The following is a 144,179-nucleotide window of genomic DNA, read 5'->3' as shown; positions in this document are numbered from 1 at the left end:
GTGCCCAGGGAACATTATCATTCAGTCCTTAATGCGCTGTGCCCAGGTGATAAACCCAATGTTGTCCCTTACATAGTAAGTTTCTTTCTGCATTCATATCTACGTAATCTAGGGTTTCCAGGATCACTAATTTCAAGTCATTAATGGAATGTTTTGCATTAATGGAATGATTGCTCATTTTCGTTGTGGATCTATTGCACCTTATGTTGTTTCTATGCTCACAAATGGGCATCTTCACTTTCCTACATGTCATGCCTATGTACTTCAATCCACAAGGGCATGTGATCATGTATATGACATGTGAGGTATTGCAATTTGTGTGTTTTCTCAAAGTCCGAACAAAATTGGATATTAGGTTTAATGTTTTTGTGATGTTTGTTAAGTGATAGACCAACAGGTGCCGCTTGGGAAATGTCCCAAAATCCTGGAGAGTGTTTCTTGATTTTTAGGTCTCGTCTGAGACAGCGCTTTAGCGCTGCTCTGGCGAGACTTATAGTAAGCGAGTTTTGGAAGTACAAACAGTGCTTTTCAGGCCTCCAAATACAGTGCATGTGCGCCGGGCGAGCGCACCATTTGGCAGCCTGAAAAGCACTGCCTGATCACTTGCTTTGATGTCCTCAGTGAGCCGCGCGGCCACTGAGGACATCAAAGTGCACACCATTTGCCACCCCCTTCTTGCTTGTTTACTTTGTCTCTGGTTCCCCTCAGGCATCCAGACTCTGCCTCTCTGCGGACTTCTCTGGGTGACCCCTGGTGACCCCTGCTTGTGGACACCGCCTCCTCTGGGCACGGACCGCTCTGCTAATGTCGTTTGTCTTGAGCAGAATCAGCTGCCTGTGACAGGCCCCGCCCCTTTCATGTAAACAAAAGCATGTGTGCCCTATTCCCGTTGATTCTTCTTTCTCCCGCCTTTCCCTCGCTGAATGGTGCCCCTTTGCTGTATTCCGTCATCACTGCTATCACGCTAGGCCTTCGTGCCCCTCTGCTGTATCTCGTTATTCCTGCTATTACGCTGCCCCACTGTGCCCCTTTGCTCCTTTTCGCTCACGCCTGTCTTCACTACACCACCAGCACCAGAACATTGTGCTTCTCCCACTATTACTGTTATGACAAACTGCGCCATGTCTCTTCGCCGCATCCTCGTTATGACTGTTACTATACTACTACACCGTGCTTCTCCTCTCTACTGTCGTCATTACTACTATTGCATTACACCACTCTGTCCCTCTGCTGTCTCCTACAACATTGGTCCCTCCGCTGTATCCTTGCCACAACTTCTACGCTGTGCCGCTCCTGTCTGCTGCCCTTGTTATTATTATTACACTGCGACACCGTGACCTTCCGTTGTATTACCGCTATCGCTGCTACACCCTCACCGTGCCCGTTTTTTTCAAACCCATTATTATTGCTATTACACCACAGCACCGTGTCACTGTGCTATATTCCCGCCATCGCTACTATTACATTACAGCACGGTGCTGCTTCGCTATGCCCCCGCCATCCCTGCTGATACACTACAACACTGTACCCCTCCACTGTACCTTCGCCATCACTACTATTCTATCAGTCCGCCTGGTCCCAGAAGGCTCTGCACACCCTGCAATGCTGACCTCATTATCGCCCCATCCCTTAACCCACCCTTGCATTCCCCATGCTTGCTTGTTCTCTTTGCAGGTACATGTAGACTGTAATTATTATAATTGATAGAAGCAGTTCAAGGAAGAGATAGAGAGGGAAGGGCACACCCCGCAGCCCCTCCTTTGTCTCTTCATAAAATGAGCAAAGCCAGGTCTCCCACTGCTCTGCTTTGGACCTGCAGATCCACTGTACACACATTGTGCTTGTACCCCAACATATCCCTCGACTCCCTACCCACACAGCTAACCCAGTCCACCTTGCTCTTGATATACACTTGAACACTATACAGACAGCGCTCTACCAATGCTCCTCAACATGATCTCTTTTCATGGGTACGCATAGTGCTATGTTGTCACTGAATGACATGCCTTTTATGTCCTAGCATCTTTAGAGTTAAAGTATGCAATGATGCAAAAAGCTCAAAGTTTATTGCAGAGGATCACATGTCATATGACGTCTCTGTCCGCGACGGCACAACTTTTGCTAATTAATACTCAGTAATTCTAGGATTGCTAAAATGTGACTGCCCAGTTAATGGCCATTATCTTAACATTACATGGGGTCTGTTTTTTTACGCTTCACTGAATCCAGTGTTAACTGTACAAAAACCAAAACTGTGTGTCAATACTTATGAATGTGATCATCAACAAAGCACACCGCATTGGATGTACATACACTGGAAGTAATGGGCTATTTCTCTTAAGGCTGCAACGCGTGCCACGTATTCTGTGTAATGCTCCTGCTTGCCCCTAGTGACACGCCAGGAAGTGTCTCAGCCGCGGAGCGCAATCAGCTGTCTACGGGGCAGCAGGGGCCCCTGTAGGAATCCGGGGCTGCCGCTCCCACCAGCATCAACTGGGCCTGGTAAGTCTACCTCCACCGCCCCTGGGTGTGTCTGACTGACAACAGACTTCCATGACTCAGTGCAGCAACAGGCCCAGCGAGGCACAACCTACCTCTGCCCTCCCCCCACGTATAATAGCACATTCTGTGTGGTGCTTGCTTCAATTACTACTTTGAAAGTGAAAGAAAGAGTTCTGAGCGCTTCTCACTGGGAAATAGAGAATACAATGAGCAGCCATTTATTCTTTCTCAGATACACATGTAGGTTAACAGTAGAGTGGCTGACTTTGAAGGTGGGGAACTGGGTTCGAGTCTGACGGGAGGCTCAAGCATCCTGTGATTCCGGGCAAATCACTTAATCTCCCCATCCCTAACAAGCATTTGCAATGCAATAGGTCTCGCAATTACGCAAGTTTGAGCTATTGGCACTGTAAATGACAATGCCTCTTATTTATGTTTTTGTTTGTAAAACATAAATAAAACGCATTGTCAATTACAATGCCAATAGCTCAAACTCCCGTAAATGCGAGACCTATTGCATTGCAAATGCTTGTTTGCCTTCCTTCTAGGTTGAGTGTGGATCAGATGGTCCCTTAATTTTTTTTCTCTTTTGTGGGAAAAGCGTGGTACGGCCCAATTTAGATTCCCTGAGTTGACAAGTGTCTAGTTTTTTCTTACTAGGTTCTTCAGGTGATTTGATGCAGCGTTACAGGTTGTTACATATGTAAGTAGTTCCTGTTCGTTTGATCTTAATTTTTTTTGCAGAAGTATATCTCTGTGCTGATACTTGGCTCTCTTGTAACATTTATCTAGACTCTGTGTAGGGTAATCTCTAGATCCTAGTTTGGTGGTGAGTGCCTTTGCCTAGTTTTGGAGGTCTTTCATTTTTGTGCGATTTCGCCTTAGGCAAAGATATTGACCATAAGGCAGATTTTCTTTTAAAGAACTAGGATGGAAACTGTTAAATAATATCAAAGTTTTTTTATCTGTTAGTTTTTGATAGGTCCTATCTGGTGATTATCAGCGAAGAGTGTGATGTCAAGGAAGGGAAGAGTAATGCTGTTTATTTGACTAGTAAATTTCAAATACTGATCACATGTATTTAGCCAGACTACAAATTCTTGTGTTGATTTCATAGCTCCTTCCCATACAATCAAGATGTCGTCAATATAACATTTCCATAATCTTATCTTCTGTTGATATGGATTGATGTTTGTCATGATATTTTTCTCCTTAAAATCATTTACCTATAATCCTGCCAGGCAAATAAACAAATAAGCTAATAAACAATGAACGTCCTCACAATGAAATGCCTACAGTGAACAAACAAGAACAGCTTTGAAAAGTATCAAAAAGGCTCCCCCAGAAGTGATTTATGACCAGCATGTAAACACAAGCTAACAATAAAAATGTGCTGCTTGTGAAGTCAATTACAAATATAGAAACACAAGGAATGTTATGAGAAACTATACTGATACAAGATGAAGTTGTCCCCTAGTTTGGCATAGTCCAGGAAATCTCAGTTTTATACATCTCAGTATTATAGTTTCAATTGCAGAATAAGTGGTGGCTAGTGATATTTTAAAATGGCACAGCAGAAAGAACCAAGGTGAAATGCTTTGAGAGAGTAAGCACAACATGGGACCCCAAATCTAAAAAGGAGGGGGAAAGGGATGGTTTCTTCCAGAGCAGTACTATCGTGAGACTATGTATCGGGCCAACAGTATAATATTATCCCAGGATAGGAAATGAGCAAAGACCACATCCAGTGCACAGGGTTTCTTAGCCCCGTGTTTGCCTAGCTAGGCCTTTAAATAAAACACGATAAGAAAACTTCACTTTAGCTCATGCCATAACAACAATTTCAAGTAGAGATGACAAACATACATTTATTTCCTTCATTACATTACTTTAGAACAATTGAATCTAATGAAAATTGTTAAGAGAAATATGGCCCTACAAAGTACTGTATTGTAAAAACTGAAAGACATGTTATCGCTTGCAAAGGCTCATTAAAACGAAGTAATTAAAAGCACTACTTGTATCACTTACTGAACAAGGCTCACAGATGAATTTCCCTTAAGAGCAAGAGGCGCCAGTTACAGATCTTTGTTAATCTGTAAATAAAGTAGATTAAATGGTAGCATTTGGCGTAGGCTTCGGATCGCACGAATGCCACAACATAGTCAAAGCAAGCAGAGCCATTTTAAAAGCCGGAAGAGGGACGTCTACAAAACAAATGTTTCTCACTGAATGAGTGACATAAATCTGACAGATTCACACAGGACTTCAGCATACTATGCCCTATGAGGCTGGATTTTATTGACACGATCACATCACTTCTGCAGCACTTCTCTCATGACAATCAAGAGCTGTAAGGGAAGCCCTAAGGGAGAGATTCTCACACATGCACAATTGTCATCCCCTTATGGCCAATGATGCTCTTAGGTAAGGTGAAGCAGACTGAAATTTTAAATACAAGACTGAAGTTCTACATGCCTGTATAACAGAGCGCCCAAAGGAAAAAACCACCACTGTGCAAACCAGTTCATGTTCATAAACAAAACAGAAAATAGCTATAGCAATAGTCATGGTGCCAGTGCAGGGCTGGGACGGTGTTGTCCTCAAGAATAGATGAAGGATTGTGTCCCTAAAGATAAGATTCAAAACAACATTTCAAATCACATTCAATAAATAAGGATTGATTCAAAAGGGGAGTTTTAGTAATTTGGAAAACCATGAAGGTTTATTAAAATATTAAAGTGCAATATAGAAGGCAAAAATATAGGTAGTCTCAATAATAAGTCATAAGGCTTATAAATCAATTCCCATAAAGGCTCTCAGCATTTAAAATAGATGCAGCATTGGCAAAGTCTGGGAAATGGGCTAAATCGAGATTGTGCTGCTAACCAATAGAGAAACGGGGAGCACCCCTAGTAGAGATCCAAAGAATACCCGTAAAACTGTCTCAACCCCAAAAATCAAGGCTTTTTATAATAAGTTTTACAATGGAAAGCAGTGGAAATCGCACAGTCATCATGGGGTCAGGAAATGCAGCAACAGATTGTCAGTTCTCAGTATGCAATTATTAAATCTCGTATATTGTCACCATTGCAGCACTATCCCTCTAAATGATTAACAATATGATCCCACTAACTGAATGTCATCTGAGGTTTTGAAATAAATCTGGTTACATAAACAATTAAAAGATTCATAAATGGATATCTCAAAGCGAATAAGCAGGAAGAGCCTTGTAAAGTAAGTAAAGGCTTGCTCCAGAGTTGTTCTAGAACAGCAATCACAAAGCATCAGTGCACATGTTGCTGCGCGCGTTGTCAGTGAAAAATATAAACAACAGATGAATATTGTGGCTGCTCCAAAAAACAAGATGAAATCCAGGCCTAGTTTGGCCTATGCCATGAAAACATAGTTTTGTAGATCATCATAGTTCTTTACATCATAGCATTATTGTTTCAATCATAAAACATTCATGTTAATAAGCAAATATAATTCTAATTAGAAAAAAAATATGACACACTCTTAAACATATAATACCCATGAATATGGATGATGACATGTAACCCCTATAGCATGTTGTTAGAATAGAAATGTTCATGTTTGAAACTACCCTATGTAAGTCAGCATTCGCAGCGCTATTTTCTTCAGGGGCGCCATTTTAAACTGTTCGAAACTGATCTTGTTCAAATTCCGAAAATGCTCCCCTTCGTTTCGTTTACTTCGTTTCTGTACTGTTCCAGCAATAAATACACTGTTCTTATTGGTGCATACCTTTCTCACTAGATAGAAGCCCTCTCCCACTTGTCTAGTGGCGGGCCCGAATGGAATGACCTTGGAGTTGAGATACTTTGTGCAAGATAGAAGCACTGAAACAGTTTTTTTTATGTATTTCACTGTTTAGCTGCACCTGCCTGGAAAATTCAACTGTGAGCGTGCTTTAGCCCAGTTACGAAATGTACATAATGTATCTTTATGCTTGTTGATTTTAGTCCTCTCATCAGCACTCCTAGTGACTGGGCAGACCAGTGTATATTAATAAACATATTTGGTAGTATTTTCTACTGTCTGACCGACTCTTCATTTGTTATGGAAGGCTGAGAGGTGGTCGTTAGTGACCTGGGTGGCCCTAAATGGGTTACTTTCTTCAGTTGGCACTCGTACAGGGACTAATTCGGGTGATTGATCCATCCCCTTACCACAGACGGGACGGACTGACAGCTCAGGGATTCCTGCACGAAGAGTTTTGATTTGCTTGCAGCTGCCCCTTCTGTCCTGTCCTTCTGACGGTGGCTCGCCCAGTGGTAATACAGAGCGGAGTCCTGAACGGCGAATCCCTCGGATCTGACCATTTTGGTCTGGACAGTCGGCAGTGGAGAATTGGTTTGTTTGTGTTGCTGATATCAGGTGAGTTTGCTTTGATTCTTTGTGGATATGGTACTATTGTGTTTTGAGTTTGGTAAGGACTGAGGACTGTTTTGATAAAAAGTACTTCCAACTACTTTTCCAGGTAAAATAACAAACTTGTTTTCCTTTTAAAAATGCCTGGTCTTAGCAAAGTTTGGAATTTGTGTTGTCGTTGTTGTTCTGCAGATGCTCGATTGGAAGAAGCTCAGCCGGCGCCTCCTGAAGGCAGCCCTAATTTTGATATGTATGTGAAACATGGCCTTGGCCCTATTATGTTTAGTACATTATGGCACAAATATACGAGGGACAATGCCGAGTTGCAGTGGCTCTTGATGGGCATCTTTGATGAACCAAAGATTGGGTTTTTACAGGAACAGTTGTTTAAGAGACGGAGTAGACAGTCGATGTTTGATTCTCTTCGAACTTGGCAGAAGGAGGCTAGACGGAGACGGCAAAAGATGGGAAGAGATGCACGGAAGGGGAAAATGCAAACATTGACGCAGAAAGCTGTAGCATATGATACAGAAAAACAGGAAGCAGGGGTTGAATGTGAAGATAGGAGATTTCGATTACACATTGATAAATCTTATTTGGCCAAATAGGAAAATTATACTTTTGTGGAGGAGCTGTTAGTCACTCGACCTCCGCCTCCTTACGCCCCGCAGAGGATATATCCCACTGTGCCCTTACAGTCACAGCAGCCTGTTTCATCTGCTTCTGCTGTTCCCGAATGTACGGCTGTTGTTTCTACAGCTTTGGCTACCGCACCTCCTGCTCCTTCTTTGTTCTCGCCATCTTTGACAACTGTGACCCCTAGTACATCTACTATTTCGACTCCTGTGGCAAGCATTAACAACAATTGTACCTGTTACTTCTGTTGCTTCTCCTTCTATTGTTTTTTATCCTCCGATACCTTTGAATGCTGAGACACCCGTACGTGGGTTTGAGGATAGAGATTGGATGAAATTTAGGCAACAGATAAGTCTGTTGGTGTGCTCTGACATGTGGGAGATGAGAAGGAGATGTTAGCCAGACAGGCTATGAAGTGGGCTAGTAATCCGGTTTATGGTGCTGAAGATATTTGGCAGGCTGAGTGTGAGTTTGAGCCTTTTCTACAGCAGCAGATTAGAGACCCCTGAGGCGGAAGCCGGGAGCCAACCTTAGCGTATTTGCACATTTTGCTCTCTTTGCACTTGTGATTTTAAAACTGTTTAATATTGATTTTAGCATTGTATTTTGGCTTTTAAACCTGCACTCACCGCAGCTTAGCTGGAGATGGGAAACACCCATTACAACGACTCTCTTTTCACGCGCTGCCATCGCAACACGGCTTTCACATCGCAGGAGGCTTGACATCGCATGCTTTTACAACGCATGCTAGTAATGCGCATAGACATTTACATCGCTAGCATTACATCGCAGATAAAGCAGGCACAAATATATGTAGTGCGCCCCCTCATTCATATGATTTGGATTCTTCATTGATGACATGGGGTAGATTTTATATGTAGTGTAGTGTGTGTGTGGATGGTTGGATGGATGGATAAAAGGGTGGGTGGATTCATGATGGATGGGTAAATGCATTGGTGGGTAAAAGTGTGGATGGATGCATGATGGATGGGTGGATGGATGGATGGATAGCTGGCTGGATGGATGCATGACAGACGGATGGATGGATGGATGGATGCATGACGGATGGATGGATGGCTGGATGCATGATGGATGGATGGGTGAATGGATGGATGGATGGATGGATAGATGGATGAATGGCTAAAACTGTGGATGGATGCAAGATGAATGGGTGTGTGGATGGATGACTGGCTAAAACTGTGGATGGATGCAAGATGGATGGGTGTGTGGATGGATGGATGGATGGATGGCTGGATGCATGACGGATGGATGGATGGGTGGATGGATGGATGGATGGATGGATGGATGGATGGGTGGATGGATGGATGAATGGTTAAAACTGTGGATGGATGCAAGATGGATGGGTGTGTGGATGGATGGATGGCTGGATGCATGACGGATGGATGGATGGATGTGGATGGATGGATGGATGGATGGATGGATGGATGGATGGCTGGATGCATGACGGATGAATGGATGGATGGGTGGATGGATGGATGGATGAATGGCTAAAACTGTGGATGGATGCATGATGGATGTGTGTGTGCCTGGGACAGCAGCCTGTTGTGTACTAATGAGCCACGTTTAATATCACAATGTTGCATGTAGTGTATACCTTTTATTTCAAATTCTGAATAATTTGGTCCAAAGATTTCTTTATCTGCTAGCCAAAATTAAGTCGTTTGGATATAGGAATGTTTCATAAAATGACATTTCTCTTCTAGTGCTGTGTTATAATTATATATATAATTATATATAAAGCACTTGGATGCCCTTAAGGGGCAGGCCACTCTCAAAACAATGACATATATACATATATGAAAAGTAACTTACCAATTCCTGGTTGGCGATTCTACGCTTCTTCAGTAGATTTGGCGTCCATTCAGTTTCTTAGATAGCGTCCCCACTGGGACAGATAGAATGTTTAGAGGATGAACCTCACAGGCCACTTGGACGATATATAAAACCTCCTAAACCCTCGATTGTGGACAGTAGCTGCTCGCAGAGTCTGTAGACCACAAACTATTTAGAAAGACTTGACTGCAGCTCATCTCGAGGCAGAGGACTCCAGACAGGCACTGCTTTGAGCCTCTGTGACACAGCGAGGTGGCCAAGATGTCTATCGGAGTTTTATCCAGAGGGCACTTCACGTCTGTCATAAACCTCAAGGCACAGTGGAAACATGATGCCACCAGAAGATTATGTTGTACAGAATGTCAATATACAGGAGTCGTTTTAGGAATGAGCCGGAACAAGTCTGAATTAAGCGGTGCGGCTGAGGCAAGCTCCAGGCAGCGCTGTTTCGGTTTGAGTTGGAATCGAGACGGGAAACACCCATTACAACGACTCTCTTTTCACGCGCTGCCCCAATATGTTTTTCCCAATAGTCAAGATAAGCATTTAAATAAAGCAGTGATTTATATTGCACTATGTACTGACACAAACGATACAAAAAAAAAAAATATCGGAAAAATAGAAAGGAAAGAAATAGCGTCGTCGGGGCGGCCGGAGGGGGGTGTGGGGGGGGGCGGTAGGGGTGGGGGCGGCAGTGGCGGCCAGGAGTTAGAGGCAGGATCATGCATTCGGCCAATAGAATGCAAAAACTGTGGTAGGCCACAAACAACGCGTTGTCCGGATGTGCGATTTCGTGGTCTGCAAACGGATGTACTGGCCAATAGCAATCAGCGCATTGGCGTTGCAACAATGGGCGATGTTAAAGTTGGCGGTGTTGTGGACTTTGCGACGTTATAAACGCGTGGTAAATGCACGTGATGCAATGGTGCGCGATGTATCGACATACATTCGCTGGAGATAGTCGCTGGGAGGGGAGATAACACCGTTGCCCTCGAGAATTGCCGGCAGAGCGAGACGCCATCTTGGGGGAAATTGCAGGGCAGCAGGCTAGTTCTATACCCTTGATGCCATAAATGCACGCGCTAACGCGACCGCGTATTAGAGACTCCTGAGGCGGAAGCCGGGAGCCAACCTTAGCGTATTCGCACATTTTACTCTCTTTGCACTCGTGATTTTAAAACTGTTTAATGTTGATTTTAGCATTGTATTTTGGCTTTTAAACCTGCATTCCCCACAGCTTAGCCGGAGGTAGTCGCTGGGAGGGGAGGTGACATCGTTGCCCACAGGAATTGCCGGCGGAGCGAGCCGCCATCTTGGCGGAAATTGCAGCGCAGCGGGCTAGTTCTTTACCTTTGACGCCATAAATAAATGCGCTAACGCAGCCGCGAAGCGGACGCACCGCTGGCGTGCCAAAGGCACGCCTAAGGCAAGCCCGTCTGCGCCCGTCCGCACCAGACTGCGCCCTGAGGCCAGGAATGCTGGCCAAAATGAGGTAAATAGCCCAAATTCTAGCCGTCTAGCATACTCTGCTAAATCCCTGTTCTCGAGTAGAACACATGAACACGCTAGGCGTTCAGTTCATATGAGCTGTCCCAGGAAGTTTCCAAATGTGTTGGAGAGTCTAGTAGCCTGTAGGCACTGCCGCTTTCAAAGAGATTTGACAATGGTTAGCTCATCGATTCCAATGAAGAGCATGGATCGAGATATATTTGGTTTAAACAGTATATTGTGTAATGTCAGCTCTTTAGCAAAGCACCCCATTGAAATATGGGATTTGATTACTTCACATTCCCCAGACATCTGTTTTCTCACAGAAACGTGGTTAAACCCTACAGATCATACTTTGATCAATTTAGCCATTTCAGACAGTTATAAATTTATACACCTGGACAGGGAAGGAAAAATGGGCGGTGGCATTGCCATTGCCTTTAAAAATCACATTAATGTGAATTGGATTTCCACCTTAAGTAAAAGTAACATGGAACTGGGGATCTTTAAGATCAATATATCACCAACAGACAGTTGGAATGGAGCATTGATCTATCGTCCCCCAGGATCTAGGGCCAATTTTATTGATTAATTGATAGAACAAATAGCCATGCACGTGCTTGCATCTAATAAATTCCTTTTATTGGGTGATTTTAATTTTCATGGGGAAGACTACACCAATTTTGAAGTTAATAAACTTCTTTTTGGCCTAGACTTAATTGGACTGACTCAAAGGGTCAAAGGCCCAACACATCTGGCAGGCCATTCGTTAGACTTAATCTTTTCCAACATAGATTACCTGACTTGTAACCCTCCGGACTCTCTTACATGGACAGACCATTCTATGATTATGTTTTCTATTCAATCGCCGTGCCTGACAGGCTTAGTAGTAAACATAGAAACGAAAAAAAAGGTGCGTAGACCATGGCGCGACCTTACTTTGGAAGCTTTCAGTGAGGCATTCCATCCTATATTACCAGATAGCAACTTGGAAGTATCCAAACAGTTGGAAGGCTTTAATTCAAACTTTGTGACAGCACTGGATACAGTAATTCCACCCAAAAATTATGGGTCTCTACAGCAGCGTCCATCAGCCCCTTGGTATACATCTGATTTAAAAGCTGAAAAATCCAAATGTAAAACTTTGGAGAGACTCTGGCGGCATAGTAAACACCCCCAAGATAGACAACTGTATAAACAGTCTCTGTCCAGCTATCATCAGATTATAAAAACAGCCAGAAAAACTTTTATCATGCACCAAATAGAACACGCCAGTAATTCCTCAAAAGTTCTTTTTAATATAGTAAGGGACTTTGTGTCCCCACAAGTTTGTAGACAATCACCAGTGGAATCTCAAGAGTTCTGTAATTGATTAGTGACCTATTTTCAAGAAAAGATCTCTAATATCTATGCTAATTCAGAATCTAATATTAGACTAGGGGAACTAGGAAAGGTGACACCCAGTACCTTGGACTGTTTTGCAACAGTTATGTCAGAGGAGGTTGTTAACTTTCTGTCCACAGCAAAATCCGGTTTGCCTCTAGATCTTTGTCCCCCGAAGACGATGGCTCTCCTAGCCACCAGCTGTGCCCCAGAAATTCGAAATATTTTTAATTGTTCGATACAAACGGGTATCATTCCCACGACATGGAAGGAAGCGTATGTGCGGCCAATACTGAAGAAGCCTACGGCTGACCCTCAAGTACTTAGCAATTACCGTCCTATTTCCTTGCTACCTCTACTGGGTAAGCAGTTGGAAAGTATAATAAATAGGCAGCTGAGTTTATATCTTGAATCCAACAAAATTCTGGACCCCTCACAATCAGGTTTTCGTCCGGGTTTCAGTACTGAGACTGCTATTCTGGCCATGACTGACTCCCTTAGGCAGGTAATGGACGCTGGAGGATCAGTACTTTTGGTCCTATTAGATCTCTCCGCGGCGTTTGATACCATCTTGCACTCAAAGCTTGTGGAGAGATTACACACCTGTGGTATCCAGGGCACAGCCTTAAAATGGCTGCAGAACTTCATGTCAGACAGACATTAAACTATTATGTTAGGGCTCTATTTTTCAGAAAAAATGCGCCTGGATAAGGGCGTACCTCAGTGTTCCTTTCTAAGCCCGACCTTATTCAATATATATGGCCCCTCTGGCAAAAATCGTAGAGCAGTTCGGCTTTGAGATAGTTTCATATGCTGATGATACTCAGCTCATGTTTACTGTCGGTCCCAATTTAGAAACAGAGAAAATACGTTTCACTGCCGGAATGCTTGCAATCTCCAGCTGGATGACGGAGAATTGCCTTCAATTAAACCCTAAAAAAATGGAGGTCATGTTAGTGGGGAAAGCCTCAACTATTTGGTCGGATGAATGGTGGCCCCAACAACTGGGTACAGCTCCCTTACCCAAACAATGTGTAAGAAATCTAGGGCTAAAACTTGATCGGACATTAACAATGAAAGATCATATTGCTGCCACAACCAACTCTTGCTACTACAGTCTGCGTCTTCTGCGCAAGAGCCTCCCCTATCTGCCCGTTAACTGTCATAGAACTTTGGTTCAGGCCATGGTGATTAGCAGGTTGGATTACGGGAACGCTCTGCTGGCCGAAGTAGGAGAGACCTTGCTTGCTAAACTACAGGTGATTCAGAACACTGCAGCAAGAATGATTCTGAATCGCCTGGCAGGCTCCCCCTCTGACCCTTTGTTGAGAGAGTTGCCCTGGCTACCAGTGAGGAAGCGATCATAATTTAAGATCTGCTGTCTTACTTACAATGCCTTGAAAGGCAAAGGACCCTGCTATTTGCAAAAGAAACTTATAAAACACGTACCATGTCGAAATCTTAGATCCAGCGCACTAGCTCTTCTACTGGTGCCCCGAATGCGTCTGAGTCGTACAGGGTGCAAAGCTTTTTCGTACCTTGCTCCAAGATACTGGAATAAATTACCTATTGCTCTGTGCGAAATTTCCATTTACAGGACATTTAGGAAACAACTAAAAGCTTACCTGTTTTAATTATGTATGGTTCTGACTTCCCAGTCTTAGGTTTGTCTCTAAGCAGCGCCGAGATGCCCCCGGGTGAGTCGCGTGCTATAAAAGTAGAATTACCATAACAAAACATAACATAACAGCATGTTCTCCAGCATATGTCTGCTACATTGATCAATCGCTGGCACACACATATAAAAATTGAGGCTCCACAAGTGTTATTTGATATTAAAGATCGTGTTTATATTGCTGATCTAGCCCCAAGACAGGTGCTGGCAAATATTAATACTATAGTTTCCCATAGAGTTTGGTTGTTTGAAAAGAGTTGCACTAAAATTACTCAGCTCCCTATGCATGAGGTTCATCCAATATATCATCCAGAAATACCTGAGTTAACGGATCAGCTTGGTAATGTCACTAGAGCAGCCGTAGCTGCTTGTTTCCAGGAGCAATGGGTCTATACTCCATGGAAAAGTAGCAAGGTTTTGGTCCTTAAGGCTACCCTACCCAACCCTAGGAAAAATCCTACAGCTAATTATAAGGAATTGACAGAGGCTGCTTCTTCTACTGTAATGACTCTTGCTGATATTAAAATGTTTTTTTGGTGTTCTCATTCCGGTTGATATTTGGCGGCAGGTGCATACTCAAGATCATATTGCAGAATTAGGTGGTACATGGGATGTGATTAAAGGATGGGATCGGGAAAGAAAGCCAGGAGATAAGCCTCGTGCAGGGATACTTGCTTTGCCTGGTCGTATTATTACTTACATCCATACTCTTATACCCCCTAAGAAGGTATGTTGGTATAGATTGACGGCTTGTCGACAGAAGAAGGATGAGAGTGTGTCCGACTTCTTTACTCGGTTCGAAGATACAGTTGTGGATTACAATGGGCAGTATATGTCCACTGAGAGGGAGTTTGTTTGTTTGCGGACAGGTTTGTTACTAATCTTCTTCCAGAGATAATGACTCGTTTGCAAGCGTCTGAAAGTACTTGGTCTACGTCTCCCCCTCTGGTATTTTGAATATGGCCCAATATTATGAACATCACGATCAGGAGGAGAAAGATAAGAATGATAAGAAACATAATGATCTGAAGACAAGGGTGTTGTTGCAGCATTTCGGGGCAATAATAGGGGACCAGGTGGCCTTTCCAGACAGCTTCCACGGACCAGCAGGCAGCCTTCAACGACACCATTAGGGCCGAATCAGTGTGCGTATTGTAAGGAGGAAGGTCATTGGTTAGCCAGTGTCCTGTGCTTTTACAGAAGGTTGCGTCTCCTAGAGGGTGAGGTTCCGGTGATAGAGGTTGTGGAACTGCTAGAATTCAGAATGTTGCGGTTTCACAGGGTCGCTCCGATAATAATTACTTTGAAGACCCTCATGATGGCCAGTATTATCATGATAATTATGATATGGATGAGGCGACAGGTATGTCTTATAGCTAGGACAGCCAGGGACAGGGTGAGGGACCAGTTCAGATGCCTGTTGATCAGCGTGATCCTTATGTCACAGTGGATTTGCAAGGCTAGACTAAGGAATTTTTGGTGGACACAGGTGCGACAAAGAGATCTGTTTCTCGACACATGGTCCCCAGGGCGGCTCTGTCTGGCCACAATAATGTTTCGCAAGGTTTTTCAGGTGTACAGGTTGTCAGCCCCATTTCACGCCACCTTGCATTGACTGTTGGTCCTTTCACTGTGGAATATACGTTTGTGGTGAACATTTGATGGGCTTGGATTTGTTGAAGAAGTTGCATGCTACTATCTATTGCTCTCCTGCAGGTGTCTATATTACTATTGGCTAAGATGTGAGTATTAAACAGTGTTTGTCACCCCTCCCAGCTGGATTCATTGACATACCGCCCACTTTATGGGCAAAGGTGACACAAATGTAGGGCTGTTGCATATACCACCAGTTTCTATACAGGTCAAAGATCATGCTGTTTTGCCTCGCATCCCTTAGTATAAGAAAGTGCAGACAGGAGAACGGGCTCTTCTTCAGATTATTCAGGATTTGATACAAAAGGGAGTAGTTGAAGAAACATCTGCCAACAATTGTAATTGTTCTATTCTTACGATTCTTAAAAGGACACTTTCAGGCTCCTCTGAAGTCAATGATAGTGTTTGCAGTTTTGTGATTGATTTGCACGAAGTTAATAAAATAGTAGTTCCACAGTTCCCCGTGGTTCCTGATATTACTACGCTTTTAACAATGATTCTTTCTACTGCTCAATTCTTTTCTGTTATTGACTTGAAAAATGCTTTCTTTAGTATTCCTATCCACCCAGACAGTAGATATTTGTTTGGGTTCACACTGACTGGTTTAGTTTTAGATTCTTTCGCGCTCCTCAGTGCTATACAGAGAGTCCTAGTATTTATAGTCAGGCATTAAAAAGTCAGTTGGATTCACTATCGCTTCCTCCAGGTAATGTATTAGTTCAGTATGTCGATGACTTACTCATTGCTTCTGATACCGAACAAGGTTGCAAAGACAGCACGGTGAAATTGTTACTGCATTTGGCCCACCATTGCCATAAGGTTTCACTTGCCAGTATTGTCGACAGGAGGCCACCTATTTAGGTCACCTACTGTCGATGGAAGGCAGGAGGTTGACCGCTGAGCGCATTAGTACCATTGTTAACATGCCCATTCCACAAACTCAAAAAGATGTGCGTGCAATTATAGGTATCACTTCCTACTGTCATCAGTGAATACCTAATTACTCGCTACTAATCAAACCTTTGCATGCATTAACAACAAAAGCAGTGCATAAGCCTTTGCCTTGGACACCTGAATGCCAGCAGTCTTTTGAGCAATTGAAAATGGCACTTTGTCGGCTCTAGTGCTTGACACACCTAACTATAGTAAACCGTTTGTGCTCTATGTCCACGAAGTGGATGGTTGCGTGCTTTCTGTCCCAACACAAACGTTTGGGGATAAGCAGAGACCTGTGCTTAATTTTCTGCTGTGCTTGATCCTGTCGCAAGGGTCCATCCGAGTTGTCTGAGGCCACTTCAATCAGACAATTGTCTGGACTCGTACTTGATAATGACCTCACAATTATGGGACCCCATGCTGTGGATACACTTTTGAACAATTCAAAGACACAGCACCTCACCAGTGCCCATCTTACTGGCTATGAATTGACATTGTTTGCTAAGCATATTTGAATTAAGAGATGTGCCACTCTGAACCCAGCCACATTACTGCCCCTCCCTTCTGGGAATGATGCAGTCGACAAACATGATTGTATCTCCTGGACGGAAGAAGAGACGAAGGGATGGGTAGACCTGACTGATGTTCTCTTATCTGACCCCCAAGGAGAACTATATGTCGATGGCTCTAAATTTAAATTACCAGATCGCACCACCGCTGCAGCTTATGCTATCACTATGTTGCACATGGTGGTAGAGACATCATGGGCCCCTTATCAGTCAGCCCAAGGTGCTGAGCTCACTGTCCTTATTCGAGCTTGCAAACTGAGTGAAGGGCTGGTTGTCAATATTTATACTGACAGCCAGTATGCATTTGGGTTGCCCATAATTTTGGCCGGCTTTGGGCAGAGGGAGGGTTCCTTACTTCTCATGACACCAAGATTCCACATGGGCACCTCATATTGAGGCTTTTGTCTGCTTTAACACTCCCCAAAAAATTGGCCATAATTAAGTGTAGTGCCCACAGGAAGGTTACTGATGATGTGGGTAGAAGAAATGCTTTTGCAGATCAGCCGGCTAAGGAAACGGCTCGAACAAAGATGAAACATATCTTTGTAGCAGGTCCAGCTAGCTGGGTTCCCGAAGTTGTCATGTTTGAGACTATCCTTGAGAGTGTAAAGGAGATAGAGAGTGAAGCCACGATAGTGGAATTGGCACAATGGCAGGAGAGTACAGCACAATTGAATGAGGAAGGATGATGGATCGATAAATCAGGGAAACAGAGGTGGATATTGCCAGATGCATATGTTCTTCCCATGGTTAATATGGCACATGGTCCAGCTCATATTAGTGCAAAAGGCATTTGTAAATTGTTAGCCCCTGTATAGCAGAATGACAATATTTCCTGGACAGCTGCGCATTTAGTAAAGTACTGCATGGTCTGCATGATGATTAATCTGCGGATGGTTACCCTGACACCACCTGGTAATTTTGCACCACCCACTTTTCCTTTTGAAGTCCTACAAAGTGATTATATAGAACTGGAGAGATGCAACAATCTTAAATAAGTTTTGGTGGTTGTATGTGCATTCAGTAAATGGGTTGAGGCTTACCCCACTAAAGATAACACAACCATTATGACTGTGAAGGTACTCCTTAAGGAGTTCTTTTCTCATTTCGGCTTGCCCTGAATTATTTGGAGTGACAACGGAAGTCATTTTAATGGGATAGTGATTCAATTGATTTGTGAAGGTCTACATGTAAAACAAAAATTGCATGCTGCCAAACATCCACAGTCAGCGGGTTTGGTTGAGAAGTACAATGGCACTGGCAAAAATTGTACTGGCAAAAATTCAAGAGACAACAGAGTTAAAGTGGCCGGATGCTTTACTATTAGCTCTTTCGTCAACACGAACAACAGCTCATTTTAGGACAGGATTGTTTCCTAATGAGGTTGTGTTCGGGCGCCCGGCAAATGTCTGAGGTGTCCCGCGTCCTTGTAAGTACTCCGATATTGAGTATCCTGTGTTGCTTGATTACCTTGGCCAGTTAACAGAAAGTTAACATTCGATTCACCAACAAGTGCGGAAGTCCCTACCTTCCATAACAGAGGGACACAGGCACAACATACAACCTGGTGATTATGTATTACTTCGTAACTTCCAGATGAAGAAAGGTTTGTAGCCACGGTAGAAAGGTCCTGAGCAGGTTTTGTTGGTGACAGGGACGGCTATAAAGGTTGTTGGTTGAAAGAACTGGGTGCCCGCTGCCAACTGTTGGAGGATTCCTTTGCCGTTACCATATTATCAGTGGGTCAAAGACAGTATAGATGACACAGAGTGCAAACAGGTGCCCAGGTTTGTTCCTGTCAGCGACTCCCAGTTAACATGGACGCAAACGGATAAGGAGAATGAGGATGTTTTTAATGAGGCTGTTCCCACAAAAATACAAGCTATCCAAGAGCCTTTGTTCACTGATCACACAGTGCCTGGGGCTACCAGGTACAATTTGCCCCCTTGGAAGAGGGATATTGAGTCTAAGGAGAAAAAAGATTAGGGACAGACTGCGTAAGGTAGCTAGTACTGAGTTACAGTACCAACGGAATTAACAGAAACTAGTGGAGAATTTTCTGTTTACTTTCCCCTAGTTGTTTGAACATTAGTGAGGGAAAACTTAAAGTATACCTTGAAGGTATACTATCTGGATCGACGTGGGATACATCAAAATAGCTTAGGACAGAGCAAGCTCCACCGCCGATGCTCAAGAACACCACCTTATTGATGGACAGTAGGAGCCTGTACCAGTGAGGCTCTGATGGACACTGGAAACTTGTATATCGTTTTGCATTTCGGCCCCTTTTTATTATACATTATGCATCACTTTGGTAGAAAAGTTGCTGAGGAAGAGCAGCCAATGGTTCTTGTTGCCCAGCATGATATGGTGTGGACACGAAAAAGGAAAATAGCATGTGTTGTTCTGTTGGTTTTGCTGATAATAATATTGTCTGTGTGTCATGGGTCTTGGAAAATTATCAAACTATGCCTCTGTGCAAGGGTAAGATTATCTCCCTGAAAAGAAATAAAAGAACAGCCCTGAGTAATGTATTTCTAGAAACACATAATAGATTCTTCGGAGAAGGGACAGCTTGTTACCCCACTGAATCTGTCAATAGCTTATGGACTGCATCTCCATTGTCACTTGTAAATTATGCATATTCTCCCCCACCGCAATTTACAGAAGTGAAGGGGGGTTTGGTTTCAGCTATCCAGGACCTTGTCTATGTTATAGAAAGCTACTGGGAATGGGTTATCCAAGTTGTGATAACAATACATATTGCGACAATTTTTATATGGAAGAACAGAATGTTACTTTGGTGGGTTGGCATTACAAGGAATTGATAGTTACCCTGGAGGCTGGTTAATATCCTGCTTGCTTCCCCATCGTAAATAGCACTGACACTTCTTTGTATATCATCTGTTCTGGAATAGTGATATATAAAAATACAATCCTCCTAGTGAAAGATAAGGATCCAAACACTTTTGGAATGAATTCAGTATATGCAGCAGTGGACTACGAGGGGCCGTTTTATGTACACCCAGGGTTTTACTTCTTGTCTAACAGTACTTATTTCAACGTCCATAATGGTACTGAAAACGTAGCTCTTGAGATGGTATTGCCCTTGGGTGTGCTCTGTAAATATGCTAAGCCTAATGTACTTTGGGTTAAAAGAATTCTCACAAAGGAATTCTGTGAGGGAGTGACCGATATTGAGGTCAATAATTAAAGTAACGGGATTACATTTGGTTACATCCTTTCTTCCATTTTCACATTGGGTGGCACTTCCATGGCCAGGAGTGAGAAAGCTAGAGAATATTTTGTATGTAAGCTGCAAATTCTGTCTAATGCCACAGTAGCAGCTTTGCGGAATATCGCCACTCAATTGGAGAGTATGAGTATATATTCAAAACAGACCAGATATTCAGTTGATTTTATTTTAGCTAAGAGTGGTGGTGTATGCGCGGAAGTGGGCAACCAGTGCATAGTCAGGATCAAGAATATGGAGAAGACTATTACAAAACACATCTTAGACATCCTCGAGAACGTCAAAGGAATGGAAAGTGGGAATTGGAGTTGCTCTCTTTTTAGAAAGCTGGGTCTGGGTTCTTGAAAAAGTCATTTATCTCATAGTGGTATTGGTTCTTTGCTGCATCCTCGTTCAGTGTCTTCCCTTCTGTTTTTCTTATTGTACTACACTTCTCACACCCAAAAAGAAGATATCAATTCACGATACAAATGCTGCAATCATGATACAGAAGGACACTGACGATCTCATGAATATAGACGAGGGCATTTTTGAGAATTCTTCCCTACTCACTGTTTCACTTCCTGAGGTTGATAACGAGGAATGCTCCTAATTGTTCATCGTTGTGTTGTTATTATTGTTTGAAGTTTGCTCCGCTTGTTGCTGTTAGAAAATGTTTTAGCTCATGCTAAAAGGAAGGTCTGTTAGAATAGAAATATTCATATTTACGCATTGCCCTAAGTACATAAGCATTCGCTGCTCTATTTTCTTCACAGGCGCCATTTTAAGCTGATCTTGTTCAAGTTCCAAGGAATGCTCCCCTTAGAGTTTTGTTTTCTTTGTTTCTGTTCTTTTCCAGCAATGAATACACTGTTATTAGCACATACCTTTCTCACTAGATAGAAGCCCTCTCCCACTTGTCTAATCGCAGGCCCTAATGGAACGACCTTGGAGTTGAGATACTTTGTGCAAGATAGAAGCGCTAAACCGTTTTTTAATATTTCACTGTTTACCTGCACCTGCTTGGAAAATTCCACTGTGGGCGTGCTTTAGCCCAAGTTACGAAATGTATATTATGTATCTTTATGTTTGTTGATTTCAGTCCTCTCTGCAGCACGCCTAGCGACTGGGCAGACCGCGCTTCGCTCTGAGTGTATATTAATAAACAGATATTGGTTCATATTCTCTACTGTCTGACCGACTCTTCATTTGGTATGGAAGGCTGAGAGGTGGTAATTAGTGACCCTGGTGGCCCTTAATGGGTTACTTCCTTCACTGTAGTACACATTGTTTTATGTAACATTTCCTATACACTGATTTACGCACTTGTACAATTAATTGTTTCTGTATATGTGTGTGTGTACGTGTGTGTATGTGTGTGTATGTGTGTGTGTGCTGTGATGCGAAGCACTCTGACGCACTACATTGGAATGAGTAGTGCTCTAAAAGAAATTTAATGTGATAGAGGGGTATGGAAAGATGAAGGGTTCCATCAGAAGTGTAGTAGTGAGGAAGTCCATTAAGAAGAAGGTTATTGGCGGATACACCGTTTGCCTCCAATGCTAACTCCAGGTCTAGCTCCATGCATGCTGAGCATTGTTCATAATTACTATTTGTTGGGACCTGGCGTGGTTGCGTGTTATGCTCGCGCATTCTTGTTTCTAGGTTCCCTGCATGGAACACGGAATGCGGGGGTTTCGTCAGTTGCTGCCGGGGAGCTGGCGAGACTGGACATGAATAAAGTGACTTGGCAAACCTACCTGCGTGTCGACTTCCTTTTAGTTGCGACGAGTTGTCCAGTCCCCAGGGGAAACAACCTTTACAACGCAGTAATTACATCTCACTACCTTTACAATGCAGTCATTACATCGCAACATCCTTTACATTTCATGTCATTACAATGCAGCCATTACATCGCATGTCACTACAACGCATGTCATTACAATGCATGTTACTACAATGCAGGCATGACATCGCAAGTCATTACAACGCATACCCTTACACTATCCAACACTTACCCTACTGTTGCACTCACTGGAGTTAGAATAGTAATTTTTACCTCTACACTATCCAACACTTACCTTACTGTTGCACTCACTGGAGTTAGAATAGTAATTTTTACCCCCACTCTATCCAACACTTACCCTAGTGTTGCACTCACTGGAGTTGGAATAGTAATTATTACCCCTACACTATCCAATACTTACCTTAAATGCAATGTAATGGTATGTGTTGTAATGGTATGCATTGTAATGGTATAATGCGATGTAATGGAATGCATTGTAAAGGTAGTTTCTAAAAAATGCGATGTAAAAGAGTGCATTGTAAAGGATGTTCTGATGTAAAAACTGCGTTGTAAAGGCATGCGTTGTAAATGTATGCGTTGTAACGTCATACATTCGTCCCCAGTCTTCCCCACCGTGTGTTGCTGAATCCTGTTGATTGCCCTGCCACTTCGAGGCGACGACTTGAAGATGAACCAACTGCCAGAATCTGTTGAGTGTCACCGGAACCTGTCCAGTAGAGACTCCGACGCGGATTGTCTGTCATCCTGAAAACTGCACTCTCTATGAAGATCGTGGTGAGACTTTATTCCTTTTTCTGTCCTTCACCCATTTTGAGCTGCGCCTTGTGCTTGGAACCTTAAACACTGCCTCTTGCGCTCCGTTCCTGAACGCGCTCTCACCACGCTCCATGGAATTTCCTGTATTGCTCCTCACGTGCGTGCACTGACTTCACAATACCAAGTAAGTCTTTGTTGTGCTTAACGCACATGCGCGCACAGAGTAAATAAACTAGAGCGCTGCCTGACCTGCAAATCCTTGTCAATCTAGGAAGAAACGATCAAATATTTCCTGTGCACTTTGCGGTCATTATTCTTTCGGTGATCCGCACACCTTATTGTAGAAATACATTGTTGCCATCTAAATATCACTGTTGCATTGTGGATATTTTAACATCGGTGATCCACACACCATTTTACAAACTTTTTCTTATTCATCATTCATTTACAATAAACAAGGAAGTATTTCTAACGTTGGGATATTGCTATTTCAACCATCCTTGGGAATTTTCGGCATCTCTGTGATTTGCACATTTTTCTGTGGAACAAGATTGTGTGAACACATTGCGTCAGTGATTCGCACACCTCTTGCGAACTTGCACATCGGTGATGTGCACACCTTGTACTCCTTTATCTGCATTTCTGTTGTGTTTCAAATAAAGCTCCTAGTGGATTTGTTTCGCACTCATTCTAGTAGGATAAACAATTTCTGATCATTGCTGTGTTGAGATTTCTGGGGCTGCAACTCACCCACACACGGCCACCCAATGGATCGTGTACTTGCACCACCTCCCTTTCTGCAATCCCCGGTACTCCTCCTATCAATTGGCAGGAGTGAAAGGAGACTTTCGATGCTTATCTTGAGGCCATGGGTGGTGACACTTTCACTTCAAAGAAGAAGAAAGCCTTACTAGTATACAACCTGGGTGCCGAGGGAAGAAGTATTTTAAAGACTTTACCTCTGAAGGTTGTGAGCACACATGTGAATGGTGGTGATAATGGTGATTCCTTGATTGTGGATGACTATGCTTCACTTATCAAAACTCCAGACAAGAGGTTCATTCCTAAGCGGAATATAGTACTAGAGCATCACAAATTTTTGCAACGTGCTCAGATGACTGGCAAGTCCATCGATGATTTCGTAGCCGCACTCAGAACTCTAGCCACCACATGCAACTGTAGGGAATTTAGGGATGAAATAATCCGTGATCAGCTAATTGAACGCACGTCCAACAAAAAGATTCAGGAAAAACTTTAGCGTCCTGATCCTGACTTAAAAACTGCTCTCACTCTAGCTAAAAGCATCTAACACTCCCAGTTTTGCATGAATGAGATGAGTGGAACTGCATTATCTAACGAAGTCAAGATGGTTAGTGCAAAACACAATTTTTTCTATGCTGTGACCCAAACTTGTTTTAAAATGCGGCAAAAAGGGACATTTGTCTTGTGTATGTAAGTCTACTGGAGTGCATAAGGGACCGTCACAAACTGTGAAAACCATTGAAGAAGACTATGCCGGTTCTGGGGAAGAAATTGAAGATAATATGTTATTAATGCTGTCCTCTTCCTCTTTACAGTCAGATGGTGTTGTAGAAATAGCCTCCATTGTTGATTCACATAAAAGGAAATCCCCTGAGTGTGTAATTAGTCTGAACTGCACGAACATAAAATGTGTTGCTGATTCAGGTTCTCCTTTTACACTTATCAATACCAAGGACTTTAAAAGATTGGGTGACATTCCAGTAGACCAGTCCAGCATATAGATCTTTGCCTATGGTGGGAAAAAAGTGGAGGTTCTTGGGAAGTTTGAGGGCCACTCCACGCATAGCCTAGTGGCAGTACAGACTGAATGAGTTTAACTATCGTCTGGAGTTTGTGGCTGGTGTTAAGAATCATGTGACTGATTGTCTGTCCAGGTTACCCCTCACTGAGGTTGCTGCTGACACTTTGGTTGGTGATCTGGAAATGGTGTGTGCTGTTGGTGCAGATGCTGACACTGTCGAGGGTGCCCTTTCTGAAATCGATTGGAAATTGGCAGTCTCCAAGGATGTTGAGATCACCAGGGTATTGGACTTTGTGGTTCACGGTTGGCCTAGCGATATGAATTTGGCTCCTGAGCTGATTCCTTTTAAGAGACTATGCAACGAATTGTCTCTTGTGGATGGAATTCTGCAGAGAGGTGGGTTGTTGGTTGTGCCTGAGAGCATGCGCAAGAAAGTTTTGGATCTGGCTCACAAAAGTCACCTGGGCATTCGCGCCATCAAGCGAAGGGTTAGGGAGGACGTCTGGTGGCCGGGTGTAGATAAGTCCATTGAGCATTGTGTTCGTGGAGCATGTGTTTTGAGTGACAAAACCCAAGTAACCTATCCTTCTCCCATCAATCCTATCGTTGTAAAGAACTCACCATGGAACAAGTTGGCTTTTGATGTGGCTGGTCCTTTTGGTGTGATGGGTAGTTCTCCGAAATATGCCTTGGTGTTGATTGAGTATATGTCTAAATGGCCTGCTGTGAGGTGTGTGGATGGGGTCAATTCTGCAACCATCATCATTTTTTTCATGGATGTCTTTCTTCGGGAGGGGTTTCCAGAAGTGCTAGTGACCGACAACGGGACTCAGTTGGTGTCTATTGAGATGCAGGAGTTTCTAAAGGAGCATGGCATCAAGCATATCCTCACCTCACTTTATCATCCCCGCTGCAATGGTCTAGTTGAGCGCTTCAACCGTGTTGTCAAGGATCAGCTACAGTTGGCTTTGATCAATGGATTGCACTGGAAGGGGGCCATCTCTGAGTTGTTGTGGGCAATAAGAACCACTCCTTATGTGAGAACTGGAATGTCTCCCTTCAACTTGCTAAGGGGTAGAGTAGCGGGTTCTAAGCTTAATAAAGACTGGATGTCAAGAAAAGAGGTTGATCAGCAGAAGTTGGGCAAAATAGCTGATGCCAGAGCTGCTGCACAATCTAAGTATGCGTCCGTTTGTGCCAGAGTATCTCCGGTATGTGTCGGTGACTAAGTGAGGGTGACGCAGCCTGTCCATGTTTGTAAGGGATCCTCTCGGTTTTCTGCTCCGGTCAAGGTGTGGGAGATGAGAGACCATGTGGTAGTTTTGGAGAATGGTAAGATCTGGAACAAATGTGCAGTTTTTGTGGTGCCAAAGCCGAAAACTGAGTATGTAAGAGGGAAATTTGGGGTCCAAACTCCTTGCACTGGTGCGCTTCCTGTGGGGGGAAGTTCGGAGGTTTTCCGACAGGGAGTTGTTCCGCGGGAAAGCTCTCCTTGAGCAAGGGCTGCTCCCACCAAAATTTCAGGACTATGTCAGATATTGAACCTTGCAGAACTCTTTTGTCAACCCTACTCATCTTTACGTTTCTTTTTTGCGTTTGCTTCTCCTGTTAGATATGTTTTATATTTTGTTGTTTGCCATGTGAAGGAAGGGGGTGTGTTGGAACCTGGCGTGGTTGCGTGTTCTGCCCGCGCATTCTTGTTTCTATGTTCCCTGCGTGGAACACGGAATGCGGGGGTATCAGCAGTTGCTGCCAGGGAGCTGGTGAGACTGGACAAGAATAAAGCGACTTGGCAAACCTACCTCCGTGTCAACTTCCTTTTACTATTGCAACAAAAAACACCATTGACCAAGCCTATACTTTTGACTTGTGTAATGAAAACTGTCGGCATCACCAAAACACACAAAATAAACACTGTTCCATCAGTAATGCAACCTTTCCTCCTACATAGAATGGGTACAAGATAATCAGAAACAGTACAAGCTTCCCAGCAGCAGTGCAAGAGTTCCAAACATATTAAGAGCAGGTATACCACGAGCATGCAGTGCAAGCTTACCATACGTATAGAAAACGTATAGTGCAAGCAGCAGCTCAACCTTGGCTCACACCTTTCAATTACAGCTGTGGAAGTTTGCTTCGCATTTCGGACAGAAGCAGCACATTGGATCTAGGGATGATATTAGTAATTGGGGAGCCACCGGATATGCAGTGGAATCCGAGGCAGGAATACATGTTGTGATCACCATATACCAAATGAAGAGTAGATGCCAGATCATAGCGCTGTGATGTGCAAGATGCAGCGCAAGGAAAGGGTTGGCATAGGATGAAACAAATATAAGGAAGTTGTGTAGTAAAAGAGATTGAGGGAGATGGAAAAGAGGTACCAGATACATATCAGTTGATGTAATGTGTGAATAGGATGGAGAGAGTAGGGGGACATCGAGAAAGGACCTGGAGAGTGGACAAGTCTAGGCTAAAGATTTGCCAGAATTAGTTGGATATCTACTGCATAACTATTCCAAGTTGCCTACCGGGTTGTCTGGTGGCCCTCGCCACTTTGTGTATGCACAGTGCCTCAGTGTACCTGGAAGTTTTGGGATTGAGATTCCATTTGAGTTTGTCATCATTCCATAAGCAGTCACGGCCTCTGTGGCCTTAAGGTGAATGGAGTGAAAATAAATTGGATCAAATGTACTTTAAAGCCAAATTATTGGAGCCAATGACTATTTAAACATATATGGGCATTTTTGAAATATTTGAAATGCAACTTTTTGATTTAAACTACATTAGATTAAAAACATTTGCTGCAAACTATTCATATAAGGCCCGACTTGCCAATGTTTGTTGTGACTTACTCTTGTAGTGCTCCCGCGTTACTCCTGGATTCTAGTAGTAAGTCAGCAGTAAGGCTGAAGAATTACTGGCCTAATCATGTAGTTCAGCAAAACAAAAACTTTAATCAAAATCTTCATTCAGAATCCTGTGACCTCACATAAAGTAGAGCCGGGCACATACATAAATGCATATCCACCGTGCACTCCATGTCAAGGTTTCTGTTTGCAAATTCTGTCTCGTTGGTAATTCTTCAACACCTTTCATGAGAGCCTCATTTACACAGTACTCATATACCCGACGACACCATATAATCATGGCTCCCGGTTTTAGTCCAGATTCGGACCATATATGGCTGCCATGATCAATGGTTGTGAGTACAGCATGCCTATCAGTATACCATTTCTACCTGCAGTGTCAATGTGTAGGTGTGTAGTACACCAGGGGAGCCCTTCTTTAAGTAAAATGGTAACACCACTCGCATAAGGAGTGAGACGGCCCCCACCAGCGGCTCGTAGGCGTGTCGTGTTAGAAGTGGAGAGGTGCATCTCTTGCAAAAAACATACGTCTACATTGTGACAAGCAAGGTAAGCATGCATAAATCAGGATTTACGTTGGTCATTAATGCCTCTTATATTTCATGTTAGGAATGTCACTTCAGTCATAAGGGAGCTCTTGGATGAATAAACAATCTCGTGCTATCGTGCTGCCGTACAGGGTAAGAAAACAAATTAGCTTTGCATGCAGTGGTGCTGTTGCTTAATGTAGTAGGTAACAGATTCATATCCATTTATTAGTCTTTATTATCGATGTATTACATCATAAAAGACGGTTACAATACATAAAAGAGTACATAAAGAGAAAAAGAAACACAAACAGAATACATAATAATATTTCAGTAACCTAATACCTCTTATTTCTGATAAACCAAACCCATGCCAAAAATTTAGCAACAGCAATAACAACATATTCACTAGGCTCAAATCGCAATATTTCAAGTGCTTCTGACCCTTGTCTTGTTCCCAGAGTACGACATAATGGTTTGAGCCATTTAGCTCGGGGTGCAGCATAGGCGGGACATACGAAAAAGATATGACCAACAGAATCTGTGCAGTCAATACACCTTTTACAGGAGTCACAGGAAACACCCTTCCATTTTTTGGTAAAAGAGTTGGTCGGAAGGGTGCCTACCCTAAATTGGTGGTAGAGTTTCCTGTCACAAGGTCTGGTGATGGTATCCCAGTAAGCTTCAAGGAGAGGGATTCTTTTTTGGACTAGGAACCTTCCTGTCAGAGACTCTGCAGAGGCTGAAATTAAATGTTTTTGCTGCACCATTAACCAATAAAGACCCTTAAAATCTTTCTTGGAGGGAAAAGGGTTATTGGCTGGGTCGGTCCATAGATTGCCCAACCCCATAGAATCCAGGAGTTGTTTGGTCTGTCTGAACCAGGGGATGTTACCAGCCCCCAGGATGGATCGCACATCAAGGAAGGCCTTGGCATAGAGGTCCAACTCAGGGACTGTCCATAATCGCCTCCAAAAAGCCAATGGCTTGAACCTAGCAATGTCATCAAACGAGTGACAGCCAAGGTCCAACAGGAGCGGTTTAACAGGGGTAGAGCAAGGAAGGCCCGTGAGCATTCTGAGAAATTTATATTGTGCCTTAACCAGAGGAGAAAGATCAGCGTAACCCCAAAGTTCAGCGCCATAAAGGATCGCCGAAATGATCCTAACATTAAAGATTTTGATGGGGGGGCCTATCGTTCTCGACTGGGATTGCTTGTGTTCTTTGACTAGGCAACCAGAGAGCTGAGCAAATTTTAGAGATAAAACATCAATTTGCGGCCTCCAATCCAACTTGTTTTCAAAAACTACCCCTAGATAGGTCATGACATTAGTTCGTTCAAGCTGGACTTTGTCCATGGAAACGCGACCCTTCACACCTCTCCCTTTGTTAAAAACCATATATTTGGTTTTGGACACATTGACAGACAAGTCAAAATCAGAGCAAAAATTCATGAAAACGTTCAGAGCCACCTGTAGTCCAGACAGGGTCTGGGAAAGGAGTAGGGTGTCATCGGCGAACATAAGGAGCGGAATTTTGGTGCCACCCAGCGTTGGGGCGTCCGTCGAAGTGTTGGAGTAATACTGGACAACTCTGTTAATAAACAGTAAAAACAGAGTGGGAGCAAGGACACACCCCTGCCTGACACCCCTATTGACCCTAAATCGATCTGTGACCTGGCCCTGTTTCCCCCAGCGAACTTGTGCAAAGTTATTATCATGGAGCCTAATGATGATATTCAAAAGATCGGCTGGGAACCCTAACTCAGCCAATACACTCCAAAGTTTCGTCCTATTGACTAGGTCAAATGCTGTGAGGCTGATGTGATTGGCGCTGGGCCCCTTGGTCCTCGCAGTCCCAGAGCAGATCAAGGCAGCAGCCTTCCCCCGTAGTTCAGCTTAGCATCCGTGGAGGTCTGTTAACTCCGAGGCACACAGCAAGAATGGGGGCTCGACCAGACTTTTATGCAGATAGAGCCAGCGAGTGGCTCCCGCGAAGCGGGGGCCGCGAGGCGTTGTTTGGTGCAGGGAGGCGGCTCCGGGAAGAGCAACCAGGTGAGGCTGATGTGATTGGCGCTGGGCCCCTTGGTCCTCGCAGTCCCAGAGCAGATCAAGGCAGCAGCCTTCCCCCGTAGTTCAGCTTAGCGTCCGTGGAGGTCTGTTAACTCCGAGGCACACCTATCAGTAATCAAACATGGTGATGTTAACTCCGTGAAGAACGGTTCCCGCTTACAATGTCCCCAAGAAACTGCCCATGCCCACCCCCTCCCACTCCAACCCCCCAATCAGGTTGAGACTCAGTTCCCTCCCCACCCAATAACCCCCAACTTGGTGCAAATTAGAAGTTCGTGGGACTCATCCCATTGGGACGCATGGGCTATGCTGAACTTTTCCCGACAGGGTGGCCGAGCGGAGTGGTGAATAAGAAGGCGTGGTTTAAAGAATTAGTGTGTTGTCACGGAAGGCATAGGGTAGAGATTGTTTGCTGGTGCGCTAAGGAAGCAGTGTTTTTTCAATGTGATTTCGAGCCACAGTGGGGGGCCCAGCCAGATACGCAGGGGCACTAATCGTTGTTGCTGGTGTAACTGCCAGCAGCAGACGCGGGGGCTGCGTGAATTCGCCTTTGGCAGCTGTTTAACATATGACATGGTCACTTTAGGGTCTGTGAAGTGGCACGATTTGTCATCAGTATCAATGCGCAATTTGGCTGGATACATGAGTGCATACTTGATATTCAGTGCTGAAGCAGTCTCTTGGCTGGTAGAAAGTCCCGTCTGGCTGCCTGAACCACCAGGGTAAAATCAGGATAGAAAGAGAGAGTGTTGCCCTGATGTCTGGCCATCCCCATCTCCCTGACCCTCTGCAAAATGGCATTGCTGTCTCTGTAATTTAAGAACAGGCTATTATTGGCTGCAGGGGACCCCAGGGCGGGCCGTGAGCCAAGAGACCAATGCGCCCTTTCAACAATGAAGACACTGTATAGGGGCATGCCAAACAGTTCCCGTAGCAGCGATTGTACATAGTCCTCCATTTTGGATATAGCTGTGGATTCAGGGGCACCAGTAATACGAAGGTTATTCCTGCGGGAATGGGTTTTAAGGTCTTTAATTTTGGCCCGATGAGCTCTGGAACTGTACCCATTTTGAGAAGGTATTGCAATTTTCAGCACTGGTATCATCTGCGTCTGACACTCAGGTTTCCAGTTGGGTGATCCTACATCATGGGAATCCATGCATTGCTTGACTTGGTTCAGGCGGGACGCTAAGTGGTCTATTTTGGAGTCTATAGTTTTATATAAGCTGGATTTAACCTCAAGGAGCAGGGAGCCTATATCCTCGTCCTGAACCCCTGCAACGTCAGTTCATGTGGCATGTTCCTCTACAACCAGGGGTGGGTCACTGAATTTATCGGTACGGCGGCCCTCAAAGGTTATCTTGGGTTGCTTGGCGTCTGGTTTCCCCATTGTAACTGCAGGGGACAGAGTCGGAGCTTTTTTGACTGCTGATGGAGTAGTGTTATGGATCCTAGGTGGCCTCTTTGGCTCCAATCGCACTCCCTCAACAGCCCGTCTCAGAGGCTCAGCCACAAGGGATACACCCGCCGGCAGCTGTGCCACGCACCCCTTCGGATCAAGCCCTAAGGTGCTAGCAATTCACAGGTGAGGGGTCCCAGGCCCCAGTCTCAGTGTATTGGGAGCCCAGGCACAGGCAAGCAAGGCGCCACAGTTCACAGCTCTGCTGGGGTGCAGCAGCTCACAATCCACAGTTAAAGCAGTATATGGCGCATCAGATGTCGTGGAACAATGCCAGCATGCAGTGTACCCCCCACCCTGATCAACAGGGTGCGCCCAGAAGGAGCTAGTGCCTACTGCTGCAGAAAAGCAGGCAGTGCATGATTCAATCTACGCCGGTGAGGGGGGGAAGGCTGCTTTTTGTGTTTCCCCTCGATTTTCCCCTGCTCTCCTGGACCCAGAGCGTCACAGGGTCCAGCAGGTCCAGTCAGACCCATCTACCCCGCACCCCCTGTCCAGCCCAGTCGCTGCAGCTGGCCCACAGGGCACAGCGCGCGTCCCTGAGGGATCGGTAGGGATGACCCAGAGTGTCCGCAGCAGCCTGCTTTAAGCATGGTGCCGGGGCCCGAGACCTCGCACCAGCTCTGGCAGAAGTGCTGGGCTCGTCCGGCAGTGGGTGTCTGGCCTCAGGAGAGAGCGGGTCCAGATCACTGCAGGGGTGACACTTACCCCTTTACTTGTGTTACCGACTCAGGGTCCAGTGATGTGAGCAGCGCTCAGCGAAGGCAGTGTTGCTGGGCCCTGGCCATCCAGATGCGAGGCACCCAGGCCGGCCTAGGCGGCAAGAGACATGCACCGGCAGGTGCCTACCGGGTTCCAAGGATAGTTCCCAGGCAGCAATGCAGACTCCGTGGGTAGGATCCTAGCCACCGGTGCCCAGAGAACACCGTCGCCAGCTGGCGGCGAGCCTCCAGGCACCCAATCGTCTCCTGTGCAGGCCGCACATCTATGGCCGCAGCGTCCTAGTCAGCACGTCGGACTTGGCAATGCACCAGTACAGGACCGTTTGGAGTAGGCTTAGATGGGCTCAGCGCCTTCCGGATATTGGTGGATTATTTGCTCGGCCGGCAGACCTCACTAAGACTGCAGCCATCTTGACGCCAGCTAGACCATGCTCCCCGAGGAACAGGACAAGGGTTAGAAGGATCAGGATAGCAATAGGATGTTGAATACGGGGATGTGGACTCAATGGAAAGAACCCGGAGTAAAAGAAGGATCAGAGGTAGAAGGAACAGAAGGCCCTGGACCATAATGACAAGCAGGGCTATGAGGACCTGTGTACACAGACCAGGACCAGTCGGATGAGGACAGCCAGGTTTAGCAGACCCAAGTAGACAGACCAATGATGGCCAGTACCAGGAAATAATGGGGGAGAAGGACTAGAGAGAGGATGGCCAAAACCACCAACATCAGTTCAAGGAGGAAAAGGGTCCAGAACCAAAAGGACCTGGTTTAGGAAGACCACAAACAGAACTGCGAGGGCTAGCAGGATGTGAGACCCTAGTTTAGAATGACATGGGGTTGTAAATTATAAGAAAGTCTAGGTTTAATGGGACCAGGATCAGAATGCCCAGGAGTGTCAGACTCAGGGGATTCTAAACCAGGGTGACAAGAACTACGTGAACCAGGGTGACCTACAACATAGGAACTAGGAGGAACAGCGCCAGAGGGATAAGGATGCCCAGACCCAATAGGACAATAACTATTAGGGCCATGATAAAGTGGCCCATGGTCAGATGGACAAGAACATTGTAAAATAGGCAAACTAGGAGACCTGGAGGACTAGTAAGAGTAGGATGGGGTAGAAGGACCTTGGACTAGGAGGGCTAGGGAAACCAAGGGCAGTGGAACTAGTACCAGAAGACCCCATGCATGAGGCCAGACAAAGGAGTACCAGAACTAAGACCAAGGCTACATGGACCAAGGTGACCAAGAGCAGAAGGATTAAGTAAAGACAAACAAGGGGACTAGATCAACCAGGGGAGCAGGATCAGGAGGACTGATGGACAAGATTTAGGTTAAAGAGGATGAAAAGGTTCAGGACCAGAACCTGTGAAACAGAAGACCCAGGATCCAAACGAATAGGGGCAGGAGTAAATTGGACTGATGACCACTCAAACCAGGACTAGACAGTACAGGGCTAGGAAGCTCTTAGACTAGCATGACCTGGAGGAAAACAACATCAGAACTAGGAAAGACTAGGGTGATCGGTGAAAGGACAAGTTATTGCAGAGCCATGCAGGTAGGGAGCAGGAGGACAATGGCCAGTAGGTTCAAGCGACCAGATTGAAGAGGACTATGAAGACCTGAAGGGCAATGGCCAGTATGTCCATGGTACAAGGATAAGCAGGACACGGATTAAGAATACTAAGGCGGCAGTACCAAGGATACCCGAAGACCAGAGCAAGATGACTAGGTAAACTAAAAGGCTCGTGACCAGGGGGCCTGGAATAAGGGCTAAGAGGGTCATGAAGACCAGGACCTAGGGACCAAGGGCTCGGTTTACCAAGTGGGACGGAGAAACTATTACAAGTAGGATCTCAGGTAAGAAGGCCAACCTCCAAGTCAAAGACGAAATTTGAATGGACAGTGGTGGGCAGGAGGACGAAGATCAAAATGACCAGGCGGAGGAGGACCCAAATAGAGCCTGGATCAAGAGGACCTGGATCAATGGCTGCAGTACCAGTAGGAGAAAATGGACAAAAACAGACCCAGAAGAACAAATACAACCCAAACCAGGAGAACAAAGACTAAGAGTGCCAGGACATGAGAAACAAGATGGATCAGGATCGGCGGTACCAGGGCTAGGAGGTTGATGGTGAGGCGAACCAGGGCAAAGTAACTAGGACAAAGAGGACAAATAACATGAATTTACCTCAGCACTCTTCAAGTTTATAAAACACTACTGTTGAATAGTGTAACCACTCTGTATAGATATCTATATGGCAATTCACCGGCAAGTAATCCAGCAAGTCAATTTTCTGCAAAAAGAGAATTTTTTTTAATATACTGATATTATTTCATTGCTAATTGCGGTGATCCCATATTTTGCAACACAATATAAATAATCAACAGTTACAATGGTTGTTTTTTGTTTGTTGATTTCCCGGAGGTCCTGTTCATATAGTCTTTACGTTGTCATTGATGGAAACAGCCGACACGTGTTTCGTTAGGTTAGTAACTTCTTCAAGGCTTCAAAGCCCAAAACGAGGGTCCAAATGGTAGATAACGCTCCCATGGACGCGGGGAGCACCCGTACCTTGTAAGTCAAATATTAAGGGACATGTAATGTGTGTCAACCGCCAAGGAATAGATCGATCATACAGAGAAGATTCATTTGCATAAGGTGTCTTCTTGTATTAGTCCTTCTAAAAAGACTTATTGGCAATATTCGCCTATTGAGGCGTGTGAATTCAACTTTCATGTGTTCTGATGCAAGACCGGAACAAACATCACCAGCTCCATTCCATGGAACAGGGCTGCACAAGTAGTGCAGTCCTGTTCCATGCACTAGTGGTGCAGCCCTGTTCCATGGAATGGAGCCGGTGTTGTTTGTTCCGGTATTGCATCCGAACAAATGAAAGTCGAATTCACACGCCTCAATCGGCGAATATTGTCGGTAAGATTTTTTAGAAGGACTAACACGAGAAGACACCTTTTGCAAGTGAATCGTCTCTGTATGATCGATCTATTCCTTGGCGGTTGACACACATTACATGTCCCTTAATATTTGACATACAAGGTACAGGTGCTCCCCGCGTCCATGGGAGCGTTATCTACCATTTGGACCCTCGTTTTTGGACTTTGAAGCCTTGAAGAAGTTACTAACGTAACAAAACACGTGTCGGCTGTTTCCATCAAAGACAACTTAAAGGCTATATAAACAGGACCTCCGGGAAATCAACAAACAAAAAACAACACTTGTAACTGTTGATCATTTATATTGTGTTGCAAAATAAGAGATCACCACAATTAGCAATGAAATAATATCAGTATATTAAAAAATATTCTTTTTTTGCTCAAATTGACTTGCTTGATTACTTGCCTGTGAATTGCTATATAGATATCTATACAGACTGGTTACACTATTCAACAGTAGTGTTTTATAAACTTGAAGAGTGCTGAGGTAAATTTGTGTTATTTGAACTAGCATAGAAGTCCTTTGGTACTCCTATGGGGTCACATCCGTGGTAGCGGGATGTTTCATATTACCTTGAGTGGCACCAACACGGATAGATGATTAAGAAATAATCTCAGAAAAATATTGTTTTACAACTGAGGTGCTACCCTGTATTCCACCGCTGCCTTTTTCTGTGCTTTACTAGGACCAAGAGAACCACAAAGGAACACAGCCAGATGGGCCAAGACTGTGGGAACCAGGAAGGGCAATGATGGCCAAACGGCAATGTTTATGATAACATGCACAATAGGACAAGAAAGACTAAGGTGATGTATTCTCTGTACCTCCTATTACTTTAACCCAAAATGTTAAAACTTTCCTTGTTTCCTTAGTAGTTCTGCGCATTAGTGTGCTTGGCCTCTATTTCCTATAGTCTTGATTAGTTGGGATTTATAAAACTTTGGCAATCCCTTTTCTTTTCACTGTGTCCTACATTGACCAAGTACTGTGAGGCTATGGCCGTAGCAGAGCGATTGCCTCTCTATGCTCAGTTCTGCTTTTCAGGTTCGTAGCTTATCGTGTCACTTTTTGTCACCCCTTTCTGGGTATACGCTCTTAAAATCACTTTTTGCTGCATTGTACATGATTATTATATGAATATGAATAATGCATCTTTCTGACTCAATGTATTAATGAATTGATGAATTGAAGATGCTTATATTCTGTCTTTGTAATTTGTTTCCTCCCTTGCAGAGTTTATTTGGGAAAAATTAATAAAAAGATTACACAAAAAAGGACAAGAAGGACCAGGACGACAATGACCAAGGAGACCAAGGCTGAGTTAGCAGGTGGTTCAGGTCCAGGAGAACTAGGTTCAGGAGAACCCTACCAATAAGGAACGGGACCAAGAGGATCAGGGACAATGGGCACAGAATCTCGAGAAGGACAAGGACTATGAAAAACAAGAATAGCATGGCCTTGACCAGGAGAGCCAGGTAGCTGGGACCAGGGACTCAGGCAGCCAGAGTCAGAAGGAAACATTTTTAGAGGACCATAAAACAAAGGACTAAGCTGACATGGAAGTTTAGGGCAAAGGGGATCAGGACTTTGAGTATCAGGACTAGGAGGGCCAGGGTGGGGAAGAAAAGGAGAATCAGATGGTCCAGGCAACAGAGCTAGGAACAGGATGGCCAGGAAAGTAAGCAACTGGATGGCCAGACCCAGACGGATGAGACAAAGGACTGTGAAGAGTTTGTGTAGCAGCATGAGGACAGCACAGGAAGATCAGGGACAAAAGGATCAGGGCCATAACCAGGAAGGCAAGATCCAGGCCGATTTGGCCATGGGCCAAAATTAGCAAGGAAGAAGAGGGCGCAGTACCAAGTATAACAGGAGTTCCAGAGTCAGGAGGACTAGAGCAAGGAGGATTAGAAGGATCAGCACCAATAGGACCAGGAACAACGTTAGTAGTGACAGGGGGGGGCATATCCATAGGATCAGGGCCCAGAACACCAAGTGATGCAGAAAGACCAGGACTTTGGGGTCGCAAGACCAGGGTGAGGAAGATCAGTAGGACCAGACAGTTGGAGCCAGGAAGACTAAGATGACTTGACCTGGATGTCCAGGAGGACCAGGATCCACATGATGAGATTCAGAGGACACAAACAAACAGAACCAGGACCAAGAGGTGCTCAGATCATGTTGTGCAGTGCCAGAAGGACCATGAGGATAAGACATAGAGCCGGGAGGACAAGGATAATCCAAAGCAGAAAGAGAACAGCTAAGAGGGCAAAGCTTAAGAGGACAAGGACACAAGAGGCCAGGTAGACTGAGGGGACCAGCAGGAACAGGAACTGGCGTACTGGGAATCATATGGACAGGGTGAGAAAGATCAGAAGGATCCAGTTAAATGGACGAGGATCAAGTGGATCAGGAGAAAAGGTGCTAGGAGAAGTGGACCTACAGGGACTAGGGTGGCCAGAAGGTGCAGATCCAAAAGGATTAGTCATACCCAAAGAAGGAGGAACCGAAACAAAAGGATCAAGCCTAGTGGGCACAAAACCAGGAGGAGAAAACGGACTGTGAGGACCAGGAATATAAAGACCATTGCTAGGCAAACCAGACTGAGAGTGGGGAAGATATTGAAGTAAGCACTAATTGTGTACTGCATTTACCATAATGCAAAGGAGCGAACTGTGCGGGGATATTAGGCAGTGTGCTCCCAATCCCCCTTCAGTTTACAAGGCTCCCTTAAGCCAGCAAGCTGATGAGATTTAGAGACACACCTGTGTGCCTGTGAGTGGTACTGAGACGTGTGAAGACTTTGGCAGCATTTCCAGCAACCCCAGATAAAAGTTTTTTGTTCTGTACTGATGAAGGATAAAATACAGAAACCCATGTCAAAAGATGTACAGCACTATCTGTACCAACTTTGATATAAAACTACAGTTAATATTGAAGTAAGCGCTAATTGTGTACTGCATTTATCATAATGCAAAGGGTTGAACTGTGCTGGGATGTGAGGAAGTGTGCTCCAAACACCGCTTCTGTTTAAAAGGCTCCCTTGAGCCAGCAAGCTGACAAACCTTGGAGATGCACCTGTGTGCTTTTGAGTGGTGCTAAGACCTCTGAAGACTTTGGCAGCATTTTCATCAACCCCAATAGAATCGTTTTTTATTCTCTACCGATAAAGGATGAAATCCAGAAACACATGTGTCTAGAGATGTACAGCACTATCTGCACCAACTTTGGTGAAACACTACAGTTAATATTGATGTAAGCACTAATTGTGTACTGCATTTACCTTCATGTAAAGGGGCGAACTGTGCTGAGATATGAGGCAGTGTGCTCCTAAACCCCTTCTGAGAGTGGGAGAGGCTAGGAGAACAGGGCCTGAAGAATAAAGAGGAGATGGCCAGGCAACAAGAGTCAACAAGAAAAGAGCTAAGAGAACTAAGACAATGAAGATCAGTGGAACTGCAACCTAGGGTAAAGGATGCTTAATTCTTAGAGGCCCAGAGCATCAGGACCTGGAATACCAGCACAAGGAGGACCAGGTCATGGAACACCCGGATGACAGGAGCCATGATGACCAAGCTGGGTGGCTAAGAAGAACTAAAGTGCAAGATGACAACAAGCAGGAGGACCATGGCCAAGAGTATCATGACATGTTGGTAGAGGTCCCGGCAAACTAGTCAGGTCAGGAGTAGGTGGAATAGGGCCATTAATTCCAGGGACAAGATGGGGGACTATTATGTGGACTAGAAGGATAAGAAAAAGCAGTTATAGGACTAGGAGGACCAGAGCGGTCAGAACCAAGGGGCCAAAACTTGCTTTTCCAAGTGGAGCAGGATAAATAGGAGCTGGGGTATTAGGACCACAATGGTGGGGATCAGGGGAACCAGGACAACCAGAGCACGAGAACCAATTGGACCAGACCAGGACCAAAAAGACCAGGCCCAGCCTAAGAGGACCTAATAAAGAGGACCAGGACCAAGGGAGACAATACCAGGTGGAACTCAAGGATCAGGGCAAGAAGAATCGGGATGACCCAAACCACGAAGTCTAGGAGTGCCAGCCCTTAGAGAAGCAGGGTAACAGCGCTAGGTGGATAAGGACCCAGCAGACTAGCAGGATCAGAATAAGAATCAGTAGTACCAGGAGGCCCATGTAGATCAGGAGGCCCAGGAAGGGCTGAAGCAAGGATGATCAAGGATCAGGGCCAGGAAGCCCAGGGCCAGGAATGACTACAACTAAGACCCCCAGATTCAGGACACCATGGTCAGAAGAAGTAGTTAGACCAGGGCCAGGATGAGGATCAGAAGAAGCAAAACAACCCAGAAAAGGAGGACTTAAAATAGGCCCAAATGGACTGAAAAAGTGAAGGAAGAATGCAAGAAGCAGGAGGACACTATGTGAGCCTCGGCCACATGTATTGGGATATCTCTTATGGAAATGGTTCTTATTCATGCTTCTTATACTGCCAACCCCTAGAAAATCCCCCTCTTCAGCACACGTATAGAACTGGTAAGTACTTGCTGAAATATCAGAGCATACAAAGTGATTAGAAAGTTAGGACTGCTACACTCTGACCACTCCGTGTATAAGACGTAGTCTGATGCTGGCACAGTAGTCTGAGGGTGGATCTGAGGTAAGGAAGGACTCAAACTTGGCTAAGGAGTTTAAAAGTGAATGGGTGCAAATGAGAATGGTCTGTGAAGGGTGGAAGAAAGGGTTTGACAAGCTCAGATTGCTGAAGTCAGGAACAAATGGCTAATGGCTAACAAAGGGGTCAAAGGGATATGGTAATCAGAAAAAGGAAGCTCAAGATCATAAGAAAGTGTCTGGCGGGCAGAAGAGGGGTTGGTGGAGGCGACAGGTAGATCATCTCACATGGCCCAAAGAAGTATTTTCTGTGACCCCCACATTTTTGCCTTGACACTTCATGTGTGTATGTGAGGTGGGTATGTAGCAAGGGGCAGATTTGCTAAGAAGTCACATAATGCAAGGCAGCAAGACAACTTACTGCACTGCACTGCATTGTGTGACAAGAAGAGAGCAGAAATGTCCCACATCTTCTTCTATATGAAGCATTTTTGCTCTCTCCCTCTGCTGGTGCATTGTGTGCTATCTAGACCCAATGCAGGCACCCTTGCAACATAGTGCAAGGGTGCATGCTTTACTAGTATGAATTTTTTTGTTGTTGCAGGGATGGGTACCATCCTGCACAAAAACAAAGCCTTGAGGCATTTTTCTCTGCAGAATGCAGCACACGTAAAAGAGGAAGTAACAAGGAGCAACACAAATATTTCTCCTCGATTAGCCTCACTTGGGAAGTCTTACCATTTTGATGCAATCACAGGTTTACTCACCTTAGAAAACCTGGGATTACATCAAAATCCCTGGTTGGATGCATGGGAATGTCCATGTCTCATCCATGGAACGCCTTCTCAACACAGGATAACGCAAGGCAGCGTTTGCCCTGCCTTGTGTTACTCTGGTTTCACTAACCCATGCAGAGCCATGGAAGGTGGCTTTGCATGGCCTAGTAAACCCCATTAAAGGACTAGTGTTGCCTTGCATCACCTTATGTGATGCAAGGGTAACGCAAGTCCTTAGTAAATCTGCCCCTAAGTGTAGTAGTTTGACTCCTTGTGTGAGAAAAGTCTTAGTGCATCGACCAGTGGGGTGCATTTTGTATGACATGACATGAGAGTAGATACCGCTTCCCGACACAGTGAACATGTATTGACTGCATCCCTGTGAATAGAGGGTGAAGAGCCAGAACTGAAGTGAGAGAGATTGGAGAAAAGCTACCCAAAAAAAATCTGTGAGGTCCTTTTTAACAAAGCGCTGCTGATTAGTTTTTCCTGAGTGACCAAGGGGCATATTTACAAGGCGGCGATAGAAAATTATCGCCGCTTTTGCGGCTGTTTTCGGCCGAAAAACGGTGATAATTGTATCGCCTAATTAGCAAGGTCACGCTAACGCATGAAACCTTGCATTAGCGCACCTATTCTTAACGCCCAGCTTTGCATCTCTAATGAGATGCAAAGTGGGCGTTCCTGACCTGACATGACAGGAGAAATGTCGCTAAGCGACATTTCTCCTATCATCAAGCCCCACGCTATGAAGCATAGCGGCAGGAAAAGTAGCGATAACCCCTGTTATCGCTACTTTCCTTACGCCTGCTTCAGGACGGACTTAGCCATGATATCCTATGGAAAGTGGATATCATGGCTACGTTTGTGAGTCCCTATCAACAAGCTAACGCCACATTTCGTGAGATTATCGCTGGGTTTCCAGCGATAATCTCACATTAGGCAGTTAGCGCTAGGATTTTTATCGCTTGTGAGATAAGCGTTGCTAATAGCACGCTATCTCAGCGATAAAAATCCACGCTAGCCGGCGATAATTATCCTAGCGCTAAGTGCGCTTAGCGATAATTATCGCCGGTTATTGCTGATATGCCCCCAAATAGGGTAGGAGTAAGGGATAGGTCATAGATTACAGCTACCCTTGAGGCGGAAGCCGGGGGTTTCGCTCCTCAATTTGCATTCCTTTTTAGTTACTTGCTTTTACACATTGCTGTTTTGCCTAATTATTTTAATCTGTTGTAAAGCTACCCTTGAGGCGGAAGCCGGGGGTATTGTTAATTTTAATCTGTTTTTAGTATTCGCCAATTTGCACATTGCTGTCTGCTTGGTACAAACTACATTTTCTCCATACCTGGCATCGGTTGGGTTCCGGATCTTGACGCTCCCCGCTCAGCGGAGCCTGTGCTGGGGTGGGAAGCGCGAGTCCTGAGCCGCCATCACCTCCCTCAAAGCACAGGGACATGCCCCTCTCTGATAGCCACGCCCCCCTGGAAGCCTTAAAAACGCTGTCTAGTGGGGTTGAAAGCTGTTGATTACAGCTACCCTTGAGGAGGAAGCCGGGGGTTTCGCTCCTCAATTTGCATTCCTTTTTAGTTACTTGCTTTTACACATTGCTGTTTTGCCTAATTATTTTAATCTGTTGTAAAGCTACCCTTGAGGCGGAAGCCGGGGGTATTGTTAATTTTAATCTGTTTTTAGTATTCGCCAATTTGCACATTGCTGTCTGCTTGGTACAAACTACATTTTCTCCTTACCTGGCATCGGTTGGGTTCCGGATCTTGACGCTCCCCGCTCAGCGGAGCCTGTGCTGGGGTGGGAAGCGCGAGTCCTGAGCCGCCATCACCTCCCTCGAGGCACAGGGACACGCCCCTCTCTGATAGCCACGCCCCCCTGGAAGCCTTAAAAACGCTGTCTAGTGGGGTTGAAAGCTGTTGATTACAGCTACCCTTGAGGCGGAAGCCGGGGGTATTGTTAATTTTAATCTGTTTTTAGTATTCGCCAATTTGCACATTGCTGTCTGCTTGGTACAAACTACATTTTCTCCTTACCTGGCATCGGTTGGGTTCCGGATCTTGACGCTCCCCGCTCAGCGGAGCCTGTGCTGGGGTGGGAAGCGCGAGTCCTGAGCCACCATCACCTCCCTCGAGGCACAGGGACACGCCCCTCTCTGATAGCCACGCCCCTCTTCTTTCTATAACTATGTGCACCCCCCGGAAGCGCAGCGGACGAGCGCAGCGGACACGCCCTCAGCACGCCGAAGACACGCCAAAGACTAGCCCGTCTGTGCCCGTCCGGGCCAGTACGGGGCATGGGGCAGAGGACTCTGTTCCTCCCGCCCGCAAGAGGCTGGTAAGATCTTCCGCGGAACTGCGAGCGCTGCGCCCTCTCCGTGACCCATGTTGCACTTTGCCTAATCTCCGTATTATCGGGGGTACGGCCTGCAAGAAATGCAAACTCTCCACTGCCATCTTACAACCCTTCCCTTATCCAGTTAGAAGGCGTAGAAAACACAAACTACTTCGTGTTGCAGAGGCGAAGGAATACGTGCTGTACACTACAAACTGTCGCTCACTTCCTAAGCATCGTTTGGACATATTCAACCTCCTTATAGAGGCTAACCCCAGCGTTCTTTTTCTGACGGAGACATGGCTGCACGAGAGTGCGGGCCCTAATGTGGCGACCGCCCTCCCAGCAAATTATGCGATTACTAGGATTGACCGCCTAAACCAGTTGGGGGGTGGGATTGCTATCATTTTTGATAGGAAATTGAAATGCACATTAGAACATATCAATATCCCAGAGTGCGAAGCAGGACTTTTTAAAATCTCCCTGAATTCGAACTTTACCATGTCTGGTATACTGTTGTATCGTCCGCCTGGAAATCCGTCTAAATGGGTGTCCTCCTTAGCTAATCACATTACCCCATACTTTATGGCATCAAACATTTTTTCACTTATTGGTGATTTTAACTTACATTTGGAGGACCAGTCTATTGCAGTTTGTGTCAACCTGCTAGACGATTTAAAGGCCCTAAATTTGGCACTAATAAACAAGGGTCCGACCCATGATAAGGGGCATTTACTTGACCCCGTTTTTTCTAATATGACAGAACTCCATTGGCCTAATACTTCTCCTACTTGTTGGTCAGATCACTATCTTACTAAATTGAGCATCACATTTCCATCTACTGCTCACTCTAAAATAAATGCCGCGGCCACATTGAGGAAAAATTGGAAGCTACTGGACCTAGTGGAACTAAACCAGACACTTCACTCAAACCCCCCCAGAGAAGGTTCATGATATAAACCGCCTGGCTGAAGACACTGATAAATGGCTCCGTGAGGCTGCTGATCACTGTCTACCCACCATCGCTAATAAAGTCAACAGACACCGCCCTCCTGCCCCCTGGTTTAATGACCTTTTAAAAAGGGAAAAGGCAAGATGTAAGGTTCTGGAGCGCAAATGGCGTAAAGATTACGACCCTGATGCTAAAAGCATTTATCATAAGGCTAGAAACCTATACCATTCAGCCTGTATTAAAACGCGCGCTTCTTTTGTCTCTCTCTCTATTATGGAGGCTTCTAACAAATCGAAGACTCTGTTCAATCTAGTTAAAGACCTTGCTGGAGCTCACACCTCAGCGTTTCCTCCCCCACTGGACGCGAAACAGTGTCAAGATCTTGGCTGTTTCTTTGTGGAAAAAATTGAGAAAATTATCAGAGACGTCTCCGTCAACAATATTGTGTCACCCATTTCTATCGACTGTGATCTTATCTCTCCGGGTGATAACATCTTAGCAGCATGGCCTCCTATCACGGTCGACTCAATGAAATCCATCCTTAAAAATATCAAGTCTGGCTCTCCTAGGGATCCTATCCCGATGAAAATCCTTAAACTACTAGATGACCAGTCTCTGGAGGTCATTGTTAACACGCTTAATACTTCATTAGAGTGTTCATCTGTCCCGACCCTCTGGAAACATGCCATGGTCACGCCGTTGCTGAAAAAACCCACTGCTGAGTGTCTGTCAAATTATAGACCCATTTCTCTGCTCCCCGCCTTTGCTCCCCGCCTTTTCCAAATGTCTGGAGAGACATGTTCATTCGACCTTAGCCTCCTTTGTGGAAAAAAATTCTCTTTTGCACCCCTCACAATCGGGTTTTCGTGTCGGTTTCTCTACGGAAACCACTCTCCTTGGAGTTACTGAACACATCAGAAACCTACTTGATAAAAGTCAGACGGTCGCGCTTGTACTCCTTGACCTAAGCGCGGCCTTTGACACTATATCACATGAAATCCTTATCAAGGCACTATGTAGGAATGGAGTGCGTGGCAAGGCACTGGACTGGATTCGGTCCTTTTTGAGCGGCAGGTCTTTTCAAATAAATTCCTCCACAGCCTGCTCTGACTCTTTTGAAATCTCCCACGGCGTACCGCAGGGCTCCATTTTGAGTCCGCTGTTTTTCAATATCTATCTTAGACCTCTAGCTGATATTGCTGAAAAATCTGGACTCGCCCTGATGACCTACGCCGACGACTCCCAGATTATTTTCTCCCTCTCAGAGTCCGTCCTTCTTCCTCTTCTCCTCTTAAGTTGGGGCTGCAAAACATCCTGAATTGGATGACCAGCAATCAACTAAAGTTAAACGGAGACAAGACGGAGGTTCTTCTTTTGGGTAAACAGCATGAGCTGTGGAATTCTTCCCACTGGCCTGACCAGTTGGCCACAATTCCTTCCCCAGTGACCCATGTTCGTAACCTGGGATTTATTCTGGACAGTACTCTTTCTATGAGTAAACAAGCCAACAAAGTAGTGGGTCTTTGTCTTACCATTATCAAATGGTTACGGAAAATCATATGGATGTTACCCCTTTCTACTCAGAAGACCGTTGTCAATGCTTTGATTACTTCTCGGCTTGACTACGGTAACATATTGTATCTTGGCTCTAACAAAGTGGTAGTTAATCGACTGCAACTTGTTCAGAACGCTGCAGTCCGTCTACTCTGTAAAATCCCGAAAAATTCTGGGGTCTCAATTCATCGCAAGAAACTCCACTGGCTTAAGGTGGAAAACAGAATTCGCTTCAAAGCTCTGACCTTGATGTTTAAAATCAAGGCGGACACGGCTCCTAACTATCTTTTATCTCTAGCCCAGCTCTACTATCCAAAGCGTAGTCTTCGTTCCCAATCACTTTCAAATTTTTGTATCCCTAGATTTAAATTGGCAAGAATGGGTGGCAGATCTTTTGCCTTCCTTGGTCCTACCCACTGGAACGCCCTCCCCCTTTTCATCCGAAAGGAGGAAAACTATGACAGGTTCCGTAAACATGTTAAAACCTGGCTTTTCGACCTATAACTCAATCAGCCTGTTTTGGTCCTAAATATTGTTTTCTTGCTGTATCGCGGCGCCGGGAAACCCTTTTTGGGTAGCTGTTGCGCCTTATAAGTTCTAATAAATAAATAAATAAATAAATAAATAAATAGATTTCTTTTGTTAAAGGTGTCAACGTTTCTTAATAGCAAAAGACACACAGAAATACGTCTTCCTTTTTCTGTGTGCCTGATGACTACTCAGAGGCCGATGAGAGCCAGGTGGTGAGATCTAATGCTTCAATGTGTGCTTATTTTAGATACTTCTGCTTGGAGCCAGCACTATTGCTACTTCCGTGAGAGCCATCACCTAGTACAAAGACGGTATCCAAGCGACAGCCAGCAAATGATATGTGAAAGAGAAACACCCAAAATCAATTCTGAAACCTTTATAGTGCGTCCACATTCCCTGTCTGGAACATGAGTATTAAGGTGAAACTGTGAAATGATCGATCAGTAGGTCACAAGAACATAGGTCACTGTTTACTAGGGGGCAGATTTATGACGACTGGCGCATCCCTGCATATCAGCAGGGATGCGCCAGTTATTATGCGCCACAGCTGCGCCACCATGGATGCGCCGCATTTATAATGCGGCGCACCATGGGGCAAAAACGGCACAGATGCGTGACGCATCTGTGCCGAAAAGTGGCGCATTGCTAGAGTTGCGTCGCAAGCGCGACGCAGCTCCAGCAATGATCTGGGGGGCCCTATCTTTACAATGCTGCGTCAATCCTTACGCCTGCTTCAAGCAGGCGCAGGGTTTTGACGCAGCATGGGCCTAAAAGTGACTGAGTGAAATCTTGTAGATTTCACTCAGCCACTTTTAGGAGGCGTTCCTGCGTCGGAACGCCCCCACCTGCCCTGGAACGCCTACATGTGGCGCAGGGCTTTACAACGTGACGCATCTGGGAGATGCGTCACGTTTGTAAATACCCCGCACCATGGCGCAGGATTTGCGCTGCTGCTGCGTCACAAAAGTGACGCAACGGCGGAGTAAATGAGGCGCAAGTGCAACATAAATCTGCCCCTCGGTGTCTTATATCTTACAATATATGTAAAAAAGTCAATAAATAAAAATTTCTCTGAGTTTCTTTACTTCTTGGTCTTCGATGCCTATATGGCTTTTCCTGATTTACTGGGAAAATTCATTTATATTCAAATGGCATTCAGTTCAATTAATTATAGTCCCATTCCTATGCTTGTGGCTTCTCAACGGAATACTTCCTCTGATGGCCCGATAATTTACTGGCCATCAAAGGAATTACTTTATACCATCTATCTTACTTAGAGTAAAACCTCACTGTAAGGGAAAGGAAAAGAGTTATGACCTTGTCTCCCTGGGAGAAAACTTCCAGCATGTGGTACCATTAGGTTTTTGTTTTTGAAAAACAAACTCCTGCTTGGGGAGTTTGTTTTCGAAAAACAAAAATACCTTTAAAGGTTTGCTAGCCGGCCATCATGTCTGACTGTACTGACCTTCAAATGTTTCGTGCATAGTCAGAAACTACCATGGCAGCAGTTCCAGCCAATGTAGAGAGATGTCCAGAGGGCCAGCAGACAACTCTAAATTTGGCAGGTGGATGTTCCTCAGGATGTCGGAGGTATTGTCCTCTGCCATCCTGATGGAGCTAACTCCATCCTTGAAACTATAAATCACTCCCACAGTTTTGTAGGTTGAAGTCTACTGTGCTGTCTGGTTTGCTAAAACATCTTGGGGACATGCAGAAAGTTTCCCTGAGAATGCATTCCGCCCATTGCTTACCATTGGCTCTGTGGTTTGTAATTCACATTTTCAGGTTTTCTATTTGCTGGCTTTATTTGTTTTAGGCTGTTCAGTTCATCCCTCTCAAGGAGCAAAGCCTTTTCACACTACCTCTCTTTGTATTCTTCCACAAGTCCTCCTCTCTGTAAACAGGCCTCTAATCTTGTCACATTTTCTGTGCGATCAAAGACAGCGGTCAAATATCAGGCTCTGTCTTCTGAGGGGGCTTGGTGTTTACTTTTCTTTCTCTGACTTCAAACTGAGAGGATTTATGTGACAATCTTGCTGGCTAATGGGGTAGAGGAAAGGATTTTTTTCTAGCAATGAAGAACATTTAAGTGAACTGTGCATGCATTTCAGAATATTTCAGAATTAGCAAAGTATAAATGAAGCACATTTTTGTTAATTCTGAAGTGTGCTGTAAACAAATACTTTAATATGATCAAAACAAATCAATACACTAGGGGATGCCATTTCCACACATTATTGTTTGTGCGCTGTACATTAGTAAAACTGTATGTAAGTGCAAATGTAATGATCAGTTCAATAGAAAATGTGTTGTCTGTAATGGCAGTGTGCTTCAACACCATGCATAATCAACTCTGCACCACTCCACTCTACTCTGCACCACTCCACTGCACTCTACTCTGCACCACTCCACTTGACACATTGCCACTGCACATTGTGCCACTGCACTCTACTCCACTCTGCACCACTGCACTCTACGGCACTTATCTCTATGCCTCTTTACTCAACTCTGCACCACTCTACTCTATACCAATGCACTCTATGCCACTCTATTCTACATCACTCCAGTCTATGCCACTCCACTCTACTCTTCACAATTCCACTCTATGCCACTCTGTAACACTGCACTGTACACCACTGTACTCCACGCCAATGCACTGTGATTTGTACCACTCCACTTTACACCCCGTACTCTATGCCAATCCAGTGCAAGCCACTCTAATCTACTCCGCACCATTGCACTCTATGCCACTTCACTCTGCACCACTTCACACCATTAGTCTATGCCACCCTACTCTACACCACTGCATTCTACTCTGCCCCACTCCGCTCTACGGCAGTTCGCTCTACCCAGTCCCACTCCACTCTATGCCACTTCACTCTACTCTGAAACAATCTACTGTAAGCCAATGCACTCTGTGCCACTACACTCTATGCCACTACACTCTACTCTACAGCAATGTAATCTACACTACTGCTCTCTATGCCACTCTACTCTATGCCATTGTGCTGTACACCAATGCACTCTACAGCACTACACTCTACAACACTGTACCCTGCAACACCACTCCCTGTCATTGAACTCTACACCACTCTACTCTGCACTACTGCACCCTACGCCACTGCACTAAGCAACATTTCACACTACGCCACTCCACTCTCTGCCACTATACTCTGCACCACTGTACGCCACTGCACTCTATTCCACATTATGCCACTCTACTCTACACCACTGCACTCTACTATACACCTCTCTAATCTATGCCATTGCATTCTGTGATGCTGTACTGTATGCCGCTGAATTCTAAACCGCTGCACTCTACAGCACTATACTCTGCAGCACTCTACACCAATACACCACACATCAGTCCCCTCTACTCTATGCCACTCCACTCTACGAACACCACTGCACTCTACTCTACTCTGCACCACTCTACTCTACACCACTGCACTGTAAGATACACTATGCCACAGCACTCAAACAACACTGCACTCTATTTTGCACCACTTTATTCAATGCCACTGCACTCTATGCCACTCAACTCTATACTACTGCACTCTGCGACGCTCTACTTTGCAACACTGCACTCAACGGCACTGATCTCTACCCCACTCTAATCTGCACTACTGCAATCTATAACAATGCACTCTACACTGTTCTACTATGAATCATTCCACTTTATGTCACTGCAGTCTGCAGCACTGCACTCTACGGCACTTCTCTTTACGCCTCTTTACTCTACTCTGCACCACTCTACTCTATGCCAATGCACTCTATGCCACTCTATTCTACATCACTCCAGTCTACGCCACTCCACTCTACTCTTCGCAATTCCACTCTACGCCACTCTGTAACACTGCACTGTACACCACTGCACTCCACGCTAATGCACTGTGATTTGTACCACTCCACTTTACACCCCGTACTCTATGCCAATCCAGTGCAAGCCACCCTAATCCACTCTGCACCATTTCACTCTGCACCATTTCACTCTATGCCATTTCACTCTGCACCACTTCACACCATCAGTCTATGCCACCCTACTCTACACCACTGCATTCTACTCTGCCCCACTCCGCTCTATGGCAGTTTGCTCTACCCAGTCCCACTCCACTCTTTGCCACTTCACTCTACTCTGAAACAATCTACTGTACGTCAATGCACTCTGTGCCACTACACTCTATGCCACTGCATTCTACTCTACAGCAATGTAATCTACACTACTGCTCTCTATGTCACTCTACTCTATGCCACTGCACTGTACACCAATGCACTCTACAGCACTACACTCTACAACACTGTACCCTGCAACACTGCACTCCCTGCCATTGAACTCTACACCACTCTACTCTGCACTACTGCACTCTACGCCACTGCACTAAGCAACATTTCAAACTACGTCACTCCACTCTCCTGCACTATACTCTGCACCACTGTACGCCGCTGCACTCTATTCCACATTATGCCACTCTACTCTACACCACTGCACTCTACTATACACCACTCTAATCTATGCCACTGCATTCTGTGATGCTGTACTGTATGCCGCTGAATTCTATACCGCTGCACTCTACAGCACTATACTCTGCAGCACTCTACACCAATGCACCACACATCAGTCCCCTATACTCTATGCCACTCCACTCTACGAACACCACTGCACACTACTCTACTCTGCACCACTCTACTCTACACCACTGCACTGTAAGCTACACTATGCCACAGCACTCAAAAACCACTGCACTCTACTTTGCACCACTTTATTCAATGCCACTGCACTCTATGCCACTCTACTCTATATTATTGCACTCTGCGACGCTCTACTTTGCAACACTGCACTCAACAGCACTGATCTCCACCCCACTCTACTCTGCACTACTGCATTCTATAACAATGCACTCTACACCGTTCTACTATGAATCATTCCACTTTAAGTCACTGCAGTCTGCAGCACTGCACTCTACACCACAGTATATCTCTACTCTGCAACACTCTGCATCACTCTACTCTGCACCACTCTACACCACTGCCCTCTATGCCACTCTACTCTACACTACTCCACTCTGCACCACTGCACTCTCTGCCACCAGTCGTGGCCCGTCCAGGTAAGAGTGGTTGGGCAGTGTGGGGGGTATTTTGATGGCCGATGACGAGGAAAATGTATTATTTATTTAATTTTCCTTCGTCATCGTCCATCAAAATACCCCCCACACAGCCCCACTGCTCTTACCTGGACGGGCCGCGGTTGTCTGCCACTGCACTAAATGCATCTCAACACCACTGCACTCTACAATGCAACACTCAAATCTACGCCACTTCCTTCGACGACACTGCATTGTATGCCACTGAATTCTATGCTGCTTCAAACTACTCCACTGCACTCTGCGACAATATACTCCGCAACACTCTACAACAATGCACACTACACCATCTGTTGCTCCAAACTTGCTAGTGATCGCCACCATCTGCTAGTTCCCTTATGCTGATCTAGTGGTGTCAGATTTTGTTGAAAAGCCTTGGACCTGTGTTTGTCCGCCAACTCACCAAAGACCCTAGCTAGGCTGGGGAAATTCATAGACGCCATTCGAACCACACTTTTATCATCTCAACAGGGTGACAGCGGTTCAGCCTCTGGGTGTCATATGCTCTTTTTTGCCCTCCAGAGGCCTAGAGTCAACTTATGTCGAATATCCCAAGGGACACAAGTTAAGTTAGTCCAACCCTAGCAGTCAGGCACATTGCAACGCAAGCTCTTTGCTTTTTCCTTGCTCCTTGCACTTACCCTGTGGACTTTCCATGCAGAGCAACCAGGACACTAGACCAGAAGAGAGAATAGCCCCTCTTTCTTTTAACAATTTTAAAGATGTTAACGTGTTAGCATTGTGGCAATCGAATAGTTTCAAGGCATTTTATGCACTCTTTTCTGTTTTTTATCTCAAGGGTCGTCAGAACAGCCACTGTGGCCTAATATGCTGAAACACAAGCACCTCACACATTTTTTTCTGATTGCATCACCTCTGTGGCCTTGCTTAGAGAAATCTGGAGGTAAGAATAGAAGAGTCCTTTTTTTAAAAGAATTTTAATGTTGCTCACAAACAATGTTTTTAAAAAATATGAAGAACTGCAGATTGGTTTTTCTTACATGTTTTTAAATAGTCCATATTATTGCCCAAAGGACACTGCTGTGTTCTGATGCTTACATGCACTGATTTTAAGTAATTAAACATGAACAAATTCACTCACTCTACAACAATCCACTTTACTCTACGCTACTCCACTGTTTGTGACTCCTCTTTATGCCAATCCAATACACTCCACTCTTTGCCACTCCACTACACTCTACAACTCTCTTCTCCACTCTTTACCATTACACTCTATGACACTCCACACCACTATTTTAGCCATGGTGAATAGCAGCCTTGCTGGTGTACAACATGGCTAAAACACATTGGCAAATCCAATTGCTCTTCCATAGGCAAGACGTATTGGCTTTGCCAATGCTTGTCTTACTTCTGTCATGAAATTGGAATGAACCCTCTCAATTATACTGTGTTGGTCACTTCATTAGGGGCCCTATGCAATTGTTTCTATTTTGATTAAAAAAAACACCCTAAATATTAGATGCCTCTATGTTAGTGCACATCGATAATAAAGGCAGAACAAGTTAAAAATATTGTTGCGTTAACAAATTCAACTATCAAACGTTAGAAAGCTTGAGGTTAAAAGCTACAGGTACTATGTGGGTCTCGGTTTTCGTCGCAGGATTGAACCAAAATAGGGACGTTTTTCTGCTATTTGCATGGCTGCCGGCCAAATGATGCAGAATCTCTATTGCTTAGCCAGCGGCCGGGTAAATAGTGATGTTTTTCTGCTATTTGAACGGCTGCCAGCCGAAAAGTGCAGAATCCTTACTATTCAGCAAGCTAAATATTTAATTGTTCCTTCTATTTGCAGAGTTGTCGGATGAACAGTGCAGAATCTCTAGTATTTAACTGGTGGCTCGGTAAATAGGGATGGTTTTCTTCTATTTGTACGGGTGCCTCCAGCACAGTGCAAAATCTCAACTGTTTAGCTAGTGGCCGGGTAAATAGTGAGGTTTTTCTGCTACTTGCATGGCTGCCAGCTGGGCAGAGCAAAATCTCTACTATTTAGTCGGCAGCTAGATAAATATTTAAGTTTCCCTGCTATTTGTATGGTTGCCAGTCGGACAATGGAGAATCTTCACTATTTAACCAGTGGCCGGGAAAATAGTGCAGTTTTTCTGCTGTTTGGACAACCGGCAGCCAAACATTTCAGCAACTCTACTGATTAGTCAGCGGCCAGGTAAATAGTGATGCTTTTCTGCTATTTGTACGGCCGCTGGCCAAACAGTGCAGAATCTCTACTGTTTAGCAGGTGGACAGGTAAATAATGACGTTTTCTGCTATTTGCTAGATAAACAGGCAATTAGTCCAGAATCCCTACTACTTAGCCAACGACCGGGTAAATAGCAACATTTTTCTGCTATTTGCATGACTGTCAGCCAAAAGGTACAGAATCTTAATTATTTAACCAGGGACTGGGTAAATGGTGAAGTTTCTCTGCTATATTGAATGCTGCCTGCCAAATAGTAAATCATTTCTACTATTTTGCCAGCGGCCGAATACATAGCAGAATAAAATTCACTATTTACCCGGCAGCTGGTTAAATAGACACTACATGAAGCTAAACCTAACATTCTTGCCCTTTGGGTTCTTGCTATAGTATTGTCTGTTGCAAACAGCATTGTAATCAATATTTTACAGTTTGAGTATGGATGGCCTGCCTCCCTATTCTTGTGTTTGTCCTGCCCAGAATAACAAGTCACTCTAACCATGCATAGACTGGCTTGTTATCTCTTTCCTTTCATTGCAGACATCTAATATCTCTTTTTTCTCTGTGTCCATGCTCCTTCTGGAGCCTGGAAACAATAAACATGTGACAGGAGTACCGCTAGCCACCTCTCTTCACCACCCACTGATTGATGCTGCTAGTATTGGCTTTATAAAGGCTATTTGTTTTCATTAATTCAGAATGGGCAGCAGCAAAGAGATACATTGTGATTCCATATTAAAATTCTATTTTTTGTATTGCTTAATATAGTTATACCGTTTTAATATGGCCATCACTATGTGTCTGGACGCAAGCACACTGGCTGTGGCAACCATTGCAAGTTGCCTGCTGCATTCCGAAGTGGCTGCCCAATAGTATTGGCTTTGTCAATGCTTGCATCATGTAAGGATTAGAAAAGCCAATGGATGCATTGGTAAACATAAACCGATTTGCTTTGCAAAAACATGTTCATGTTCACAGAATCCCATCTAACTGTGTCCTGCCTTTGATCCTCTGGCATGAGCTGAGATTACGGTGTAAATTCTGAAAGGGCTTCTTTGTTTTCGTGCCCCGCTGACCTTGCCATCTGTTATCCCAAAAAAACCTTCTCTGTGCAATTATGGGTTTTTATGCCATGATCATCATTGTGTGATTACTAAACACTGTGGAGATTAAAGAAGGAGAGGTAAAACATTGCTTCATAAACGTTGAAAACTAAGGTAGGCGAGAAAAAACATAGCCTGTATGAACATTGGTGTGTTTCTATAGGTCCTATAACCCAAAAGGCATTCCGATCACCTTTTACCCAGTTTATATTACAGTTACTGGCAGCATGATTGAACAGAACTGGCCTAATGGCCAATTTAACTCCTGTTGGCAATTAGTAGCCAGCCACTTTGAAGGATCCATCGAATGCATGTTCTGTGCCTGAAAAAAAAGACATAGGAGTTCATTTCAGCCCCTCTGCCATGTTAATACTCTTGCCTTAAAGGTGCTCCCTTTGGGAAACTGACCCTTTATCTGCAGTGAGTTCCTTTTCATTCGTTTTCATTTGGCAAAGCAGGCTCCTGGACTTTGCATACACTATAAAGCATGCAGTCTGATGCTGGCATAGTGCATGTGTTGAAATGTTAAGGAAAACATATATGTTCACTTCCAGATTTATCAAACTTTAATGCAAAGCAGCAAGATACATTGCTATGCTGCATGAAAGGGCAATGGAAGGAATGCTTTTTATTTAACATAATATGGTGCATTCCTGTCCTCTACTTGTGCTGGCTCACAATGTGCTGCCTTGTGCCAGTGCAGGCACCCTTGCACTGTGGTGCAAGGAAGTTGCAGTCAGGATAGTTTTTGTGCAGGAAGAGACACATTCCTGAAAGCAAACAATTCTGTTAGGCGTTTTCCTCTTTATACGTGTGCTGCAGAATGCCTCCCTGTGTTTGTATTAGGCAGCACATTGTGTGCCAGTGCAGGCTGAAAGGTCAGGAATGTGCCGTATGGCCTAGATAACTTGCTCTACTGCCCTTTCTCATTAACTTATTGCAGACCAGTAATTTGCTGTGTTGCTCAGTGCCACTTTGCCAAATATCTGGGCACCTGTGTCATGTGCATATATTGGCAACAATGCACTGTAGTGTGTACACAACAATGTGCCACATTGACATGAACTCACTAACCTGTCAATGGCAGTAGCAACAGAACGTTAATGAGTAGCAATGTGTCAAAGCACTCTGGGTGGATGGATGGAATCACATCAACTGCAATGGGTGAGGAATCATTAATGAAATTATGTGGCATGAAAGACAAGCCAATAATGAGTACTAAGGCAACACAAGAGAAAAGGCTGATGGGAGTGTGTCCTCAATGGCCTAAGAACTCTTGGTATCAATGAATTGTTGAAATCAGCAAGTGAGTTACACATGGCAGTATACATTATTCTTGATTTAAGTCTCAGGAGAAACACAGGAAGAAGTATGTTGAAAGGCGTTGTGTGGCATGTCATGTCAGTGTAGGCCCAAGACAGGTGAAAATGTCAATACAGGATACGGGATACAAACATGACATAAGCAGTCCAAAACACACATATGTCTCAGCAATACGGACAGTCTATGTACACACATACACATAGGCAGACACTTGCATATGACCAATGTTATGGCTCACCCCGTTCTGTGTAGTAAGTATCCCAGATAGAAAGCATATGAATCCATCAATGGGAAACTCACAAAGTAAAACACAATGCTGCCAAACATGTCATACATCAGTCATCAACATAGAATTAAACCCAACCTGAACAAGGCACCATAGTGTACTCAGGAAACCAATAGCCAACTGTGTAAGCAACACATATTGTGAAATACCGTCAGAAATGTGTATGAGTGATTCAGTACACATAAGACACATGGACAGGAAAGATGCTGTAACAGAGAACTAAATCTTTGACAGGTGTTATTTCTTGGTAACTTTCAGCTGACCAAAGATATGGTTTCCAGCTGTGGGTCATGACCCCAAAAGCACATCCTCAGATTGAGGCGGACCAACACTACAATCAGGCACTGAATAAGACCCGGAATATTGTCTAGAGAACCTTTGGTGTGCTAAAGTCCAGCTTCAGATGCTTGGACATGTCAGGGGGAGATTACTATGCTCGTCCCCTTTGACCTGCAAGATAATACTAGAATGTGGCATTATCCACAACATCTCTGTCCGGACAAATGTGTCATGGGATATGACCATAATGAGCAGGACCCGATGGAGGAGAGATCTAAAATACAGTGGCTGGGAATAGGTGACATATCCCTATTGTACAGAACGTCTTTACCTAAATATTCTTTTACAAGATGGACTACATTTGAGATATGGACGTATTTCAGCAAAATTTAAATATATCTGTATACACTATCTTTGTGTTTGCAATTTTGTGTCACAGTCACTGTAAACATCAAAACACTCACATGTCCTAAAATTAATTTAGGCCTATACCAAAGGTCTGTAGCTGGGTGCTACACTCATCCAAGCACAACATCATGTAGAACACAATATGTGTGCATATAAACACCATGTGCCAAATGCATGTGCCTGGGAAAGACATACACAACTGAAATCTAGCAATATGGAACAGTGTGCACATTCTGAGTGTGTGTGCTGCAATCGTGCGTTCACCTTCTTTCACTCAAGCGCAGCTCAAAGAGAGAATAGATCCAAACATTGAGTTCTGCCTGTATGTGTGCGGCACATCACAATATTGGTTTACCTCAGACACATGTGCATCGTAGTTGAGTTCCACCATCATCCTTTGATAGTAAACAGAGGGGCTTAGTTTGTGCATAGCCACGCAGTGCAGCACTGAAATACTCCCTAATGTACGGCTGTGCGTGAAAGGACATTGCAAGTAATGTGCTATCCATAACTGAATACAAAACAATCATGCTGCATCGCCTGTCCCACTGCTGTTTTAGCTGGCTAGGGCCTATGCAGGCATACTTGCACCTTGGAGCAGGGAAGCAAATATCACATGCAGGAATGTATGTGTACATGAAGAGGCATCCTCTTGCTAATAGTATTATCATTTGAGCCTAATTCCACCATCAATGTGTGATGCAGAACCTAGCTCACATAGAGAACTGAAGTGGCTAGGAGATTTTCTGGTACAAGACCTTGTAATTTCACACCTGGAAATGTATTGCTTACTTCCATATTTCCTACTGTATCTGCTTTGTTGTGTTTCAGAATGCATATGTTACCACCGTGTGTGCATTCAAGGAGCCTATATCTGGTGCATCAAGAGCCAATGCATTGATTTTTGAAACATTGTATCACTCAGTATTATGGACACATTTCATATCTACACCAGCTGACCCAACATTTATCACCACCTGGACACTGACCTCTGTTACACAGACCTGACAAGTACAGCCAGCCCACAGCTGTGCCAAGTACTATTCAACACTGGATGTAGTTATGAATAAAGTACATAACTGCAGCCTCATCGCAGCTAACAAAGTACACCCAAGCCAATTTCAAACCACTAAAGGAAGATCATTAACTCAATGTCTCAATACATCACAAAAATTACTTGTTACACTCTCAATCAATTATCACTCTAGATGTCACATATAAGGTGGTATTATGTCACGCATAGGCACACTATGACCATTTAAATGACACACATAACCAACCTTTGGACCTGTCTGCTATAACTGTAGGACCAATGAAAGTGGGTAAAAGCTGTGATATCTTATGTTTCACTGTTATCTACATTACATCCCACATATTGGGCCATCAGCATGTGTCACAAACCACGCATCTCCCCTGATGCGTGGCGCATTGCACCAGTTGTGCCAATGTAACCGCGCATCAAGGCCAATGCGTGTACAAACCAGCATGTTAATCTTAAATTTTGGTCTTAAGTTAAACTTAAGACAAACTTAAGTTTAACTGAGACAAAATCCTAACTTTATGACTAGGATTTTGTCTCAGTTAAACTGAAGTTTGTCTTAAGTTTAACTTAAGACCAAAACATAAGATTGACTGAGACAAAATCCTAACTTTAGTACTCCTAAATGCCTTCTGTGAATACCGAAAGTCGTAAAGTTAGGATTTAGTCTCAGATTACTTTTGTGAATCGGGCCCTTCCAGTTGCTTGACCTCCACCGTGATGACACAGGATTGCATCTACGCGTGTGAGTTAGAAAAAAGCGTTTAGTGGCATACCGGGGAATCAAGTGCTCGATCCTTCTGCTCTCATGACAGCAAGGAGGGCAGCACAGCACTGGTAAGGGCCTGATGGCTTGTCAGCAAGGCAGCAACGTCACAGTGGAAAGCACACATTGTAGCAATGTAGGAGTCCTGCTTCTGCTCCATAGATTGGAGGATGGTGCTGATAGCCCGCAGCTGGGTGACAACCTCAGTGGTGTCACATTGGCAGGGGTGCCTCATGACAGCAGCAATGTCAGCCAGGGACCGTTCCATTCGATGGAGCAAACGGTAGGTACCTTTGATTGCCTTAGAGGTGTCCTTATTGGTACGGAGGCACCTGCAAACTCCCTCTAGGGTGCCCGCAATGGTCTCCATCCCTGCCCGCATCTCATCTATCAGCCGCTGCTGGACTCCTACCGCTCACCATTGGAAGACAACTTGGGGGTCCTCGGAAGCCAGGTTTGGACTTTGACTGGCAGATGGGACATGTTCTGTGGTATGCGGTTCCTCTGGAGTCCCAGCAACACTGTCACCTCTCATCCATGGGGGGCAGGATGTTATTGCCAACAGATTGGTCATCCAGGACAGGCTGATGGTCATGATGTGTTGTTTCTCCCTCTGCAATAATATTCAAATATGTTAATGGTGATCAATGCTAGATTTTGACATGAGTTACTTTGGCTGACATACAGATGTTAGTCTCATTCACTTTCAGTTCCACATTGATGTGTAGGACATATGTGAATCGTAGGAAGTGTGGCCAAGATTCACTGTAGTTTCCTTTCAGATGGCATTATCTCTAGACTGTTCACAGGGTCACTGTGTGACAAGGGTGATATTTTGTGTCATGCCACACATTGCAACACAATTACACAGCTTATTGGCCTTCCCTGCCCATTCAGGGAGGGTGAGTTGAGGTGAGGTCCACAACTGCTTTAATGATAGCCTTAATTTTTCATGATGGCCATACTGAATGGAGTTTCATTGTTTTCAGCCATCCTGTGCACATTGCACCAAGTCACTAGACTGCCTGAATTGCCTGTGGTCACTACTCAGCCCAAACCCCCTTGGTAAGTGATGCGGCTTTAGTTATTTATTATTGTTGATCATGCAGGCTGCATTTCACACAGTACACCACACCAGTCTTCCTTGTTATGCTGTCTTGCATTCACATTGTGTATTCATGTGGCCAAGGGTTCATATTTGACACGCATCTACATAACTTTACACAGCTAAAAATCTTGTTATACTTCAGGTATGTGTAAGGCCATGTACTTACCATGAGTTTCCTAATTGTGTATACTCGTGATTTCAGTACACACTCACTTGTATCCATAGTTCTGTACTGTAGGCACTGTGTTTCAGCTCTTAGGGGATAGTCCCAATCAAACTAGGAAGCTTGCTATCACTAACGCTCACTCCATTGTGTAATTGCCAGATTTCTTTATCTGCAGAGTATCACACAGCACTTAACTCAGCCCCACTCACTTGTACCAGTACATGGCTCCTCTGAAACTCCTCTAGTGGACCCAGGTACACTACTTTCTGTCACACACTGATTACACACAGATGATAATTTGACTCTCATGTGACTCACCAATGTGAGTCAACATTTACAATTGAGCAACATGGCTGCCTGTATCTGAGGACTATGTCTTAAACTGTGGTCCACATGATAGACGTTATGATTTTCTGTGACATGTACTTACCCAGGTTGGCCACCAAACTAGGCTCAAACACTGCACCCTCCAAACATCACTAAGACCGGCCCATCATAGTGGAAACATATCTCTTCCAGTCACTTCACAATTTCCTCTTTGACATCCTCATGCTTTGACATATGTGGCATAGTCAGACATTTTTCTTCACTCCTGACAGGTTCTACACCTTTACCAAGGTCCACATCACATGTAGGATTTTTTTAAATTTTTTTATTAATCCATGAAGGTTATCACAGGTCACAATATTTATAAAGACGATGGTTACAAATATAATAAAAATGACTTAAAAAAAAGAGTACACAGATTTCATAATACATAAGAAATAATAATGGTATTAAATACAGGGTACTTTAAAGTACGAGTGCAGATTTTTTAAGCATGAGTATATATCTCCTCTGGCTGTGCCTTCAATCATTCAAATAGGATACCACTGGGCCCCATATCTCCATACTCCCAACAATACCTGAGCAGATGACAGGGTTACTGGGCCCCCCACAATTTCGGTTAAAAATTTCTCTATATGCACAAATAAATATGTATGATATCGGCATCGTCTGATCCACATGGGAAACATTTCCCATCATTTGTTCCTCCCCATTTAAAAAGCTTGGATGGGGTGTAATAAAGATTAAACAAAGTTTTGTAATGTTGTGCATGAAGATTCGTAGATATAAACAATTTCCCTGCTAATTCAATAGATTTTTGTATCTGCATGCCCGTACATCCCAGCCTATCATCCCATTTGGTATTGTGGGACTCTAAATCACTGTCCTTAGTGTCCAGCAGTATATTATACAATGTCCCAATATGTGCCTTCCTCCTTACAGCTTCTACCACAGGATTTACTCCTAATTTCACTTGATGTTTCCCTAATCTGTAAGTATTTAAATAATTCAGGCCTACTAAGATGAAATTTGTCTGATAACATTTCAAAAGACATTAAGCAGCCGTTAGAATATAGGTCCCCTAAATAACAGATCCGTTTAGCTCACCATCTATCTACAGTCCTATCCCAAAATATCGATGGAAGGAGTGTTGTAGCTGTAATGGGGGTGTACTGAGATAGCCTTTCTAACCCATACTGCCTGCGCACTGCTTTCCACACTTTATAAGCTGTGTTCACAACCTTAAACCTGGTTTTCTTGTAGTAGCTTGGATCTACGTTAATAAACAATCGATTTTTGGCCTCACTCCCAAGTAGCATTTGATAAATTGATGGAGCTTCCGCGACACTAATTGGGTTGTCACCAAGTAATAAAATATTCATGTGTTGCAAAATACAGACATAATAATAAAAGGTAAAATCTGGTACAGACCAGCCTCCTTTCTCCCGAGGGAGAGTCATATAACGCATAGCTCTGCGAGGTTTACCTTGGACCCATAAGAATCTAGCACACACTGACTGTAATATTGCAAGTTGTTTGCAAGAAATTTCAAGCGGTACTGATCTAAAAAAAAAATAGGATCTTAGGTAATATCAACATTTTCAAGACATTACAGCGTCCCACAAGTGAAAGATGTAAACACCCACATCGATCCAGTTGCCTCCGTACACTGTTTAGTATGCTACCCCAGTTAACCTCAACCAATGCTTTTAAGCACGCCCTTAACTTGACACCTAAATATGTCGCCTCACTCACTACTCGTAGATCTTGACATACAATATTAGAGCATAGAATCTGTGTTTTTGTCAAGTTAAGTTTGTATCCCGAGGCAGCCCCGAACTCTCGAGCCAATCGTTCAATTTGAGGCATAGCCGTACTGGAGTTCGGTGTTACTACAGCAACGTCGTCTGCATAAGCAAACACACGATAGTATTCCTGGTTACATATTATCGACTCTATCCCTACACTCTGTTCTAACATTTTTAAGAACGGGTCTATATAAAGTGAGAACAGCAGCGGAAAACAGGGGCCTCCCTGCCTAGTTCCCCGCGAGATGTATAATGGGTTTGATTCGAGACCCATAATGCAGACCTTGGCTAATGGAGAGCGGTATAATGCTTGTATGGAGGTAATAAAATTCTGTTTAAAACCAACACAGTGCAACACGGCCCATAAAAAAAATTTCCATGCGACCCGGTCGAATGCCTTTTCAGCGTCTAGAAGTATCAGCCTAAAGGCATTCCCTGCTACATTAGCTATATCAAGCATGGTTACAACTCTATTAATATGATTGGTTGTCCCCCTCCCAGGGATAAAGCCGTGTTGTCTCACTGATACTAGGGGTGTTATTACTTCAGCCAACCGGGTCGCTAGGATCTTAGCGTAGATTTTACCATCTACGTTTAAAAGCGAAATCGGTTGATATGAACCAGGTTGATCAGCCGGTTTATCTTTTTTTTTTTTAACTATAATGTTGGCTTCATCCCATGATAAGCAGGCAACTCCACCTTAGGCCTGTTGCACAACGCCTAGCATATCAGTCTTTAAAAATCAAAAAATAATTTTATAGACTTCCAATGGAAGTTAGTCGGGCCCAGCTGCTTTGCCCATAGCTAAGCCATTAATGGCTGTTTCCAATTCCTCCATTGTAATGGGAGCTTCTAGTGCTTCTTCATCCTGCTCGTCCAGTTGGCCACGACAATACTGTAACAGGGATTCCCCTATATGGGAGTCATAGCACTCACTGGTGTATAGTGCCTCGTAAAAGTCTTGAAACACCTTTAGGATCTCTATATCAGTTTCTACTGTTTGCCCCTTTAGGTCCCTCATGGAGCTGATCCTCTGGGCTGCTTCTTTAACTCTAAGCCTCTGTGCCAGACAGCGTCCAGATGCTTCCCCATATTCATAATATAATCTCCTGTTTATGGAGTGTTTCCTAGCTATCTCTTTACTCCAATATAGATTAATTTTTGTTTTGCCCTGAGCCACTACCGTTTGGAGGTCTGAGATATCCTGCCCTGTATGTATACCCTACATGAGTTTCTCCTCAGCTACCGTTAGTAACGCGTATAATCCCTGCCGTTCTGCTCGTATTTGCTTTTGCTTATATAAGCCAAAGCTAAGGGTCTCTCCCCTAAACCCCGCATTAAAAGCATCCCACACGCTCCCAACCTCGGCTGTATTGCGATTTACAGAAAAAAATTGCTCAATCCATATCTGCATGTGGGTCACATAATTGCTGTTCAATAATAGTTTCTTATCGAATGAGTACAACCGCGGTTTAACTCCCATCCTAGACATTTTCAAATGCAACACTAAGGGTCCATGGTCTGAAGACACCCGAGGGTACACCTGTATTTTGGCTCCTGAAAGTAGCTGGCTCGTTACAAAAAAATAATCAAGCCTTACAAGTTTCTTGTGTGGATATGAATAAAAAGAGTACCCTGGGTCAGTGGCTACCTTTGGTTTCCGTCCTTTAAATAATTTATTTCCATCTTGTAGTGTGCCAGGATCAAGATGTATATTTAAGTCCCCACATATAATTAAAGGGGTGGGCCACGATGCCAGCTCAACATATAGGTCTTCAATAATGAGTGCCTCATCAAAATTCGAACCATATATACAACATATTGTATGGATTTGGCTTCCCATGTAGCATTCAGCTATGGCCCATCGCCCATATTTATCTGCCAGTTTTCTTCCTGTCCCTTGAATATAGCTCTTCGCAAGAATTGCTACCCCCCGTGTAGTAGTTGATTGTTCAGTACACACTAAATTGTAAAACCTAATTCCGCCAGCATTTTCTTTTTGGTCCATGGTATATGGGTTTCCTGTATATAGATCACATCTGTCTGTAGTGCCCTCAATTCATTGGAAACCCGCTGCCTTTTATTACGATCGTTCAGACCGCTTACATTCAAGGAACATAGCCGAATGCCACCAACTATACCACTACCCTCCATCTTTGTGTACATATGCTGCATGCCAACAACCATCAATCTTCCAGATTTCCATTTGCCAACCTTCATGGATTATTTTTACTGCTTTCCAGTCCCCCCCTACCACCTCCCTCCCTATTCCACCCCCCTTACCCACCCTCCCCCGCCCACATACTGTTCCAGCCGGAGCTGTATCCTCCCCCCACCCTTCCCAAAATACGAGGCTTGGAGAGACACAAGGTCTCCGAGATGGATCGAGCTTTAAAGACCCCCGGTCCCCATCCCCCTTGCCCCTGCCAAGGTGTTTATCACTGCCTTCTTAAAGTATTCACCACCCAACACCATAGATGCCTTGTACTGCTTTCATTTCTTCACTATCCCCTCTGTATCTACTTTTAGAGGGATCGTAAATACTCCTTAGCAGCTATCTCTGTGGTAAAGAACCGAACATGCTCTTTGTGTATTATTTTAAGTTTGGCCGGATTCAACAAAAAGGCCTGTGCCCCCTGGTCCTGGAAAGGAGTAATAAGTTGGTGTAGTTGCCATCGCCTTTCAACCGTTAGGGGACAAAAATCCGGACGCACGAAAAAATCAATCCCCTTTCCTGTTTTTTTTCTATCCGGGCGTGCAAGGTCATACACCGCTTCTCTAGCAAGATAATTATTGACCGATATTAGAATAGCCCTTGGTCAAGAGGAGTGCTGGCCCGGCTTGCTGCGCTGCACAAAAGGAAATCTATGTGCCCTTTGGATTTCGCGGTCCCAATCCCATTGGGTTAGCCCATGAAATGCCTCTGAAAAAAGTTCAACAATAAACTTCCGAGGGTCCTGCCCCTCTGACCCCTCAGGAATATCTAATACACGAAGGTTGTTTCGCCGTAGGCGGTTTTCTAAGTCAGTAATTTTCCAGAGGGTATCGTCCTTGGCAGAACGTAAGGTCTCTGTGGTTGCCTTTTGAGCCGCCAGTTCATCCTCCAGGTTCGATATGCGGGTTTCCGCCTCGTTGAACCTTTCGGCAAACTCAGAACAGGATTTAGCAATTCTCCGAACTGCGTTCTGGAGCTTGCGGCAGGCCCCTTGTGTGCGCTGGCTCTCTGCGCGTGTTTCTTCTCTATGGGCCATAATGCTCTTATAGATGACAGCCAGGGATATATCTTCAGGTTTCTCTATGATTTCAAAATTGGGCTGTCCCCCACTGGCTGTCTCGGTCTCTGCCATGAAAGAATAATCCCATTGAAAAGAGTCTGCGCTCCCAGCAGATAAGTAACCCGCACCTATACCATTTGCCCCCTGTTTGTGCACTGTTTTGGGGGTGTCAAGCCCTTTATGCTTTTCTGAGTCAGAATCATCCCCAGATGTATCAGAGGGGTCTGACATTGAATAAAACGGCAAGTCTCCAGAATCGCCCTCCTTCATTATTAATTCCTGTTGCTCCCCTTTTTCATTATTTATTGCCAAATCAACCTTTCCATGATCAGTTTTTGATTTTGTTCCATTTACTTCCTTCTGGACTGTCTGTACAGGGGTTTGTGGGATGTCCCCCATTGTGGCAATTTCTATATTATTCCTAATGTGCTTGTCATCTTGTATCCCATTCACATGATTCTCTACCCGTTTTTTTTGTATGACTGCTGCCTGGGACCCCATCCTTATTAGTCATAGACTCTGGGTGAGCGTCCTCCCCCTTGCGCCTCTTGATCATGCTCGGGTTCGGGGATAGCTGATGAAGCGGTACTGTTCTTTTTAGCTTTCATAGCTAAAAATAATGCGGGAACAGCTTTCTTACTGCCTTCAAAGCGCGGGGCATCCTTTTTCCACACTGATATCGATTTCTTCTCGCCGTCAGCGCTTTCAGGCATCTCCGGTTGATTGCGCACTCTTCCGCGTCCAGATTTTGGGGGCATGTCCTCTCCGTCTCTCCCCCCGGCGCTAAGCAGTCTTCCAGCCGGCAGCATCCGATCCGCAGCCCGGGCTGCACACGCGGAAGTCCGCCGCCGCGTCAGTTCCAACAATCGAGCCGGAGCCAGGTGATGGACGCCGAAGACAGTCCTCAGCATTCCGGTTCCGATAGCAGCAACACTTCGGCCTCCACACCAATATAGCGTCTTCAGCAGCCTCTCATGACCGCATCAAGGCCACATCAAGACCGCGGTGAGTGAGGCACGGGGCGGGAGGGGGGAAACACCGGGAGCTCAAGCCCGCACGGCCGGAGACACGGCCGTCATCTTGCACCTCCGTAATTCACATCACATGTAGGATGTAGTCAACCAATGCCCTCTTCTGTGGCATCCCTTCCCAGCGTCATCACAAGCGTGACACTATCAGACACTGTAGTGCATGAGTATCACTCAGGCTACCTTTCAGTGCACACGTCACTTCTAACCTCCCTGCTATGCAATGTCTACCCATTCAGACACAGTGCCAGTTCATTATACTCAGCCGCAGCTACATTGCACTACACTACCAGGGGGCCCACCAGGTTCACACCATCTATTCTTCCAACAAACACTCATGGTCCACTGGTTTGCACCACTTGCAGTCACCTCACCCCCAGTTTCAATTTGTGCATGACAGGAGGTAGGGTGCTTGGTACCATGGCAGAAGACACCTCTGTGCTCTCACCCCACACATTAGTACAGCTGCATGCAATGTAGGTTTCATGTTAGTGATTCTACACATGCCTATTTGCATTTTCCTATGTGTTGATACTTCACATACACCACACCTGAAACCCTTCTCAGATGAGGAGATAATCCTCTGGAAACCAAATTCCATTCCTTTACAGACCAGATGTGGCTGCATGGCCCTAAGACAAGCACACTAGGCTCATGATGTAAGGAGGCCTGCATTGTCAAAGTCAGGGTGGGCAGGGTTCCAGTGTCTCTGCATAACGTGGTGTTACAGCTCAGGTTTTTTGTTTTGTATTATGGGACTTGTAGTCCCGGTCACTAATGTTATACATTCCACTACAAGTTCCAGTATACAAAGGTGAACCGAGACTGGTGCTGCACATCACACATGGACTAGACAAACTTGACAGAGCTGGACTGGGCTGTGCAACATTTAACTTGGCAGCTTGAATTACATTTATAGGAAGCATTACTGGTCATGTGAGCAATTCCATCCCTTTCCCTTTCCTGGTTCTATGGTTAATATCATCCCAGCTCTTCTTGCTCTCTGGCACGGTCCTTTTAGCTTGCCCAATAGTGTTAACCTTGTCCACTATGAACTGCCAAATGCCCTCTTTCTTCCCTAATGGCAATTTGGAGGTGACAAAGAGTTGGTGTTCATACTTTGTTGCCTCAGTTATCAGAATTTGATTCTCCTTCTCGCTAAAATTAGTCTTCCTTTTCCCCTGGGGTCAGAAAGCTCTTACTTATTGCTTGCACAGCAGCAGAAACAAAGAATGTTCCAAATGCCTCTCTTGAAACACTAAACTAAACAACTGATGCACTCCGAGGGGGAGAAGGGGATTGGGAAGACAAAGAACGGACAGCCTTGTTGACCTCAATGTTATGTTATGTTATGTTAATATTATTTGCTATAGCGCACGTATCAACCGAGGGCATCTCGGCGCTGTTGCGGATTCTGACCGGAAGTGCAAGCTGGGTATAATTAATATAAATAGGCTTTTAGTAGTTTCCTGAATTTACTGTATAAGGGAGTCTCTCGGAGGGTTATGGGTAGTTTGTTCCAGTAACCTGGGGCGAGATAGGAGAAAGCCTTACCCCTGGTGCACATTTGACGAATTTGGGGTACGCACAAAAGGGCTTGGGTGCTTGATCTGAGATTGCGGCGGGGGACATAGGTTGTGAGTTTTTTTAAGATAGCGTGGGTCTTTGCCTCTCAAGGCGTTATACGTGAGGCAACAGATTTTAAAATAGGAACGCCTCTTCACTGGGAGCCAGTGCAGTTCTTTCAGTAAGGGTGCCGAAGGGGTACCTGCAGGCCGGTTCAAAATTAGTCTTGCCGTGGTGTTCTGGACTATCTGTAGCTTAGTGAGCACGGTTTCACCAACTTCCGCCAGCAGGGCATTTCAATAGTCCAGTCTACTGATCACCATGGCCTGGACGAGGATTCTGCGAGTGTTCGTGGGGAGCAGAGGGAATATCCTGCGCAAAAGACGCATATTGTAATAGCAAGCACTTGTGGTGGCAGCAATATGCTCTTTCATTGATAGGGCTTAATTCAGCGTTATCCCTAGGTTTTTTACTGTTTGCTTGGGAACGGAAATAGCACCTACTTGGTGGGGCAACCAGTTGTCATGTTTCCTTGCGCCCCTCACCCGTAAACCAGAAGCAGGGCACTCCTCAGTCGACACGGGACTCCTCCCCCTGGGTGGTCCCGGCAGGTTGCAGTCTAGTCTTTCGGCGGCACGTAGTGGACGCCGCCGGCCGGCCGTCACTTCCGGTTACCTGAGCATATCACTACGGAGGACGGCAGGCTCGGCGCTTCGGATTCATTTCCTGAGCTTCGCAGACACGCAGGAGCGTAGCGAAGGCTCTTCCAGCAACCGGACAGTCGGTCCGGACCGCGCAAGGGCGCCCAAAGATCCCGCCTTACTTCATACTTGGCACGGAGCCACCCTAGGCACTATTACCTTCCAGAGCGCAGTGGCGCTTTTCCTTTGTTGTTAAAGACGACTCGTGCGACGGCACAGAGTCACCATACCTGCCTTGGTTACCTCAGAGCGCAGTGGCGCTTTTCCTTTGTTGGGACGACTCGTGCGACGGCGCGGAGTCGCCATCTCTGCCTTATAACCCCAGAGCGCAGTTGCGCTTTTACCTTTGTTGAGACGACTCGTGCGACGGCACGAAGTCGCCAGAACTGCCTACTTGTCCCCCAGAGCGCAGTGGCGCCTTCCCTTGCTTACTTTCACACATGACTCGTGCGACGGCACGAAGTCGCCACACCTGTATTCCTCCCTCTAGCGCAGTGGCGCTTTCCTGGTGCTTGATCCTTCCCAAGAGCGCAGGAGCGCTCGGACCCTGGCATCCCTTCGGGGTCTTTTTCTTCACTCTCCGCAAGGACCTCGTTTGATACCAACGCCTGAACTTCATCTGTGCAAGAACACCGCGCTCACAGGTAACCAGAAAAGAGTACTGCTCCCCTTAGTACTGTGTTCCCCCAAACGCTCGGGGGGTGTGCATGTTCCGCTCTAACCCTGTACTATAGTCATCCCTGTTTCCTCTCTTGCCTTAGGGATCGTGGACTTCTACACAGCCTAAGGAGCCACGAAGGGTATCCCCGTCCCGTCATCCACAGTCCCACTCGCACCACCCTTCCTGGCAATCTCCCCCGGTTCCCTCCTGAAACTGGCTAGTGTATTCAGTCCTTCCAGTAACAGAAGGGTTCAGGTAGGGGTTGCTCCTGTCGTCCCTGTGGGATTCCTCCGCAAACACGAGGTGAGAATTGTGGGGGTCTGACAGAATCCGAAGCCCAAGTTTATCATCCTACCCGGACACATGGAGGGCCCCGATGTTACGTTACAGGACATAGCAGCAATGTTAACTAACATCCAGGCTGAGAATCGGAGCTTACGTAGCGATGTCACTGCGTTACAAGGACAGTTGGGTGCAGGGCATACAGGAGCCTGGGGCGCACCCCAGGGACAACAAACCCAACCAGCCGGAATAATAAGACCTCCTTTGTTTAACCCATGGGGTCAGGCGCCTACTGTCTCGTCTAATCCTCCCCCCGTTCAGGTGTTAGCCCAACCCATGGCACAATTGGCCGCACCAGAACGTTACTACGGTGATAGTACTAAGTTCAGCATATTCCTCAACCAGTGCCACCTGCACTTCATGGCCAGAACCACCGCCTTTCCGGATGATGCCTCAAAGGTCGCCTTCGTTCTATCCTATTTAGGAGGTGACGCCGCTCATTGGTCCATTCCCCTGGTAGAAAACGACGAACCTTTGCTATATAACTTTCCAGTTTTTAAGGAGACCATGAGACGCATGTTTGCCCGCCATACCTTCGTCCAAGCCGCGGACAACGAATGCTCAAATTAAAACAAGGCAACACGGACTTGTTGCACTACATCACAACATTCAAACGATTGGTGGTGGAGGCTCACTGGCCAGAAGATAAACAAGTATCAGTATTCTACAGGGGTCTTCGGGAAGAATTGAAGGATCTCATCTCACAGATGACGGAACCTCCTGAGGACATAAACCAGTTTATTGATATGGTAGTGAAACAAAACTATCGTCTGCAAGAGCGAAGAACCGATAGGTTCAGAGGAAGTGAGACCAGACTCCCGGTGTACCGGGAAACTCCAAAACCCCGTGAAACACCCGAGCCTATGCAGATCGGGGGGGTTCGGGCTCCCTTGACGAAAGAAGAAAAAGATAAGAGGCGGAAGCAGAACCTATGCCTGTACTGTGGCAAAAATGGGCATTTCGTGCGGGATTGCCCTGCTAAACCACGCCAGTCCAAGGAGAGGAACCCTTCGGCTCTATCGATCACCAGAGAAGAAAGGACGGGAAACGAGACCTCCCAGTAGATAATGGGGTCTGTCTACTGGGACTACACACCGAGAAGACGCAGACCTCGAACACCTGCGCCCGCCATCACCATATGGGTATACCCGTACTCCTTCAGTCGTTTACAGGGTCTTCCTGGCGTGTCATTGCCTTAATAGACTCTGGGGCAACCGGGAATTACATCGATGCACAGTACATGAGGGGGTTGGGCATACTGACACAAGCCAAGAAGACACCAGAGATAGTCAAAGCCGTCGACGGTACGGACCTAACCTCAGGATTGGTTAGATACCAAACGGAGGATCTGCGAATGGTGTTGGAAAATCAGCATACCGAGACCATTGCCTTCGATGTCATTGATGCCCCCCAGTTCAGGCTGATATTAGGCCTTCCCTGGCTGGTTCAGCACAACCCCTTGATCGATTGGGTTACTGGCAAAACAACAGTGGACTCTGTTTATTGCGCCCAATCCTGCTACCCCTCCACGGGGAAAGAGGCGACCCGAGAGGTCCTAGCCTGTATCCTACCTAGAGACGGCATGGGCTCGGTTACACAGGAGTCTATACCCCAGGAATACAGGGATCTGGCCCAAGTGTTTGACGAACAAGGAGCTAATACTCTGCCTCCACATCGACACTTTGACTGTAGAATCGATCTGATTCCGGGATCCACGCTCCCTTGTAGTCGAATATACTCTCTCACAGAAAAAGAAAACACCCATCTCCGCAACTACCTCACTCAATACCTTCAGAACGGGTTTATCCGTCACTCCAAATCTCCGGTCTCCTCCCCTCTCTTCTTTGTGGCTAAAAAGGAGGGGGATCTACGCGCATGCATTGACTTTCGGGCAATGAATGCCATAACCGTTAAGAACAGGTATCCACTCCCCTTAATTCCTGACTTACTGGACCAAGTGAAAGATGCGGCCATATATACCAAGTTGGACTTGCGAGGGGCCTACCATCTTGTCAGAGTCCGAGAGGGCGATGAATGGAAAACCGCCTTCCGGACGCGGTACGGGTTATTTGAGTACCGCGTCATGCCCTTCGGACTCTGCAATGCCCCGGCCGCATTTCAGTACTTCATCGACGAGGTGTTACGGGAGTTCCTTGACCGTTTCTGCATAGTATATATCGATGATATACTGATCTACTCTGCGAACACGGAGGAACATCGCCAACACGTACGAGCCGTCCTCCAACAATTGCAACAACACGGGCTGTACGTGAAATTGGAAAAAAGCGTGTTCCATACCACAACCGTAGAATTCCTGGGACACATTCTGACACCAGGAGGCGTCCAGATGGATTCCAAAAAAGTCGATGCCATTCTGAGATGGCCAGCCCCGTCCTCCGTGAAACAAGTCCAGAGATTCCTAGGGTTTGCGAATTACTATCGCCGCTTCATTGATGGGTTCTCCCGGATTGTCGCCCCCATTACCGGTCTTCTGCGTAAAGGGGTGCTGTTCGCATGGAACGCCAAAGCAGAACAGGCATTCCGTGACTTGAAAGCCCGATTCACCTCGGCTCCAATCCTGAAACATCCTGACCCCACACGCCCCTTTATCGTGGAGGCCGACGCCTCGCAAAACGCCCTCGGGGGAGTATTATCACAGAAAGACGACAAGACCAACATGCTTCACCCAGTAGCATACTACTCCAGAAAGCTACAACCCGCTGAATGCAATTACTCCATTGGGGACAAGGAACTCCTGGCCATCAAAGCAGCATTTGAAGAATGGCGACACTACCTCAAGGATGCCAACCATACGGTGACCATCTTCACCGACCATAGGAATCTACTGTTCCTCCGTTCAGCCAGAGCATTAACGGCAAGACAGCTACGCTGGACCCTCTTTTTTAACGAATTTGATTTCCATATCACTTACAGACCCGGAAGAGAGAACGCCAAAGCCGACGCCCTGTCACGAATCGAGGAAAACGGAGACCAGAAACCCCCAGCAGAACCAGTACCCGTAATTCCCATCCGCTGCTTTCAGGGTGCAGTTACGTCATCCAACTTCTTGACACACCTCCACCAAGAGTTACAACAGAAAACCAGGGACGACTGGGTCGGAGACGTCCAAGGGATCACAGAAAACAACGGCTTCCTGTTCAAAGACGGACGATACTATTTACCGCTGCTCACTCAACAACTACAGGCAATGGTCCTGTGCCACGACCACCCCCTAGCTGATCACCCAGGGTACCAAAAAACCAAGGAATTACTGCAGAGACACTTCTGGTGGCCCACCCTCAACCATGACACACAAACCTATGTCGCTCGATGTGCCATCTGTGCTCAAGGAAAAACGCTCTCACAACCCACGGTAGGGCTGTTACACCCCATTCCGGTTCCGCCTTGCCCGTGGCACACGGTCTCGATGGACTTCGTGGTAGAGCTCCCTAAAACCTCCACAGGACACACCACCATTCTTACGATTGTGGACCACTTGACAAAAATGGCGCATTTCATTCCTCTAACGCATCTACCGTCAGCGGCAGAACTGGCAGCCCTGTTCATGCAGAACGTGGTACGGTTACATGGCATCCCATCGGTTTTGATAACGGACAGAGGTACCCAATTTGTATCCAGATTCTGGACTGAAGTCTGTTCGATATTACAGATGGAAGCCTGTTTATCGTCCTCCTACCATCCCCAAACTGATGGCCAGGCCGAGCGTACAAAATCGCACTATGGAGCAGTACCTCCGTTGCCTGCTATTGTCTATGGACACCGACTGGTCCGCAGTGGTGTGGATCGTAGAGTACGCCTACAATAACAGCAAACATGCGGCGACAGGGGTTTCCCCGTTTTATTGCCTCCAGGGATATCATCCCAGAACGACCCCCTGGGTGGAAGCTCGACCGTGTGGAGTGCCTACTATCCAGGAACACCATGCTTCCCTCCGCACCATATGGCAACAGGCTCGTTTTGAACTCGCAAAGGCCAAAGAATACTACAAACACAACACCGATAAACACCGGCAACCCGAACCAGCCTATGTAGTGGGAGACAAGGTGTGGTTATCCATCCAGAACCTCAACACGCATGGCCCCAAGAAACTGTTGCCCCGATACGTGGGTCCCTATCCCATCACCAAGATCATCAACCCAGTGGCCATGAGGCTTTCCCTACCATCTCACATGAAAATACACCCTGTCTTTCATGTTTCCCTCTTACGCCCTGTGCATCCAGACAGCTCATTGGCAGAACCTCCTCCTCCTGTTCCCGTTGAAGACCACGTGGAATACGAGGTTCGGGCCATTCTTGATTCCCGCAGAACTAGGGGAAAACTGTTCTACCTAGTGGACTGGAAAGGCTACGGCCCGGAGGAACGCTCCTGGGAACCCCTGTCACACGTCCGTAATGCTCCTTCCTTAGTCAGAGCCTTTCATGCCCGGCATCCCCAGAAACCTCGCCCTGTTACCCCTCTGTGACCGGGTGGGTAGATCTGTTTTCGGGGTGGGTGCTGTCATGTTTCCTTGCGCCCCTCACCCGTAAACCAGAAGCAGGGCACTCCTCAGTCGACACGGGACTCCTCCCCCTGGGTGGTCCCGGCAGGTTGCAGTCTAGTCTTTCGGCGGCACGTAGTGGACGCCGCCGGCCGGCCGTCACTTCCGGTTACCTGAGCATATCACTACGGAGGACGGCAGGCTCGGCGCTTCGGATTCATTTCCTGAGCTTCGCAGACACGCAGGAGCGTAGCGAAGGCTCTTCCAGCAACCGGACAGTCGGTCCGGACCGCGCAAGGGCGCCCAAAGATCCCGCCTTACTTCATACTTGGCACGGAGCCACCCTAGGCACTATTACCTTCCAGAGCGCAGTGGCGCTTTTCCTTTGTTGTTAAAGACGACTCGTGCGACGGCACAGAGTCACCATACCTGCCTTGGTTACCTCAGAGCGCAGTGGCGCTTTTCCTTTGTTGGGACGACTCGTGCGACGGCGCGGAGTCGCCATCTCTGCCTTATAACCCCAGAGCGCAGTTGCGCTTTTACCTTTGTTGAGACGACTCGTGCGACGGCACGAAGTCGCCAGAACTGCCTACTTGTCCCCCAGAGCGCAGTGGCGCCTTCCCTTGCTTACTTTCACACATGACTCGTGCGACGGCACGAAGTCGCCACACCTGTATTCCTCCCTCTAGCGCAGTGGCGCTTTCCTGGTGCTTGATCCTTCCCAAGAGCGCAGGAGCGCTCGGACCCTGGCATCCCTTCGGGGTCTTTTTCTTCACTCTCCGCAAGGACCTCGTTTGATACCAACGCCTGAACTTCATCTGTGCAAGAACACCGCGCTCACAGGTAACCAGAAAAGAGTACTGCTCCCCTTAGTACTGTGTTCCCCCAAACGCTCGGGGGGTGTGCATGTTCCGCTCTAACCCTGTACTATAGTCATCCCTGTTTCCTCTCTTGCCTTAGGGATCGTGGACTTCTACACAGCCTAAGGAGCCACGAAGGGTATCCCCGTCCCGTCATCCACAGTCCCACTCGCACCACCCTTCCTGGCAATCTCCCCCGGTTCCCTCCTGAAACTGGCTAGTGTATTCAGTCCTTCCAGTAACAGAAGGGTTCAGGTAGGGGTTGCTCCTGTCGTCCCTGTGGGATTCCTCCGCAAACACGAGGTGAGAATTGTGGGGGTCTGACACCAGTCCTCCGACCAGATGGCTAGGGCTTTTCCAAGTAGCATAATCTCTGTTTTTCTGGATTTAACTGAAGGCAATTCCCAGTCATCCAGTTGGAGATTGCTAGCAGTCCGGCCGAGAAACGCTTTTTCTCAGATTCTAGGTCTTGGCCCATTGTAAACATCAGCTGGGTGTCGTCAGCGTATGAAATGATCTCAAAGCCAAAATGCTCTGCGATCTTTGCCAGCGGGGCCATATTAATATTGAACAGAGTGGGACTCAGGCATGAACCCTGAGGTACACCCTTGTCCAATTGCGTTTTACCAGAAGAGTATGGGCCTAGAATGATCGTCTGCTGTCTGTCTGACAAAAACAAAAGTGCTGCAGCCATTTTATTGCTGTTCCCTGGACACCAATTGCCTGCGGTCTGTTCATAAGCCTTGAATGCGAGATGGTATCAAAGGCTGCAGACAAATCTAATAGTATCAGTGCTACCGGTCTTCCTGCATCCATCCCCTGTCTCAATGAATCATTTAGCGTCCAGGAGGGCAGTCTCTGTACTGAAACCTGGTCGGAACCCCCATTGTGAGGGATCAAGAAGTGGTTGGATTCAAGGTATGATCCCAGCTGCCTGTTTATTAGGCCTTCCAGTGTTTTGCCTAGGAGCGGTAGCAGGGAGATCGGGCGCTAGTTACTGGGTGCTTGTGGGTCCAGTGTGGCTTTTTTCAATATGGGCCGAACACATGCTTCCTTCCAATCTATTGGTATGCTTCCTGTTTGTATAGATCAATTGAAAATCTTTTGAATCATGGGTGAGCAGCAGGTAGCTAGAAGTGCCATTGTCTTGGGAGGACATGGATCACAAGGTGATCCCGATTTAGCTGTGATCAGGGAGTTAAGTACTTCCTCTACAGTAATAGGCTGAAAGCAGTCTAATGTGCAGAGAATTCCTTTTCCTTGCTCTCCTGTCCTTGTAGTGGTCTCACGATCCTGCCGAGGTTCCGCTGGGAATTTTAAATAGATATTAGATTTATTTTCCTCAAAGTAATTAGCTAAAGAGTCACAGAGTTCCTGGAATTCCACTGGCGATTGGCTGCATACTTGAAGGGAGATAAAAGCCTGTACTATGCTAAAAGGAGCTTTTAAGGAATTGCTTGTTCAATTTGATTTATAATAAAGGTTCGCCTAGCGGTTTTAAAGTTCCGGTGGTATTGGGACAGCGCCTGTTTATAAAGTTCCCTATCTTGGGGCTCTTTCCTTCTCCACCAGAGTCTCTCCAGAGATTTAAATTTGGTTTTCTCTACTTTTAATTCTGGCATAAACCATGGTGCTAATGGTCGCCGCTGTGTGAGGACATCGTTTTTTAAGGGAATCGTTATGTCCAGCGCCATCATGAGGGCTGAATTAAAGCATTTCAACAATTCCGTCACTTCAAGGTTATTATTTGGAAGCATGGGGTGAAATGCGACGCTGAAAGCTTCACAGGTAAGTTTATGCCACGGTCTGCGTGCTTCCTGTCGCCGTTCTTTATTTGCAGTAGGACCCAGGGGTTGCGGAAATTGTATGTTGAATGTGATTACAAAATGATCCGTCCTTGTAAGGGAGAGAGGGGGCTTACAGGCCAACTGGTCTGTGTTGGAAAAAATTAGGTCCAGTGAGTGACCGGCCGAATGTGTCGGGCCTTCAACTCCGGACAAGCCCTAATAATTCTAGGTCCGTTAGGAGTTTACTAACTTCTGGGTTCAAATGTTCTTCCCCATGGAAATTAAAATCGCCCAGCAGAAGAAATTTGTTAGATGCTAGGACATGCGTTGCTATTTTTTCTATCAGTAAATCGCTGAAGTTAGTCTTTGGTCCTGGGGGACGGTAGATCAATGCACCATTCCAGCTATCTGAGGCAGATATATTTATCTTGAAAATACCTAATTCCATGAGATTATTGCTTATAGGTGCGATCCAGTTCGTCTTTAGTGTGTTTTTGAAGGCTATGGCAAAACCACCGCCTGTTTTTCCTCCTCTATCGAGATGGATAAATATGTAGCTTCCAGGGATAGCTAATTCAATGGTTGGATGATGGCCAGGGTTTAGCCACGTTTCTGTAAAAAAACAGATATCCGGAGAGTGGGAAGTGATCATGTCCCGTATCTCGATCGGGTGCTTGGCTAATGACCTGAAATTACAAAGTAAACCGTTTAGGCCATGTGTTTGTGAATTTTGTCTATCCATTTTCCCTGATAGTGTGGTCACTTCGGGGTCACATTGGAAGTGGCAGTTATTGCAGGCTACTGGGCCTTCTAAGGTATATGGATACTGGTTGGGACAAAACAGCTGTGGTAAATGCTTCACATCTAGTTGTGTTCTAATCTGGGGCAGGGAATCAGCTGAGTAGTAAAAACAGTTGGGCTTTTGAATTTCTCCGGCAAGTGATCCAGAGTTCCTGGTCCCTGGGCCTGGCCGTGCGCGGACGGGCTTAGACGGGCTTGCCTTCGTCGCATCAGCGGTGCGACTGCTGCGCGCGTCCACTGTGCGTCTGTCCTGGCATCGTCCATTTATGTATGTGTATGCTATACCACTAGAGCGCTGACTGCGCTTCCGTCAGAAATATGGCCAAGGCTTCCTCCGCTCAATCAGCACAAGCTTTGGCAGACCGGAAAGTGGATGGCACTGAATCCCAGAGCGTGAGGTTGAGGCACATAAAGTTAAAAGTGAACTGCAAGTGAGTAATGGCTCACTTCTCTTATTTATTCCTTCTATCTTCGAATATGTGATGCATGTTATGCTTCTAATCTGTTTTTTTTTGTTCAATTGGAAACTGTAAAATAATTCAACAATTATTATATCTCCTACCTAAAGTGTAACATTCTACATACCCAATGCGACTATGGCTTTTGCTCCTCTTCTATGTGTCCGAACCTTTATATATGTAAAATAAATGTATTCTTCTTGACGAGTAGATAAATATGCCTTCTGCAATGTTATTTGTTTTTGATCATAACTGCCTTTGCTTTTCACTTTTCATTACTCACACCATATTCAAACCGTTCAAACATTAATATTCATTATAATTTTTTTCCCTTTTTTCCTCATAGGAGGTACTTGCGTGCACCAGGAAGTGTGACAACCCAAGGAAGAAGACGGCTTTTCAAACTTCTCAGATTAGTATTAATTAATTTCTGTAGACTTGTTCTTGTGCAGAACTGGTGTCTTTTCAAGAGGAAATTACTTTTAATACTAAAGCTTAGGCAGCGTTGAAAACTCTGTGACTGAATTCTGCTCACAGAACTGTGCTAAATGGGAAGGGGTTAATTCTGTTGCTAGAGGTTCTCTGTTTCTGGGAATCTTTGTCGTTTACACTGCTCTCTGCCAACACAGCTCAATGCAACAATGTTTCTCTTGAGGGGGAGGGGAAAGGGAACAAGGACATTGCGAGAACCCCTTCGTGACAGGCTCAAAGATTAAATATTAACTCTTCTTGTCTGGACTGCCTGACACATGAACTCTTGTGAACACGAGGTACTAAAACAACAATCAAGGAAAACGACGCCACTACCTTAACTAACTTTAACCGACGGAGACTCTGGTGAAGGCTGCTTTCTTTCATCTTTAATTCTTGATTTTAAGGCCACGACGCTAATCACTTGTGCATTATTAGGAGGGACAATCCGCCCGATTGCCTACCGGGCGGAAAAGCAGTTTATATGGTGGCAGTGTCTGGAAGACACCGCTATCCATATTACTATGCAGGCGGGGACCTGCCTCGTTGCCACCATGAAAAGGCAGGCGGTTTTTGACATTGGGGGCCCGTAGCGGGCCCCTAGGGATTCTGGGGGGGTGGGGGGTGCACATGGGGGGTACCTATGGTACCCCCTGCATTTCAATGTACAATGTGGCAGGCACCGCGCGGTGCCTGTCACATTGTGCATTGAAAGGCACAGGCTGCCTTTGTGGCATTGCGGCGGGCGGTGCTCTCTGCACCACCCGCCGCAATGTTGCAGATGCGCCATGTGCCCGCCAGTGTGGCGGGCGCATGCTAATTGGGAGTGCGGGACCGCCCCACCCTCAGCGGGCGGTCCCGTTTCCCGAGGGTATGGCGGGCGGACAAAGTGCGCCTGCCATACTAATGGGGCCCCTAGTGTCTGTCTGGACATCCTGGCTGGTGCTGGGCTTGTTTGGGTTATTGCACTGGCTGTTGCTGCCTGCTGCCTGCTCCATCTCTCCCTTTTGAAGTAATGGTTTTCCTTCAAATGTGCCACTTTTTAATGGATTTGTGACACATGACGCACTCCAAAATGACGCTGGGTGAATTACATTGCTCTATGTGCTGGAAAGCAGCCTAACGCCACTTTGGCTGCACATGCAGCAGACACCCTACGGAAGCATACCTTACGCGATGGTGCTAATACCGTAAATACAGCACATCCGAAACATTTGAAACTGTCGTACACAGCGCAAGTTTTTCTGACGCATGCTGCCTCTCCGCAGCGATGCATCAGTTCTCATAAATGAGGGCCAAGGTGGCTTGCGTTGCATGGTAAATCTAACTTTAGTGTTGTGTTTTCCTTGTGTTACCTTGTCTGATGCAAGGGCAATGCAACACTAGGATAAATCTGGCCCTCAATTGTCAGTTCGGTCTGAATTAAACAGAGCAATGGGTCCCTAGGTACCTAAGGTGTTGAGCCTACAAAGGAAGTTAACACACATTTATACCCAATTTCAGAAGTTTCCAGACATCAGTCACTTGTTCATTAGCTTTACTATTCTAATGAGCATTCATGGGCTCATGGGAGCAAGTGAAGTTGAGAGCAGGCAATCTTTTACATCAACATATGCAATTAGTCTCTAAAAGAACAAGTTTAGAAAATTTGACTTTTGGATGCCAAATGTGTTCTTTGGCTCATTGCACTACAAATATTGCACACATAAGTATTGACCAACAAAAATTTTAAAGCTAAAACATACAGTACCAAAATACTGTGAACCCTATACTAATAATTAAGATAAGAAAATTATTTATTAAAAAATATCTGCCTTCAAAAATATCTAAAGTTAACAAGTATCTGCTACAAAAATATAGCTTACAATAATATTACCATTAAAGTTAATAAAACAAAATTAATTTTAAACTGTAAAAAATGCATACATTTTATCAAATATGTTCAAAAGAATTCAAATTAATTTAATTTCTAATTATTCTTTAAACTATTTGTCTTAAATAATACAAAATAAATGTTTACACACATTTAATTGGAAAACATATATTAACTATAAATATTAAAAAATATTTTTTGCAAACATCTATGTATCTCATAATAAAAAGTAAAACTAAATATACTTACAAATACATTTAGTTTTAAAATATATATAAAATATAAACATTTTTTAGAAATAAATGACAATGTAAAATGATTTTTAAGTACATAGTCATGTTTAATAGATTAACACATATGCATAAACACAATAAAGTAAATTAACAAAACTTAAATTATTTCTAAAACATACAAAATATTAATAAAGTCTTTGCAAAAATAAGCATAACTAAATGTATTTTATTTTTTGAGTATTAGTCAAATCACAAATCAGCGAAATTGGCAAAAGAAAATATATAAGAAAATATATCAATACAGCTAGAATATTGAAATGCTAAAGTATTCCACATTTCATTATTATGAAATACAGGAGGTAACAACCAATATATAAAGAAAACAAAATACCCAAATTAGATGTTCCATAAAGAAACTTGCCCTATCTAAATTAAGTAACGGAAAGGTGTTGGGGATATCTAGAGGGGAAGAGAAGGGTCAGCATATTGCGAATCTTAGTAGAAGTTCAGAGGAAATTAGAGTGTCTAGCATGAAGCCTTCCATTCGGAGAAACCCCAGCAGAGTTCTGCTCTCTTCCAAATCAGGATAGAGGTGTCTCCTAACTTATATGGAACACTAATTAAAAGCACAATTGATGGTTCCAAAACATCCATATCTTTCTCCCATAGTCAGAAGCCAATCCTATGATGGTATTTGCTGAGAGTCGGTGCACTCCCTAAGTTACCATCCTCAAACAATTAGGTATACATCTGCTTGCCCATGAGAGGTGCATCTTCCTGATACGCCGGGTAATGGAGCTTCTTTCACCATCCTCCCTCCACATCAGTTGCCACTTTTCTTTCTCAGACTAATACTTTCTATCAGTCTAATACATAACAATAAAACTTTCTCTTACTAAAGAGGAACCCAATAATGCACATGCAGAGAAAAAGAAAACAGAATACTGGCAAACTTCAAGACTGTGCAACACACAACTAAGGACTAACGTCAAGCTTAGTTAACTTGAGAATCAAAATGGAAGCACAACAGCTTTGTTAATCCTTACAACTTACACAAATATTATGAAATGTAAATAATTTCTTTAAACACGATAATATTGATCATTATTCAATTCAGTACAACGATCTGTGATTTCTTAACATACTCAAAAATGATGGCTTACTACAATTCGTTAAGGTGAAACACACCAGTTGATAAACTAAATCACGAACTGAATATATAGGTTACACGTAAGTGCACATAAATAATAAACAGAAGGTGAAGCCTATATTTTTACTGCTCCACATACAAGGTCTATCTTAAAGAGAGAGCTCAAAGTATTGTCCAAACAAACTAGTTCAACTTGCCCTGGATGTCGAAGCTTTCTCTTGTAGTCTGAGAGGGGCCTTTGTTTCGGGGGTACTGGTGAGCTGTACCTCTGTCCAACTTGACATGTGAATCAGCCCCAAACACAAGTATCTGCATACGTGGGAACAACACTGCAGGACTCTTATTGTCCCAGTTTTTAAGAAAGGGAACAGACAAAACCATGCTTGCTACCGCCCCAATTCTCTTTTAGACTTCTCTGTCAAAATTGTGTGAAGTATTAAACTGGAAAGGTTGGTACTCTGGATAAATAAGAATAACATCCTGTCGGAGGTCCAGTTTGGTTTCCGTCCAGGCTTGGGGACTATTGAACAATATTATTAATCTCCACCTCATAATTAGGAAGTACAAACATCTTAAGTGCAGTGCTGTTCATTTCGCATTTATGGATCTGTCTAACGCTTTTGATAGCATTAAAAGAACCAATTTGAGAGACCTTATGATTGAAATGGGTATGGAGAAGGGGTTAGTACAGTTCTTGAAGGGGCTGCACCTGAAACTCCAGGCCAGAGAGTCAAAAATCTTTTGAGTTACATCGATGAGGCTGATTGGCCTGTAGTTTACCGGTTCTATGGGAGACCCTTTTTTATAGATAGGAATGATCTCTGCCCCGGCCCACGTAGGGGGGGGTGACATGCCATAAAGAATGGCATTAAATAATGTCTGGAGGTATGGGGCCCAAACAATCTGTTCATTTCTATACAGGTCCCCGGGGATTCTATCCAGCCCAGGAGCTTTGTTTGGCAGTATTTTGGCTAAGGCAGATAATACCTCAGCCAAGGTACATGGAGGTATATCCCCAAGGAAATCAAAGGTATGACAGCAAAACGATATCCCACTCTCACTAGGTCCATTATGGGGCTTGAATATAAATCTTTAAAATAAAGACGCCAGGCTTCCTCAGCAATATTAGGCTCGAGGGCAAACCTACCCTCTATTTTCCCGGTGTGGACTAAATTCCAGAAAGCTCTTGTGTCTTTAACGTCCATAGCATTCTTAATGGCCTGCATCTTTCCATTTCCTATTCAGATTTCGCAGCTAAAAGGATTTTTTTTTAAAACGCCCTTGCTTCCCTTATTTGCATGCTATCCCACCCCCTCAGGCTTGACAACAGGGCTCTCTTCACATCCCTGCATGACCTATTGTACCAGGGGTTTTTATCTCTGCGATGGTTACTCTTATTGGACTTACTGCTATAAAAAAAATCCGCCAGGCATGCAACCATATCAAGGTGGATTTTGCCTAGATCTTCATCGGATTCTAAATTAGCACTGCTTCCAGAGACAAGACTTGCTTTTTCCAACAAGGGAATAATGCTAGTATACATAGCCGCTATTACTTCTGGAGCTTGGATTATTGAGCCCCAGCGTATTCGTCTCCCTCCTTCAACCACTATCAAATTGTCTAGTAGCGGATTTTCCAGGTCTTGTCCTACTTCCACTACATGACTATCTAGGGTTACGACCAATGGATTGTGGTCGCTTTCATCACGGGGGAGGACAGAAAACTTCGCAACCTTATGCCATATTTCAACATTTATTAAAATATAATCAATTATTGTTGCCTGGCCAGTTCTATCGAAGGTGGGATGCCCAGGATTATCATCAGGGAACCGACCTTTACATGCCCTCAATGAATAGATGAGGGTAAGAGAGGGTAATTGGAAGACTAGTGGGGTCCACCCCCTTATCGGGTACGCATTAGACGCAGGAATTGACCATAATGATTCCTTGTGACTAGTAATAGGTGTTGACAACCCGCTGAGGGGTCAAAGTGACAATTAAAATCCCCACAAATTAAAAAATACGCTTCCCCAGACAGTAAATTAAGAAGAATAGCCAAACTAGCGTCGGCGAAGTTTGCCCATACTTAACTGGGCGAGAGTAGACATTGATAATGGCCAGCTTTGGAAGGTTTCTATGGGTGAGAAGAATACATAAAATGTCAGGTGAATGAGTTTCTATTCTCTTCACCATATAACCCAAGTGGGTACCTACCCAAATACACAAACCCCCCGATGGTCTACCCCTTGGGCCCTTCACTTCCACTTCACAATATGCTACAAAGCCTACTCTATATAATGGTCTTACTGCCCAAGTTTCTTGGAATAAGCAAATCTCGTGGGAGTCTATGAAATCGCCCCAGTCGAGGAGATCCAATCTGGACATTAGGCCCACAATATTCCACAACAGGATCCTGGGGCCATGTGATCTTGCTTCCAACTCACTCTCATAGGTTGCCTCATAAAATCCCCTGTTTATGACTTCTTGGGGCTCGCAATTGTTATCAGCAGTCCCTAATGTTTCGGAGTTTAGTGCCACCTCACTGGTTGTAACAACACTATTCTTGGGTGCATCTAAGGATTTCCCCACCTCCCCACTGTCGCTAACTTTAGTGGTTTTGCTTGTCTCCTCATTCACCTTCTCATAACTTAGGACGGCCTGTTGGTTTGTTACCTCAGCCCCCATACCCAAAGGACTATTACATGGCTGTTTGTCCGTGATAAGTGGGCGAAAGTCAGTGGGGGGTCAGTCAATCCACCTGGTCTAAGACACTAAATCTATTGCAGAGGGGGATACTGGATGCAAAACAAATACCATCATTCACTCCTCTATTGAAGGCATTATCTAACTGGGCTCTCCCTTCCCAATTCTTGCCTGGATGTCCAAATTTCTCCTTGGTGGTTGGGGGAGGATAAAAGTAACTTAAGTCAAAAGACTGAATACCAGTTTTTGTCCCTTGATAGGACCACTCGCATATATGTTGGACCACCCGTCTATCTCTAAAATTAATAACAATACAATCGCCCGCTAAGTCTTTCACTCTTCGACCCACCCAACTTACTCTACGGGCAAACAAGATTTGACTTTGCACATTCGGCGGGAGAGGTCTGTTATTATTCAGCCAATGAATAGATTTATTTTTTAGTTCATTGTAAGATTCTACACTATCTTTGTCTAGTTCAGGCACCCCGGTCAGTACGAAAACATATGGTGAGGAATCAGGGGGTAAATCAATAAATGGCAAAATATGCTTAGACTCACTAGGATTAGATCTTTCCTTTGGTCCTCCAAGCGATTTTTGTGCCAGACCCCCTCCCAAAGATTGGTGTACTGCTCTTTGACCACGGGGATTACCTGTATTTCGTTGGGCCACTACACCGCTATAGGAGGTAGATCCGGCTACAACACTCCCACTAAGTGAAGCATCCGCTGTGTTAGATGTAATTGAGGTAGGCAATGGGTGTTTGGTGACTACAGAATCCCGAGTTATATTCGTCATCACTTCGTTAGCCTGGGCACTCCTCCCCAGACTACTCTTGATACAATCAAAATTAGTTACTGTCGAATGTTCAAGTTTTAACAATTTAGCCTCAATTGATAACAACTTATCAAGAAAAGGCTGCATGGATGAGGTTATGAGGGCTCCTACTTTCAACCAAAATCCATCTTCAAATGAGGGCAAGGAAGAGTCAACAGAACCCATAGATGAAGTGTTTAGTCCGAGAGAAGTTGCCTGGAGATCTTCAGAACATATAGGGACTATGGTCGCCTGGTCGCTGTTCTTCTTATTATTTTTAGGCGCCTTTGAGCTTTTTCCCCTCTGTACACCCCCTCCTCGCTTCCTCTTAGAGGCCGCTCCCGGTGTGAGGTCCGTTGGTAGGGGCAACATTTTAGGTGCGAGCCTTGTGGTTGCACGGGTAGCTGTGCCGCTATCAGTGCATGATGGGGATGTATCCGTAAATGAAACAGAAGGGCCAAGCTCCTGAACCGTAGGTATATTCACAGGTTCCTGAGGCATTAGGCTACTACTTTGCTCCAAATCCCCAAAGTCGGTTTCTATGGGTGTGGGCTGCTCCGGAGAATGTGCCAACATCAGCCCCCCCAGAGATGACCTTTTGGAAAATACCGGACCCAGTGAGAGACGGCGCTCGGTTAATGCAATCTCATGCGCCAACACTGACGTTGCTCTTGTTATGAACTGGTCAAGAGTCCCGGTAACAGTAACAGTCCCACCCATTACAGCTTTCTTCTCCTTCCCCTTCCCTTCGCGCACAGACATCGCAAGCTAAGTATAGCACTATAGTTTCCACTAAGTGTCACTCCTCTCATCAGCAGTTAACAAGAGCAATTAAACCGTATGGCTGACCTTGCGTTGCTGGGGATGAAACTCCAGGCCAGGGTGATGTAAAGCAAAATGTGGAATGTTCTGATTCATTGAGCCTGCAGAGAGGAGTCTGGCAGGGGTGTGTGCTGGCACCAATCCTGTTCCTACTGTATATTAATAAGCTAGAGACAACTTTAGTAAGACTAGGTGCTGATATCCCCAAAATGAAGAGTAAGATGGTGCCAACATTACTTTATGCTGATGACACAGTTTTACTGGACAGAACTTCCAATGGGTTGAAGATTCCCATTGAAGGCTTTGTTGACTTCATAGTGAGCCTCAACCTGGAAACTAATAGATCTAAAACTTTTATAATGGCTTCTGACCCCATGAAGATTCGTACTATTTGTATTATGGCCCACCCAATTGAGCTAGTGTGATCCTTCCCCTATTTAGGTATTATCTTTGATATTAACCTTAGTTGGACCTCATGCTTGGCTAACAAGTGCTCCAGCTGTACAAGTGCCAGTTGGTCGATTTTTAAAGTCTCGGCAAGTTTGAGGAATAAGCCCATTCGCCTGCTTGTTGAGATCTATAAACGCAAATCTCCTCCAGTTTTGACATATGGTGTGGGGATTTTGGGTTGTATATAATTGGTGCTAGTGCTTGCACAACCAAATGTTTATATTGCTGATGTGACCTAGACTATGTTGAAGACTATTAAGCTAGCCCCTCTACTCTGGTGTTCCATCTTGCCTAATGCCCAGGTGTCCCTTAGCAGAACTGTAATTTAGGACTGTTTAGAGCATTCCTGGGCCTTTCATTGCCCTGGATCCAATATATTCAAACTAACCTTTTTAGTCTTGGTAGACCAGCTTCTATATTGATCCTAATTCTATCGCAAAGGAGACAAGAGATGGGTTAAGGACAAATTTCTGTTGGAATTGTCCAAGGCAAGGGATTTAGCCTTATCCTCCTCGGACTCTTACATTCAATACATGATGATTAAAATGTGTTCTGAACTGAACCTTATCTAGACTGGGTTAATAGCCCCTGGGTATGGTCACTCTTTACTGGATTTCGCCTGGGCTCTGTAATGTGGAAATTGTGCTTTCCTCCCAGTCAGTATGATGTCTCTGCTACCTGTTGTTGCCCTTTAAACGAATCATCTCATCAGCCTGTTCTTCCTGTTGTTCTGCAGCTTCTACTGAGATTTGACAATGAGTTTACTTATTCCAGCTCTTCAGAAAGCTAAGATAAAACAAGCGTTGGCAAAGTCAAGAGGTTTCGCATATGTGAGATCTATTGCAGTTGTTAATGTTTTTTTAAAGATGTTGAAAAGCAGCAGGGCTGCTGTGCAACATGGCTTAAAGTAAATAAAAACAGAAGCTCCACTTTTTTATCAAAAATAAGTCTAAGGGTCCTTGTGAAAGTATTAGCTCGATGCAGTACTCAGAAATAATCAAAATTACATAATGGAAGAGGCTGGTTGGTAATACAACTCGCTTCTCGGAAACCATGTGGCACTCGTATTGAGAAACATGATTATGTCTGCAGAATGCACTGAGGTGAGAAATGCAAACATGAGGAGCAAATATGCATGGGGAATACCTATACTGAACTCCTTCGGAAGCCCAATTTTTTTTATCCTGTTTATCTATAAATCAAATATGTTCTTTGCTGGTGTATGGTATTAACGTGCTTCACCTGACTGATTACATGAAGTAGGGATATATGAAATCTAACCAGTGGTGCTGATTGGTTTGTAGTCCTGCAAAGTCAACCCCACCAGGGCTCTGCATTACATGTGGCTGCATCCATCAGTCTGTGCTGCTAGTTGTATCTTTGAAACTGTGACCTCCATCTCAGGTAAAGCTCCATATGGTTCACGCTTAGAAGCTAAAACATGCCCAACCCGGGGATGAAAATTAACAGTTCTGACTCATGCATAGGTGTACTACTACTTCTAAATACAGGATATGTCAGACAGAGCACCTGCTATCAATTCGTTATCACAAATAGATGACATTTCACTGTATTTCTCTCTCTCTGGCACACCCACTCAAAGTCTCTTCCTCTCTTTCATACACAAACACACACACACACATACACATACACGTGTTACCATCCTTGTGGGGACTATGTGTGAATACCTGCCTTGTGGGGACTAACCCTTCCCAATGTTTTTAAAACACACTAATAACAGAAAAATGTTAAGTAAAAATTCTTGATCCAGGATCCTACTTCAAATACAAACAGAAATCTGCTATGATTGCATTAGCGAACTGAGCTATTATAACATAAGACAGTTGTTCCCATATTTTTTTTATGCACTTCAGCCTGTCAATGAACTGCAAAATATTAGGGCCATATTTATTACCAAGTCATGCACTGCAGCACAGCAAGTCACCTTGCTGTGCTGCACTGCGTGACAAGGAATGGGCAGGAATGCACCTTTTTATAGCAATAGTTGCATTCCTGCCTTTTCCCCTGCATTGGCACTCTTCTTTTGGCTGCCTAGCGCCAACGCCGGCACCCTTGCCTGCGTTGCATTGAGGATTGTTTTTGTGTGGCACCTTCCTTCACTAAAACAATTCCCTGAGGCTTTTTCCTCTTTCTATGTGTACTACACAATGCAGCACACGTAGAAAGAGGAGATAACTAGGAGAAATAAGCATATTTCTCCTTGTTACGCCTCACCTGGGAAGGTGTAGGTTTTTGGTGCTTTCCCCGCTCTACTACTTCTGGTAAATCTGGAAATATATCAAAATCATTGCATGTTGCATGGGAACACTCATGCAACACCCATGGAAATGGCTCCATGGCGCATAGTAATACAATGCAGCGATTTGCGCTGCATTGCATTACTCAAGATTTAAGGAGCCACTCAGGACCACACAAGATGGCCTGGCATGACTTCATGAATCTAATTTTTAATTTGCATCGCTCTTGCATGAGTAAACCAAAGGGGCTTGTAAATATGCCCCTTAGTATGAGGCTGTCACTGAGGCACCATCTTCAGCGCAGCTAAACAACTATATAAATGGTGGAGACTGCAGCTGCCCAGATTAAGACACATGACGAGGAAATGGGGAGAGCTCTTCTCTTTAGAAGAAGAAAACTTTCTGCTATGATACTTGAAAAGAACAAGCTGTCACACACAAATCCTCTACATGTTGCTCATGCTAGCAGTGACAACAGGGAGGAAATTTCACTTACACCTATGAAAAGGGGCATTTCTCACCCACTTATGCTGACTTTCAAACTCAGTCTAGAATTTGCCTAGCACCAGTAAGTGACTTTTGTGGAGAAAAAAAAGAAAAATGATTTTTTCAGAAATATTTAAAAATGCTACCTTCTCTACTCATGCATTAGAGACTTATATACAAAAAAAATATATAGATATATATATATTACACAGTCACCTTGTTTCTGTGTGCTTATGCTTTTTACCGAATTTGAATGTTATACATAAAGGGGTCAATTCCGATCCTGGAAAAATTTTCCCCGTACGAATCGTATCCAGATTTTTTACCGTACGAATCGTACAAGTAGCGTACAAACTGCCAAGTACGATTCGCATGGGAAAAAGTCCATACGAATCGCATTGGGAAAATTTCCCCACACGTCCTCGGGTCGGAAAATGTGTCCGACACATCCCCGGACGATTTACCGTACGAATCAGAAACATGAAGTCCGACCACGCAAGTACGATCACTCCCGTCCCTTCGATTTTACAACTGGATGGAGAAAACACCGTACGGACCGAACTCCTATAGCAACCATGGGGACATGTGCCCGCATATGCGCCAAACACCCCACCACAGACCCCGTATGTACGCGCAGAACACCCCCCCATCCCCCGCATGTACGCCCAAAACACCCCCCGGCCACGGATGTACGCGCCGAACCCCCACCAGTGTATGTATGGAGCGTACCCCCACCCGTGTATGCCGTGTATGCATGGAGCGTACCAACTCCCCACCCGTGTATGTACGGACCGTACCCACACCCCACCAGTGTATGTATGGAGCGTACCCCCACCCGTGTATGTACGGACCGTACCCACACCTTACCTGTGTATGTACGGACCGTACCCCCACCCGTGTATGTACGGACCATAACCCCACCCGTGTATGCATGGAGCGTACCAACTCCCCACCCGTGTATGTACGGACCATACCCACACCCCACCAGTGTATGTATGGAGCGTACCCCCACTCGTGTATGTACGGACCGTACCCACACCCCACCAGTGTATGTACAGACCGTACCCCCACCCGTGTATGTATGGAGCGTACCAACTCCCCACCCGTGTATGTACGGACCGTACCCACACCCCACCAGTGTATGTACGGACCGTACCCCCACCTGTGTATGTGTGGAGCGTACCAACTCCCCACCCATGTATGTATGGAGCGAACCCCCACCCGTGTATGTACGGACCGTACCCCACCCGTGTATGCATGGAGCGTACCAACTCCCCACCCGTGTATGTACGGACCGTACCCACACCCCACCAGTGTATGTACGGACCGTACCCCCACCCGTGTATGTATGGACCGTACCCCCACCCGTGTATGTACGGACCGTACCCCCACCCGTGTATGCATGGAGCGTACCAACTCCCCACCCATGTATGTACAGACCATACCCACACCCCACCAGTTTATGTATGGAGCGTACCCCCACCCGTGTATGTACGGACCGTACCCACACCCCACCAGTGTATGTACGGACCGTACCCCCACCCATGTATGTACGGACCGTACCCCCACCCGTGTATGCATGGAGCATACCAACTTCCCACCCGTGTATGTACGGACCGTACCCACACCCCACCAGTGTATGTACGGACCGTACCCCCACCCGTGTATGTACGGACCGTACCCCCACCCGTGTATGCGTGGAGCGTACCAACTCCCCACCCATGTATGTATGGAGCGTACCCCCACCCGTGTATGTACGGACCGTACCCACACCCCACCAGTGTATGTACGGACCGTACCCCCACCCGTGTATGTACGGACCGTACCCCCTCCCGTGTATGCATGGAGCGTACCAACTCCCCACCTGTGTATGTACGGACCTTACCCACACCCCACCAGTGTATGTATGGAGCGTACCCCCACCCGTGTATGCACGGACCGTACCCCCACCCGCGTATGCATGGAGCGTACCAACTCCCCACCCGTGTATGTATGGAGCGTACCCCCACCCGTGTATGTACGGACCGTACCCACACCCCACCAGTGTATGTACGGACCCTACACCCAGCCCCCCCTGTATGTACGGTGCGAAACACCACCACCGATGGACGGTGCGGACCAACACCCTGCCCGTGTTCGTACGCACCCTACCCCAGGACCACACACCAGCACCCTCACACAACATCGCGCATGTACGAGTCGTACTCAGCGATAGCAAAGGTCAGCACTGTACAACAACATGGCCCATGTACGCACCGTACAGACGCAAAAAACACTTGTACTGAACCAGGACACCCCACCACAGACCCCCTATGTACGCGCAGAACACCCCCCCATCCCCCGCATGTACGCCCAAAACGCCCCCCGGCCACGGATGTACGCGCCGAACCCCCACCAGTGTATGTATGGAGCGTACCCCCACCCGTGTATGCATGGAGCGTACCAACTCCCCACCCGTGTATGTACGGACCGTACCCACACCCCACCAGTGTATGTACGGACCGTACCCCCACCCGTGTATGTACGGACCATACCCCCACCCGTGTATGCATGGAGCGTACCAACTCCCCACCCGTGTATGTACGGACCATACCTACACCCCACCAGTGTATGTATGGAGCGTACCCCCACTCGTGTATGTACGGACCGTACCCACACCCCACCAGTGTATGTACAGACCGTACCCCCACCCGTGTATGCATGGAGCGTACCAACTCCCCACCCGTGTATGTACGGACCGTACCCACACCCCACCAGTGTATGTACGGACCGTACCCCCACCCATGTATGTACGGACCGTACCCCCACCCGTGTATGCGTGGAGCGTACCAACTCCTCACCCATGTATGTATGGAGCGTACCCCCACCCGTGTATGTACGGACCGTACCCCCACCCGTGTATGCATGGAGCGTACCAACTCCCCACCCGTGTATGTACGGACCGTACCCACACCCCACCAGTGTATGTACGGACCGTATCCCCACCCATGTATGTATGGACCGTACCCCCACCCGTGTATGTACGGACCGTACCCCCACCTGTGTATGCATGGAGCGTACCAACTCCCCACCCATGTATGTACAGACCATACCCACACCCCACCAGTGTATGTATGGAGCGTACCCCCACCCGTGTATGTACGGACTGTACTCACACCCCACCAGTGTATGTATGGACCGTACCCCCACCCGTGAATGTACAGACTGTACCCCCACCCGTGTATGCATGGAGCATACCAACTCCCCACCCGTGTATGTACGGACCGTACCCACACCCCACCAGTGTATGTACGGACCGTACCCCCACCCGTGTATGTACGGACCGTGCCCCCACCCGTGTATGCGTGGAGCGTACCAACTCCCCACCCATGTATGTATGGAGCGTACCCCCACCTGTGTATGTACGGACCATACCCACACCCCACCAGTGTATGTACGGACCGTACCCCCACCCGTGTATGTACGGACCGTACCCCCTCCCGTGTATGCATGGAGCGTACCAACTCCCCACCTGTGTATGTACGGACCTTACCCACACCCCACCAGTGTATGTATGGAGCGTACCCCCACCCGTGTATGCACGGACCGTACCCCCACCCGCGTATGCATGGAGCGTACCAACTCCCCACCCGTGTATGTATGGAGCATACCCCCACCCGTGTATGTACGGACCGTACCCACACCCCACCAGTGTATGTACGGACCCTACACCCAGCCCCCCCTGTATATACGGTGCGAAACACCACCACCGATGGGCGGTGCGGACCAACACCCTGCCCGTGTTCGTACGCACCCTACCCCAGGCCCACACACCAGCACCCTCACACAACATCGCGCATGTACGAGTCGTACTCAGCTATAGCAAAGGACAGCACTGTACAACAACATGGCCCATGTACGCACCGTACAGACGCAAAAAACACTCGTACTGAACCAGGACAAACCAAAAAAACACAAGGAGAGTCAATTTGATGCACACAACACCACTAAACATATCCAACAAGCCCAAATACATCCTATACACTGACCTGCAACTGACAAACAGCTAAACAGAGGCCCAAACCACTACCACTCCTTATAACACACCCACCCAAAGTTCAAACACAGCCACACCCACAAATAGACCAATAAAAAGGCCCAGCACACACAAACCATGATCCTTTGCAACAGATCCCCTACTGCCAGACCACAGAGACAACGCACTGCACCATACTACAGACATCAATACACCTTACACTTGCACTCCTTCACACAACCACCATCACAAACACACCCTCATCACATTCACACACACACCTGCACAACCACACTCACACACCCACAACCATCCACACCCACACCCCCACAACCATCCACACCCACACCCCACACCATGCCCACTAACAAGAATCCAAAGTTCACAAAGGAGGAGCTGGAGGTCCTTGTCGACGAAATCGTCAGAGTCGAGCCACAGCTCTTTGGAACATTGGTCAGACGGACCAGCATAGCCGAAAAATCTGCCATGTGGGAGAGGATTGTGAATTCTGTGAATGCTGTTGGGTCCACCAGAAGGACCAGGCATGAGTGCCAAGCAAGATGGTATGAACTGCGGAGGACGGTTCGACGCAAAATGACGGACGACCACAACCAGGCCAACATCACTGGAGGAGGTCCGGCCCGCAGACCGGTACACTACCATCCCTGGGAGGAGAAGGTGATGGCCACGCTGCCGCCGGTGGGAGTAGACGGAGTAGAAGGAGTCCGAGAGCCTGGTGAGTACACAAACAACTCACCTCACATGGGGGGAACGCCATATACAACCCAAATACCAATCATGCACGCAACCCCCCCAAAGCCTGCACCGTACACAACCACAATCCAAAAACACACACATGCCACTAGCGCCTCCATGCCCCATGCCCCAAGCAAGGCCATGCCAAGTCACAGGCCACACAAAACACCAACACAAGACAGGATGTCCCCGATGCCGGGAGGGTGGGCCTCAAAACTAACATAGAGCAACTCTGAAGCACACAACAATGCCCTCAGCCCATATGGCTTAGGGCACAGCCATACAAACAGTGTGTCCCCACACAGTACTGTTTTGCCTGCTAATGGTGGCCGCGTTGCAGGACGACATGGGTATGAAGGCACAATTTGCACATAAGAGCAGCTAATGAAGACGCATCACTCTGAAAGAGTGTCAGCACACACCGCCACAGCAGCAGCGCAGACTCAGACACTCCGCCCAATGGGTGCCCGCAGAGAAGAAACAAACCCACATGAACAAGCCAATGGCCTTTGAAAGACCTGCAAACTGTGTGTGCCCAGGAAGCTGGGCTGAGGTGGACACAGGGAGACAGACAGAGGGAGGGAGGAGGCTGACAGAGGGAGGGAGAAAGGGAGACAGAGGGAGATGGACAGTGGGAGGAGGCTGACAGAGGGAGGGAGAAAGGGAGACGGACAGAGGGAGGAGGCTGACAGAGGGAGGGAGAAAGGGAGACAGAGGGAGACGGACAGTGGGAGGAGGCTGACAGAGGGAGGGAGAAAGGGAGACCGACAGAGGGAGGAGGCTGACAGAGGGAGGGAGAAAGGGAGACAGAGGGAGATGGACAGTGGGAGGAGGCTGACAGAGGGAGGGAGAAAGGGAGACGGACAGAGGGAGGAGGCTGACAGAGGGAGGGAGAAAGGGAGACAGAGGGAGACGGACAGTGGGAGGAGGCTGACAGAGGGAGGGAGAAAGGGAGATGGACAGAGGGAGGAGGCTGACAGAGGGAGGGAGAAAGGGAGACAGAGGGAGACGGACAGTGGGAGGAGGCTGACAGAGGGAGGGAGAAAGGGAGACGGACAGAGGGAGGAGGCTGACAGAGGGAGGGAGAAAGGGAGACGGACAGAGGGAGGAGGCTGACAGAGGGAGGGAGAAAGGGAGACGGACAGAGGGAGGAGGCTGACAGAGAGAGGGAGAAAGGGAGACGGATAGTGGGAGGAGGCTGACAGAGGGAGGGAGAAAGGGAGACAGAGGGAGACCAAATCACCCTTGGGTGGTGTGGCCATGTCCGCTCGTCAGCAGGTGGACTGTGTGCATGTAGACAAGGTTTGGCAGTGCGTGAACCCCCCCTTCAACCTTTGATAAACACTGGGCCATGTGTCAATCTGTGCACGAGTACATCCGTGCTGCAGGCACAAACAGAACCTTACACCCAGTATACCCACCCACTGTGTTTGTCAGAACCCTGTCACAAATTGTTAATTTACCTACCTGCATTCTCAAATAGCATGGAAAAAACACCATTTGGCCACGTACAGTGCAACACGTAAGGCGGCTCTGCATGGCTTGCTACGCCCGCTCACTACACTGCTGACTGCGTTCCCAAAAGATGCATCAACTAAGATTGTGTCACACATAGGTAAAGTGTCGAAAGCTGTGGCCAAGGGACACACCCATGCACAAGTGCACTGTGAGAGGAATGCTAGCCAAATCCAACCACCCAGAGGAACTGTGCCTAATCAAAAATGAATGAACATGGATGTCGCATTTAACACAATTAACACTGTCTCTCTCACACACAGGTCAACGTCGTCGATCTCCCCCCAACACTGGGGGGGAAGACTCACAGGACCAGGCTCTGCGTGAAGAGGACCCCACCGGCAGCGACGACTCTCAACACTCCGTGGATGACCCAGACCAACCTGGCCCCTCTGGTGTCCAACCGCCTGCAGCACCTGCGTCAGGTACAACTGTGCCAACCACCACCCCCATTCCTGCCACATCCCAGGAGACACCCAGGAGCCCTGCCCGCACACAACAACACAGCCAGTCTGTCCACGAGGGACAAGGTGCTCCGGGCACCCAGGAGGAGGCAGGCGACACCGCAAATGCCATCCCTCAGGGGTCCCGGAGACCCGATGTGCCCACAACGGCAGGCCAGGCGCAAGTGGGCAGGGGTGGTGGGAGTGGAGGACGGCGGAGGCGCAAACCTGACCAGTTGGCTCAGGAACCGGTAATGCCACACGCCCACAACATCCTGGACACATACCGGCGTGACTCCAGAGGCATCGACCAGGTAGTGGAGACCCTCAATGAGATCAAGAACATGCAGGTTGAGCATCATGCCAATCATCTACAACACCATGGACGGATGGAGGCAAGACTGGCTGAGCTTCTGGCGGTGCACAGGGACGTGAGCCAATCACTCCGTCAGATCGCCCAAAGCCTGGCAAACCCTCCCTGTGCCACCAGGTGTAGACCAGCACCAGAAACAGGGAGGGAGGAGGAGGAGGATTCATCTGACGGAGCGTCCCTAGCATCGTCAAGGCCTGCTTCTGAGGGTTCCCGCAGGAAGGTGGGTCGTCCACGCAAAAGACCGTGAGAGTCAGCGGAACATCACCATCTCCCAGGTCACCTGGCCTGGCACCTGACCCTCTGGCCCAACAGCAGCACAGCAGCAAATGACATTCTCTGCCACATGGCCTTGCTGGTCACTGTCTGACCAATGTTGACAAAGACTGTGGCACAGACTCTGATGACTTTCAATGGCAAGGATACCAACTCCCCCTGTGAACTTTGGATTCTACACTCCCGCCAAGCACCTCCTGTCACCCCCCCAAACACGTACCCCAGCACTAATAAAATTCATCACAATCACAAGATGATGCCATCATTTTGCATTATTCCACTTTCAGAAGTAACTCCAAACATCCATACCCTGGGGTCTGAGTCTGGCACAGGACACACATGGGTCACAATGTACCATCCAAGACAGACATGGAGCACCATACTCACCCGTGATGGGCCCAACCAGCTGAGGGGGTGCCCGCACAACTGTGCCTACAGACCTATTTAGAAGAGCAACAGTCATGCGCAGAGGTCAGGGATCATGTGGAGTGTCCTGGAGTGGGAGTCCCAGGTATGTGTAGACACGTGGCAGAATCATGTCCTGCATGCTTGAGTCAGGTGGATGTGGAGAATGGTGGGCCAGCCAAGGTTGGATGCATGGAGATGGCACAATTGGGTGTTGGATCACAGTGCCACAAGGTTGTGTTGTGGTGGTAGGCTGCATCCTGAGTGTGTGCGTGGATTGAGAAGGTCATCCTGCAGCTGGCAGTGATCCACTCCCCCCGTCTCTGTTGGACGTTGATGAGGCCTGGTCGCCGGATGTAGTAGCAGAGCTGTGCAGATGCATCCTGGATGTGGACAAGTATCATAGGATTTCTAACGCACATGTCCGCACAGTGCAGGGTAGGATTAGACACGGATGTCGTAGTTGACCTGGGGGATGGTCTCCCTCTTGCCTTGAGATTGATAGAACTGGGGATCTTGTGCATAATGCAGAGTGTGCTGCCGCATGACGCACAGATGCTGCTGCTCAGCATAGCACATGTCAGCAAGCAATCCATGATGAGCACCAGCTCGTTTGCATGGACACTGGGTGCCCTTGCTGCAGGGCCTGCAGCAGCATGCGCCATGTCAAGAAAACAATGCCACAAGTAGCACACAAAGACAAGGATCTCAGGAAGGAACTATGCAAAAGGTGTATGTCAAGGAAGGAATGTCTGGTTCAACATGGCACACACACACACAATGGATTCACATGCAGCACAGTGGCCGTCATGGAGACTGACATGCCACAATACCTACACAGCCATGGACATCATGCACAATACAGAATCTAATCCCTGACAAACAGCTTGCATCTTGCTACTCTACACATAGACTCATATGCACCATCTCTGAGAACAATGCCAGACATGCCGCATGCACAGTGGCAACAGACCACCATTGACAGAGATGAGGCACCTTGGAGGCAGAGGGACACCTTTGTTACTCATGTGTGTCGGAATGCTAATGCAACTCTGTCAACACATACACAGGTCATGTGGATGAACACGTGGGACCAACACTGGCAACCCCCTTAGCACCACAGATGCTGGAAATCCATGGCACTGGCACACAAGTGACGGGTTACAGCTAAACACCCCCTGCTGCTCACGGAGAGGCTGCTATACACCATTGAGCCCCTAATGGGGAATTCACACACCATGTCAACCCGGTGCAACCTGTATGTTTCCGAGGGCAGTGTTACACATTTATGGCTCCATCACAATCCACAATCCCATTACAGATGACTGTCACCAAGTCTGACCATCAATTCAGGTGAATTTAGCTCCATGTCATGTGCCCCATGATTCTACATGTATGTAAAGTATCCAAACATGAACAGGAGCAGTGCACACACATTCAAAACAAATACCACACCCAAAAAGCCGTTCTGCATCCCTTACCCTAAGGAGATTTTCAAACTTGTCCGTGCATGTAACGCTGATTCAGCACATGTTGCTGTGTTCATGAGGAATAGCAGGAGCACAACAATGCCACCAGCAGACAGCATGCGCAAGTACCTGTGGATGAGAGACACACCAGAAGTCAGCCAAAAGAAGCACATCCGCATGCATGTGCATGTACTCGACCCGTATAAGGTTGTCAACATGCTAGGTGACAATGATGACTCTGGAAAAACATTCTTCTATTGCACCATCACTCGAGTGACACATCCAAACACACCTCTGACTCACTTGGCAGACATGCAGATGGACACACACATTGTAACACATGCCACACACGGCCCAATGCGTGCACACTCAGACACTGGAACTCACCACTAAGCAAAGAAGTTGCGTATGAGCCGACTCCGGATGTCCTCTACCGCCTCCTCCTCCTCCACATCACTTGCATCATGACCAAGCCCTTCATCCTCCACGGGTGGATGGTCCTGCTCATCTGGATCCAGGATGAGTGGCACAGCTTTCTCCACTGCCATGTTGTGCAGCATGCAGCACACGAGGAAGATCTTGCAGACCTTCACCGGTGCATATGGGAGTGCGCCACCGGTCTTGTGGAGGCAACGGAATCGGCATCGGCTCTTCAGGAGGCCAAACGTCCTCTCTATCACTCGCCTGGTCCGCCCATGGGCGTTGTTGTAGCGGTGATCGGCAGCCGTGCTGGGGTTGCGGAGAGGCATGTTCAGCCATGGCATGTTGGGATAGCCAGCGTCCCCTACATGGAAACATCATGGACAACCGTGGGTCAGGAGAAGCAGTAAGACAGGAAGATGACGTTAAATACAGGACTGCCAGAGTATACCCACCAATAATACATGCTCGTTCGTTGCGCAGCTGCAGCATCATTTCAGGCACCCTGCTACGCCTCATGATGTAGGCATCGTGCGCTGATCCTGGAATACAAGCACAGACATGTGAAATCACCATGTTGGCAAGACACACCACAAGGGCATTAATGGTGTGGTAATGCTTGCGGTTCCTATACGCTACCTCCTGTGCCTGTGGTGGTACCAAAGCCACATGTGTTCCATCTATGGACCCAATGACATGGGGCATCCCTCCCAGGGCATAGAACTCACGCTTGACACCTGTCAACTGCTCAGGAGTTGGGAATTTTATGAACTCATCCAGGTGATCCAACATGGCCTCTAAAAAATCATGCAGAACACGGCTGAACATGGTTTGGGACATGCCACCGACATGGGCAATGGTATGTTGAAAGGTACCCGTGGCAAAGAAATGTAGGGCTGCCATCACCTTCATCTTGGGTGTCAGTGCAGTAGGATACCTGTGTAGCGGTTGGAGGTGTGGTGCCAGTTGTGTCGTCAAGTCCTCAATCAAACGTTGGGGGAAGCGGTAGCGGCTTATACAGTCATGTTCCCTCAGGTCAGCCAAGTCTGGAATTGGTCGAGGGAGAGGCGGAGCCCTGCAGTGAATTAGAAGGGACAACGAAGAGTGAGTACAGTACACCACCAATGTCAATGTACTGAGCACATGCTCAACAGGCAATACACATATGCTACATACAGAGTCAGGTCTGTGCAATATGCCCTGGACACGTATGTCAGGCATGTGACACTCCTACCAAGAGCCAGCTACAAACTTTGATTCTCAACCTCAATATGCCATGCCATGAAACTAGCTGTGGGCCAGTGTAAGTGAGCAGGCAGACGCATTACAGGAGTTACAGACATCCAAATATGTGCAGAAGAAGGATGTTTATTGTACAGACAGGTTGTGGAACACTAGAGGCACAGGTCACATGTCATAGAAAAAGGACAGACCACACGCCTTGCCATGAAGGATTACATGTCAAGACTGATCACACATACATTGAGAGTATGCAGATATGTCCTTGTTTTGAAACTCCGTGTCGATGCATACATACACACCTTACGTCGGATTACACATGTGTGCTGGTGTGCGTAACAGTGTGCCATGCCCATCTACAAACAGACACATGTTGGTTGCAGCAACTGCAGATGCATTTGACCAAACACCTACAGCAAACCTATGGGAACACATGACACACACATGACATAGTTACAGCGTGCAACGCGGGCATTCACTTGTCAGGGGTAATATTCCGTGTACCTGGCATCAGGGGACATTTGCGGGTGTCGGTGACTGTGCCATGCCAGTGACGCATGGCTCACCAAGTCTGTACTACATGCACACATGTCAAAGGAGTGAAGGGGATGTGTGGCACATAGGGCACCATCACACATGACATGTGTACACAGCTCATCATACTTTAATTAGCTTCACACCTCAGGAGTATAGTGCCACATCACAGCCTGACCCACCTGTGCCCGACACATGTAGTACTGCACAGACAATGCCTTGATGTCCAGCCTTGGCCAGGTATGACAGCTCAATTCCTTCCTGTGTGCCGCCTGTCACCACTGTCAGGTGTGAAACGCACCGTACATACGCTCTGAGGGCGTGTGTAGGGTCCCTATCACTATGGGAGTGCTGGCGTATGCGTACGCCACAGTGATACGGACCGTACACGCGTGTGTAGGGTCCCTATCACTATGGGAGTGCTGGCGAATGCGTACGCCACAGTGATACGGACCGTACACGCGTGTGTAGGGTCCCTATCACTATGGGAGTGCTGGCGAATGCGTACGCCACAGTGATACGGACCGTACACGCGTGTGTAGGGTCCCTATCACTATGGGAGTGCTGGCGAATGAGTACGCCACAGTGATATGGACCATACACGCGTGTGTAGAGTCCCGATCACTACGGGAGTGCTGGCGAATGCGTATGCCACAGTGATACAGACCGTACACGCGTGTGTAGGGTCCCTATCACTACGGGAGTGCTGGCGAATGCGTACGCCACAGTGATACAGACCGTACACGCATGTGTAGGGTCCCTATCACTATGGGAGTGCTGGCGTATGCGTACGCCACAGTGATACGGACCGCACATGCGTGTGTAGGGTCCCTATCACTATGGGAGTGCTGGCGAATGCGTACGCCACAGTGATACGGACCGCACACGCGTGTGTAGGGTCCCTATCACTATGGGAGTGCTGGCGTATGCGTACGCCACAGTGATACGGACCGTACACGCGTGTGATACCTGACTTCGAACAACAGCGTTCACAGTTCGATTCCTGGCTCCAGTGGCACGTCGGCACACCACTATGTCACTGTGGGCAACACCTTGCTTAATCTTTTCGACGTCCCCGAGCGCCGGCACATCTTTCCAGGGGTAGCTGTACGCTTTACAAATGCTCGCATTTTTTAAATTTAAAACCATAGTGATGAGAAATATTGGCACGTTTTTTTTTTCTTCTATTCTGAAAGATATTTTTGTTATGTCTTCTATTTAGAATTACGGCAATTAATAGATGTATTTAGTCATGAAAATGGAAATGACACGGTTTGCCGGGTAACAGTTTTTAAGCTCTCCAACGTATGTACATATTAAGGACCTTATACGTGTTATGATCGAAATCGAAACCTTTACCACTTCACATTTTATAACTTTTCCCAACAGGTGCACAAGTTAAACAATTAAAACATGAGCACGTGTCAACTGTAAAGCGTGACATCTAAATGGGCGGAGCCGCATCTTCCTTCCATAGACTACTCAATAACCAAAAAGTATATAAACCACACCGGTTGATTGATTAGTTTCGTTTTTGCGAGTTATTTACGTGTGTCCATTCAGTGATGCAGGTGCTCTTTTCGAGAGTGGGATTCTTATTTTGCGGCCACAAAATCCTGAGTTGTAAGTTGTTTGATTATGGCATAGTAGATATATATAATGCGTAGCTATTTGTCAATATTTAAACACTTGTATTTAAAAAAAAGTGTTATTGGTTGTTTTTGCCATTTATATGTAACGTCAGCAGCTTGTTTTCAGAAACAGACGGAATGCAGCAAACGTTGTTCCTTTTCTGGTGCCTTTGAGCTTATATAGTGGGACTTTGTATATCATAATATTGACACTCTACTTCACCTCAGAAGTGTTGGTGAACCGTCGGCGCGAAGACTAAAGATTTAAATGTAACGTCAGCAGCCTCTTGGTCTTAGTCTGTTTCCCCCTTGGGAGCATATAGTGTGAGTATGTATATTGTAATATTCACATTTATACTGACCTCAGAGGAGTTTATGACCCGTTGGTGCGAAGACTAAAGATTTATATGCAACTTCAGCAGCTTCTGGTTCAAACTCTGTTTCCCACTTGGGATCATATACTGTGAATATGTATATTATAATATTAACAGTCATTGTGATCTCAGAGGAGTTTTTGACCCGTCGGCGCGAAGTTGAAAGATTTCGAAGTCCCGGAGAAAAGAAGCTCTGAACATATTCATCGCTGGAAAGTATTTAGTTATTGATCTTGTTTTGTATTCATGAGTTTATGTTCCTTTTCCTTTTTGTGTGCATCGGTGACACTCTGTATATTGTAATAGAGTGTGATATTTTCACACAACAGGAATTGGAGCTTTGTCGTCGCCAGGAGTAAACCATCTGAAATATTGCTTACTGACCTTTATAACTTACATGATCAGATATTTTTACAGTGAGAATATTTTTCAAAATTGCAGTTTAAAAAAAGTTAGTTTGCATACCTTCTTAGTGAATACCTTTCATAAACCCTACATTTCTGAATGTTTTTTTCGGTATTTCTATTTTCCTCTGTTGCGGTTCCTATTCACCTTCTCCATATAGAATATATAGGACCAGTAGTGTATATTATTATACTACTATCCTATATATTTTTTAAAAAGTATTTGATTTGATAGAGGAGCAGTGAGCGACCTCTAAGCACTACGACAGAACTTTCCCGAATTGTACAGAATAGAAATTGTAAAAAATTATAAAACGTGCATTTTTATGTAATATAAAGTAATTTGTGTTTAACTGCTTTTTACTTGTTATTGTTCTTGTGACCTGAGATGATGTAGTGCGGGAGTGTTTCTTGTAGCACTTCTTTTCTACTTTATCTAAAAGTAACTCATGCCCTCTTATATTATCAAGAATATGGGGCAACACTTTTACAAACTATAGCAGAAAAAAAGGGAGGGTGTGGCCACACTTAAGGGACATTTTATGAATTGCATTTTTATTTGTCACCCCTTTGATATATACAGCTACACTTTCCGAAGAAAGTATATTTGTAATTGCTTAATAAAAACTGTTTCAAACCTCGACTGAAATTTTTGCTGCGCAACCACAGCTCCCCGTCAGAAAAATAAACACCACATTGTAAGTAAATAGTGCTCCTGGGAAGTATCCCACCTGCAAACTCAATAAAAAGAAGACCGCAACACACTCTGTTATTTTCCCGTCGTGGTTTGTACACCCCACGCCAATTATATAAATGGCCCTTAAAATATATAAAAAACTATTTTTACCTTCACAATCCCTGTCCACCAACTTGTGACCACTGTACTGAGTTAATAGTGTTCCTACCCTCCCTGCTACTACTTTGTTTTCCCGTACTCCATTGAAGTGCATCACAAAATGGTTCACAACAGTGAACCGTTCCCAGCCAATAATGAGCAAACATGTACTCGGAACACTTTAGCCAATAAAATGTCCATGGTGTTCTGCAGAGGGGGAGGGAATCGCTGCCAACACTTCTACTTTCAATGGTTTACAGCCAATGAACATTAAGCTTGGGAAGGTCCTGCTTGGAACACGTTACCCAATCAGATGTCCCTGATGCTCCGCGGAGGGGAAGGGAACGGCTGGCAACACTTCTACTTTCAATGGGTTACAGCCAATGAACATTAAGCTTGGGAAGGTCCTGCTTAGAACACGTGAGCCAATCAGATGTCCCTGCTACTCTGCAGACGGGGAGGAAATGGCTGGCAACACTTCTACTTTCAATGGTTCGCAGCCAATGAACATTAAGCTTGGGAAGGTCCTGCTTGGAACACGTCAGCCAATCAGATGTCCCTGCTACTCCGCAGAAGGGGAGAAAATGGCTGGCAACACTTCTACTTTCAATGATTCGCGGCAAATGAACATTAAGCTTGGGAAGGTCCTGCTTGGAACACATCAGCCAATCAGATGTCCCTACTACTCCGCGGACGGGGAGGAAATCGCTGGCAACACTTCTACTTTCAATGGTTCGCAGCCAATGAACATTGAGCTCGTTGTTGGAACACCTCAGCCAATTAAACGTTAATTTTTGTTCCAGGCACAGGAACAGAACACGCCCTCCCACATAATATTAAATTTTGTCTAAGAAAGTGACACTGTCTGTGATAAAAGTGAACACCGCATTATAAGTAAACATTACTGCGCATTATATTAAAGGACGCTGCAATACAGCGCATTGTTAATTTCCCGATATGATTTACAGCCTACTGAACATTGCCGCAATACCGCACATTCACACTACCTATTTTTGCACCCTACACACTGCTTGCCGCAATACGACACATTGTTTTCCATACGGGATTTCCAGAGCCTACGCAACCTTGCCGCAATACCGCGCACCGCGCACCCTTGTTCTGCGGACATCATTTCCACGGCCAATGCAACATTCAAACTCCCTGCCTCTGCACCATACAGACTGCTTAAACTAAGACCACAGTGTTCCTACTATACCCTCTTATACAATTATTCTCTTTGTTTTGCCCTACGCCTTTCAACTCAGTCACAAAATGGCTTCCAGCACTTCCTAGTTTCAACAGTTCACAGCCAATCAACCGCACGCTCGTGCTCGTAACGCCTCAGCCAATCAGATGTAAGAATTCTCAAATATCGATATCTGTAAATTTTGATATTTTTCTAAAACTACTGAACGGACTTACCCCATTTAAACAAAAGTGTGCTTTCTGGGCCAAGACCTTTCTGCCTACCAAATTTGGCATAATTCCGTTCAGCAGTTTGACCTGTAGCCTTGTCTAAAGTTTCATATGTAAATTGCATGGCGAAAACATGTTTTGGGACCCCCCTTTTTTCTCAGCCCCCCCTTCACGAATCACCCCCAAACTTTCGGGATAGGAGCTGGCCTGAAAAGAGGAACTTTTTGAAAAATATTGTAAAGATTCGTCAAAGGACGCCAAAGTTATAAGCAAATCAAAAACTGCTTTACCCATGGAAACGTGGTTCTAACTATAACTATCTACTGGCGACTGCCAGTATATAATATACATATATATATACACACACACACACACACACACTACACTTCCCTGCAAAACCGGTCACCATTAGGTAGTTATAGTTAGACCCCAGTTTCTATAGGAAACGTGTGTTTTCATTTGCCAATAACTTTGGTGTCATTTGAAGAATTCTTGTGAAATTTTCAAAACTAGTTTGTCACGCACTTCAGCTGCTGTCTTAAAAGTATCGGGTGACCAGTCAAGGGGGGGCCGAGAAAAAGGAGGGGTCCCAAAACATGTTTTCTCCATGTTAATGTCCATAGGAAATTTAGACACGGCAACAGCCCGAACTGCTGAATGGAATTACACCATATTTGGCAGAAAGGTAGATGTTGGTTCAGAGAAGTACCTTTTGTGATTTGGTGTAAATCCCTTCAGTAGTTGTTGAGTTATTAAAATAATTTTCCAATTGTATATATAGGGATGTGGAGGATCTGAGACCTCTCCTGATCTCATGCTGAGATCTGATTGGCTGCCCACACCTCACTATGAAAATTAAAGTTGTGCTGTTCCTGAATGATCTAAAATTCAGCAAGTTACAAAGGACAATAGGCCACAGAGTCAAAGAAATGGGAATCCATTTCTTTGTAATGTAATGCCCTCACACACCCAGTTGAGTGTCATGCTTCATCATCGGGCTGCCCCTAGTCTGGCTGGCGCTGCAATGCCTGACGGGCTCCCGATGAGGGGCACTTTGGCAGAGATCTTTTTCCAAATAACCGTCAGGTGCCGTGGGGGTGAGAGATTTAGTGAGTGTAGATGAATAAATGGTGTGTGATGTTTATGTGAGTAAAAACAGGGTTGGGAGTACCAGCAAAAATAACTTTAATTGTGGGGTCTCCTACCCTGATTAAAATAAAGGGAAAAGGCGCAATGCTAAGTTAATGTCTTAGGTGTGGCGCTCTCCCGTGTGGTTGGTCAACATGTTTCTTCGCAATTCTACAAGTCTAGAGGCGATTCGTCAGGACCTAAAGTTAAAAAACTATCTACACTAAGTTGGAATGGAAAACAATAATGAATTAATGTTTAGGATTTAAGCCGCCATGACTTACTCTGTCTAATGGCTGGAAGTACTGGTTCTACCCGGTCCCGGCAGCAGTGGGTAGGTCCTTGAACACATTGCGTACTACGCAAACTATATGGGAAAGTTCCTCATTTCTTGACCTGCCGGGGATTGATGAAGCAGTAGTATATCCCATTAGGGTAGAACCAGTACTACCAGCCATTAGACAGAGTAAGTCATGGCGGCTTAAATCCTAAACATTAATTCATTGTTGGTTTCCATTCCACCATAGTGTAGATAGTTTCTTAACTTTAAGTCTTGACGGATCGCCTCTAGACTTGTAGAATTGCGAAGAAACATGTTGACCAACCACACACCTAAGACATTAACTTAGCATGGGAGCCCGTCAGGCATTGCAGCGCCGGCCAGACGAGGAGCAGCCCGATGATGAAGCATGACAGGGTGTGTGAGGGCATTACATTCCAAAGAAATGGATTCCCATCTCTTTGACTCTGTAGCCTACTGTCCTTTGTACCTTGCTGAATTTTAGATCATTCAGGAACAGCACAACTTTAATTTTCATATTGCATTTGGGCAACTGTGCTGGACCTCATGTATAAAAGCCCTTTGTCCCTCTATTTGTGAATATTGCCAATACTTTAAACCAGGAAGTGTTGGCAGCCATCTTTCGACTTCGCTTGAACTCAGTACCAGAAAATAACATTTGAAAAAAGAAAAGGGGACAGGGTAGAAATACCCTGACTCCCTATGCCTCTTGAGGGGTTCCCACAGGGCCAGAAAAGCATTAAAGAAAAATCATTAGGAGTTGCGTTGAATCCGCCAGGTCCCTGCGGCATTTTATAAAAAAATGGAGGGGGGCACAGGCCCCCCTCCAGGAGCTTATTAATGACTCAGGACCACCATCTCTCTGGGGCTTATTTATTGTCAAATGGGGGGCTCTCGGACCCTCTTGGGCCCCGGGGTCCACCACCACCCTAGGGCTACATTTCAAAATAAATGGGGGTGGCTTTCTGGACCCCCTGTACCCCGGGGACCACCACCATCCTGGGGCTTATGGATTGTTATGGAGGGGGCCGCAGGGCCCACCACCTTGCCAAGGCCATAATTAAGTTGTATCGGGGGTGCTCAGAGACCCCCCCTGGGTGCCAGCGACCACCACCTCCTCGGGCCAACTCCTTTTTAAAAAAGTGGGAGGAGGGAAGTGCGGCCCCCCTTGCAGGCCGTTCATGGCCATGGGGACCGCCACCTCCCCCAGGCAGGTTCTTAAAATGAGAAAGGAGTAGGGCCCTTCAGCCCCTTCTTGGAGCCATAGATGGCAGTGGGACCACAACACCCCAGGGCCAGCTCCTGCTATATCCTGGGGTGACCACCCCGAGACATAGCAGTTTGCTGTTGCTTGGTGGGAGAGCCACAGCAAATGCTCTGCTTCCATCAGCTCACTGTGTGTGAAACCAATGCCATATCCCATAGAGGCAGGCAGCCGTCAGGGACAACGGGAGCCTTCAGGCTCCCTCGTGGTACCCAACAAAAGTCACTGAGTGCTCTGGGTGGGACCAGGGAACCCAGAATGGAGTCCGGGCCCTGGGGAACGTGTCCCCGAGACCAAATGTGACCCAGATAGGGGGCTGCACAGCCCCCCTCCCCTAGTAGTGATGTAAACAAAATAGTTATTCAGCTCCAAGAGGCCTACGGGTGAATGTGCGATTTACAAATGCACATGGTATGTTATGCTATGCCGAGGATCCTTGGGGGCCAACAACACCTCCTGTTACCTCCAGTAAGTTCCACACAGTGAGATTGCTGAAAGGACTTTGGAGACTTGAAAGTTATAGGTATTGGCCATTACATTCAAACATCAAGTTAAAAGTACTCTGCTCGTACACAACAGTGCTGGGGAATGTTCTGGTCCACTTCAGAGGAGAGAGCCCAACCACAAGTGCTCCAGGAGGTAAATGTTACTGTTGCAGTTGTGACGTAGGGGCAGTAGGTGAGGGAGTGAGGCTTGAATGACCCCAGGTGGATGGAATTGCAGCCTATCTTGAGAAAATTCGATTTTCGATCGTGATCGAATCGACCCGCCATTTTGTGCTCCGCCGCTATTTTGTGTTGCCCTCACTCAGGCAGCACGGCGAACATAGTCTTTTCTGCTTTTTCTGCAGCTTCGTGTCGAAATAAGCCTTCTGCCTCTATTTACAAAGCTGGTGTTATCACTGGCCGAGTACACTAATTCCCGTCTGGTTTTTCTAATCCCTGTCTCAACTATCTGTTGGTTCACACTATTCTCTTCTGACTTTATCTTATCGTCTGGCCTTTGCTGTCCTCTGCTAGTATTCTCTCATTTCACAACTGTCCTCCAAAACACACAAACATATCTCGTCACCTGCGAGTCGGTCACAGACCTGTTAATGAATTAGTTCTTGGGGAGGGGTGACAAACACAGTTGGAGGAGAGGCTTCTTCGAGTGACTTGATACTTTGTTTTCAAACCTTTCCTATTGGTTCTGTTCTGTTTTCCAACCTTTCTTATTGGCTCTTTCTATATGTTTTAGGTGTGTTCTTGGTTAATGTATATTTCACATATGACCTATATAAGATTGTGCGCCACGGAGTGAAGTGGCAGTCTCCTGAGAACATACCGTGTGTACTTCTAGGACAACTGTACTAGCTGCAGCTAATAAAATCTGATCTTTTACGCCGACGGAGTGTCCCCGTGTCTCTGTTAGCTGAAGCAGGAGAACCCAGGAGATTAAGGCGTACCCTGCGCCGCCGGACCCAAAAGGTTCTGGTTCTTCAACTGGCGTCCAATGTGGGGCGGCTTCAGAGGTAGTGGTTCTGCCTGAAGGTCGTGAGGAACCCCGCAAGAAAATTCTGGAGGAATCGTGAGCCACGTTAAGCGACCCCTGTATGTCGAAAGTGGTCCGAAGGTCTTTTGCAGCGCGGTTACTCCTTCCTGACGGCTATTGACGACTGCTGCCCTGACTGCCGCCCTGCCTTGGCCCTCTTTCGATGATGTATGGTAAGGCGAGACGATAGACGGGGCCTCTGTTGGCGTAAGAAGACATCCTTAGTTAAGTATTTGGTGGGTCGCGCCCACAATTTTGGTCCTTTGTTTCTTTGTTCCTTTGTTCCTTTGGTCCTTAGATTTGACTATTGCAATAGCCAAAGCCGAGGGGTAAGTGCATTTGTGCTGCTTAAACTGAGTTTGCCCCCTTGATGTTTGTGAACAGTCCGGTGAAATCACGAGATGCCTGGTCTGACTAAGTTTGGAAAAATTTGTTGCTTTGGTTGTAATAGGGATTCCCGACTTGAAGACTCTTGTCCGATTCCTTCGGTTGGAACTCCCACTTATGAGCTCTATTCTAAACATGGTGCTGGCCCCATTGCCTTTAACGAGGCATGGATCTGATACACGAAGAATGATGGTGTTTTAAGATGGCCAGAAAATGGTAGTTTTGAGCCTGACATACTAGATAATTTGGAAGCAATTTTATTCAAAAGAAAAGCCCGGCCGGCAATGTTTGACTCTTTCCGCCTGTGGCGTAAGGAAGCCAAACAGAGGAAAATTAAGCAAGAAAAACGAGATAAGAAAGCACAGAGTATGACCATTATACAGGCTGCTCAGCAATTTAAAGATGATGAAGTCGATAATGCTATGGAAATTTCAGAGAGACAGCATCGTATGGTGATCGATAAATGCTATCCGATGTTGCCAGCTTCCCCCTCTGATAAAAGAAAGGATTTAGAAGAGGATTCCTTGATGTCTCACCTATTGAGATTGCCTCCGCCCTATGCACAAGGTGCTAATGCACCCCAGTTGTTACAGCCTGTTCAGCCGCCAGTTGCGCCTCCGCCTGCTCCGGCTCTTCCACATTTGCCCCCTCAAGTATTGCTGCCTCTGCCGGCTTTGCCTTCGACTCCTTTGCCTTCATCTTCTTTGCCCTCTGCTCCTCCGGTAATTACCGATTCCTTTTCAGTTAGTTCGCCCAATACTTTGTCCCCTATTCTTATGTCCAATTCTCCGTCTATGCGTAAACGACTTACATAAACGGTCTCTGGTCTTTTATCACCTTTCTTTGAGGCGTTAAATGTGTCTCCGGCATTTTCTCGAAGACAGTCTCGTAGCCAGTTCCCAGATTCCGAAGAACGAGAAATGTTGGACTCTCTTGCTCGTAAATGGATTGAAAAGGGTCCTCGGTATAGTGTACCTGACATTATGCCTACCTTCTCACAGTGGAATGTGCCTACGCAGAGATATGTTTTCAATACTATGTGTGATACTCTTATTAAAGGATGGGAGGATATGGACTTGGGTTCGGTTCCTCAGGGTCTGTTAGACATTCAGGCTAATTTTGAGAAGGGTCTCATTGTGGGTTCTAAGGTTGAGGACGCTGTAAAGACACTTGTTTCCTTTAGAACCTTATTTACCTCACAGACTTTTCTAGATTCCGATCCTTCAGTTAGGTTGACACTGAAAAATTATCCAATGAGAGAGGTTCCTCCAGTGTGGAGAGAAGAGGTTGCGGGAGTAGGTGGTAATCAACCTATTCCTGCTCACTTCCAGCGAATATGGGTACATGTCCCCTGGAAAAGATCTGAAGTTTTAGCCCTTAAACAGTCTCTACCGGATCCTCGTAAGAACCCTGCAGGTTATTATAAAGAATTGTCACAAACTGTTGAAGCCTGCATCATGAATTTAGCAGATATTAATATGTTGATGGGGAATGTTATTCCACAAGCATTATGGGCTAGGATTCGTAAAGAAAATGATGGCCAAGAATTAGGTGGAGATTGGGATGCTATCATTGACGCAGATAGAAACCAAGTGGTAGGATTATTACATTAATGAAAACGATGATGCCTGCCTTGAGAGTTAACTGGGATAAACTAGCCGCGTGTAAACAGAAGAAAGATGAGAGTGTCTCCGATTTCTTCACTCGTTTCGAAGAGACATTTATTGATCACAGTGGTCAGGACATGACTACGGAGGGTGAACAGCGGTTATTTGTGGATAAGTTCGTATTTAATTTGCTTCCCGAGCTGTCGCGTAAGTTGAAAGACTCCGAAACTTCATGGGCTGTTTCTTCTTCAGCCCAGATATTGGCTACTGCTCAATATTATGAAAATAGAGATAAAGAAGAAAGAGATAAGCAAGAGAAAAAGACTAAAGAATTAAAAACGAAGGTTCTCTTGCAACAGGCTTATCCACCTCGTCATGCTCAGCCTCAGTTTCAACAGCCTCCGCAGTTTCAGAGGGTGTATCAAAAGCCTAAGCCATATATTCCGCGACCTTTGTTAGGTCCTAATCAATGTGCCTATTGTAGAGAGGAAGGTCACTTCAAGAATAGTTGTCCGGTTTTATTGCAGCGATATGGGACACCATCTGCTTCACGAGGTCGTGCTGGCCTCCAGTCAGCAAACAGAGGTAGAGGTCGAGGTATGTTGACTCAAGAACAGCGTTCTCTTCCTCCTTCTATCAGGAGGATCAGCAAAACGTTCGGTCTACACAGTATTATAATGAGGATTATTACATTGAAGATGGGAATGAAAGTCTTCATGCTAACTAGGAAAGCCATGGACAAAGTAAGGGAGTTGTATCGATTCCAGTAGATCAGAATGGACCTTATGTTAAAGTCACTACAATGGGTGTTTCAGAGACATTTCTTTTAGATACTGGTGCGATGAGAAGTTCTATCATTCATTCTAAACTCCCTGGGGCACCTTTGTCTGGCTTAACGAATGTATCTGTAGGATTTTCGGGCGCCCCTGTTTGTAATCCAGTTTCTTGCCCTTTGCCCATTTCAATTGGCCCTTATGTTTTGGAAGCTCCGCTTCTTTTGACGAATGGTTGCGGTGAGAATCTGTTGGGTTTGGATTTATTGAAAAGAATGCATGCCACGATATATAGTTCTCCTTCTGGTGTACATCTTATTTTAGGACAGAAATTAATTTCTCCAATGTATTTGTCCAAAGATCAGTTTCCATCTGAATTGCTTTCTCTTCCGGCAACGCTTTGGGCCACGGGTCCGAACGATGTGGGCTGTCTTGAGATTCCACCTTATGTTGTTACTCTCAAGCCTAATGTTGAATTGCCTCGTATTCCACAGTATAGAATTTCCACTGAAGGTGAAAAAGCACTTTTGGAAATCATTCATGATTTGATCCAGAAGGGTGTGGTTGAAGAAACGAGAGGAAACATATGCAATAGTCCTATTCTTCCTGTTCTGAAACGCACTGATCCCCTCCTGTATATCGTTTCGTAATTGATCTTCGGGAGGTAAACAAAATTGTTGTACCACAATTTCCTGTTGTCCCAGATATCACTGCTCTGTTGACAATGATACCTTCCACAGTGACTTGGTTTTCTGTTATTGATCTAAAGAATGCCTTCTTTAGTATTCCCATTGCAGAAGAAAGTAGAGATATTTTTGGCTTCTCTCTTGGAGGCCGAAGCTTCCGGTTCCAGCGCGCACCTCAGGGCTATTGTGAAAGTCCCTCTATTTACAGTCAAGCTTTAAAATGTCATCTTGATACTTTTCATTTGCCGTCTGGTGCTGCTCTTATCCAGTACATGGACGACTTGTTGATCGCTGCTAATTCAGAAGATATTTGCAAAAACGTGACTGTTGCATTGTTACACCATTTGTTTAATCTGAATCATAAGGTTTCACCTTCCAAACTACAATATGTTCGTCGAGAGGTTACCTATTTGGGTCATCTCCTATCAAAGGAGGGACGAAGATTAACCCCAGAACGAATTCAGGCGATTGCGCAAATGTCTGTGCCATCCACACAAAGGGAGGTACGTGCCTTCCTGGGCATTACTTCCTATTGTAGACAGTGGATCCCTAACTTCTCTCTGTTGGCTAAACCTCTGTTGGCACTTACTTTGAAAGATACACCTCTGCCCCTTCCATGGACTGACGAATGTCAGAAGAGTTTCACTGACTTACGTGCTGCGCTATGTTCTGCTCCTGTATTGGGTACTCCCGATTACAGTAAGATGTTCACGCTATATGTTCATGAAAAAGAAGGTTGTGCGTTGTCAGTTTTAACGCAGCGTTTTGGAGACAAACAGCGACCATGTGCATATTTTTCAGCTACGTTAGATCCAGTAGCTAAAGCATTGCCTAGTTGTCTTAAAGCGACAGCAGCAGCAGCAATTTCTATTCGACAGTCTGCTGGAGTAGTGTTAGATAACACACTTATTGTTATGGTGCCGCATGCAGTGGATACCTTACTAAACCGAACGAAAACACAGCATCTTACGAGTGCTCGTTTGTCTGGATATGAGCTGACACTTTTGGCTGGTCATGTGCACATCAAACGATGTAACACTTTAAATCCAGCTACTTTGTTGCCTCTTCCAGTAGATAAAAACGATGAAAAACAACATGATTGTTTCCTCCGTACTGAGGAAGAGACAAAAGGAAGAATTGACTTGAAAGATACACCGCTAGAAAATCCGGATGGAATTCTATGGGTGGATGGTTCTTGCTTTAAGCTTCCTAATGGAGATACAGTTTCAGCCTATGCTGTTACTACTTTACATACAGTTGTGGAAACAGCTCGTATCAGACACAATTCAGCTCAAGCGGCAGAACTGATAGCTTTAACAAGAGCATGTGTGTTGTCAGAAGGAAAAAGAGTGAATGTGTATACTGACAGTCAGTATGCCTTTGGTGTGGCGTTCAATTTTGGGCGTCTTTGGAAAGAGAGGGAATTCCTAACTTCACAAGGCACTAAAATACAACATGGTCAGCTGGTGACTGATCTTCTTGAGTCACTTTCTTTACCTGCTCAGATAGCAATTGTGAAGTGTAGTGCACACAAGAAGATTACAGATGATGTTGGTGGAGGAAATGCATTTGCAGATGAAGTAGCGAAAAAGACAGCGAGAGATGCTACAAGACAAATGTATGTTGCGGGTCCTGCGAATTGGGTTAGAGAGAGAGGAATGTATGAGGATACAGTAGAAAGTGTAAGGTCGATTCAGGAAGAGGCTACAGAGAAAGAATTGAGCAAGTGGAAAGAAAGTACAGGAATGTTAGATGAGATGGGATGTTGGGTGGAATTATCTGAGCACCAACGTTGGCTGTTACCAGACGCCTATGTACTCCCAGTAGTTACTATGGCGCATGGTCCAGCCCACTTAAGTGCGAAAGGTATATACAAGCTTCTGGCTCCAGTGTGGCAAAATGAAGGAATCCCAAAGTGTGCAGACAATGTAGTGAAACATTGTATTGTTTGTTTGATGTACAATCCAGGAAAGGGAACCCCAACTCCAGCGGGTCACTTTGCTCCTCCAACATATCCATTTGAGGTGATGCAGATTGATTACATTCATATGGAACGATGCAACAACTTCAAATATGTTCTGGTGGTAGTATGCGCCTTCTCTAGGTGGATTGAAGCATACCCTCTAAAAGACAATACAGCCTTATCCACAGCCAAAGTTCTACTAAAAGAATTTTTCCCTAGGTTTGGTTTGCCGCGCATTGTCTGGAGTGACAATGGGAGCGAATTTGTGGGCCAAGTCATGCAAAAAGTTTGTGCAGGTCTTGGTATCAAGCAAAAGTTTCATGCGGCAAACCATCCACAGTCAGCGGGTTTAGTAGAATGCTGCAATGGAACTTTAAAGCTAAAACTAGCGAAAGTTCAGGCTAGTACAGGACTTAATTGGCCCGATGCTTTACCATTGGCTCTTCTATCCACCAGAACTGCTGTACACTCTCGTTTGGGACTTAGCCCTTACAAAGTGGTTTTTGGGCGCCCAGCTAATATATGGGGAGTCCCTCGCCCTAAGAAATACTCAGACTTGCCATATCCAATGTTGATTGATTACTTGCATGAACTTACAACTAAATTGCGTGTTCTCCATCAACAGGTTCAGAGTGCTTTGCCGGAGGCTTCCACAGACCCAGGTCATTCCATCCAACCAGGAGACTGGGTCTGCATAAAATTTTTCCAAAGGACGAAAAATTTGGAGCCCAGGTGGAGGGAGCCTCGGTTGGTTCTCCTTACGACGCGAACAGCAGTGAATGTCGAAGGAAAGAAAAACTGGATTCACGGCGTGCATTGTAAGAAAGTGCCTTTACCTCTGCCCTTCGATCAATAGATGCGTAAGGGCATTAGTGACTCTGAGAGCGAGAAGGTTCCACGATTTGTACCTTTCAGTGATGCACGCCTGAATGGAACATTGTTTGAGAAAGAGGACGACGACACTCTTCAGGAAGCGATAATACCACATCGTCGCTTGAATACGACAAATCCGAGAACATTGTTCCGAGACCAAACTGTACCTGACAAAGAACACTATAACCTAAGACCTAGACTGAAGAACACTTAAGATTTTCTCTCTCCTATGTAGTATTCTATCCCGGTTGCAGGGTCACGGTAGGAGTCTTGGTTGTGACCTGAGTAGTGGCAATATGCCTGCAGGACTTGCAGTGTCATAGGACGGCAGATAATCATAATCAAGTGATTGAGGAAGATTGCCGTGAGCATCCATTAGAAAGATGGAAACTACATTAGGGACAAGAGAGAGAAAGGATAAAATGAAGAAAGAATTCTGTAGATTAATGTACAGTCGTTTTAGTATAACCTTGTGTATTATTATATTATTGTGTATCCTTTTGGCGTGTATAAGTTGGATTATTAACGCTCTGCAGCAAAAAGTTATCTCTCCTTCTACCTCTTCGTCTTCTTCTACTGTCTCTCCACATCTATTTCATACCCTTCCTCAACATGAACTCATTAGAAGAACCGAGTATTACAATAATTCATTTGTCCAGTTATTACATCAACACCAATTAGTGATCAATACAACTGACTGTTGGGTGTGTGGACTTATGCCACATACCACAGAGAAAGGAATGCCGTATTTAGTTCTTCCGTTCTCTTTTGAGGGTTCTGCTTGGGCTTATTTTGTTATCTTCTCCAATGCCTACCAAAGCAAATTCAGACGATCCGTTAGTTCATATATTGGTGATCCGGATTTCAGTCATAGTTCACTGATAAAGGGAATGGTAGCTATGGCTAAAATCATGGAAAATAGTAAGATTTCCGTTGACGAAAGAAAAGCGTACACTAACTGGAACGTCACCCATTATGTCATTAGCCTTAGTGATAAGGTTAAACAAGGAAAATCTCCACCGATTTGGACTATTCCTCATCAGGGAAATTTCTGTCTGCAAATAAATGGTCCGTCTACTGACACCGTACAAAGAAACAACTGTTCCCACACATATGTCTACTCCTCTCAGAACTCACCTCCTCTAGTACCATCTCAAGGCACGTATTTTATCTGCCACGATAGGGCTTACACGTGGTTGCCAACTGTTTTTTCTGGTACCTGTTATATAGCTTTCCTTCTTCCCCCTTCATACACCGCTTCTGCAAATCATCATCAAAACAGATATGGCAGAGGGATTATTGACTCTAAAGACACAGCAGGACAAGAGGGAGGAGATTTCCTTAAAGGATTTCTTCCTTTTTGGGGTCCGATGGCCAACAGCAGAAATATAAGGCAACTGGTTTGTGTCGTAGAAACCACTATAGACATCACTGTAGGAGCCTTAAGTAATATCGCTGCAGAACTACAAGCAGATCGTCTTATGACGTTACAAAACCGAGTTGCCTTAGACTTTGTTCTTGCGGATCGTGGTGGAGTGTGCAAATTGATCGGGTCAATTTGCTGTATTTTCATACCTGATGACGCTCCGACAGTATACCAAGCTATCTCTATGTTACATATAATCTCTGAGTCGATTCATCAGGACGAAGGAGATTGGCCATCATTGCAGTGGTTTTGGGGACTACTGTCCAAGTGGGGTTGGAAGGTATTGACATTCCTTGGAGTAGTTTTGACCATCATTTTCTCTTGTTGCCTTTGTATGCACTGTGGTCCCGCTGTCTGCGAACTGTGTGCTACTATGTGCATCCCTAAACCCAAACCACAAGTAACAGAGAATATTAGAATGAGGCTACAGCAACAGCTCAATGACCTCATGGCCATCGACATTGACTCAGATTAACGTGAGTCTATGTATCTTGCCTGAGTTCTGGCAAAAGGAGGGTCTGAGAAAATTCGATTTTCGATCGTGATCGAAGCGACCCGCCATTTTGTGCCCTGCCGCCATTTTGTGTTGCCCTCACTCAGGCAGCACGGCGAACATAGTCTTTTCTGCTTTTTCTGCGGCTTCGTGTCGAAATAAGCCTTCTGCCTCTATTTACAAAGCTGGTGTTAGAACTGGCCGAGTACACTAATTCCCGTCTGGTTTTTCTAATCCCTGTCTCAACTATCTGTTGGTTCACACTATTCTCTTCTGACTTTATCTTATCGTCTGGCCTTCGCTGTCCTCTGCTAGTATTCTCTCGTTTCACAACTGTCCTCCAAAACACACAAACCTATCTCGTCACCTGCGAGTCGGTCACAGACCTGTTAATGAATTAGTTCTTGGGGAGGGGTGACAAACACAGTTGGAGGAGAGGCTTCTTCGAGTTACTTGATACTTTGTTTTCAAACCTTTCCTATTGGTTCTGTTCTGTTTTCCAACCTTTCATATTGGCTCTTTCTATATGTTTTAGGTGTGTTCTTGGTTAATGTATATTTCACATATGACCTATATAAGATTGTGCGCCACGGAGTGAAGTGGCAGTCTCCTGAGAACATACCATGTGTACTTCTAGGACAACTGTACTAGCTAATAAAATCTGATCTTTTACGCCGACGGAGTGTCCCCGTGTCTCTGTTAGCTGAAGCAGGAGAACCTAGGAGATTAAGGCGTACCCTGCGCCGCCGTACCCAAAAGGTTCTGGTTCTTCAATCTGCTCACCTTTGTCACATATGTTAGAGGGCGTGTGGAAGTGGGAGTGACTAAAGGAGATCTTTGCGAGGGGAGTCCAAATAAACTGTTTTTGGTTGTTAATCTGGTCTTAATGAGGTGAAAACCTTGCCCAAACAGTATTATCATGTGTAAAAATGACAAAATATCGAAGGAATGCTACTAATATATGCTGCCTTAATTTAGCTTTTCTTGCTACATCATTTAGTCAACCCTGCCACATAATTTAGTGCTCCCCTGCCACATAATTCCAGTGGCCCTGCATATTAAATTGAGACCGTTAATTATACAAGCATGAAAATCAGTGCATAGGAAATATCACGTAGGATGTGGGCTACAAAGTGTAGTAGTCATTCACACTGCTGGCCTTTAGAGTGTCTGGCCTGGAGAAACAAAGGGCAGATTTGCTGAGTTTTCACACAGTGCAGTAACCAAACTTGCTGCATTGCACGAAATGGAGACAGTAGAAGAGCACCATATCTTCCAAGATTTAGCTTTGCAGCTCTATCCCTAGTAGTGTCACACATTGGTCTACCTTGCACCTACAGTCAGTGAAAATTTGTGTGTGCATGTCAAGCATATGTTATTTACTGGAACGGAGTCCCTTCCTGTTCAAAATACTACGCCTTGACAAATTAAAATTAATTTCCTACTGGACATTACCTTAAAAAAACATCGGTGGTTTCATGGGAACCCCCATGTATGGCGCTTTGAATCAAAGTAGCATTTAACGCTATTTTACTTTATGGTAACTTTCCAATGCAAATCAAGATTTACGTTGGAAAGTAAAACCCAAGACAATTCGTTGCGCTGGGTATGCGTCACTTTCGTGAAGTAAACATGGTGCAGCACGTTAGACCATCTGCACCCACAAACTTATGGCTTAAAACATAAGGTTGTCTATAATAGTAAGAACTTATTATCACCCAATATAAGCCCTTGTTAGCAACCTTAGCATAATGAAAGGTTGACGATAAAAACACTATTAGGTTCTAAACCTGTGTCTTACAGTTTGCATGCATCTATGTTTGTGAAGGGGCTGTCATTGTAGTCCTTGCTCTATGTCTATGACAGCTGTCAAATAGTATTACTTTTATGTTGATGGTTGCTGCAAAGTGTAGTCCTACTTCTATGTCTATGGCCTGTCCCGTTTTTTTTTTATTTTAAGAATCTTGTCACCCTAATATAGACAGACATGGGTATGACCTGTGCCAATCCTAAATGAACAGCTCCACTGCCTTTGGCCGCACCTGCCCATCTTTTTTCAGGAAGGGACACCTTCCTGCACAAAAACAATCCCAAGAGGCATTTTCCTCTTTCTATAGGTGCTGCACACATACAAAAAGTAAACAAATGAGGAGAAATAAAGATATTTCTCCTCGTTTCGCCTCACCTGGGAGGCGTACCATCTATTACTAATGGCAAATCTGTGAATGCACCAAAATCCATGAGTGGGTGCATGGGAAAACCAACATCCCACCCAGGGAATGCCTCCTTGCTGCAGAATAATGCAAGGCAGCGATTTGCGCTGTCTTGGGTTCCTCTAGATTTATCATCATCATCATCATTAAAAGCTTTAGTTCGGTTCAATGACCATAAAAGCGACAATCATTATCACAATAGATAATACAAATAAAAATCTTAAAAAGTAGAGCCAATCCAAACATTTTCGAAATAACACATTACATTCAAGATGAGCAGAAAAATGTTTGGCAGGATAATCGATTATAAAAATTTCCTACGTGATAACCAGACAGAGTTGAGGAACCGGGAAACAGCGAAAACTATCAGAGGTTTTGTGTCATATTTTAAAATTCTCATTGCTTTTTCACATTCTCTAAAACCAAGATTATTGCAAAGGGGCTTAATCCAGCGTTTCCTTTGGTGTAGATATATTGGGCAGAAGAAAAAGACATGTTTTTCATCCTCAAGTATGTAGCTACAGGCCGGACAAGCAGTTGTTTTATTGGCGTCCCATCCAGATGTAAATGACCTGAGCGGAAGACAACCCATTCTCAATTGGCAGTAAAGTTTCCTTGCGGCCGGTGGACTGACCAGGTCTAAGAATTCCTCTTTCCTGTAAGTATCTTTAATTTGGAGGAACACGGCCGTCAGCCTGCCGATCTTAGGGTTTTCATACAGACACGCAAGGTGATGATTTTTAAACTGTTCGACCAATTTAGCTTTGGGTAGGGCCAGACATGAGGCCTCCGGAGTAGACCATAATTCTGGAAGGCCAATCTTAGTGCAGGAATCCCTGACAAATCTCAGCCATGGAATATTCTTGCTCTTGAGTTGGGACCAGACTCCCTTAAATTCCTCACGATAAAATCCCAACTCCTCATTTGACCATAATCTCTTCCAGTATAACAATGGACGCAGCATTACCACTTGTTCAATGGGTAGTAACCCACAATCCAGCCTGATAGGGGTCAGTGGGGAGCTAGATGGAAGGCCCAACATGCTCCTCACGAATGAATTTTCTGACCCAGTCAAGCTGTGTATTCTGGTGTGGCCCCACAGTTCCGCTCCATATATGGAGGCTGCTCTTACTTGTGTCCGATATATTTCCAAAGCAGGGGACACTGGTTTGGAGACCGAACCCCTGAATACTTGAGAGATTCCCCCGGTGGTTTGTGCAAGTTTTAGCACGGAGTTTGCAACTTGGCCACCCCAGCCAAAGTTTTCCTGTAGTAAAATCCCCAGATAGCTGAATGTGGTTACCCGCTCAAGGTATACACCATTCAGAACTGGGTTTGGCCGTGTGTGTTTGGGGGGATTTAGAATCATATATTTGGTTTTGGCCAAGTTGATCTCTAAGCCTCTTTCTGCACAAAAATCCACAAAGCCATCCAGGATGCGTTGGATGCCGGTTGATGTGCGCGATAACAAAAGAGTGTCATCGGCGAACATCAACGCTGGCACCAGGCCTGTGGCAAGTCTGGGCGCATCAATGTCCCTAATATCTGCCAAGTGCTTAATAAGCCCATTGATATAAAGACAAAATAATGTGGGTGCCAACACGCATCCCTGTCGGACTCCACGGTTTACAGGAAAACGGGACGAAAGTTCACCGTATTTGCCACATCTAACTTGTGCAAAATTTTTTGTGTGCAGTCTGCAGATAATGTCCAGAAGATACAAGGGGACATTAAGAGCCAGGAGCACCTTCCACAGTTTTTCACGCGGAACCAGGTCGAAGGCCGACCTCAGGTCAACAAAAATGAGATAGAGGCTGCCACCCTCTAAACTCACGGTCTTCCAATGTATGACCTGAAGTCGGAAGATCTGGTCCACAGTGGAGGTGCCCTTTCTAAATCCTGCTTGCAGTGAACTTAAGATGTTGTTTTCAGTCTCCCAGGCCTGGAGTCTGTCCAGTATTATACGCCCAAACAGCTTCTGAGTGATGTCGATTAAGCTGATGGGCCTATAATTTGAGGGTTTTAGGGGACAGCCTTTCTTAAATATGGGCACAATCTCCGCTCCTAACCATGACTCTGGTGGATCATTTCCCGACAGGATGGAATTGAATAGGACACAAAGGTATGGCACCCAAATCATAGGTTCAGAGCGATAGAGGTCGCCCGGGATTTTGTCCAATCCTGGAGCTTTGTTTGGTATTAAGAGATGAATAGCCCTTTCCACCTCCTTTATGGTTATCATCGTTGAGGCCGCGCATTGGGTGATAGATCCGGGAGAGAAGATAGGCAAAGGAGGAGTATTGGTATATGTGCTTGAGTAGAGACCTCCATAATGTGCTTCCCATACAGCTGGAGCTATGTTTGGGAATGGGCTCGTTCCTGCTTCTTTCCTCCCCTTGCTCACGGTTGTCCAAAAGCCCCTGAAATCCTTCACTATTAGAGTAGATCTTAATTCTTCCCAAATATCAGACTCCCAGCATTTTTTGGCCCTTTCTAAAGTTTGTTTGTGTTTGACCCTAGCTACTTTAATCCTATCTCTATCGAGGGTTTTGATGGCGATGAGTAGCTCGCTCTTCGATTTCCTGCACTCAGCAGAGTACCACGGTTGCCTTTTAGGCAGATGGGGCCTCACGGGCCCTGACAGGCAAAACGCCTTCGAGAGTTTATCTACTAACTGTAGGTGGATGCCTGTGGGTCCGGCTGCGTGTACAGGTGGTAGACGTGATGATTCCACCTCAGACATTTCCACAAGATAAGGAAGAGCAAGGCTATAGATTTCGGAGATTTTATTAGGGCTTGCGGCAATGTGCGGCCATCTCACCCTTCGTTTGTTGTTGGATAATATGGGGTGTTGAGCAGTGGTGGGTGATGGTACATCATAGGTGCTCATACCCCAACAGCCTGGTTTAAAGGTTATAACCAAGGCATTGTGGTCGCTATCATTGCGATCTAACACCCTAAAGTCAAGCACCTTATCCCAAGATCTAGTTTCAATAAGGATATAGTCGAGAATGGAAGTATGACCTACCCTATTGAAAGTAGCTCGACCAGGTCTGTCAGAATCAAATCTCCCATTACAAGCCCTCAGTGACAAGGAAAGTGTGAGAGCGGAGATTTGAAGGGCCAGAGGGGACCACGCTTTGACCTTTGGAATCATAGGATCAGGAATATTTCTGTATTCATTCTCTGTGTTTAGATCGTCCAAGGCCGACACACAGAGTGGTTCGTATTGGCAATTGAAGTCGCCACCTACGACCACGGAATAATCTGAGTCCAGGGTCAAGATAAATTTATTGAGCGATTCCATAACCTCTGATTCTCGGCCACCCTGGGAAGGTCTCGAATAGACATTCAGAAGAGCCAAATGAATATTATTAGGCAACACTAAAAGAATACATTGAATGTCTTCCGAGTTGGTGTATATCTGCCTTGCCACGGCGCCCAGATGAAGCGCTACCCAGGTGGTAAGACCCCCTGAGGGTCTGCCCCTACCACTAGATACAGCCAATATGTCAAAAGATGCAAAGCCAACCCTGTGCGAATTTTCCAATGCCCAGGTCTCTTGCATCAGGCAAATATCAAAATCGTCTATAAAGACACCCCAGTCCTCGCAGTCCAGTTTGCTCTTGAGACCTGCCACGTTCCAAGATAGAAAACAAGGGCTCGACTTTGGTTTACTAGGGGATGGGATCGGGTCAGCAACAGGGGTAGTAGCGGATGAAGAACTCAATGCCCTCTCTGTAATTTCCCACAAGGGCCTATTTGCCAGCCCTTCCATTTCTGGCTTGTTCCCTGGGGTTAGGGCCATTTTCGCAGTATTAGGGTTCAAACGTCAATCCACTTGCTCAAGAGTGCTGTATCTGTTAGGGTGGTAGAAAACTTCAAACGAAGATGAACAGGGTCGGTCTGGACCTTGAGATGTATTATAGTCGAGGGGTAATAAACCAGCCCTATCAGTTCGCGCAAAGTCCACCCTTACCCTATTTGGATTGATAATACTGGGATGATGGAGACCTGGGTAAAAATAGGTGAGGGGGAGAGCTCTAATTGCTGAGTGATTGTTAGAGTTAGGGCCTGGCTGAAATGTGCAGATGTGTCTGACCGTGTTTGTGTTCCTGAAATTGATGACTATACAATCTCCCTGTACATCTTTGGCTCGATGTCCAACCCAATTTATTCGCCTGGCGAATAAAATCTCGCTTGAGCACGGTTTCGGGAGTGGTTTGTGGCAATTTAACCAATGTATACATTTGTTTTTTAAATCAAGAAATGACTCACTTGATCCTTGGTTCAAAGTGGGGACACCAGCAAGGATCACCACATATGGAGCCGATTCGGGAGGAAGGTCCAGACAGGGTAATTTCTGGTCACAGGAGGGCTGTAACTGCTTGCTAGGGGATTGGGGGAGCCCGGTAGACTTAGATGGTGAGGTGTTAGGTATGTTGGGAGTTACAGTGCTCACTCTATTTCTGGTGCTCCCTATGCTAGCTGAAGCATGGGCGGCTACTTGGGGGACAATGAACAGTCCCTGACTCTGGCCCTTGCCTTGGGCAATTGGTTGGTCTACAATGGTTGTCTGGGCAGTTGGTGGGATTTGGGCAGAGTTGCCGGGGACACCAGTCCCAGCAGGGCTAGCTGTTATTCCCCCTCTTCCCTCTATGCCCTTAGAATTAATAGCTGAAGCAATCATAAGTTCAAGATTAGTAAGACCATTTTCTAGGGAATCGAGTCTGTTACAGATGGGGCGACAGATTGCAGTAAAAAGCTGTTCCATCTTTTGCCAAAAATCATAGTTCTGTGCGGGGCTTGGTGGTGCCTCTAGGCAGTCAGCCATCAAGTCTATAGTAGGTGCAGGTTCAGATGTCCCCTTGTTACACCGCTTTTGCACTTTGGATCTTTTATTAGTCGACGCTGGTGGGCCACCCCTTTTGCGTTTCACCGCCTTTTCAGGCATTTTAGTAGAGGTGGCATCGGGGCGGATGGAATGGCCAGATCTGGTGGTGCCTTCCGATATCGCATCAACTGAGGAGACTGGGCGACGAGAATCGCCAGGGTCAATCACAACACAAACACTGTTATTTGCTGGAACATCCACGCACTCATTCCCACTCAAAGGTGGGACATCTGTGCGGTGGACTAATACAGGTGTGTGTGTGGATGCTGCCGGTGATTTAGCAGAAGCAATGTTACCCAGAGAGGAGCGCTTGTCAAGGACTAGTTCGAGAGACAATCTTTTCTCTGTCAGTTCAATTTCCCTCTGTAGGACAGATGCAGCTCTGGTTATAAAACTGTCCATAGTTCCAATTACTCCAGTCCCAATCACAGACTTCCGGCCCTTTCCGGCGCCGGCAGTGGCCATGCTCAGATGTTAGCGTAAGGAGATATCAACAAAACAGCTCGCGGCTAGGAAGGAAATGTTCCAATGGCACCCGAAACGGGGGGATTAAGTCTTATGGTCTTGGGCAGCTATACAGTGCAGTATTACGACATTCACTGGCGCACGGCTCACCTGTTTCACAGCAGAACCAAGGGGGGTGCCCCGTCCCGGCCTCAGTCGGTCTCTGACGGGCTCAGACGGACCCGCCCTTGTCCCGGGCTTCGCCCGCGCTGCGATCCGCGCTGCGGATTGGTGTGTGCAAGTGAATATTGTGCCGTCAAGGGGCGGGTCCAGAGGAAGAGGCAGGCAGCAGCAGCAGGAAGCGGAGGGCTGCTGGGCCTCGCAGTCCTCAATGCGGTGTACCAAGGCAAAAGGTCAGTTTCCACCACGAGCGGATTTATCAAGCCATGTAGGGCTACACCAGGTGGCCTTAAGTGGCTTGATAAATCTCACTTAGGCTTTGCAGCACTCTTGCGCCCCCTTGCGTGGATCAAGGGCGACGCAAAGCTTAATAAATATGCCCCTTAGTTCTTTTGTCACATCCCTGGAGGTCAATGGTGTTCCATCAATCGCCCTGCCAGGCTGTGTCTTTCTTTTGGTAACAATCATATATCAATTTTCATGGCAAAAGAGCAATCAATGATGAAAATGTAGGCTTCTGAGCCAACAAACTCTGCAACAGTAGGAATGACTTCCATCGAATTGTCCCAGTCTTGTCCCTTATGTTCGAGTTAGGGAGGTTTCCGATAGCTGTGGACAATTTAAAATTTTTTTTTTTATTGATTCACAATATCATAGTGTATCATCATTCTTTAACCATATAATCATGAAAAGCCCCCCAAATATATATGCCAATCTTTCGCTTCCTTGAGCCTTTAGCAGAAAATAAACTATATTCTAAATTCTAAATATTATACATCCTGGCTCGCCACACTTCAAACACAGGGGCCTCAGGTTGCAACCAAGCAGCAGCAGTGGTCAAACGAGCGACAGCCATAGCAAAAAACAAAAAATGGCGGTGTTTATACATCGGTTTCCCAAGCTCTACATCTGGCCCAGTACCTAATAACATCATTATTCCAGTAATTTTGATAGGCATCCCCACAATTGATGACAAAAACATTTCAATATGACTGATATACAAGGACTACTTGCTGCAGACATACAAAATATGTAAACAATCAGCATTATCACTCCCACAACGAAAACACTTGCCATCTTGCCTCCCACCCCATTTCATCATCTTTGCAGGCGTATCATTTAAATTAAATACAGTTTTATAAAATTGAGCTTTCAAATTCGCAGACAAAAATGTTTCTCTGGCCATTATAATAGCCTTCTCTAAAAACACATCATGCTCACCCAAAGTATTGGCCCATTTAAGATTGTGTTTCTCCAAGTCATCAGGCTTAGAAGCTAACAAAATGTTATATAACACCCCTATTCTCTCCTGGCGCCTTATTGATTCAATAAGTTTATGCTGTACCGGTGCCAGCTTTTTCCTGCTTAAAAAATCCCGTATTTGAAGGAACTTAAAAAACTGTGTCCCAGGTATACCATATTGCCTAGCAAAATCCAGAAATGAAAAATAAAGCCCCTCTTTCTCATAAAAATGACCAATTTGCAAAATGCCCTTACTTCTCCAATTTCTAACCACATGATCCTAGAAGATGGAAGGCAGAATGCGTAGGGCACTTGTAGGAGTGTAGTATGTTATCCCTTCTAAAGAAAATGTTTTACGGATAGCTTTCCAAACTTTAAAGACGCATCCATGATCTTAAAGCGTGTCCTCTTAAAATAGCTACCATCAATTTCCTTAAACAAACAATTCCTAGCTTCCGCCCCCAGTAATACATAAAAAATAGTTGGGGCTTCTGCTATATTACTGACCTCTTCTCCAGACAGCAATATACGCATTTTCAACAAAAAACATGCATAATAATAAAGCGTGAAATCCGGTATTGACCAACCCCCCCTTTCCCTCGGTAACGTCATAAACCATATGGCTCTTCTAGGTCTACCTGGAGCCCAAAGGAATTTAGCACAGACGGCTTGCAACTGCTGAAGTTGCTCTCTAGTGACCTCTAAGGGAACAGATCTAAAAAAATATAAAACCCTAGGTAAGATGTTCATTTTTAAAATATTACCTCTACCCACTAGTGTAAGTTGGAGACGCCCCCATCCTGCTAAAGATTCTTTAATCTTAAACATAATATCCAACCAATTAGCTTCCACTAATTCTTTCATAGAAACCAAGATTTTTATCCCTAGATATGTTACCTCCTTGACAGATCTTAAGTCCCCGGACATCATATTATTAGTACAAAGTATTTGCGTTTTTGTCCTGTTCTGGGTCACTAGTAGCAATAGCTATATCATCCGCATAAGCAAATACGGAATGCTGTATTTCCCGAACAATAAACGGTCTCACTAGGGGGCTACTATCCAACATATTAACAAAAGGGTTAATATAAAGAGCAAATAACAGAGGAGAGCAGGGACACCCCTGCCTAGTTCCTCTAGTTATTTTCACGGGTTCCGACACTCTACCCCCTACGCATATCCTAGCTACTGGTGCCTTATATAATACCTGAACCCTTGCCCAAACCCCGCCCGATCCATGATGTTCCATAAATAATCCCACACCACGCGATCAAAAGCTTTCTCAGCATCTAATAATATTAATCCCAAATCCCTCCCCTCAGCCTGCGCAACATCAAATAATGTCACAACTTTATTAACATGAGCCACTGTCCCTAGAGACGGGATAAAGCCATGCTGATGCAGAGATACTAATGGAGATATAACTTTTGCCAACCTGTTCGCCAATATTTTAGCGTATATTTTCCCATCGCAATTAACCAAGGAGATCGGACGGTAAGTCCCCGGGTTCTCAGGAGGTTTCCCCTTTTTTTTTAAAACCACAATAGTAGCTTCATCCCAAGTTTTAGGTGCGTGGCCATTTTGAGCAGCACACACCATCTCTAACATCTCTTTCTTTAAATCCTGAAAGAATACCCTATACAGCTCCCCAGGGAGCTTATCCGGACCAGCAGCTTTCCCAATCGCTAAACCATTAACGGCCATCTCTAATTCATCCATAGTAATTTCATTGTCTAAACCCTCCACTTCCTCCTGATCAAGCTGCACAAATTCACCCACCAGCGGCATATTATTCAAATTAATCGGTGACTGCTATGTATACAAGTCCGTGTAATACTGATGAAAAATTGCCAGAATTCCCCCAAGTTCAGTCGAAATTAAGCCTGAACTATCCCTAAGATTCATAATCCTCTGGGCCGACTCTTTCATCCGCATTCGAAGAGCCAAGCAACGACCTACTGCCTCACTATATTCGTGACACTCCCTTTTATTAATCAAATATTTCCTGGCATTCTCCTTATTCCAAAGAGTGTTAATATTCGCTCGACATCGTACTACATCAGATTCCAACACCTCAATATCCTTGCGCTGTGCGATTCCCCGAGTCAATTTTTCCTCAGCAAATGTCAATTTTAAATATAATTCCTGCAATTCTACCTTAGCCAGTTTTTGATAGTGTATACCAAAACACGTTACTTCTCCTCTGAAGCAAGCCTTAAAAGCATCCCATAGCACCGGAACCGGAACTGAATGTTTATTATTCTCAAAAAATTCCTTGATCCATTTCCGCATATGTTCCTTAAACCCATTGTCAAGGAGCAATTTCCTATCAAATGTAAAGGTTCTTGGAGTAAGATCGACTATAGACGACGAAAGTTCCAGTGCTATAGGAGCGTGATCAGAGGTTATCCTAGGATATATATGTACCTGTGCCCCAGAAAGTAACTCAGTTGATATTAAAAAATAATCAAGACGGACCAGTTTCTGATGAGGGAAGGAATAAAACGTATACCCAGGTGTCGATGTTTGAAGATTATCCCATGCATCTAATAACCCATGATCTTTCAATAGGTTAAATAATGCCTGAAACACTCTAGATTTCCGTCCAGTATATCCTTGCCTTCCCTTTTGTAATTCTTTGTTAACCAAATTAATATTAAAATCTCCGCAGAGTACTAAAGGTGTCGGCCATGATGCAAGTTCTCTATTTAAATCTTCTAAAAGAAGAGGTTCGTCAAAATTAGACCGATAAACAGTGCAGACTGTAAACTTAGATCTCCCAAAAATACATTCCACGATTGCCCATCTCCCTAGTTTCTCAACTAAGACATGACCTGAACTTTGAACAGCAGGTTTAGCCATTATTGCCACCCCCCGTATCGTTGATGTCTGTTGTGATGCTGCAAGAAGTACAAACCCTAAATCTATCAATACCGAGGGTTTCCCCCAGGGGACGTGAGTTTCTTGACTACACAATAAATCTGGTTGAATCAACCGCAGTTCCGCAGAAACCCTCTATCTTTTATTGTAGTTACGAAGGCCGCACACATTTAGAGAGCACATTTTCAATCCCCTGCTAGCCATAAAAGGAAAAACGAAAATAGATAACATAAGCCACACCATGCTAACGATTTAACCAATACAACATTTCCTCTGTTGCCAACAGTTTTTCCCAATCTGATACTGTGACAATTTTCCCCTGTTTGCCCCCCACCACCCCTGCCCTTAACCTACCCATGCCCCCCTCTACCCCCACCTCCCCTCCCATCGACAAGGCTTTAGTACTCGTGGTCCTTGAGATGAAGAAGATCTCAGTCATCCCATGCCGTTGCTCGCATCTCCTCTCCAACAAAGGTGAAGGACACCAAAAAACACACCACACAAAAGTAAGCACGTCTTTGCAAAAGGAGCAAAATTTCCTCATCTTTCACCCAAACTTTACCGGCCACCCAACAGTGACACAAAATAGATACCATTCCATTAACTGAAATCCTATAACCAAAAGATCCTATATAGTTTTTAAATACTCTTTTACAGAGCTCACTGAGGCGAGAAATCGAGTGTGATCCTGAAATATTACTTTAAGTTTGGCTGGGTTTAATAAAAATGCTTGAGCCCCTTTAGCTTGGAACATAGTATGAGCTGGCGGAGCTGCCACCGATTTTCTACAGTAAAGTGACAAAAATCTGGCCGAACAAAAAACTCAAAATCCTTCCCTGGCCTTTTTCTATCTGGCCGGGCTAGCTGAAATACATCCTCCCTAGCTAAAAAGCTATTAAAGGAGATCAGAAACGCTCTGGGCTTATTATTTGCTTGGCCTTGATTCAAACGAATATTAAATGGGAATCGGTGTTCTATTAATATTTGCGTCCCCTTTTACTGTTCTATCGGGGTTACCTGGGGTCTTTTCTCCGGCTCCCCCGATCCCCTCACGTACCCCATCTTCCTGCTGCCGATGTCTTCCATGGGCGCTTTTGGGAGGCATTGTCCAACAAAGTTTTGTCCCCCTTGAGCCTCTCGAGCCACCGTATCGAAACCCCCCTGCAGTCTGAGACAGAGATCCAATCAATAGAGCCGACCACCGGCTACGGGAGAGACCGCAACGTTTTACTGCGTCCGCCGCCAGCACAATCAACATCTCCCGACGTCCATCAAAGGTGAGCAGCCAGCGCGTTTTCCAAATAGTACTCACGGAGTTTTCACAAAGTGGCTCATACATTGTTTTTTTCCCCCCAATCCGTCCAAGCATCCTTTTTCGATCTGGTTGCACCGTTTAAAGATTCTTCCGTATTTCCCCCTGAGATAGAGTTGCGGGCCCCGGCATCGGCGAATGACCAGATTACGCGTCCACCCTCACGAACGCCATCTTGCCTCTCTGTGGACAATTTCTCATGAAATGACGAGGCTGTCTGCAGTATGTGCACATGCGCTCCTTCCTTCTTCTTTCTCACTCCTTATTAGATATTTTCTTTCTAAATGATCCAATTTGCACAGGCTCTTCAATTGCTGAGGTGCTGAAGTGGGATATTGTAGGGGGCTTGTACACCATCGGAGGTCTTACAGAATGGATTTTCTGTTCTCCCTTTTGACCAATTAATTGTTGATCAATTTGTAGGTGTTAGAAATGGGATTTCTGGTGGGCTAAGGCTTGTGCCAAAGCCAGGCAGAACCCACCACTCTAGTCAGGGCAAGGGAGTTACACGCTGAAGATAACCCCTGCTCAACCTCTTGGTAGCTTGGCACGAGCAGTCAGGCTTATCCCAGAGGCAATGTGTAAAGCGTTTGCGCAACACACACACACAGCAGCAACACAAGATTATATATAAAAATAGCATTTGTATTATCCAAAACACATTAGAAAGGTAATCACACAATATACACTGCGCCAACTGGCACTAGGCAATATTTACAGGGGATTATATACACATGACAGGGCCAATTGGGCCACTGTCAGAACCATTACAAAGCACAAATAGTAATTGTAGAACACAACCAATAATTACTGGCAAAATACAGTACTCAGCATTATACCCTGCAACATAAATCACATTATGCAATCAGCATCACCTTAGGCGTAAAACACATTATCCGCCAACCTCATAAGTATAAATCATGTTAGGCAATAAGCAGCACCAGCATAAACACAGTATGCAATAACCTCATAAGCATAAATCACATTAGAGGCATACATCATGGTGCATAAATCGCATTTATCATAGGCACCACATAAATCACATTATGGCCTGGCACCCTACCAACCTAACACTGACCCCCTGGCCAACTGGCCTTCTCTCTGGGGCGCAAATGCCCTATATCCAAAAATGTGTGGGCTGGCTGCCAATGCAGCAACATCACAGGGCGCACACTGCACTGGGGCTGGGCAGGAGTGTATCCCACTCCTTTCTCATCAAATTCCCCCAAAGAAATAATGGCGCTGGCACTACTGTGCCTCCTGGGTTCCCACTGGGACTTGGCAAAACAAATGTGCCCAACGTTGCAGTTGCCCGCTATGGCGGCGCAACTGAAGAACAAAACAGCACTGGCACCATGGATTACCGCCTGTGCCCCACTCCGGGACTCTTAGAACAAAACATGCACCCTTGTTGCACCTTCCCGCTACGGCGGTGCAGCCTGTTATCTTTAATTTAACAAGGCAGCAATTCAATGACTCTGAACTATCCATACTAAGCAAAGGTTTATCTTTTGTTCCTACAACCCACACCAACTTCCTCGATCTCCAAACGGAGGTCCTAAGATTCTTCCGTATGATAAGGCTTAATAGCTACTTCTTACTTAATCCCTTGCCACCTAAAAACTCAAATACACCACTTAGACCATCGTCCATGTTCTCTCCCTCCTCCAATATGGTACCTCCAGAAATCAGCACATTTGAGAAACTAGTACTCAATGACCTGTCAACAATGGAGAAAGGGCGACATTTTGTCCCATACAACATCTCATTGGCTGAACAATCCGCTCTTAACACACTCAAGGCCAACCAAGATATTATCATAAAGCCAGCGGACAAAGGAGGTGGCATAGTAATACAGGAACTTACGAACTACAAGAATGAAATCATAAGGCAACTAGAAAACACAGACCACTACTGCAAACTGCCTACGAACCCCACCTCAGAGCTCCAAAAACTAATTTTACAAGTGACCAACGCCGGTCTCGACCAGGGTTTCCTGTCCAAGCAGGAGTACCAATTCCTGAACGCAAAATCACCACGCACACCAGTGATCTATACACTGCCGAAAGTGCACAAAAATCAAGACAACCCTCCAGGACGGCCTATTGTGTCCGAGTGTGGTTCCATTCTAGAACCCCTGGGTCTATATGTCGACTTCTTTATAAATGAATTTGTGCCCACTACTACTTGTTATGTCAGGGACAGCATGCAAATGATCTCGTTGGTTGAAACCCACCCCTTTGATCCTGAAAATGACACTCTGTGTACTTTAGACGTCGAGTCATTGTGCACGAATATTCCTCAAACTGACTCCCTACTAGTGATAGAAAACACCCAAGACAGACGTTCCAGACCCCATGCAGTCCCTACCATTTTTATTTTACAATTGTTAGAAATCTGCCTCACCAGGAACTTTTTCTTGTTTGATGGGCAATTCTATCAGCAAACCAAAGGTACATCCATGGGGGCCGGTTTTGCCCCCAATTTGGCAATACTTTACATGGACGCCCTTGAATCCAACTGTTTTCTGGCATTACACAATCCCTTCCACATTGCCATCACAATGTGGAAGCAATATATTGACGACATTTTCTTGATCTGGTGCAACACACAGACCATGCTAGATCAGTTCTTGCATTGGTTGAACAACAATTGCGGTGGTTTGAAATTTACACTTGCACAAAGCAAAACGAGTATTCCCTTTCTTGATCTTAATATTTTACACAAAGAGGGCCATCTAATCACCAGCTTATTCAAGAAACTACCGAACGCAACACATTGCTCAAGAATAACAGCAACCATCCAAGAGCGTTAAGGGACTCATTACCATACTCCCAGTTTTTGCGCATTAGACGTAATTGCACACTGAAGGAGGATTATTTCACAGAGGCGAAGGTACTTAGCACCAAACTCACGACCAGAGGGTACCCCAAAAGACTGGTACACAATGCTCTCAAACGAGCATGGTATTGTCCTAGAGACTGTCTACTTGAACCAAAACCCAAAAAATAATTACCCGCATTATTTGTGTCACCACTTTTTCACCCTCATCACATAAACTACGCAAAAGCATAGTAAAACATTGGAATGTAAACAATGCTGGGACATTGAACATAGAGAGACCCCTCTTTGCTTTTAAAAAAAGTAAAAACATCAAGGACCATTTGGTTAGGGCTGCCCTCCCTAGTCCACCTAGTACAGGTACACTCAACGAACCCTGGGACCTTCCACGATTAACAGGACATGCTAAATGTGGGAATTGTACTGTGTGCAGATTCACCTCTGACTGCAAAGAATTTGTATTTGGTACCATCAAATGGACACTTAGAGAATTTTCCAACTGCAACAGTAGCAATGTGATCTATGCCATATTTTGCCCTTGCGATAAGATTTACATAGGACAGACAGCACAAAAGGTACGGCTCAGGATCTGCCAACACAGGCGCAGGTTCAGATGTAAAACAACCAACGCACTGTTGGTTGAACATTTCGAAACTTTTGGGCAGACTGAAGATGACAACCGCTGGACAATAGTGAGTGTGGTCAAAGTACCCCCAAGAGGAGCAGACCTTTCCCTACTACTCAACAAAGAGGAACTTAAGTGGGTATTGAAGATGGTTAGCATTCACACAGACCTAAACCGACTTGAAGACTGGACAGCACTGCTATGACTCCACCCTTGTATCCACTATTTGTGTAACACTCTGAATGCCTTGCCTGTACTGCATTTTCAGCACAATCTGATAGCCTTGCTGATGTCTTCCGACCATATAATGTAACATGACCTATGCTTTAATGCCTTAAACTCTGGACTCAAATCACCGTGCTCCTCAGTTCCTACATCTCTGTATAATGGTTATTATCCAATGCACTTACTGTATGCCTCAAATCACGGGCATTTCATGTTTCCCGTTTTTCATTACCAACTATGTATGACTCCCGCCTTCGCTAATAGGCAAAGGTTCTCGATTTTCTCCTTTCGTATCTCGTATTCACTATCGTATACACAAGTCACTAAACAGTCTCTTTAGTTTGAATCACCAAAAATTGGGCAACACCCCAGCAATTTTTCCCTTCCATATTTCTACTGTCACTGCTTTTTAATACATGTCACAAAACAGCTTCTTCAACTTGAGTCACCAAACAATTTTTATCTTTGACCAACGTATTTTCCATCTATTGGTTTCCATGTAACTTCCCTTCACCTTTCCCCTTTCCAAGATGGCTACACCAGTGTGGTGATCACATGATCGCACCTTCAACTCTCGCGCAACCTCTATCACGCGCGCCGCTTCCCTCATTATGGCTCCCTTCAAAATCACCTTCCCAGTCACAGTACGTTCCTCCTGGAGCAAGCTGCCCACTCACGCGCCATCTACAGCGACTACTGAGGTAAGCGCGATTCCCGCATCCCACTCCACCCAATCTCCGCTCGATCCAACATCCATTATACTCATGGCTGTTCCTTTCCTGCAAGCAGATACTTCCTCGACCCAACCTCATCTGTATCCCGAGCAGTCCATGCTATTCATCATGCGTCCACTGCTTCCATTGCGACTGTCCTCGTAATCTTGGTAAGGACCCCCCACTCCTTCCTAACAGTCACCTCAGCCACTCTGCACCCGCTGCCACCCTAATCCACTTCCTCCTCCCCCCCAGGCTGCTATCATCCACATATCGTGCATCAAGGATATTCTTCAGCCAGTCGCACCTGTTGACTTACAGTTGCGGTCCCTGAATTGAATTAAGCTTCCAACTGAAGCAAACAGGAATCTTAGGATAAGGTTGCCACTTCTTTGCAGCCCACCGCCTCCCCCCGCATTACCATTCTACCTCCTAACAGGCATAATAAATCCTCAGGTCAAGGCGCCTCATATCGCAACACGACCATCATAAAACTCATCGTGTTTGTTCCCCCTCAACTGAACGGTCCGATTATAGGTATCATTATCACATACTTGATTCTTCTTTGGCACATAGGCACTGATTACCACCATTGTACCCTGCAATTGGAGCACCTATTGCAGCCTCCCTCCACCAAATTTCATATCAACTTACTTAAGGGCATGAACACGCTCACTAGCCCGTCTTACAATATTGGTGGCGATTCTGTCCTCACCCACATGACAAATCCTCACCCGCATGGCTAACCCTAACCTACCTGGCTCCCACTCTGCTTCGCCGTTTATAGTTGGCTGCGTAATCTCTTCCATTGTAATCCCTGACTTATCTTTATCTTTTCTTTCCCTTTTTTTTTTCCTGTTTATTTTTCGTGCTTAGATGTATTATATATCACAGGTAGAATGTTTCTCAGGCACCCTATTCTATAGTCCTGATGATGATCCAATATCTCACAGATAAGGATCGAAACGCCGTCGACACAATAGTCAACCTTATACACATTGACTCTTGTATTTAAATATTGTGTAAAGGTGACGCTCTTGTATTTGTTGTTTCACAATTTATGTACGATTTTACAGAAACAACCAGAAAATTGCCTGAGCTTTTTTACTTTGTTTGTCTGTTTCTTGTGGGTCCATGGATACAGGCTTGTATCCCACTGTTACCTGACTCGCATTTATTTGTTCTAAATTTGATTTATTTTGCATATTAAAAATTGCCTTTATCCGGCTGCATACTGGCACAAATATAGCACTGCCGGGGGCTATATTCATCGAATACACATCCCTTACTTTCCAGGGACCATTGTCTCGTGTAATATCCCAAAGAAGTAATGGTGCTGGCACTACTGTGCCTCCTGGGTCCCCACTGGATCTTGGCAAAACAAATATGCCCAACATTGCAGTTGCTCGCTATGGCGGCGCAACTGAGGAACAAAACAGCACTGGCACCATGGTGCCGCCTGAGCCCCACTCTGGGACTCTTAGAACAAAACATGCCCCCTTGGTGCTACTTCCCGCTACGGCGGTGCAGCTGTGAACAAAAACATAAGAGGCGCTGGCACTTCTGTGCCCCCTGGACCCCCACTGGGGCCCTGAAAACAATGTGCCCCACCTTGGAAGCAGCCCGCTGTCCTGCGGGACGGCTCAGGCACTGACAATGTGCCTCGACCGGCACTAACAAGGTGCAACACCGAGCCCCCACTAACCGGGCTCTCTGGGGGACTCTGGGGCATCTCCTCGTCGTGGTCGCGGCAGCCTGCCTCCCCTTCTGTCAGGCAGATCGTGCAGCAAGAGGATCCAGCAGTCCTCCAACTTCACTTGCCTTCACCCGGTCCCTCTCCTGGGACACGGGACTTCGGAGGGGAGCCTGTGAGGCTCCAGACGGCCTTCTGCGGTGGGCGGGACTTCCTCTCCCTGCTCCTCCGGATGCCTCCTGAGCCCCGCCCACAGTCAGGTGGACTCTGCCTGGCTTCCGGGTCGGGCCGGCAGCTTTTCTTCATTGGCTGCAATGCGGGGTGGGCACCCGTCCTAAATCAAGACCATTGCGGGGTGGGCACCCGCCATCAAACAAGCATTAAAGCGGGGTGAGAGCACAAATACGCGGGGTGGGCACCCGCTCATTAGAGATGCAGAAATGCGGGGTGGGCACCCGCTATTAAAATAAGCATAAAGCGTGGTGGGCTCCTGCTCGAGCACACCATGCGGGGTGGGCACCCGCTATTAAAACGGCATCAGAGCGGGGTGGGCACCCACTTCTAAAGCAGCACAGGGGGGAGTCCCACATGATGGGATTCCCTCGCAGCCTCGCGCTGCAGATGCCAGCTCCTCTCGTCCTGGCCACCAACAGATAGCGCTCTCCAGAACAAAAGCAAAGCACTCACAAGGCACTAGAGTCCAAAGTCCAGGGCAAAGTTCTAGGGGCACAAGGCTGGGCCCAGGCAGGCCAGCACATAGGGCCCTCCAGCAGGGAGGCAGTCCCTTGTGGCGGTTCCTCCTGGAGCCCAGCAGCAGCAAGCCCCCAGCACAAGAACAAGAACACCTCATGGGGTCACAGCCCCTCTATTTATATTACATCTTGGCTTTGTCTGCCCTGGCAGAGGGCTTGGGGGAACCAGCCAAAACTGGTTCAGGGGGGAATTGGAGCACTTTGTTTACCAGGTTCCTCCTCCCCTTTGTCAGGTGGGGGCTCGTCATCAGACACACCACAGGGGGGGCGGAGCCAGCATTCACTTGGGCAGGCACAATCCCATTCAGGGTCAGGGGACTACTTCTCCCACTACTCCAAATGCAGCTGTCCCATTCAGCCTAGCTCTGACTCACCCTGCCCCTCCTGGAGCCACACACACCTCACCAGCCCCTGTCACTCAAAAGCCAGACATGCAATTCACCTCAGTCAGGCAGACACATAGCACACAGAAATGCCAACTTCTAAAAGTAGCATTTCTAAAATAGTTATAATAAATCTGCGCACGCCATTGCGTAGCATTTATTATCACCATTACAAATATACTAAACTTGACCACACTGCTCATAGCAGGAATTACCACTGAAACACTTCTCATGGAATCCCCAATGCATTCCTATGGGAGGGCAGCCTCACAGTAGAGAGAAAACAAAATGGCTGTTTGTCACTACCAGGACTTGTCACGCCCTTAAGGTACATGTCCTACCTTTGACCTACAATGCACCCTGCCCACAGGGCTTGCTACGCCCTACCTTAGGGGTGACTGATATGTAGTCAAAGGGGGGGTCACAGACATGGCACACACCTTAGGTGTCACGTCACTGCGGCAGTAAAACTGCGCGCACAGGCCCTGCAATGGCAGAGGCCTGAGATAGGTTTGAAAGGCTACTTTGGTGGGTGGCGCAAACAGCGCTGAAAGCCCACCAGTAACATTTAGTTTACCGGCCATGGGTGTATGAGATACTACTTTACAAGGGTCTGACAGGTAAATTAAATAGGCCAACAGGTGTAGACCAATCTTACCATATTTAACACAGAGAGCACACACACTTTACACTGGACAGCAGGGCTAAAGTGCCCAGAGTCCTAGAACCACCAACACCATGCCAGAAAAAAAGCTAGGAGAAAGGCAAAAAGTTTAGGGATGACCCTGGAAAAAGGGCCAAGTCCAACAGTAGGATTCAGTTGATTAACTGCAATCATAGGCAACACATCCTTAAGTTTGTCATGTAATTCATGGTTAAAAGTAGTGGCTGCAATGTTATCTCTCTAGGAGGCTTCCAATAATGATCTCTGGAACTGGGCAATATCTGCTCCAAAGTCCTGTGAGCCTAGTTTCATGTTGAGAAGTCCTATCAACTACCAGTTTTTTTCGCAGCTCTCAAACACTGCTCAGAATCTGTTTAGGAATGCCTAGAATTAAAGATGTCACAGTTCTTGTTTAAGAATCAAAGTAGTGGTCCAAGTCAAGGCATCCTTTGTCAAACGGGACATAATAAATTAACTCTTTATTGTATCAGTATTAAGTCGTGATGATCAGCTAATAAAATGCAATTGACACTGTGCTTAAAAATTGAAACATTTCTGGGTCCTCCATATATTTGTCAGGAGGGGTTAACCCACGATTTAGCACAGACTAGTTTACAGGTGGGGATGTTAGAGGATTCAGTCCCAATCCGTCATCTTGTGAGTTGAATATAGATATCTGATGAGAAAATGGATTGGAAAGAGAAGTTCCTGGTGAAGCTGTGGCACCACTTCGCAACTGAATGTGTCTGCCTAAATGAGATTTTGTTTGGCTTTTCGATTTCTTTTTTAAGCCTTTAATGGCTTACACAAGAGAGGCAAAGGAATCAACATTGAGCTCCACGTGTGGCCTGCCAAACTGTCAGGAGTTTGTAATATGTATGCCGAAAGAAAGTGGATTATTATTTGGGGTGTGTGACTACCCACTTCTAGGAATAATTACTGCCCTTGTCAGGGTGACCCCTCAAAGTCACTAAATTAACTACGCACAAGACCCCTGGTAGCTATTGCACAGAGCAGAGAGGCTTAACTTAACGGTGATGTGTAAAGTGTTAATGCAGTACCAAAACAGTAATAAAGGTGAAATGCAAAATAATAAAAATCCATGAAAGAATCCGAAAACTAGAGGCATATTAATGGGTTTTTCATAAAGCGCAGCAAGTCACCATGCTGTGCTGCACTGTCTGATTGGGAAAAAGCAGGAATGCACTGTAATTAAAAGAGTATGGTGCATTCCTGCCTTTTCCCCTGCACTGCAACCATTTTGCCTGCCTAGCACCAACGAAGGCACCCTTGCACCATGGGAAAAAGGTGCCTGCATTGTAAGGTGGATTGTTTTTGTGCATGAAGGGGCACCATCCTGCACAGAAATAATCCCCTGAGGCATTTTCCTCTTTCAATGTGTGCTGCAGAATGCAGCACACATAGAAAGAGAAAAAATGAGGAGAAATGAACATATGTCTCCTCGCTATGCCTCTCCTGGGAAGGCATAGGTTTTGGGTGCATTCCCAGGTCTGCCACTTGTGGTAAATGTAGGAATGCATCAAAATCAATGGATGTTGTGTGGGAACACCCATGGATTGCCTCCTTGGTGCAGAGTAAGGGAACTCAGTGATTTGCACTGTGTTGCTTTACTCAAGATTTATGAAGCCACTCAGGGTCACACAAGATGGCCTTGCGCAGCTTCATAAATCTCATTTTTGCGTTGCTATTGAACCACATTGAGTGGTGCTGGAGCAACACAACAGGGCTCATAAATATGCCACCTAGAGTAAAATGTAATAAGCAAAGTGACACAAAGATTTTAAAAGATCTTATAAGGGAATTGGAGAAAATAATTTTTAAGGTTTTAAATAGAAATAGGGCCCAGAAGCACAAATTGCCGATGATAGTCAATGGTCAGTGTAGAACAGGACCTAGGCGCAATTTGACACTGACCGCAATGGAGCGCAGGGCAGATATATTAACCAGGTTCGTCATGGTCAAAGATTTTACCTTCTGAGTTTAGTTCTTTCAGTTCAACAGAGGAAAACACTTCTAACGTCCCCCCCAAGACCTTAGGGGAAGCACTTAAAGACTCAAAGGGTGTTGGGGGGAGGCCAAACAGTAGGGTCCAGTCCAGGTCCAATTCTCTCTGGTCAGCTGCGTAGTTGCAGGAAAACACCGCTTGTCGTTTTTTGTGTCCCTGTAGCTTTACCTGGATGTCAGCCTTATGATCCTGGAAGTCCACTTCCTTGCCCTGTGAACAAGAGAGATCAGGTCCAGTCCTTTAGGTCTCGTCTCAGATCGCAGATAGCACGTTCAGTCCTCTTCTGATCATCCTCAGGTTCAGGAGTATGCTGACGTGGGTGCCTGGTGATGGCACATTTATGCTGGGCACAAGCTAATGGGAGGGAATGACTTCTGGGCACGCCCTAACCAATGGTTCAAAAGTTCTCAGGACGGACCCCACCCACTTTGGGAATTTTTAAGATACCAAAAGTCTTCAACCACCCTCATCTTTAGCTCTGAGATCTGGGTCTAGGTGGGGAGTGTTCATAGTGTCCTCTCACACCGTATACAAAAATCCAGGACAGGGCAGTCACTGTACTTTCAATAAACCCAGATACAGAATTCTGGTAGAACAAAAGTAGGGTTTTTAGTGACCTAACAGTAGATACACAAGAACTGTTTTGGCATCCTGGTTCCCTTCCTGCTAAGTGCACCCCTTTCTAAAAGTTACTTTTTCTCAATATTTTTTAAAAATGTAACCGAGTCGGCAATGCGGCAAGCGCAAGATAAGGGGTTTTATTTATTTTATTTTCCCTATCCCGTTGTATGTTACTCATGCTCTACAGCTCTTACCTGTACCGGCAGCACCTGGACTAAAGGCCCCTTTATGCTGTTCTGTATCCACCCCCTTGCAAGCGATCTTGTGAACCACTGCAGCTGCTCTGCCAAATAATTAGTCTCAAAGTCTGTGACTGCCAGGCCCCCATCAAGTGTTGGGCGTTTTAACCTCGATAAGGCCACTCTGACCCCCCATCAAATGCTGTGAACAGGGTGTCTAACTTGCCAAAGCATGCTCTAGGGAGCCTAATGGGGAGCGTCACAAAGAAGTACAATAACTTAGGAAGCACCACCATTTTCAAAAGTGCTACTCTACCCGCTACCGACAAGAGCAGCATCTTCCAGAAATCTATATTTGATCACAATCATCTGATGGCTGAACCCACATTTCCTTCAAGCAGATCCATTGGGTGATGGAAAATCTTAACCCCCCAGACAAGAAAAGCAATGGGGCTTCCATTGCAGGGCTCCCAGGCCCTCCAGTGGGTCGCGCCCCTTGTGGTCGGGAACAATCTAGGTTTCTGCCAAAGGACTTTTAGGCCTGAGAGGGCTTTGAATTCCTCCATCATTGTCCGAGCTCCCTCCAGGTAGACTCCTGCATCACGAAGAAAAAGCAACAAGTCATCCGCATACAGCACTATATGATGATGATGCTCCCCTAACTGCATAACGTAATAATGATTCCCAGTTCGGGCTAGGCTGGCCAGGGGTTCCATAGCTAGTGAGAAAAGCAATGGAGACAGGGGGCATCCCTTTCTCGTCCCTCTTTCCACACTCTATTGCTCCGATATTCTTTTGCCCGTACAGACCCTAGCCAGAGGATCTGCGAATAGTAGGTGAACTCATCAGAGGCCTCACCCCAATTGCATTTCTCTATTAACCCATACAAAAAGCTCCATTCAAGACCGTCGAAAGCCTTTTTTGTGTCTATTGCGAATACAACTCCTTCCCCTCAGTCATAGTCATTAGCTTCCAATATTAATTATTGATGCCGTATATTGGGCGCTGTGTTGTAGTCCGGGGTAAATTCTGCCTGGTCAGGATGTACCAATTTAGTCATATACAGGAGCAGCCTTGTGGCCAAAATTCTACTCAGTATTTTGAAATCTAGATTGAGTATTGATAGTGGCCGATAAGCCCTACATTCATATGGTGGTTTACCAGGGTTTAGGTACTACCAGGGCCTCTCGTGTAGAGCTGGAGAGGCGTCCCATTGCTCTAGCTACCGCGTACAAGTCCACTAGTTTAGAGGCCAGTTCCTCAATGTAGGTGGCATAAAACTCCACAGGGAGTTCATCTGTACCTGGGGTTTTACCCCGTGCCAGTCCAATAATTGTTGCCTTTACTTCCTGTATGGTGATATCTTCAGCTAGCATCTCCGCCTCTTCAGCTGTAAGGTTTGAGAGGAGTAATGGTGTAAAAAAATTCCAAATCACTCCCTCATCATGCCATGTGGTACTCTTATATAGGTTGGCATAGTAACTAAAGAAATGCTGGTTGATCTCTTTGTGTCTATACTGTCCCTCCCTGTCTTCATTTTCAAATATGGCTGAGCCTCTCTTTATTGGGTTTGCTAGCCAAGATCTCTACATGGGCTCACTGCATGTAAAGCTTGTAATCGAAGAATCGTAGCCTCTTGACATGGACTTCCACCTTCTCTTTAGTCTCCATGAAGGTCTGTCTCATTCCAGGGTGCCCCGGCCTTTGTTTCTCTATGTCACTCAATACCTGTTCTGCCCCCTCTACCTCTGCTAACAGGGTGTGCCTGACCCCCATTGACGTTGCTATGCACTTGCAGCCCATCAGGCTTAGTCATCAAGTACCTACTGAGGTCCTACTTTGCCTGATTTCTACTTGTCTCAGTCCCACCACACAAATTTCATGGTTTCTGTCACCAGAGGCGGTGACTCAATTCCATAGGTGAGGGGCGTGTGAGGTTACTCTCCTCAACCCTGTGGCTACGGCAGCGGCTTGCCTTGTGTCTGCGTCCTGCTCCGGCGTGGCCGTGGGTGCTCTGGCCAATACCCTTAGTGTAGGCAGGGTTTAGCTCGTGGCTGCATGTGACGGGGTATCCTAAAAGGACAAGTCCATGTTCTGGTGTGCCAGCTTCACACCATTCAGGGCTGTAGTACTTCCCCACTTCTCGCTCTCCCTGGCAGGATGAGCCAATTCCCACCTCTGGCCAACTCAGCAACACCGCTCACCAGACTGCTTTCAGGTGGCTTAAAGGCAATGTAGACCCTTCTCAGGCCAACAGCAGCCATGCAGGATATACTTAGTTGTTCCTCACCAGGCTGACCCCGGGGTCAGCCAGCAGTGCTCAGCGATGCAGCAGACCAGGTTGACGGAGCCCCTGACAAGGCGGTGAGGGCCCTACTGCCAATCCTGGTCCAACGCACTACTCTCCTCACTACTTTGTAGTACCAACTCGCACTGCAGGCCTCAGTCTGCTGGCCACCACGTCCCCTACCCCACCAAATTACTCAACGCTGGGCCCTCACTAGAATCGAGTGAGTCTCGCAGCATCCTGGACAGCC

General features: G+C 45.8%; 1 long non-coding RNA gene across 1 annotated transcript; it reads right to left on the bottom strand.

Moving 5' to 3' along the window:
• Positions 1–28,353: 28,353 nt before the first annotated feature.
• On the bottom strand, positions 28,354–137,377 carry LOC146822788 (uncharacterized). The gene is made up of 3 exons (XR_014961831.1): positions 136,936–137,377; positions 58,993–59,186; positions 28,354–30,243 (listed from the first exon to the last, which is right to left on the bottom strand). It is a non-coding gene; the product is annotated as an uncharacterized LOC146822788 (long non-coding RNA).
• Between the last annotated feature and the right edge of the window lie 6,802 nt (positions 137,378–144,179).

The sequence above is a fragment of the Triturus cristatus genome, chromosome 5_2, assembly GCF_964204655.1.
Source record: "Triturus cristatus chromosome 5_2, aTriCri1.1, whole genome shotgun sequence".
Lineage (NCBI taxonomy): Eukaryota > Metazoa > Chordata > Amphibia > Caudata > Salamandridae > Triturus > Triturus cristatus.
The sequence above is the reverse complement of the archived record's forward strand: the minus strand, read 5'-3'. Positions and strand labels throughout refer to the sequence as shown.